Source organism: Notechis scutatus, chromosome 1 (genome assembly GCF_049901735.1).
Source record: "Notechis scutatus isolate UNSWTSFEM ecotype Mainland chromosome 1, rNotScu1.2, whole genome shotgun sequence".
NCBI classification, from domain to species: Eukaryota; Metazoa; Chordata; class Lepidosauria; order Squamata; family Elapidae; genus Notechis; species Notechis scutatus.
The window spans coordinates 168,282,127-168,424,206 of record NC_142009.1 but is presented as its reverse complement, the minus strand read 5'-3'; the positions used below and the strand labels follow the sequence as shown (position 1 = coordinate 168,424,206).

General features: G+C 38.9%; 1 protein-coding gene across 1 annotated transcript; it reads right to left on the bottom strand.

Moving 5' to 3' along the window:
- Positions 1-43,192: 43,192 nt before the first annotated feature.
- Positions 43,193-112,973, bottom strand: KLF7 (KLF transcription factor 7). Its single transcript, XM_026673189.2, has 4 exons — positions 112,211-112,973; positions 81,018-81,627; positions 58,852-58,975; positions 43,193-44,013 (listed from the first exon to the last, which is right to left on the bottom strand). Exons 1-4 carry the CDS (start codon positions 112,427-112,429, stop codon positions 43,962-43,964), a joined length of 1,005 nt encoding a protein of 334 aa, XP_026528974.1. The 5' UTR covers positions 112,430-112,973; the 3' UTR covers positions 43,193-43,961.
- Positions 112,974-142,080: the final 29,107 nt, after the last annotated feature.

Genomic DNA, 142,080 nt, shown 5'->3' with positions numbered 1-142,080 from the left:
TAAAGTGAACCAGCTGTTTTACATCCTCATGCATGCTCAATACAGGTGGTCCTCAACTTACAATCTTTTGTTTAGTGAACATTCAAAGTTACAACTGTGTTGAAAAAAGTTACTTATGACCATTTTTCACACTTACAACTGTTGCAGACTGTTACGTGACTGTTGTGGTCACGTGATCAAAATTTGGGTGCTTGGCAACTGATATGTTTTTCTGATATTTGTGGTGTCCTGGGGTCATGTGATCATCATTTGTGACTTCTGACAAACAATGTCAAAGGGGAAGCTAGATTCACTTAACAGCCATGTTATTAACTTAACAACTGCAGTGGTTCACATAACAACTGTTGTAAAAGGTCATAAAATGGGGCGAAACTCACTTAACAACTGCCTTACTTAGCAACAGAAATTTGGGGCTCAATTGTGTTCTAAGTCAAAGAATATCTGTACAGACCTCAGTGAGCCTATTTAATGCAGAGGCCTATTTAAAATGAGCCTCCTTTTCCCATGGCTGTTGCTAATGCCACTCACTCCTTGTATGAGTTTATTCCATGGCAGACCCAACATTGGAAGACAAATGTTCCTTCAGTTCTCAATGGTGGACCACATGAATCTCTTCATGTGCCATCCATAGAAGTCCCAGGTCCAACTTAGGTCTTCCTTCATTTCAAAATCCCAAAGGTGCTTTTTCAGGAGGCAACTGTGTTTTCTTTTCTTTTTTTTTCTTTTGAAGATGTTTCGTTCTCACCCAAGAAGCTTTTTGAGCTCTGAAATGGATTTCCAGAGGAAACATTGCAGACTAGAGGACCAGGAGCATTACTCAGGTTACCCTGAAGACACAGATAAACCTCCAAGTGCTTCAACAACCCTTTAAACCAATGTAGATTACCAGTTGTCTGCAAAGAATATAAATCCTTCCATTCTCCACTATTCTGTCAGAGCTGAAGAATATTCTTGGATGAGAAGCGAAATGTCGTCCAAAACAACAACAACAAGAAAGTCCAGTTGCCTCCTGAAAAAAACACCTTTGGGATCTCTATAGACTTCATTTCAAAGCACAATAGAACTTTTGATATTTTTTAGCATTTTAACTTAACAGTAAGCACAAAGCTTCTTCATGCAGCTGAGTCCTAGAGGTAGGCTGAAGAGGGATTTTGGGGCAATGGTTGGGTTGGAAGGAATTGGGAATTTTGTTTGCAAAGTGGCAATTATAAGGAGATTTCAGCTGAATTCCAGCTATTCCAGGCCCACCTCTGACACATATTAACAATGGACTTTTTGTCAGAGCAACTGGAAGGTCATTTCCTTATGACAATTAGCTTCTTCTAGAATGTCCTATGTATTATGACAAAGTAACAGCAATGAAGGCAAGTTTAATATCGCTTCAACAATGCTGGCTGATGTTATGAAGATGCTGTGAGTCACAAGTGAGGGGAAATGGCCTAAGATGCTTCCTCTCAACACAGTTCTCTACCTCCCACTGGGATAAACACAAGTTGCTCCTGGGCAAGTGTTAGAACAATGAAATGTGTTTGCTTCCAAATTTACATAAGCACAGCTACATACCAAATACTGAATTGATTGAATGAAGGAAACAAATAATTTGTACCTGGTCAATAACAGTTTTAGATCAGCAGTGGATTTAAAATTGAAGCCCAAAAAATGGACTTGGTTTTGTTATGCAAAGTCTGCAGAGCTTCCATGAGTTTTCCTAAAATGGTGCTCATTCCATCCCACAAGATTTTGAAGCATGATAACCTTTTGCTCATGCGCTCACTCTCATAGTAACTTCCCAGCATATTTTTGTGTAAATGTACATCTAGGCTCAACATGAATTCTAACCATTGTTGAGAGGGCCCATAGCAATATTTGTTCCTTCCCTTTTGAGTACTGAGGGGTTAGGGAATGTTTGTGTACCCTTGGATTCCTTTGAAGATGCATCCATCAGGACCCCAGAAGTGTACTTTCTCTCACACAGCCCCTGTTCCCATTATGAGGTTCCCCCTGAGATCCAGGTATCTCCCACTCTATTGATGTTTTGGATGACCTTGAAGATCTGGCTGTTTGCCCATGTTTTGGGCTAGGGTGGTTAAAGCCCCTCCTGCATTATTTGCTGTTGTCTTGGTTTTGCCATTTTCTTGTTTCTTTCTTTTCATTGTTCTATTGTGCGTTATTTTACAGTATTTTACTTTGTGACAACAAAGTTGTTGAGAATCAGACAATTATAAATAACATGAAATAAAGAAATTAAAACTCTGGGACTGGTAGTAGTTTAGGATGAATTTGCATTTTCCTATTATTAATTTGGAAAGTGTGCTGACTGGTTCCTTTGTGTTCTCAAGAATTTCAAGGCTGGTGGAAGGGAAGATGATAACAGGTTGACTTCAGACTATTTTGAAGAGGTTGAAGAGTAGAAAAGGGAATAAAAGAGAAATGACCTGAATTAAAAGAATAGGGAAGTTCACAGTCTTTTGACTGATAGATTGATTGACTCTATGCTGTTCTATGACTGCAATAAAGATTTGATTTGATTGATTTGTTTTTCTGATGAAGTAGACACATAGTTCCTAAAAATTTGGAATTAATTAATTCTTCATTTCCATGGAAATCTCTTATTTTTCTCACCCTGGCACTTGTAAAAATACCTGTTTGATATATATTGGGAAACAACCCATCTAAAGTATTTTCACCACATTCAGCAAACAGCTTTCAATTCTGAAGTCATGCAAAGCTTCCCTTCTTCCTTCTCTAAATCAATAAAAGTACAGTAAACATGCTTTCCCACATTTATATTTCTCAAAGACTTGCTAAAGGGCAAAACTCTGGACCACATACTATTATTTTTTTATTTATCATATTTAGAGAGCAACCCTCTCCCTCACCAACCAACTTTAGTTGGTGTACAATATCACAGACATGGCATAAGGCTGCACAGCACTTCTTAGTTTTTGCTCATTATCACCTCTCATACCTTTGGCAGAACCTACCAAGCACTTTCTTATTAAGCATGCTTAAAACATTAATCTCCAGTATTCACTTATGATAAGGAAGCAATAATGGTATTCTTCCAATTATCAGGCATAGATATAGTCTTCATACATACAAACATCAAAGAAGTCACACAGCTACTCTAAGCAAGCTAGATCTATATTTTAATATCTTTTTCATTTACTGCAGCCTTAACGTTTACCAGCATTCTAACATCATTTCATCATGTCAGCCTCAAATAACCAGGAATAGGAGCTTAGTTCATAGCAGTTCATTACATGCTATCTACACACAAGAATCGGATCTACTAACAATCAAGGCAAAATGGTGCTAGATAACAGTCAATGGAATTCAAGGGAGGCTGGACTTAGGTGTTTTGTGGGAGTAGAGTGATTATAAACTGATGATATGCTTGACTACTCCTTTGGGCTCAGCTTAATCATCTCCTATATATCAGGATTGTTTGTTGTTGTTGTAGCATGGGCTAACATTTATCACATTTCACTAACATTTATCACATTTCAATTCCACAATTATATCATCAGTGTTTCTGTACAAAGCTCTAAAATACTTTCACCAGAGTTTCAACCAAAATTTCAGAGTTTCAACACTTTTATAAACCATTTACTCTACCTGAGGATCTTTTCAGCTTTCTCCACCTGCTTCCAGAACAAAATTGTATTTTCATTAAAATACAAAATTTTATTTCCATTAAAATTGCTATCCATTTACTCTTTTTAAATCATAACAGTTCCTGCTTTCTTTGGCTACTGTCTATCTTTTTATCTTAATAAAATTACATCTCATGTTCCTTTTTGCTGTTATATATATTTTTCCTCCTCTGCTACATTTTTCTGTTCATTATTCCACCAAACTCCTTTTTCCATCCTTCCCATTAGCTTAACTTCATACACTTTTGTAGTATTGGAAGAAATATCCTTCTGGGAAGAAATATCCTTCTGGGTTCAGTTACAAGTGAGTTTCTACTTTTTTAGGGGAAATATTCTGCCTTTTTAGTATTTCCTAAAATATTTCATTTTTGTAGGAGAGGGGTGGGTGATAGCTTCCAACACTCCCTTATTTTTTTTTTCAAAACATGACAAAAGATTAAAAGGTGACCAGATCAGAGAGACTTGATGGGTGCTTTTAATTTTTCTGATGCAAAGGGGGAGGCATTGATAAGAGGCAACAGAAAAGGATTCCTTCAGTGGCACCCAAAAGCTTTCAACCATGAAGGTCTAGCAGCCTGGGAAAAGTTCTAGAAAAAAGTTTACAGTATCCAATTTTCCATGCCAATTAATTTTCAGATGTTTGATGCATTTTCTGTGAGCTTGCAGTCAGGTTATAAGCACAAGCCCCTACATTCTTCACAGCCATGGTTTGCCTTTAAATTACAGGCTGTCCATTTCCCAGGGATGGTTACTAAACCTACCCTAGCTCTTAGCTTCCAGGGTTTGTGAGGCCAAATTGAAGTTAGCCAATGTGCAATCCAGGCTATTTAGTATTTTTAAAATTAGACACAATGAGCCCTGGGACTTCTACTCATGAGACCACCCGTGCAACATATCCTACTTTACTGGGCAACTGGGCAGCATAATTTGTGAGTCACAGTCAGGGTTTGCATTTGGAGATCTCTTTTCTGCCATCTCTTCAAGTGAGGGGATTGCCTGAGGGGGATGCCCCCTGCCCCATGGGATTAGCAGGGAGATATGACTGCTTGGGCCTTAGTGCCACAAAGCAGCAAAAAAACCAACAACAATAAACACACAAAAAAAGAAGCTAGTTGTTATGGTAAGGGAATTGTATTAACCATAAACATGACACAAGATATTTGTACCCAGAGGATACACTGTTTAAAGAAAAGATGGAATATTTGTAAAAAATAATAATAATAATAAAAAACAAATAAATGAGGGGTGTCTAAAATAATTTGTGCCACTATATTTCTAGACCAGTCACAATTTCAAGATAATCTCCATGTAACTCCATGTAGAATGGAGAGGTAGACATTTTAGGTGAATATTATGTAAGAAAGATGTAGCGGAAACCGTTCTTAGTATTTGGATTTATTAGGTTAAAGAAAATGAATTTTTTTCTCTCTCATTAAATTCTGGTAAGAGTTAACCTAGGTTTAACCCTTTTTTCCAAATTGGCTTTGCTTTTCAGCCTCAATTCTCACTAGATCTTAAAACCAAGAATGCTGTGGAAGAAAGCAAGAGGCAGAATCATTTGTTGCCTTGGGATAGGAGAATATTGAAAGTGAAGTTATATGCAGAATGTCCCGAACAATGAAGTGAAAGCAACTTGCACTCTTGGAACTCAGATTTGTCAGTCTAGCTAATCTTTCATAACTCAGGGCCTTGAAAGTGTGTAACATTCTGCCACATGCTTCTACTTCTAGAGCCACCAGATCTGTCTGCCAAAATGTGGAAAATATTAAATGACAGCAAAAAGTCAGTGTTTTCTAATGGTGGTCTAGCTGTTTGCAGCCCAAATATGATATCTCTTACCACAATTAGTATTGAAGATAAATGTTAGAGAGGTTTCTGCAGGACCAGAGGTTTTTGTCAAAATGATGAAAACATGGTACTGCAACAGGAGCTCTGCCTATATAATATGTGTACACAATATCATAATCCATGTATAAAAGGCTTGGAACTTGTGTTGCAATAGCATGATGTGGTTTTGTCATTTTGCCCCTATGAATGGCTTTGGTGCCACTGTAAGTTTAACCCTCTCAGCAAGATAGATACCTCCACATCTAGATTTACAATGCAGAAAATCAGAATGGGGAGGGTTTCCTGAACAAAGAATCGACTCTTTCAGGGACTTGATTTTCCTTATAGATCAAACTGTCATTCTGAGTCATTCCTGGAATCAGCAAAGAGAAAGAAATCTTATTTAATGTGCTCTAAGTCATCCATCCCTCTTGGTAAGAAGAAGGAAGACTATCACCAATCATTCCTTCCTTCATTTATTTCCCCCCATTTCAAGCCTATCTTAGCACCTGAGCAAAAGAGAAATGTTTCCTAATGGCAAGAGGAGTGGTGAGGGGTTAACGGCAATTCAAGGTAGCCTGTATCAAATCTCTTTAAATCTAATTTGAGAACAGTTTTTTAAGGATTGTCGGAATGCAAAAGCCACTTTAATCATATGAATCCCATGCCTTATTGAGTAGTAAGAGAGTATTATTCATTTTTGTGACCCTGAGGTTCCAAGGACATGCTGGGCTGACAGCCAAAGTAATACAACCTCAATAATGATAATCTATTCTTAAAGTTAACAAGATGGCTATTTCACAAAGGCTTTGCAGATTGGAGGAAGGTTAGATCTTCCAGCCTCAGGAACTGCTTGAGTTAGCAGTTGTTTCACTGTATGAGAAATGTATTCAAGTAAAACACATTTTAAAGAGAAGACAACAGTATAAAAATACAGAAAAGGCACACATGTGGGATGCCTTTCATTTGAACTAGGTTGAAAAATCACCCATAGCATAACTTTTCCAAACAATCTGAAGTAGAGTACATCAATTAAAAAAAATTAAATGCATAAGAAAATAGTCTGTGGGTTGTCAAATATCAGTTCAGAGTGAACTATTAGGAGTGCCTCTTTACCAGGATAAGAGTTCCTCATTCCCAGCATACAGCAACCAAAAATGTTCTCAATACAGGCAGAAATCTAAAGACTCTGGGTTGAAAAATTTAAAATAGCAATCTCTAAACTCTGCCTAAAATGTCCCCCAAGTAACAAAAGTACAGCGAAGTATGACACACTAGCATGGAAAAAAATCTCAAAGGAAAATTTACTGGAGTACTGTACACAGGTGGTTTGACAATAGTGCTGCAATCCAACCCAATATGAATAAACAGTGTAAGGCTCTGAAAGAAATTGGTTCAATTTTAAATTGTTGGGTAAAAGTCTTCTAATCTGCTTTTAAAGTGCTGATATTTTAAAATTTTTTAAAATGCTGATAAAAGTGATACCCAACACATCTCCATTCAGAGAGACTCCTACCAAATCAACCCTAAGAACTATACTGTACTGCATTAAATAAAATTATTCCTTTTTTCCCAAATAAACCATATTGTATAGGATTGCACTACAAGTCTACTCTTCCAGACATCCTTTTCATTTCCCTGAGTTCAGCAGAATAATTTCTGAACATTTTGCAATGTAAATCTTTCCCTTCTCCTTTGCCATTGAAAGGAACAAAAGTAGCATTGGGTTACTGTAAGTGCCACCCTCTGAAGCATAAACCACTCTTCATTTGAAATATTTTTTTAATTCATGGCACAACTTCTCAACAAATGTTGAGGTTTCAATAAATGTGGAGTTTTCATTCCCATTCTCAACTTTTAGAAGTGGGATTAAAAGAGCATTTGATTAAAAAGCATAATTTCTTCATAAAGTATTTAGATGAGAGAATAGAAGGGGAACTCATCAAACTGGCAGATGACACCAAGCTGGCAAGAGACAGCCAACACCCCAGAAAATAGGCTCAAGTTCCAGATGGATCCAATAATTTGAACACTGGGATGGAACAAATGAAATTCAATGTAGAGAAAGGTAAGGTTTTACACTTAGGCAAGAAAAATCAAATGTAGAGGTCAAATTTACAGGTCAGGCCTGTCAAACTGGTGGCCCGCTAGCTGGATATGTCACACACTGGCCATACACACCCCGGCTCCACAAAGGCAAAAAACATCGCGATATGTCACAATTTGTCATGTGACGCAACCAAGTTTGATACACATGGACTGGCTGAAACTTGGCTTAATGTCAGTAACTGTGAGGGGGATTCACGTCCTAGTGGACAATCACTTACATATGAGCCAGCAGTGTGCTGAGGCCACCAAAAAAGCCAATGCAATTTTAGGCTGCATCAACAGAGGGAGAGAATCAAGATCACACGTAGTATTAATACCACTCTGTGTAATACCTTGGTAAAACCACACTTGGAACACTACATCCAGTTTTAGACCCCACAATATTAAAAAAATGTAGAGACTCTGGAAAGTGCGCAGAGAAGAGCAACAAATATTATTAGGGGGCTGGAGGCTAAAACATATGAAGAATGGTTGCAGGAATTACAGTAGGTATGTTTAGTCTAGTGAAAAGAAGGACTAGGGGAGATATGATAGCAGTGTTCCAATTTTTGAGGGGCTTCCACAAAGAAGAAGAGGGTCAATTTGTTTTCCAAAGCACCAGAAGGCAAGACAAAAAGCAGTGGTTGGAAACTAGCCAAGGAGAGAAGCAGCGTAGAACTAAGAAGAAATTTCCTGACAGTGAGAACAATTAATCAGTGGAATGGCTTGCCTTCAGAAGTAGTGGGCACTCCATCACTGGAAGTTTTTAAGAAGCGATTGGAAAGCCATTTGTTTGAAATGATATAAGGTCTCCTGTTTGAGCAGGTGCTAGATTAGAAGACCTCCAAGTCCCTTCCAACTCTGTTATTCTATTATTTTGTTAACTATGAAGACTTCCAGTTTATGGAAATGTATCAATATCTCATTTTGCAGGTATGATTGACTGACACATTTTATTGTCCAGTGCTGGCCTTCGATGTATAGTTTATATGGGATCTTTATTTTAAATGGAAATAGAACTGGATAAATTTTGATAAGATTATGATTTGCTATTTAAATTTGTCTACCCTGCCTTTCCTGAGCCTCACCTTTTTCAGGAAATGTGCCCACTCTGTCTCCTCATTCTTTCTGTCTTATGGTGTGCAGAGTCATTTTTCTCCTCAGACCCCTTGTTAAAAATGTATTTAGAGGACAGATGCCTCCCCATGTACATCTTTTGAAGATTTTATTTTGCATTTTAACAGTGTGGAGACCAGAGAACAAAATGGTTATTGAAACTGCTTAAGGTCTGCACAGCCACATTTTAAAAATAGCCAGGTTAAGAAACACACACACACACACACACAAACACACACAGAGAGAGTGAGAGTTAAAAACAATTTGTGTCACCATATCACCTCAGTACTCTCATCTACTACATGCAAATGGCTCACATCACTGCAGGGACTGGGGTAGCCATGGAGGATCATTAAAATGGCCTAGAAATGCAGAAATAAATAATGACTCCCCCAGATCATTGGAACTATGTTAAAGGTAGTGAAATAACTTGGCTCTTTTAACTGTAACCTAACCTGTTAAATTCAATCAGTTTTATCTGAGGCTGTGGACAGATTGAGTGATCAATCTCCATTACCTTGGGCTACCCCTCCCTTTCCTCTTCTCTCTTCATGGGTCCATTTTTCTTATTTGTAGACATTTCAGTTCATTTCCCTGAGCCATATTCAGCTTAACAACCGAACTGAAAGACTATTGCAATTGGGGAGGGTGGTTCAAAACACCCGGAAGAAAAAAAAACAGAACCAAAAAAAAAAAAAAAAAAGGATTGGTTTGGGGACAGAAGGGAGGAGGAATAGCAAAAAGTGTTTCCTGGCCACGGCACAGCCAGGGAAGACTGAAAAGTGGCACATTTTTAAAGCTATTATCATAGGCAGCTTTGGATGGCTTTTTAACACACTCTCCCCTGGATGAGTCAGAGATAGGTATTCCCCCCCCCATCAGAACTGGAATGAGGACATAGCAATTAGCTCAGCTGCAATCAAAGTGCTGATCACATCCTTAGCAACGGCTGGTCTCTATGGTACCTGGAACCTCACTCTGGCAGCTCAAAACCTCCTTTACGCATTGTTATGACAAAGGTCAGTGTGGAAATCATTCTGGCTTGCTGAAGGTCCATGTTTGACTGTTCCCCCACCGTCTCCCCCCTTCCATCCGTTCTGTGATACTGAGGATCTGGGGCCAAAGGGCCAAAGCAGGAGGGCTGAAAAGGAGGCCATCCAACTCAAGGAGACCACCAAATGGTTTATGTTGTAAGAATTTTGAATGATAAGCAAAGTGCTTCCTTATGTCCTGCTTTGCTCTAATTGTCTTAAATGTGAGGCTAATGAATATTAGCTTTCAACTCCATTGAATCTCATTATATGGTAAATATTCCTCATGCAAAATCTGTATGATGCCGCTAACAGAAACAGTAAGGATGCCATTCCCGAGAAGAAATACAGTTCAGATCATCTCCTTTTCCTGGTCTCCTGCAGCTTTCTCTCTTCCCAAGTAGCATATTCCCTGGTGACACATAGGCATAAATGATAGAAAACTGAACAGCATAATCTGGGTCACTGTAGTGTAGACTAGTGAAAGAATCAATATACTAAAACTTTGGTCTAAAACTAGACCAAATCCAACCCCACCCCCACAAAGAATGAAGAGCAATTTAGCCCAGCAACTCCGACGTTTGTTCCCACAATTTGAGGTTTATCTTCAGCTTAATATTTCCCACTTGAAAAAACTCAGAACTGGGAAGACAGAATTCAGCATTGTGAGATGTCATCGTTGCCAAGAAAGATAAGATCTATGAGTTGCGGCAGCAGATTTTTTTCCAACTTAACTGAAATATCTCAGAAATATTTTTTTTCCTTCATAAAATTATATGGACTGATTTCTTTTATTTTTTTAAAAAGAGAAGTTTTTGGCGCTTCAGCTCCATGTGCAGGATTCTCTGTCAAGCATGTCTAATCCACAAGATAACAAAAAATATTAAAAAAATTAAAAGAAGTTTGTTATTTATACTCATTAACTATATTATATATTTTATATACACCCCAAGAAAATTCCTCTTCACTCAATGTGGTCCAACAAGCCAAAGAGTTGGACACCCATGTCTAAATCATGATCTTGTGATATGTAAATGTGACGTCTAGTTTAATATAAAAACACAAGAATGGTGCACTTGTGTTTCTTATATTCTATGATCTAAAGATGGGAAAGGATAAGAGAAGACTACTCAAGTTATTACTGGATTTGATGCTTTTGTCTGAGAGAAACCTCTCCCACCCACCCCCATTTCACTTGGATACAGACATTTCAGCCTCCAATCTCCTCTACCTCCTATGGGTCTGGCATTCCTCATTCTTCATCAATACCACCCCCTGAAATTTCTTAATTCTATGGGGTTTTGTCTTTAGGATGAAAGAGATCATATTAAGTTTATTCATTAAAATTAATAAGTTACAAACCTGGAATAAATATTGAAAACGTGAGATTGAGAGGAGACATCTATATGCTTTGCTTTCAGTAGCCATTAAAGCACTTTCGCTGAGGCTTTTTGACAAGCCTTCATTCTTTTCCGGAGGATCCCACATTCCTCACTCTGTTACTGGCAAGTGGAATTCCTTGGGCTTCATTTTCCTATGACTTTGTTTTCCTGTTGCATCTCCCTAGAATTGATTTAAAGCTGCATCATGGGGCCCCACAATCAAAATTACAGGGAAAAGTGAAAGGCATACATAATGACCCACTTCTTTAGTGGGCTCCTGGGGCCTTGGGGTAGCATTTCCCAGAAGCTCTGCTTCTCCCAGACCTTTCCCAAAGGAAAAGATGGAAGGAGAATGAAGCCAACTCACTGCTGAGCTATCACTTCACACAGACCTTGCATCTGGATACAGTGATTCTTCACAGATCGTACACTGGATACAGTGATCCTTCAGTGATTCTTCACACATGACAGTAGCCCAATATGCTTGCTAAAAAACCAGTTGCCTTTGGGCCAAAAAAAATGCTAATCTACCAATAATATATAGCTTTAATAAGTAGGCTCCTACAGAAAAGTCATGACAGCAGCTGAGCTGTTTTGCTCAAGCAAAGGAAGGAAACTGAATATAATTGTCTCATCATCCAGCCAAAAGGGCCTCACTGTCCAACAAAGGACAGTGGTAGTAGGAAAATACAACCAATGAGTAGAAAAAAGAAAAAAAAAGCAGTCATGAGAAAGCATTTGGAAATTATTTAGCTAGGGTTAGATCATTTCTGTAAACTTGTTGGACAAAATTAAGTAGGTACATGAAATGACCCACCATTTATTGTTTTTAATCCAATCTAGGTAGCTAGATAAAAGGTATTCTCAGTTCCTGATATAAGCTTGTAAAGTTTGGTAGTGCTTGAAAATCTCTGGAGGACTTTGAGATTTTTTTTCCCCTATTTAATTCTGTCCCCACTACAACTCTCCTGTCCCTCCCAGCATCATCCCATTCTCCCTTCATCTTTATTACCATTCTATTTCACAATTACAAGAGTAGAGTTAACTGGCACAGATGAAAGCCATGGTATTTTTTAGTCCTGAAAGGAGTTTAAATTAAATCTAACACACTGGATGGATGGATTTATAAAGAATTTTAAGGTACCCATTAATAGGACTGAAAAATAATTATGCCTTTTATTATTTATCGTATGCCACATTCACATCATATTTCAGTAAAAAGGAAGATGGGTAAAATATGAAACTTAGTATATAAAATCTGAAATCTTATTAAGAAGTTTACACATTTATATCTACATTGCAAATATAATTTTTGTTTAATTTGTCGCAGACAGGAAATCAGCAAAATCTCCATTATAGTTTCTGTTTTGACACTCTGTCATTATGTTTTGGATATTTTGTTTTAGTTGATGAACATATCCCAAACAATTATCTGGAAATTGTGCCATTTTTAAGGATCCAAAGGAAGGAATCATATATTTGAAAATTGTCCTCTGAAAAAGAAATTCCATCTGCAAGGCTATAGAAAACAAGCACTTAAAATGAATAACTAGAAGTCTGCTTTCGGTGGGTCAGAGAGTCATTCTGAAAAGAGAAGTTCTCAGAAAGGTTGCCATCTGATTCTCCTATAGATACAAATCAATCAATTCCAATCTACATTTAAAATGTTTTTAGAAGGCTTGCCTAGGACAAAGCACTTCAGACTCCTAATGACTAAGTAATCTTCATATAAAAATAATTACTTCCACAAAGGAAATGAGAGGTTTGAGAGGAGAATTTTAACATCTGTGCTGATCAAAACATATTGTAACACGAGCTGAGTGGCAAACGGTATTCCCTTTCCCTGCTGGCTCAACTTAAAATTTTAATACCATGACCAGGCAGTCTTTTTCATACCTAGGAAAGAGAATCTTGTGAACATTTTACCCTCTTCCCTGTCCACAAAGGAAGAAAAAATACAAAACAGTCACTCCAATTGCCTGTCAACATTGGGCAATTTTAAAGCATTTTGCCAGCAACGGAGCAGCAGGGCCAAAGCATGAGGGAAGCAATGCTTGTCACTCTCCAAGAAGAGTTTTCAAATAAGATTTTTAAGATGTCTTTCCATTAGCTTAAATTCCTCTGAGCCAGGTATACAACTATCAGTAGGAAGCGGATTGTGTTCCAAAATTTCTCCCTTTACAGCTTCTTCCTAACTTTTTTCAATATGCGAAAAAGTTTGTAAGTCTTTTTCATCTTTTCAATGTTAGGCTTTTCCAACACAAGAAAGAACTAACCTTCAATAATGGCAGAAGATTAGAGGACAATTTTTGGTATTAGATTTATCCCTCTGTGGCTGCAGTTCTATTCTCTATCTGAGAAGGGGAATCTAAGACAACATATGGTTCTATTGACTGTTGAGTCCCAGTGCAATGGTGGAACATACCATGTTACCCCATCTGTGTTCTGGATCCCTTCCAAATAACTACAGATCTGATCATGCCAGGCTTATATTACCAAAGTCCTGCTGAGTGTATAGATGGTGGAGTGGAGACAGAGGGATTGTTAACAATCTATGTCCAAGCACAAGATATTAGAAGATTTATGAACAAAATTCCAAGCCCCTGCTGGGACTAAACAAGAGAGAAAAGACTGGTTGTGTTGCCCTTGTTTCAGACAGAAATGAAATGCTAAAGCAGGGCAGGCATACTTGAAGAACTGGTGGTGGGGAGAAATCCTTCAGAGGGAGTACAGTTTGTCCCTGTCAGCTGCCAAAATATGGCCAACATTCCTGGAATATTAACAAGTCCAGTAATGTTTTAGACCTGAAACGAAGAATGATTTTTTTTTGGTTTAAGGAAGAAGCAGATTCACATGGCACAGCTTCTGCATTATCAAAATTGCCTTTAAGCAGAATACTCTGCTTATAAAAGGACATCTGGAAAGTCTCTTAGTCGCAACTAACTTTCACTGGATTGTGCCATTACAATTTCAAGGAAATTGGCTGTCCCACCCTCTCCCCTTGCTGAATTAATTTTGCACTAAAGGCTGATTAAGGCAAAACACTCAATGCTATAATAGAGTTCCTGAGAGCTACAATTGCAAGGATGCAGTATATTTTTTTTCAAAAGCCAAATATTAATGTTTAAGCATCACATAAATAGGTTCCCAGAAGTACTCAGAAGGTGAATATGGTCAGTGATGCCAGAACTCACTATATTTTTCTTATTAGAGAACACCAATTCTCCATTTTCCTAATTGGTTCAAAAGACAATTTGAATGCTGTTTGCAGATTGCTAGGCAAATATTACTGAAATGTCAATGTTTACTTTTTTCCTACAGCTATCATTGCTTGAAAGGCTGTAATTCATGTGGGGCAATGCTATAGCTGTTCTATCTTTGTTGGACACAACAATAGCTGGCAGACCCTCTCTCTCTCTCTCTCTCTCTCTCTCACACACACACACACACACACACACACACACTCATATTGGATAGATACTATATACCAGGGGTCGCCAACCTTTTGGACCTCAGGGACCCCCAAAATCATAATTTTAGATCCCAGGGACCACTAACTGGTTCTGTGGGTGTGGCCTAATTTGTGGATGTGGCTTGGTGGTCATGTGACTGGCTGGGCATGGCTTGTAAATATTATAAATATTTATATAAATATTGAATTTTTTTATAAAAAAGAGCAACTTTTACCCAAAATCAGGCAAAGAAGGCAGATTGAGTTGCTCACAGAATCACAGATTCATTCAGAGATCTATTTATCTGCCATTGGCTAGCTCAGTCTGTCACATAAAAGTTGCTTGCAAGCAAACTCATAAAATTTGCTAGCAAGCAAACTCACAAAATTAGCTCACAACATACCATGTATGTAAATATTGATTTTTTTATTTAAAAAGAGCAACTTTTACCCAAAATCAGGCAAAGCAGGCAGATTGAGGTGCTCACAGAATCATTCAGTGATCTATTTATCTGCCATCAGCTAGCTCAGTCTCTCACATTTGCTTGCTGTGAGTCTGCACTGAATTTGCTTGCAAGCAAACCTTCAGTCCTAAGGGAGGTTCCGCTGTGCTGAGCCAAAGATCTAAAGACTAGCTAGAAAGCAAGAAATCCAACCATTTCCTGCTTCCTAGCTAATCTAAATCTCCCAGCACAGCAGAAGAAGAAAAATAGCAATTTAGCAGGCAAGTTTACCGGGTAAGGAGTGAGTGGGCAGGGAGGGTTCCCGGAGGCCATGTGGGCGGTGCAGCCTTGTGTTTCTGCATAGCCTGGATTAATTGCTTTGTGGGGGTGCTCTGGGGGTGACATTTCTCTGTGGCCCACCAAAAGTTTCTCACGGCCCACTCTGTGGGCCACCAGTTCGCCAACTATATACTGCTGCTATATACTGTAGATGCTAATATGTAAAACTAATAAGAAAGAATTAAGAATATTTGGCTACGGAACTCTATCCATTTAGCTCATTTTTCTGTAACTCATTCTGTATAACCTGAGCTGAATAAAGTAAAAGAAAAAAGAGAGAAAAAATCAAGAAGGAACAGACCCCTACGCAGTACTCTACTTGAAGATTTCTCTCCCCTTCTTTTTTTCTTTTCTTTTCATAGACATCAAATACAAAATTTTTCAAGTCCTGAAAACTTTTGGAGGCAGTGATAGGAAGATGTTTATCTCATCTTTCTACAGTAGTTTTTCACTATTACAGGTTGTGCTAAAGTAATAATGTTACAGAATATTCACAGTACTGCCTATTTTGCAATCTTACGCTATGATGCAATTCCGATTGATCCCTGGCGCTATTTCCAGCAATAGCGGAACAGTGGAATGGCAACTAATACAGTCTGAAGGAAGAGGGCAAGCATGCATCAGCTGAAATGACCAAATAGTGCTGCTTAGATCCTATCCATTTTAGGTCATGCTGTTGGCTTAAGGAAGTAACATTAAAGAAAACGTAAGATTGACTTGGTCCCAGGCAATTGAGATGAAGGCAGACAAAATATATTGTCAGGCAGAAGGCAGACAAATTATATTGTCAGGATTGTAGATGTTTTGACTGAAATTAGGTGCAGATGGGGAAAGATAATTGGATTGATCCAGCCAGGCTATTTTGATGTTTTTATGGTGCTTTGATTATCTAAAAATTGATATATGGAATGTGAAGTTTATGTTATAGGATATAGATGTGGATTAGGGTGGTGGGTTCAAATTGGTTCCCCAGACTAGAGACTGCCTTCAATAAGTGATGGAAACATAGACACTGATCTGGCTGTGCTTTCTGTTTCACTCCATTCCATTCTTGTCTTATCTGATTTGCCCCCTCCTCTCAATACCTGCTCACTTTGTAGAGGTACTGGATGTATTCAATTCTCAGACAATTTCTGAAGAAGCCAGTGTATATGTTGTTGTTTTTGCTACTACTATTTGTTTTAGCTGTATATTAAAGTTCATTTTGGGTACGCTGGTCATTCTAAAGAAGTGGGTTTTAAAAATTCAGAAGCTATGTTGATTTTTTCCCCTGTATATAGTTGCATTTATTTAGCTACCCATCTCTCAATTTTCTTTAAGTTCCAAGCAGTTCATAATAAATATAGAGTAGTAACAAGGTGAAACTTTAAATCATGATCTAACAATATGCATATATAGCATGAGACAAAATGTCAGCCTTCAAGATTTTTCCTTCAAGATTTTTCTCCCTTTGCTTTGCATCTTTTGGCTGTCATAAGTAACGGGGGGAGGAGAGGGGAATGATTATGGGAAGTGAGCTGGAGGTGTTACAAACCAGAACTGTATAAGCTGGGTGGGGTACATCTTGCTTAGGTTTTTATCCTATGCTATGCGCAGCTGCAACCCTTTATCATACTATGTCAAGGTCAACGGAGAGAAGCCTCATCACCACCTGGAGATGCCCACATGATGATATACACAACTTTTATTGGATGAGCCAATTGAACTCTTGGGGGTGGGAACGTTGCCATTACTTTGTATATGTGATTTACGCTCCCATTTTCTCAGATTCAGAATTCTTTTGTTGCTACCACTTGATTTCCAGTAAAAGATATCTTTTCTCTGATTAAAAGAGTCTAAGTATTTCTTTCTTGGATTTTGAATGGAGCACCAGCTGACACAAAGTTATGCAGATATTAGGAAGGATTTCCTCCTGATAAGAGTTTTATATGATATATTTTATGTAATATATAATATATGATATATTGTTATATGATAAGAGCTCTGTGGAAAAGTGTTTTTTCCTGCCAAGCCAAGATGGCACCAAAAGTGAAGAAGGTGCTACAAAGAAGAGGTGGTGAACCTCTTCTCCAAAAGCACTTGAAGACAGGATAAGAAGCAATGGATGGAAACTAATCAAGGAGAGAATCAGTCTAGAACTAAGGAAAAATTTCCTGACAGTGAGAACAATGAACCAGTGGAATAGTTTTCCTCCAGGATTGTGGGTACTTCATCACTGTAGGTTTTCAAGAAGAGATTAGACAGTCATTTGTTCAGCAATGGTATAGGGTCTTCTGCTAACGGGTTGTACTAGAAAGACTTCCAAGGTCCCTTCCAACACTGTTCTTCTTTTTCTTCTGAGTTGTTAATAGCAATAGCTATTATTATAGACTTATATACTGCTTTATAGTGCTTTACAGCCCTCTCTAAGCAGTTTAAAGAGTCAGCATATTGACCCCAACAATTTGGATCCTCATTTTACCCACCTCGGAAGGATGGAAGGCTGAGTCAACCTTGAGCCTGGTGGGATTCGATCTGCCAAATTGCAGACAACTGGCTGCAGCAGAAGTAGCCTACACTACTACACTCTAACCACTGCGCCACCGAGGCTCTAAGACATGAAAGGGCTTGCCTAGAGTACAAGTGGATTCTCCCTTGCTGGAGCCTTTTATGTGGAACTGGGTGGCTACCTATCGGGGACAATCCCATCTTCCACATCCCAGCAAACAATTCAGGAACTCCAGTAAAAAGGGCTCCCAATAGCAGTATGCAAACATCACCCAGTTGGAGCCCTGGAAAAAACCTTATGATCTTCACATGTCTTGAGAGTAATCTAATCAGAATCTCAGTGCCCAGATGCAGAAGACAAATAAATTGCCACTGAAGGAAAATACAAATGGTTATAACTATTTTGTTCTGTGGCAGATAAAACATGAAAATAGACAAACATCACTATGTTTATTGATAGATACCAAGCATTACCAATTACTAACACAAGGTATTTATGTTTGATTGATTATATTATATATACTTTCATTTACCAAACTTATATGTAATCAAAAGTGACTCTGGGTGGTATACAATACTGAAACATTTTGGTGAATGTTTGTCTCTGGCAATCTGTAAGTACCTGACTCCAGAGTTATAAACAGCGGAACCAGGAGGTATTAGAGGGAGATCAGGAAAGAATTCTTATTAAAAGAGAAGGAGAAACGAGCACTGAAATGTTCCTCACTTGGTTTAAAATAGAAAGAGTGAGCTCCTAATCTTGCATAGGATGAATCGTTCTTTTGTTTTTTAAATCTTTTATTTGCCAATGAATGCAGGATGCTTTTTATTATAGACCCGCTCTAGTCTGGTTGCAGGGTAGGTTTGAATACTCCCCCTTTCCCCATTACATGTGTATGTGTATTTCCCCATAAATGTATATTTGTGCGTATTAAAACAATTTAGAGTTCCCTGACTCCTAACAGCTCTACAGCTACAGCTAGAAAAGCAAGAACAATATCAGAAAAGAAAAAGGTTCACAAAATGACCCAAAGACAAATATTATATTGTGAGCTCTGTCATCCAGTTAATCCAAGGCCTGGGAGAATAGCCAGATCTTCAGTAACTTCCTAAACATTATCAGGGTGAGGGCCATCTGGATCTCTGATTTTTTTTTTTTTGTTAGCTGTTGTGGTTCTGCTCTTTGCTGTTCTTCTAGAGAAATAAAGAGGAGCTTCACTAAAACCTGGAGCAGAATTGCTTGGGAGGGTTATGATTCATTATCTATCTGGAATGGCCTCCCTCCATTTTAAAATCTGAGCTTCACCTAAATCCAGCTTATGGTCTACTCTCCAGTTTCAGACAGGCTCATCAGAGACCAGAAATAGCATATCTATATTTCTATATTCTTCTAAGAGCCAAGAATGATGTGCCTTGCTGAATTTCCTACATGAAGTCATTATACAACAAGGAACTACCAGCAAAAAGCTCCTGCTCTCTGTTAGCAGATGTACTGACTTCTTGTTCTGAAGAGAATCGAGAGCATCATCTGATTGCATAACAGCCTACTTAGAAACCCTCCATCTAAGCATTCAAATTTGTTATATAGGAAGAAAATTCCAAAAGGCTTAAATGTTTTATTCTGATATCAGAAATAAATGGAACAATCTGTGTTGAGGTCAGAACAAGTCATTTTTTGGCCATTTTGTATGCTTGGGCCTTTCAAAATTTTGCTGTTTGAAATGACCAAGATATAGTCAGAGGATTTTGTGCTGACTTTAAAACAACTTTCTTGGTATATACATAGCAAAAAACACTCAAAAGAGCTATAAAATTTTGTTACTCATGGGAAGGTGGTAGTAAGGAGCCATATGGCTTTAGATTTGCTTTCCTGTATACACTGGAGATGTCAACCTATTTTATTGTATAATTTAAATCTACATGAAGAACAAAGATTATCATTGAAATGTTGTGTACATATGAAAAGGTCCCCATTATATTCATTGTGTGCTGTCTAGCAAGTGCTCTGTTAGAACACAACATGCCTTTTCACAGTCTAATTGTTCTTTTGGGAGTTTGGCATATGCATATTTTTTTTTGAATAGATAATATTTGCTATCACACACAGTCCTTCCACTTAAAAATTCAATTTCAACTATAGTTCCTTTTCTTCCATTCGATGTAAGGTAAGATACTTTGCTTACTTAGGCAAGTGACATCTCACACAAAGAACAGAGTTTTACACCTTCTGAATATCAACTCTGTGGTTAGTTAAACAGTGCTACTGTAAGTATGCCATCCTGCTATGACTCATTATGCTATCAGATCAGCAAGCCATAAAAGTTGAAATTGAGAATAGTGTGCTGTATTTTGAAGAAAAAGACTAATTTTAAACTGTTTGCTTTACTGTAAGGTTTAGGCTTTAGAGCATGGGTGTCAAACTCATGGCATCCCATGACGTTTCATGATGTTTTTCCCATTTGCGGAGCTCGGGTGGGTGTGGCCTGTGCATGGCACATCCGGCCCACGGGGTGCCAGTTTGACACCCCTGCTTTAGAGTATAAATTAAAGCTGCCCTGTTTGTAGTACAAAATCATGTTTTGCAATCTATTTCTCGAAGGCAAGCATTCCTTGTAGACAAGCAACTCATAGGTTTTGATATTTTCACACTTTTCATTTCATTCAGCCTATCTCTTTCTTGTCAGAAAACTAACTGTATATGTTGTTCTGTGATCCATTTTTCCAGTGAGTGCAGAAGCACTTCAATTTTTTATAAAACTTATGAAAAGCCAAAAATATCTCCCTAAAAGAACAGGTATTCGGAACAATTTTTTACAGTTCATATCCTCCTGCTTCTTGCAACAATGGGCCTGTGGTTAACTTGTTTTTTATTCCAAAATAGTATGGCCAATTACAACATGTTTAATTAGTCCAAGGCTGGATTGGATAGCCAGAAACTTTATGTAGGATAATCTTTGTACATCTTTGGGAATTGTATAAGAAGAGAAGAGGAAAAAAAATAATGGTGAAAATGAACATATGTTTTCCAGAGCAGGAAAAAAAACATATTTTAAAAATATATTATTATAGACATACACATGTCCACATTACACACACATCACTAAAACATGGAAGAAAACTATGGAATCCTTTTTATTAAGGGTACCACTAGGTCTTGGGGGAAAATTATGGTCTAAAGCAGGGGTCTTCAAACTTTTTAAGCAGGGGGCCAATTCACAGTCCCTCAGACTATTGGGGGGCCAGACAGGCTGGGTGGGCGTGGCTAGGTGGTCATGTGACTGGCTGGGCATGGTCAGTTTAAGAGTCCATTAAACAATGCACACAAATTAAACTTTAATTTGTTTTGCTCCTGGGGGTATTTTATTTGCTTTTGTTTGCATGTTGCCCCTTTGGCTGACTTTTTTTTTTTACTAGATTGTTTTTTCAGTTGTTTAGGAGTCTAGTGGTCCACTTCAGGAAACTTAGTTTTGCAGCAATTCTTCTCAGCCCCAAGGAGCTTACAATCAACAAGTTTCTCTCTCTGTCTCTCTCTGTGTGTCTTCTCTCTCTCCCCCCCGTGCCCCGTTTTTCACCTCCCCCACCTCCAGAATGTCTCTGCAGGCCAAAAACAAGCCAAAACGACCTTTTCTTGCCCCCCAGGGCATCTGTGCAGCCCATTTTTCAATTTAGTGCATGAGTGTCAAATTCGCAGTGTCATGCTGCCATCATGTGATGTTTCATGTTTCTTCCCTTCACGGAGCTGGGGTGGGCGTAATGCATCTGGCCCACGGGCCGCCAGTTTTTCACCCCTAATTTAATGAGTTTTCAATTCCTGGGTTATTTAAATAAGAGTGTACACAATTCTTTTTTTGTTTTGTTTATATTTTTAGGAATAGGACAGTAAGCAAGAAGCTTTCATAACACAAATTGCTTCCAATTCCATTCTTAATGTGGCCTAGAACACAGAAAATATTCTAACATTTTGGTGCTGAAATTTGGGGATAAAATGGCTGAATTATGGAAGCAAAGTTTCTAGGTATTTTTCTGGACATGGAAGCAGTTTCCTTCCTTTTCTTCTCCTGTTTTCCTTCACACAATTAGGAGGACAAAAGAAAATACAAGATTGCTGAAAATTAGTACAGTACTCATTTTGGGGGGGTGCTGCAAGGCTGAATGTGACCTGTGGATCATCCAGGGCTAAAGTAATGGCTACAAAGCCCCCTATTGTCCTCCAAGAGCCCTTCCAACTGTACAGTGAGATGATTCTCTTGTTGGAAAAAAACAAAACAATGCATGGCAAATGTTTAGCAGCCAGAAAGGCTGAGGACCAGACCTTCCACAGCTTATAGGAATATGGCATTATATCTTGCACAGTGTAATTATCTAGCTTCATACATCATGCTAATTTAACCAGTCAGTACAGATTTATTTGGCTTTAATTATCTGAGACTAAACCATGACCAATAAACAAGGCAGAAGAATTTTTAAAATGCCAGTTTTTACACATGCTTATGCAAACTGCAGGTAGTACACAACTATAATTTCAGACAGCAAGTTTGCATGATGCATTTATGAACGTTCAAAAGGAAATCAAGACATTGCACTTCCTGCTTCAGAAATCTTATTTTTATTCTGATGCCAATTTGGCCGTTTAATTATTTGTTCAATTAAATATGGTTCACTGAAAATTAATTTGATTTCAGATTTATTGTGCATATTTTCTTAGTATATCTCACTACATTCTTATCATTTTCTGTCTAGAAAATATATGTATTTTGTTACCTTTTACAAGAGGTAAAATGCAAGTTTATGAAATACATAATTTATAGCTGTTGGTTTAATTTAGAACAAAGATTCAACATTCTGCCACTTCTTATTGAAATGGTAAACCTGTTTCTGGAAGAATGAGCTTTATTCCTTTTCATCAATTTTGGTTGAAACTTATCTTTGTTCCATTCTGGAATTTTCATCCATGAATTCACCATGGTGAAGACTCTCTCCTCCCACTTGGAAGGTTGAGATTTCCTAAGAAGTAGCAGATGTTCCTCTCCTAGGGCGCAAAGAAAAGAAATATGTTGCGAGCTCTGTACAATCAAAACCATATATGTGCATGTATGTATATACATAGACTTATACATGCACATATATGATTTTAGCTGTCCATTCAAAGATGCTGCAAGTGTGATTTCTTCATGATAGCCCTAAATGCAGTTCCAGGAATTTATAGATTTATTTGTGGTTATAAATGGCAGTTTCATTAGTGTGTGACACGTACATTGAAAGAAAAGATTTTGTTTCAATTCCTTTCAAGAACCCTTTGCAGACCAGTTTCCCAAAATTGTTTCAGTTCATCTAATGAAAATAAAAATTTTATATTCCAGAAAAATAATTTAGAAGTTAAATATACTGTAATTGATATATTTGTATATAATATTATTTTTTCCAATTTAATAAGTTAACTCTTGGTTGCTTATTTTGTTGGGAAGAAAACATATTTGTAACAAATACATTCAGATAAACTGAGAGCAAGACATTTTTGTTGTATCTGATGTAAGGAAACTTAAATATCTCTCATTCTATTTCCCTGATTACTGTTTGTCCTATCATGCCCTTCAAGGAAATCCACAGAAAAGGGATGAATCGGTTCTTTCATGTGCTAGTATGTCCTCTAAGTTTCTATAATGGAAAACAATTATGTTACAAGTCAGAGTCAGAGGAGTAGAAACAGACAATCTCTCTTTGTCAAGGATACCATAAGCAGCAGCTGGCCATTTCCCTTGAAGAGCACTTCCCCTGGACCAATCTTTCCAAACTTATGTGCTCAGATGTGCTGTGTGCAAGCTCACATAATTTCCAGCAAGTTAGCTGTGGGAGGAGATCAGCTGTGGGAAAATTGCCCTACATTAAGGACTTCCAGAGGCTGTAGCTCGTCACCTTCTGTTGTAATGTCTAAAGACCAAGCAAAAAGAAAGGGGAAGGAGAGGATGTCTACAGACATCTAGATGCTTAATGACCAAGTATATCTGCAAAGATTCTTAGATTTCTTATTTGAATTTATTCAGGGAATATGCCTGTTAGTCATTCTCTTTCTCCATTAGACAACTCAACTCCTGATTAAGTACTCCTTTTCTTCTTTACAGTAGTCATTCAGCTCACAGATCAGTGATGGGATTCATTTTTTTTTACTACCGGTTCTGTGGGTGTGGCTTGGTAGGCATGCAGGGGAAGGATACTGTAAAATCTCCATTCCCTCCCCACTCTTGGGGGAAGGTTACTGCAAAATCCCATTTCCTCCCTACCCCACCCCACTAACCTGATTTCCAGCTCCCTTCTCCTGTCCAGGGCAACCAAAGAAGACCCAGCCAATCAGCTGGGACTCGGGAGGCAGAGAATAGATGGGGGCGGGGCCAGTCAGAGGTGGTATTTGCCAGGTCTCTGAACTACTCAAAATTTCCACTACTGGTTCTCTAGAACTGGTCAAAACCTGCTGAATACCACCTCTGTCACAGATCCAACAGTGAACTCCAAAGGGAGAGAATGGGAATATTTTGGATGTGATTTTTATGATATGATTTATGAATTTCACAGATTTGCTCAGCTCTGACCATTGGAGCTATATGTGTTTTGAAAAAGTGCCTGAATCCTCAAGCAGGAAGTACCGACCTCCATTCCCTCAAATGAGTTGGTGAGCTGTGAAGTAACTGCCCATTATTTTGCAAAGCAATCTGAATGATATATTTTGGTTAAAGCTGTTATCAAAGTCAAATGCCTGTTGTGTCTTTGCACAGCCACTAGTGGTTTGTTATAATCCTGAACAAGAGATGAAAATAACCTGCAACATTTTGTTAAAAGCTGACATTTCATTTTGTATTATCAGTAGTGTTGGATCGGGTAGATCGGTTCCCACAGAGACGCGAGACCAAGTGTACATTCAGCTCTTTATTTCAGTGTTAATACCTGTACAAGATCTTGGAGCCGCGGCAGCCCTTCATATAGGGATTGCTCACTGCTCGGCGGCCGATGACAGCGCTTTGAATCTCCCGCGATCGGCTCGGCCAATCGCGGTTGATTCTTAGCGCGCCAATCACGGCCGTTCAGTCAACCAATCGGGTTGTGGTCCGTGTGGACCAATCAGAATTCATTGTTTGGAGAATGCTAATATAGAACACCCCTCCCCTCTTGGTTCAGTCCGATAGAGCGTGGTTACGTAGTCGCGTAGGTAGGGGGGCTTCGTACCTGCCTATTTGACCTGCGTGGCTCAGTTGCTGCTTGGTTCTCGACCGGTTCGGGCGGACTCTTTGTCGCTCCGGTTCTCCTGGATGGAACCGCCTGGAAGGGTGAGCCGGGCCTACTGTGGTAGCTCCCACCTGGTCTACCCAGGTCGGTTGAGCTGCCAATTCTGCTGTTCCCGCCTGGTCTTTCCGGGCTGGTCGAACAGGCTTGGCTGCTCCTTCCAGGTGAAGCTCCCAGTTGTTCGTCTGTTGCAGTTTCGTCATTTACTGGTGAGTATTGCTGGTTTATTTTGGCTTGGGGTTGCTCTGTTTGCGCTTTAGGATTTTCTTCTCCTTTATTGCTCGAGGTTTCCCCCCCTCTGGTTTCTTTATTAGCGGTTGTTTGCGGTGTTTGCATGCTGTCGTTGTCGTTGGTGGCTGTTCTTGACCTTAGCTGGTCGATATGTCGCTTCCAGCTTCGTCCGTCTTTGGTTTGTAGCCGGTAAGACCGGGGGCCCGTTACCTGGGTTATTTTAGCCGGTACCCAGAGTGGGTCCCCTGTAAAATTTTTGGCATAGACGGCATCTCCAATGTTGAATGCTCGGTGTTTGCTGGATGAGTTTGGGGGTTTCTCGGGGTTGTATGTGGGGTGTAGCCTGTCTAACGGGGATCTTAGTTTTCTGCCCATGAGTAATTCTGCTGGGCTTTTATTTGTCGTTGTGTTAGGTGTTATGTGTTGTATTAAAAGCATTTTATTTATTTTTTCTTGTATGTCCCCGGTTTCTATTTTCTGTATGGTGTTTTTTGTGTAACGAACCATGCGTTCTGCCCGCCCGTTCGTCGCCGTATGAGCGGGCGCTGTCAATGCATGCTGTATTCCCCGTTCTGCCAGGAATTTTTCAAAGGCTAGTGCGGTAAATTGTGGGCCGTTGTCCGACACTAGCATGTCTGGTAACCCATGGGTGGCGAATAGTTTGTTTAGCTTCTTGATGACGGCCTCGGTGGTTGTGGTTTTCATCGTGCTTACCTCCAGCCAGTTGGAGTAAGCATCGACTGTAATCAGGAATGTGTGTCCCTTGGTCGGCCCGGTGAAGTCTATATGGATTCTAGACCAGGGGCCCCGGGGAGTTTCCCATTCCAGGACTGGGGCGGTGGGCGGGCTTGGTCTGGTTTCCTGGCATTTCTTGCATGCGGCTACCCAAGTCTCGATCTGTTTATCCATTCCTGGCCAGGGCCTTCATTTTAACTATGCCCGGGTGCCCCTCATGCAGCATAGACAATACTCTTTTTTGTAGAGTTTCTGGAATTACAACCCTGTCCCCCCAAAGTATGCAACCTTTTTGCGTAAAAAGTTCAGTTTGCCGGTTGCAAAAGGGTTTGAGTAGTTCGCCACCGTCGCTTTCCGGCCACCCTTTTTCCATCCAGCTCAAGACTCATGCCAGCCGTTTGTCTTTATTAGTCTCTGTGGCAATGTCTGACGCGGTCAGGGGTGGGTTGGGCAATGTCTCTATGTGCAGGGTTGATGTTGTGGGTGCCGGGTCGTCCTCCAGGTTGGGCAGGGGGGAGCGGCTCAACGCGTCTGCATGCGAGATGTTCTTGCTGGGTTGATGTGTTAGCAGGTAACTGTAGGCGGCAAGGAACTCAGACCACCTTGTCATTCTAGGTGACAGTATGTTCGGGGTGGCCTTGTTCCCTGCCAATATCCCTAACAGCGGCTTGTGGTCAGTAATAATTGTAAAGGTCCTACCATAGAGGTACTCATGGAACCTCTTCACGCCGGCGACGACTGCAAGGGCCTCCTTGTCCAGCTGGCTGTAGTTCCTTTCTGGTTTGGATAGTGTTCTTGAAAAGAAGGTGATGGGTGCTTCTTTTCCGTCCAGAAGTGTGTGGCTGAGGATGGCTCCAACGCCGAAGGGTGACGCGTCGCATGTTACCGTCAGCGGTAGGGTCTCGCTGTATTGGATGAGGACTGCGTCTGATGTTAGCAGGTCTTTCGTTTGTTTGAAGGCGTTTTCCTCCCGCTTCCCCCAGGTCCAGGTGGCTGTTTTGTCCAACAGCCTATGCAAGGGTTCCGCCGCCGTCGCCTTTTGGGACAGGAAAACATTATAAAAATTAATAAGTCCAAGAAATGCCTGCAGTTCTGTCTTATTCCTTGGTCTAGGGGCTTCTTTGATGGCTCTGAGCTTTTTCTCTGTTGGGTGGATTCCGTGCTGGTCTAGGAGGTACCCCAGGAATTCGACCTTTTCGGTGCACAGCTGACATTTTTCTTTTTTGACTTTTAGCCCAGAGTCTTTGAGTTTTTGTAACACCTCCCTTAGGCGGCTTTCCAATTGGTTTTATTGGTAGCTGACACCAGCACGTCATCGAAATAGGGCACCACCCCCTTGATCCCTTGGAGTAACCTTTCCATCAGGCTCTGGAAGACCCCTGGCGCTATGCTGACTCCGAATTGGAGTCTCTTGCATCGGAATGCCCCTCGGTGGGTTACGATGGTTTGTGTCTCTGCAGTTTCAGCATCGACCGGCAGTTGCTGGTATGCTTGCGCCAGGTCGAGCTTCACGAAGACCCAGCCTCCCCTCAGTGAGTGCAGGAGGTGCTGTACCACTGGAACACGGTAGGCACTCTGCTGCAGCGCGTGGTTGAGGGTGGCCTTGTAGTCACCACAGATCCTGACCGACCCATCCGGCTTGATTGGGGTGACTATGGGGGTCTCCCACTGGGCATGGTCAATTGGCTCTAAGACCCCTTGTGTGATGAGCTTGTCCAATTGCTCATCGATTTTGGGTTTGAGCGCGAATGGCACCCGCCGCGGTTTAAGGCGGATTGGGGCAACGTTTGGGTTTATATTAAAAGAGATTGGGAACCCCCGGTACTTGCCTAGGTCGCTGTTGAAAACCTCTTGGAAGTCCCGCATGAGTGTTGCTTCCCAGTCCGCCTCGGCGACGTGGTTGATGCCCGTCACCTCGATGCCAGCGGTGCAAACCATTGCAGTCCCAGCAGGCTTGGGCGGTCCTTGTCCACGATTGTGAGTGGAAGCACCTTGGTACGCCCCTTGAAGGTTATTTAAAAGTGTCCAATTCCGACTACAGGGATGCAGTTTCCCTGATAGTCCTTTAGGGTCAGCTTCTGATTTTCTAACTCGCGCCGGTGGATAGTAAACACCAGGTGCTTGATTGTGCGCCAGGAAACCATGGAGAGGTAGGATCCAGAATCCACCTCCATCTCGTATGGTTGATCCTCGATGCTTACCTCCATGTGCACCTTCCGGGCGTCGATGGTTGAGGAATGGCCGATGATGACAGTCTGATGGGTCTCCTCTCTCCGCCGCGTCTCACTGAGTCGCTTGCTCCGGCCGTCCCGGCTCCACTGGCTCTCGGCATGATGGTCTCTGGTCCTGGGGGGGTGCCGTCTCATCATTGGGGGCTGCCATCTCGTTGCCGGGGGCTGTGGTTCCTCTTGTTCCGGCACACCTTGGCGATGTGCCCCCGCTTATCACAATGCTGACAGATGGCGTCGAGGAATCGGCATTCTGAGCGGGGGTGGTCGCCGCCGCAGCCGGCACACTGGAACCCCAACTAATGGCCTCTCCGTTCCCGCCGGTCGCATTCTGTCTGTAGCCGGTGGATCTCCTCCTCCTCGTCCTCGGTTTCGGAGAAGGAGTCGACGTCTCCATGGTGGGTGGTGGTGGTCGTCCTGGGGCTTGCTTCCGGGTGTTTCTCCGGTGCTGGGGTCGCTTCGATGGTTGCTGGCCGGTCCGCCGCGTTCATCTGCCGCATCCGAACCGCTGACTGTTTGGCTGCTTCAGATGCCGTCGCTTTGGCGATGGCCTCGGTAACGGAGATGTCTGCCCTCGCCATCAGCCGGCTCTACAGGATGGGGTCCCTGAGCCTGAGGACCACGTGGTCTCGTAGGGCCTCGTCCATGTCGGTGAAGCCGCAGATGCCTCCGAGGTCCCTCAGCATGGCCATGAAATCGCTAATGCTCTCGCCCTCTTTCTGGTCCCGCCAATAGAACTCGTGCCTTCTGATGAGATTGGGCACGGCGGGGGCATAGTGGCACCGCAGTAACGGTTCGAGGTCGGCCCAGTCCATCTCCTTCACGTCGGCGGGTTTGGCTAGGGCTTTAGCCATTTTGAACACTGCAGGCCTGCAGTGTGTCAGGAACACGGCCCTTTTTTTCTGCCCGTTGGCATCTTTTAGGTTGCTGCTCTCGAGGAACATTAGGAATCGGTCAATGTATGATTCCCAATCCTCGGCAGCCTGGTTGAAGGGTGCGGGTGGCGAGATGCTGCTGGCCGTCTTATCGGTCGTTCTTTGTCGCTTCGCCACGTGCTCGGTTTGTCTCTTGTCTCACGATCCCACCCTCGTCACCAGTGTTGGATCAGGTAGATCAGTTCCCACAGAGACGCGAGACCAAATGTACATTCAGCTCTTTATTTCAGTGTTAAGACCTGTACAAGATCTTGGAGCCGTGGCAGCCCTTCATATAGGGATTGCTCGTGTCTCGGCGGCCAATGACAGCACTTTGAATCTCCCGCGATCGGCTCGGCCAATCGCAGTTGATTCTTAGTGCGCCAATCACGGCCGTTCAGTCGACCAATCGGGTTGTGGTCCTTGTGGACCAATCAGAATTCAGTGTTTGGAGAATGCTAATATAGAACAAGTAGATTGCCTTGGAGGATTCTGTAGAGGCAAAACCTACTCGTGTTGGCCTTGAAGTTAAACGAAACAGCAATTGCAGCAATTTATTTTGGCTTTTGCATGAAATGACCCTAAATAACACCAAAAACAATAAGCAGATGTTCAACCTATAGCACTGAGATAAAATTGTAGTAATTGCCCAAACCAAGAAATAAACCAACAGCCACTTTGACAATTATGATTATAGGTTGGTTTGTGGAAATAGTGGTTCTGCAAATATTGTTAAATCACAACTCCTGGCATGTATTAACATTGATTACATTGTCTTTTTCTATTTAGTGCATAGTTTTGTACCTTTAGGATAGTTTTAATGAATAATATCTTGCTCATCATGAATCCTTCATGACGCTCATATTAACACACTGTGGGACACACAAGCCAAAGTTGCCAGAGTTCTAAACAGCATCACTGGCACCAGCCACTTAGTAGACATTTGACCTAATACTGGTGACTTCTGCCTCAATCTCAAGAGTTGCCTGGGTTGTCTAGACCTTTAGACTTGAGCTATGCTGCAACATAGAGACTTACTTCAACTCTTCCCTGCTTTAATTCTATGATTTATAAGACTTATCTCTCCTGAGGATGAGAGGGGGACTAATGATCATAGAGAACAATGCGTACTTCAAAACCTATGATCACCTGTGCAGTACAGAGAAAAAACATGCAAAGGAACTCTCATTGGCAAACAGTGCATGGGCAAAAAAAATCATCAGCAGCATCTTTTGTTTTCTAACTTCAAAGAGCCAATGAGGAAAACAGGATGTTCATTTGATTAATGAAGCATTGCTTTGGATAAGGCTGTTTAATTTGTATCCCCTTTGCTCCAAAGCCACTAGCAGCTGGGGAGCAGTTTAGATTGCGAACATAATTTCTACAAATCAAATAAGTAGACCTTTGAAGAAATGACATTGGGAGGGAATGTAGCAAGATTTAATTAGAGATCCCATCATGGTTTCCTTGTCTCAAAGAGAGCAGTAGTAAAAAGGTTAATAGCCATTCCAGCTGAAAATAACTTTTTGGAATGCAGCACTGTAAATAATTATTTGGTAACCAACCTCTGAGAAAAAGGAAATGGGAAGATGGCAAAGGAAAAGAAAAAAGGCACTAAAGCTCAGAGAGGTCACTGAAGCACATGAGAGAGGGAATCACCTCATTTTCATAGGCTGTGAAAGGACTGACCTGACACATGGAGCAAATTTCCACTAGAGTATCATTTTGGCTGCTAAAGCTCACTTGATCCCTTCAGGGATTGCCTGCTGCTTAAAGAAACTGTCCAAAAAGCTACCCTAGCAGCTTGACTGTAAATGAAAAACAACTAGCATAAGGAAGTCAATGCTGGGCAATTCTGCTTTTTTGCAAAATAAAGATATGGGCCATAGCTGCTACTATCATCAAAGAAATATGTTTTGGAAAAAGAAAGGCACTTTGTGTTCTGGGTATGAAGCAGAGGTGGTATTCAGCAGGTTCTGACCAGTTCTGGAGAACCGGTAGCAGAAATTTTGAGTAGTTTGGAGAACCAGCAAATACCACCTCTGACTGGAGATTTTACAGTATCCTTCCCCTGCAATACCCACCAAGCCATGCCCACAGAACCAGTAGTAAAAAAATTTGAATCCCACCACTGGAAGGCACAGTTAGGAAAAACTTCTTCCAAAAGGGCCATCTTGTAAGTGGAAGAAAATGACTGCCACCAAAGTGTTTTAGAAAAAGACAAATGGCAGTTATGTTGTAGACCAACATAAATTTCATCATTAGATTATAGACTTGCCTGCCTCATGAAGTGCCTTGAAGAGCTTCTCTACAACTAAAGCTAGCTCCCATCTGCAAAAACAAAGCAAAACAGAGTAGAACTGAGCTTTTGGTAAAAAAAAATATATATCATTAATTGTGTGGTATGTGAGGGGGAGCTGTTTAGGAATTCCAAACTTGAGAACATAATCTTTTCAATAGTACTAGATGGAAAGGAAGGAAATGAGTGTACTTTTAATCACTGCCTGACTTGGTGGTGAGCTTCCTGACATCTCTTCCTGCTGGTGCTCTCCAAGAATTGAAGGAAATTAAGCATCTACTGTGGAAAGAAGAAAAAGAAACCCCACTACTACTCTTAGTGACTAAATTGTAAACATCTCCACCCTGGAGAGGGAACACTTAGTGTTGCTGAGAAAATGACAAATGAGATTATTTTAGTAACAGTTCTCACAGCAGAAACATCTGATTCCCACAATGAAAATTCCAGTTGATCAGTCAAGAGAAATAAAGTAAAATAGATGTTTCAAGATGAGACAAGGTGAACATCATCGTGATGATGTATAGTAAGGGGGCAGAAAAACAAGGTTCTCTTTTTAAAAATCCTATGTGAGGGATTTTGCACTAAATTACATTTTTTTTAGTTCAGTTGTTCACTTCAACCATCTACAGATGAAACTAAAAAAATTAGAATATCGTGCAAAAGTTCATTTATTTCAGTAATGCAACTTAAAAGGTGAAAGTAATATATGAGATAGACTCATTACATGCAAAGCAAGATAGTTCAAGCCATGATTTGTCATAATTGAGATGATTATGGCTTACAGCTCATGAAAACCCCAAATCCACAATCTCAGAAAATTAGAATATTGTGAAAAGGTGCAATATTCTAGGCTCAAAGTGTCCCACTCTAATCAGCTAATTAAGCCATAACACCTGCAAAGGGTTCCTGAGCCTTTAAATGGTCTCTCAGTCTGGTTCAGTAGGAATCACAATCATGGGAAAGATTGCTGACCTGACAGTTGTGCAGAAAACCATCATTGACAACCTCCATAAGGAGGGAAAGCCTCAAAAGGAAGAAGTTGGATGTCCCAAAGTGCTGTATCAAAGCACATTAATAGAAAATTATGTGGAAGAGAAAAGTGTGGAAGAAAAAGGTGCACAAGCAGCAGGGATGACTGCAGCCTGGAGAGGATTGTCAGGAAAAGGCCATTCAAAAGTGTTGGGAACTTTCACAAGGAGTGGACTGAGGCTGGAGTCAGTGCATCAAGAGCCACCACACACAGACAGATCCTGGACATGGGCTTCAAATGTCATATTCCTCTTGTCAAGCTGCTCCTGAACAACAAACGTCACAAGCGTCTTACCTGGGCTAAAGAAAAACAGAACTAGTTTGTTGTTCAGTGGTCCAAAGTCCTCTTTTCTGATGAGAGCAACTTTTGCATCTCATTTGGAAACCAAGGACCCAGAGTCTGGAGGAAGAATGGAGAGGGACACACTGCAAGATGCTTGAAGTCCAGTGTGAAGTTTCCATAGTCTGTGTTGATTTGGGAAGCCATGTCATCTACTGGTCCACTGTGCTTCATTAAGTCTAGGGTCAATGCAGCCATCTACCAGGAGATTTTGGAGCACTTCATGCTTCCTTCTGCAGACGAGTTTTATGGGGATGATGACTTCATTTTCCAGCAGAACCTGGCACCTGCCCACACTGCCAAAAGCACCAAAATCTGGTCCAATGACCGTGGGATTACTGTGCTTGATTGGCCAGCAAACTCACCAGACCTGAACCCCATAGAGAATCTATGGAGCATTGCCAAGAGAAAGTTGAGAGACATGAGACCGAATAATGCAGAAGAGCTGAAGGCCGCTATTGAAGCATCCTGGTCTTCCATAACACCTCAGCAGTGCCACAGGCTGATAGCTTCCATGCCATGCTGCATTGAGGCAGTAATTGCTGCAAAAGGGGCCCAAACCAAGTACTGAGTACATATGCACACTTATACTTTTCAGAGGTCTGATATTGTTCTATGTACCATCCTTGTTTTATTGATTGCATGTAATATTCTAATTTTCTGAGATTGTGGATTTGGGGTTTTCATGAGCTGTAAGCCATAACCATCACAATTATGACAAATCACGGCTTGAACTATCTTGCTTTACATGTAATGAGTCTATCTCATATATTAGTTTCACCTTTTCAGTTGCATTACTGAAATAAATGAACTTTTGCACGCTATTCTAATTTTTCGAGTTTCACCTGTACTACATGAGACGTGAGCCTTACTCCATGCCACTTTTAGTTTTTTTCCTAGTTCAGGCTATCCCAATCCCTTTTCAATTTTTAAAAGTCAAAAAATGCCATAATCACAATTGAGTATTTATGGAACTTATCTAAACATCTAAAAGTGTAGAGGTATGGAGAAATCATCGAGGAAGGTATGTGACATCCATTAGGAAAATATGAACTTGGTTCAGAAACAGGAAGGAGTAAGGAAGAAACCCTAAGACAGGCGAGCCTGACACACTCTAGTGTAAGAAAAGGGGAAAGAGAAAGCCACCAAGTTTCTGTTTGTAGCCTCATATCAATAAAATGGAGCTATTATTTCTGGTTGTAGGTGTTTTTTTTACCTGGTCTATGTTGAAAGATTGGCCAAGGTTTGTGGTTCTGTAGCCCTTCAGCCATTATCTGTTTGCCTTGGGCATCAGTGAGGAGGAGGGGATCAAACAAGGTCAAGATGGCAGCTGCAACTATGCAAATCATAAGTTAAAAAGAGGGGTTAGGACATGGATTGCACAGTTATAGTTGCTGTTTTGACTCCCATTTCAGGTTTCTCTTTAGTTTTCCTACTCTGTCCTGTTCTTGAAAATATTCTGCACAGAAAGTTGGCACTTGTCTTTATGATTTTAAAATTACCAAGGACCACAGAAGAAGGGCAAGAATAATGTAAATGGCAACATCTAAATTATATAAAGTAAATATTCTGCCCGAACACTATAATCAAGTTTCAGCCAATGAAGAGGCTTAATTTAACATGGCAAGCAAAGACGCTTCTCACACAACAATAACCTGGAATAGAGCAAGTATGATGGTTAAGGATGAAGTGTCAGAGTTGTTTTTTCTGCATTAACTACTATTCTTCCACTAGAGTAAGCTATTTCTTTCTATGCACAGCTATACGGCTCCCTGAATCATGCCTCCTCCCCTCCTCCAACAGTTGGAATAAGATTCCACTAAGAAAAGTCTAGCAACTATAAGAGGGTGTATACTGGATTTAATAAAGACCTGTAGTTGTATCATATGTGTAACTTTTCAATGGCCAATGAGCCTAGCCCTAGACCTTCTCCTACAAACTGTAACTCAAATTAGATGCATTAAGATGTGTTCAACTCTTTGCAACCCCATGGATGACAACACACCAAGCCTCCCTGTCCTCTACTGCCTCCCAGAGCCTGCTGAAGCTCATATCCATTGTGTCAATGACACTATCCAACCACCTCATCTCTGCCATCCCCTTTTTGCCTTCTATCTTCCCCAACATCAGAGTCTTTTCCAATTACTCCTCTCTTCTCATTTGGTGTCCAAACTAGTTGAGCTTCAGCTTCAGTATCTGTCCTTCCAAAGAACAGCCAGGGTTGATTCCCTTCAGGGTCGACTGATTTGATCTCCTTCCAGTCCAAGGGACTCTCAAGTGTCTTCTCCAGCACACAATTTGAAAGCAAGATGCATTAAGTATATAGCTGGAAAAACACTTTCCTAAAGTTGGCTCTAAAAACAGTAAGTAATTAAGTAAGTAAGTAAGTAAGTGAGTAAGTCAGTCAGTCAGTCTTGTAAAGCATACAGTGGGGTGAATTTTCAGGGATGAATTCATCTCTCCCACAGATACAGGAACCCATTCTCCAGAACAGACCTATTATTGAAACCAAGAGTGGGATGAACCCTTGAATCACTGAATACATACCACAGACATTTTCCCCTTAAAACTGAACAGAAGAAACCCACAAGCAGCACAGGACAGATGTGTCAGAAGGGAAGGGCTGGCTAGATAGCAAAGGCAGATCAGGCACATTGATAAACTATTTCATTTCACCTTACAGAGGGCACTGTATTGTCCAAGGTGACTATATTTCTTGCTTTGGGGAACTCTCTTTGCCAAAGTTTTGTGAAGCTGTCTTGGTCTGCCAAGAAAACATTCCTGATTACAGAAAGAGCTAAGCAAAATCCTGAAACAATTCCTTTCATATACTATATGTGTATAATATGTGCCTTTCTATAGTTATAGGTTAAACTCCATGAATCTTCTATTCAAGAATGATATATATATGTATTTACAACACCTATTTATCAATCAAATTACAAAGAAGTGTGAGAAAAGGTGTTGTACATTCATGGAAGCTTTCAACTAAATAAGTATCTGAAGTAAATCTGGTATGTTCCTCAACGATGGAATCCAATAATTCTGAGAGAAGCTAAACATGGTTTACTGTAAACCATTACAACTTTTCAAAAGGTTTTGGTAAATCAATCCATTTCTTGCTTGGAATGTTATTTATTTATAGGTCTATTCTCTTTCCTTCTATATTATAAGTCCATCAGTACAAAGAAGAATAGGAACTTTGCTCGAACAGAAAACCAAATGCTATAGCATTCTATATTCCCCAATACAGATTATGGAAACTGAGGGTCCTCCTATGATAGGGGAGTGTCTGAGCAGAAGGAGGTTTCACCACAGTAGTTGCTTGAATGGAGGAGCATGTATTAATCTAAGGTTCCTTTGGTATAAATAGAGGGACTTTTTACTTCTGGAGGTAACTATTAGATGCAACACAGAAAATTTTCCTCCCCCATTGTTATGAGTTGGCACAGACACTCAGCCATTCTTGTCTTTATGTTAGACAGTTTTCCCTATGTTTCAACAAAAATAGCCAGGATGCCTTGAATCATTTTCAGGCCAAACCACATTCTACTTTTTATTACACATATTACATTCTTAAATAAAAATGCGTCACATAACTTTTTTTGCATAGATATCTTACAATATACCAATTTAAAAAAGAATTATGAAACAGACCAGTAACAAAAATAAATCTTCTTTTTCATTAATAATCTTGTAACATTAACATACCACGATCATATAATACAAATAATATTTTTAAATCTTAAGACTTTTGTACAGCCAAAAAAATGGACAAAGTAATATATTCATATATTTATTTATATATATATATATATATATTTATATATATATAAAAAAAGCTTAAAAAAAATAAAATGCCAACCAAAAAAGGGAGAATGGAGGGCTACCATTTTGGGTATTTCTGCGATATACTAGAGCCGTGTTTTTCAACTTTGGCAACTTTAAGACATGTGGACTTTAACTCCCAAAATTCCCCAGACAGAAAGAGGGAATTCTGGGAGTTGAAGTCCACCCATCTTAAAGTTAACAAAGTTGAGATACACAGTACTAGAAATACCTGAGAGAACGAGGCTCCAAATGCACTTGGCAGAAACGTCTGGTGAAAGAAAAACTGTAGTGCAAAAAGAAAAGTCCTTCAAGAGTTGTTGGTGGTTACACAGGTATTGTTTTAAAAGAATGACTTGATTATACAGATTAAAAGGGGGTTGTTTCAAGGGAATAATTTCTCCTACCATAGTCCTGGAACCTCTTGGCAAGGGTTCCAGCTCTGGAGCTAATGAATGCTGCTCATATATATCACCAGTCTTTAAGTCAAGACCAGAATCACTGTAGAACCAGCTGCTTGGAGAATCTAACTATATGATGAATGTGTGCCTCCACAGACTGAGCACATTACATGGGAAGGAAGAACCACTAATCCATGAAACCCAGCACCTCCTTATAGTATAAACTACAGCAGGAAAACTGACTGGAAATGGGGGCTTTGGATCTGATGCAACAGAAGCTAATCTTGATCATGAGGCAATCTTATCAACATTGTAGCTAATAAGAGGCAAAGCTTACCTACTTTATTATTCCTTTGGATTTCTTTCTGAACTTTCTGAGAATCCAAATTGTTTGTTTGTTTGTTTGTTTGGCAGAACTGAAAAATAGGAGGGACATGGCAATGCTGCTTGCTAATTCCATCCCTTCCCTGACAAAATTTAGGAAGGAGTTGGGACTGAGAACTACTTCTGGAATGGGTTACTGCAGACAACAGGACACACATGAGAGATGCCTAACCTCTTTATTTATTTGACTTGTATATACCTTCTCCCTTAGGTTAAACATGTTCTCAAATCTTGTATTTTGCTGAGATCACAAGTTCAATGCATTCCATGCTGCCTCCCAATTCAATGCCTCAAGTCTGCATGTTTCCTTCCTGTCAAAAATATATACTTCACAAGAATAACCTTGCTTTAGAAGTAGCAAATGACTTGATTGTGAAGATTAGCAATAAAGCTCAGCTTTGGCTAACCTCAAATTGGGGTGAGACTCCAATTTTTCCTTCCCAATTCAAACTTGAATGACTTCTGATTGTTGATTTGCAATTTTTCTCACATACCTCATGGCAGGGTAGAAAAAAGGGCAACTGCTTGACCAGCTGCTCAAGACATTTAAATATTTATTGTTCACTTTATCAAGTTTATGCACAATAATCAGAGGAGCTTATGCATCTGATAAGGGTCATGTGAGGAAAACAGACCCTGGCATGTCCATGATTCTGGATTTGGGGCAGTATTTCTCCTTACCAGGAATGAAATAATATATTAACCTGTCCATTCTATCCCCAGAAAAATTTACTTGTTATAACCATTTCATACAAGCATTTGTGCATCCAGGCCTTGTCCTATTACCCTCCAAGTGTGTGGCATCCATGGAATTGGTAGCCATGTAAACGGCATAATCCTAGCTCCAATGCAGAATTCCTCCAAGTGGAGATGACTCCTGAAGGAACCAGACATGAACAGAGCCCTATTATATCCCCACTGAAAGCACTACTCGAGAGAGAAAGTGCAGAGAAAGCAACACAAGGCAAGAAAGGAGGTGGGCTGAAAACAACTCTACTGCTAACTTGTATAATTTTTTTTCCTAGTCTCTCTGCTCAGTCAATATTTGTGGTATTCTATCATGTTTTAAAAAATCCCTAATATTCTCTTTAAGTGATGCTAATTTTGGGACAAAGTACTGTTCTCAATATGGTACCATATACCATCTCAATTTGCTGAAGAAATCTTACAGTGTTCATTTGCTGATGATACACACTAGCATAATTGAAGTGTTGTTTAGGTTTTTCTTAGAACAGAGCAACTTCACACAAATTTCACTATATCCATGAAATTAAAAATAATAATAAATAATACAATGTCTATCAGGTAGTGAAGGACCAATAACAAATGAGTGCTTAAAAGCAGTGTTACAATTTTGGTGATCAGGGATTAGCAGATACAATGTTCAAAAATGCATAAAATACAAATAACAACGAATAACAATATACTGGATATACTGGACCAGATACATATTCTGGTCTGACCATACGGCCTTCAAGAGAACCATTTATTAGCCACAGGAACAGTAATACAACAAATGAAAATACTAAGTGACAGGAGTGTAAAAATATTACTTTCAGGAATGGCTTCTCAAATGGACCTATCAACCATGCTGATTTATTTATCCAGGTAATAATCTGTCACACAGGAATTAAAAAAAAAGATGCCCAAGAAATTGTATGTTATATTGATAGGTGATTTTTGCACACTGCAGCCCTGATATAGATGATATAGATAGAGCTAGATAGATGATAGATAGATAGATAGATAGATAGATGATAGATAGATAGATAGATAGATAGATAGATAGATAGATAGATGATAGATAGATAGATAGATAGATAGATAGATAGATAGATAGATAGATAGATAGATAGATAGATTTAATGTCACTTCCCTCCTTGTGGTATAAAACTCAGGGTGCTTTTGTAAACGTTTTTCTTCCCCAGTTTTCATTCTGTTTTCTCATGGTATACAATAAAGTAAAATTGTTCCAAATAAGCCCATTCTTACCACTGTCAGTAGTAAGGACCCTCACCAAATGAGACAGAAGTAGGGACTGTTGATTACTACATCAGGCAGAGTTGGATTTCACTTAATCTACATGGGCTTATATTTTAGATATTTTAGCACAAGGACATAGAACCCAGGAGTGTACGCCTGCAATTTGGCCTTATGCCCAATCAACAAATTAAAATATAAACATAGTTCAATTTAAAAATATCAGTACACCAACTTTAACTTTCAAATCCAAGAATATTTTAGTGTGCTTTTGAAATTACAACAGGTTAATACATTCTTGATACTTTTCCCCTATTGTTCGAGAGCTTTTAAGAAAAATGAAGCATTTGCTGTATCCCCATTGAGAAAGAGAGAGATCCTTGTTTGCTGAAAGGGGATGGGGGGTGAACTCTTGCTATTTCTGTGAAGATAGCCTCTATCTTATTTTAGCAAGGAAAGGCAAAATCCTTAACACATATACATTTATACATACACTCACACATACACATACACACACACACACACACGGATGGCCCTCAATTATCATGGGGTCTACCAGAAATGTGTAGTACAAATTATCACATAGAGTATGCCATGCAATTAACCAATTCTAAATTTTCCAGAGCATATTGTAAACTGGCATACTGAAAACAGGATGCAGCCCACTGCTGTTGCTGAAGCAACAAGAATACTGCTCAAAGACAGGGCTGCCTGAATAAAATGCCTCATATTGCAGCTTGCTTTTGCCTGTATTTTCTATTCAAGTTTCCTTATATTAGATTAGGAAATTAGCTACTCTCTCTTGCCTTGCCATTTCCTTTCCTTGAGAGCATTAATAAAAACTGGGTGGTAGAACCCTGCCATCATTGCTATGTTATAAAATCCTTTTATAGGATGGTAAAAGCCAAGATAAGGTCTGATAAATTATGTAATTAGATCCTTGAAATATTTACAAACACACTCCCTCCATTTCTGTTGAATTTGTAATAGAAATACAGAGCCCACTACAATCATTTTTGGTATGGCACAACCATCAGACACAATTTTCTTTTGATAAGAAGAAAAGAAAACCTCAAGTACAAATTACCATTTGTGTTTGCATTTCCCAAGGCTCATTGTCCAGAATTGTGCCTCCTCCTTCCTTCCTGCCTCCCACGCTAGTATAATTGGGATTGCAGACAGATCCTATCACTGCCAGTGGATGAGGTGGTTCACTGGGAAGTAAGAGGCTCCCACTGACAAATACTAATAGCCTTACAAACATTGCAAACTAGGGGCAGAGGCAGATTGCTAAACTGGGATTGATTTGCTGTACCAAGTTATAGGCTTCTGATTATTTATTTATTTGGTGCTGCTGGCCAGCTAATAGACATATAATCTATAATGGAAACATAGCAACCTTATGCATCCACTATGGATCAGCCTCTCTTTCTGGTTCATCACCTCACAGGCTGAGAGTAGATCCCTTTCATATTTATTCAGGAAGAGCCGCTGTCTGATTTTAGTTGGCTTAGTCCCAAATCTACTTTGAAGAGGGAGGTTTTTGCTCCCCAGATTGTTTCAAGTCCTATTAACAGAAAATTTTCTGAGATTTCTAATATCAATAAGAGATAGATGAACATAGTTCCTTTTGGTTTCTCTGGCTTCCCATTCACATCTCTTCTGATTATTTAAGAAAGCAAACTTATTTTAAATTTGTCCCTAACTCTTATAGTCTCAAATTCCATTCTAGATACAACAGAACTAAATATTTTAGGCTATGGGTACTACTTAAGGACTATGTCATGACAGATACATATATATATATATGTGTGTGTGTATGTGTGTGTGAGCATATATACACACACACAAATATATATATACATACACACATCTATATACATACACACACACAGATACATGCATGCACATTATGTGACTCTACAAGAAAACAAAAAATCTTGTCAGTAGAGATTTTTCAGCTAATACGTTGTCTAGATGTTCAGTCTTCTCTCTTCTCTGATATTCTAAAGCTGTCACATAATATTCCAATACCAAGTTACACAGTTCTCATATTCCCAGTGAACACCTTCCCAGAACAGAAAAGATGCAAACACAGTTAAAAAGAACCACAAGATTGTCAGCAAACAATGTTCCAAGATTTCTTCACCACAAATCTTTGGAATAAAACTTAGATCTTACCCTTATTCTTACATCCTAATATTAATTGCCTTTGTAAAGATTATTCAGGTTTTGGTCCATATCTCATCCCATCATTAAGGGCTAGACTTTGTATTTGCAATATAAATGGTTGCTGATAGTCACAGTTTATGCAGGGATTCTGAGCCCAAGGTGGGGGGGGGACTGTTTGGAACTTCAGTAGCTGACTGAAATTACAGATGGAAAGAAAACCCCAAGGGCTAAGTATTATGAATCAGTGTCTGTACTTCCATTATATATTTGAAAATATAAAAAGTTATTTAAATGTTTCTACACCCTAAACATGAAGTAGGAAATTAGTGAACAGTCAACAAGTCAAAAACAGTCCAAAGTAGGGCAGTGAGCTAGTTTAGTGAGTGGAAGAGTAGCAACCAAGAGTGTTACAGGCCATTTTGTTTCTCAGCACATCTTGCAGGGATGGTCCCAAATTAACTATACACAACCATTCTGAATTACTATCTCTTTACCTGCATGAGAGATAGTTTGAAAAGGCAGTCTTTGGAATAGTGCCAGCTCCAACTAGCTAAAAATAAACATTATGCATATATAGAGGAAGGTGTGTGTGTGTGTGTGTGTGTGTGTGTGCGCGCATGTGCATAAGTACAGATTTTTTTTTAATTTGACCACATCCATCAAACTATCTACAAGATCCAAGCATGAGCCTGATGCCTTCATTGTTCATTAAATAGTACAACCATTGCTTGAAGTGGACCCATGCATCTACTTGTTTTTGTTTAAATTAGTTGTTGTCCATGCTTACCAAAAAGCCAATCCTTTCATTCAACTGCATTGTGTTGGACAAGTGGGAATTACATCACCTTAATAAAATGGGAAAGGAGAATCTAGGTAGGCATTTTCTTTTTTTAGAAAAAATCATGTAGGAGACTAATATTAAAAGCAAGAGGTTCTCACTTTTCCACTCATAACTTACATGACTGAAAGTATTCTATAGATCTGCTAAACATATTTGTTTTGTGGGTGCCAGACACACATATATGTTACCACATATTTCACCAGGTAAGAGGGCTAGCAACAACAAATAACCAGAATTGCTAACCATTTTTTTGTGAGTTGCCACAAGCATGCTCCCAATGGTGCAGAAGGAAAACCTGAAGTCATGCCTGAGTGAGAGAATCCAAGACAGATATCCAGGTGTGTAAATGAGTTCTCAGAAACTTGGAGAAAAGGTTCAAGGCTTCAAATAAGCTTTCTTTCAAGTTTTCATTAGGTAATTAAATAGGAAGTCTGAACTATGGCAATATGGTGATGCCTCCAAAGATATACTGTGATCTTGCTCAGAGATTTCACTTGTCAACCATTATGCAATCATATCAGCAGTTTTCACAGTTCCTCTGTGCACATGATGTGCAATAACCAAATACCAAAATTAAAGGAACAAAACAATATGTTTCTCTCTCTTTCTCTGTATGTATATATATATATGTATATATATATGTGTGTGTGTATGTGTATGTATATATACATATATACATATATACATACATACATACATTATATATATACATTATATATATATATATATATCCCCTTGACAAAGTCCATAATAGCTGAAGCAAGAAAAGTGGTAGGTGTATCCTAGGATCGCTGCAGAGTGTACTGCCAATTAAGGCCATTGGTATTGACTTAAACAGATCTTGACAGCTCATTTCTTTGAAAAAAGAAAACGGAACAGATCAAGAAGTTTTTGAGGAATCTTGATGAATCATTGTATGTAAGGGTACCTTAAAACAAAATCGGCAGAAAGGAACCAACACAGTAACGTTTTGGCTACCAAACTGGAATTTGGTTTTTCTAGGTCATTAGTTTTCCTTCCAAAATTATCTCAAAATAAAAGTTAGTGCTACAAATATGCAAGTCCAAAATTAGTTTCCCCCTCCCCAGTTAAGTTGCACCAAGAAGCGAGTTACATATATGCTGCTTCTATGCTGTTCACCTGCAAGGAATCCTCTTCCATCTGTTTTGATTTCCATTGGCAATAAACAGGAGCAAAGTTTTTCAAGTTCTCAAGTGCAATAAGCAACTGTGTCTTAAAGACTTCCCCTGCATCCCTTTTTCTAATCACATGTCTTCTGCCTTTCAGGTAGGCAAAGCATTGGAAACAGAAGAATGTACTGCTGAAAGCATGACAGCATTTAGTGCATATTGTATGTTTAGAAGTTTACATGTGATCATATTCTCTTCTTCTGGAAGGTGGCAAGAGACAGGCAATTGGGTTCCACCCTTCTCCCCATGACGCTACGGTCTAACTGCATCCGGGTCACATTGTATGTTCCCTATCATTTAGATGTGCCTCTTCATATGGAGGGCAAGGTGATCAGACCTTGAAAAACACCTGCAAAGTAAATACAAAAATAAAATCAGTATCAAAGACAATTTTATATTTTGGATTTCACTTCTCACTGTGTACAGTTTTTAATCAGCTAGAAAACTCTCTGCTTACTCCTGCATAATAAAACTGCAGAAATTGTAAAGCACCTGATAAACATGGTATGAGTAATAAATGAATACAAATTTAGCTGGCAATTTCAATTCTATTACATCCATTTCAGAATCTATCTTTTAGCTCTCATGGTCATGGAAGAATCCTTAAGAAGAAAAATGGGTGAGACCATTTTATAATTTTGAAATGTGTATAGATCACTGTCTCCAGTGTAATTGCTCCATGATAACTTTAGTCAGTGGCTTATAATTGAAAAAGATGGCTGGAAAGAAATGCCCATCTAATCATATTCTAGCCAGAAGAAAGCACGATAATCATTGAGGGGAAAAAAGACACAAACTTGGTCCCATATATGGAGAAGCCATTCTCAAACAATATGTAGTATTTTAAAGGTCCATTGTGTGATGATGATTTACAGACAGCTCCTACTCCAAAAAAATTGAGCCACTGAAATATTTTAAACAGTCTTCTATCAAGAGCAAAGCACTCAGAAATATGTATATGAATTCATAGTTCAAGCTGATATCACTCTTAAGAGCTTCATGTCACCAAGGATGAAATTATTTGGGCTGCAGAAATCCATATGGTCACTAAATAGAAAAGAGAGAGATGGAAAACTATAACTCTTTGTTGTCATTTAGCAGTCATCTGGATTTTGGCAGCCCAGCTATGGTAGTTCTATACAAAAGAACTATGATGATTTATGTGCTCAGCACAAACTTCGCCCCAATAACTGCTTTTTTCATTCCATGTCCTCCTGACGTTGTTTAAGTCTTAATCCATATCTGAGGCAACTTAAAGTCATCCTCAGTTGTTCCAGCTTTAAAAGAATGTTTTTACTCTTCTCTCAATAGAGAATGTACAATCTGGCACACTTCACTGACCATTTGACAGCCAACATGGTTGGTAGCTGGGATCAACCCTGCCCCTTTTAACACGGCCCTCCATTCTGGTTTCTTGGCACTGTGGTTTAACTTTGGGACAGATGGGGCATCTGACTTCCATCTTGTTAATACCTGGCTTGCGCTTTCCAATAGTGCTCATCAGATTTTAGGTGGACTCTTTATACAAACTTGTTTCATGCTTCTTCTGAAAAGAGCAACAAACTTATTTTTAAACACACATTTCATACTCTTCTGAAAGAACGCCAGTCCTTTATTGCACAGAAGATAGGAAAGAGTACTAGGTATTATCAGATGTGTATTAGTTCTGTCTCCATTGGGTGCATTACTGGTTTTCATTTATGCTCTCCAGAGAATTTTGTGTAATCATATTTTTTACCATTTTTTTAATTATCTCTGATGACTTATGCAAGAGTTCTACAACTATTATACTATTCAGGCAAAGCTCCCAGGATCAGTTTTATGAAGCCATACTTTCCACCTCTTTTTTGTCATGTCATGTTTGATTTAGTGGGAATGTGATTTTCTTTACTCAATTTTGGCTTTGGCAGCTCCTGGTGTCACAGTGATGGCTGTTGTTATTATCTGCATGGCAAATATAATTGAATAGATCTGCATGGCTGCTCTAAACACTTGTTCTCCTTGGCTCTTTAGGGCTACTTTCAGATATTACCAAGCCAGGTCAGAACTGACTCCTTGGTCCCTTGTAGCAATGATCAGGATTTGCTATCAATCATTCCCTTTCACTTCATCCTGAAACATATCCAACCCCATTTGCCTTTTTCCTATTTTATGAAAAAAAAAAAAATCTTATACCCATTCCTTTATGATAGCGCTCATAAAGATACTGACAGACAAGGAAGAGGCGAGAGAAGAATTGGAAGGAATATGGAGACAGCTTCCTTATTTTCCACACTGCTCGAATGCATGCCATTTGTTTGGTCGAGTAATTTCGCAGATTTACATTTACCTAAAATGTATCCCAGAGCTGCCTACATTCACCACAAACAAGAGGTGGTATCCAGCAGGTTCTGACCAGTTCTGGAGAACCGGTAGCGGAAAGTTTGAGTAGTTTGGAGAACCGGCAAATACCACCTCTGACTGGAGATTTTACAGCATCCTTCCCCTGCCACGCTCACCAAACCACTCCCACAGAACCAGTAGCAAGAAAATTTGAATCCCACCATTGCCACAAACCACTCCATTTTGAGGAGAATGAGAGGGGGTTGTTTTCCCATGAGCAAGTAATGTTTGGTGGAAGTGAAGCCAGGGGAATCTTCCAACCCATTTCCTTATTTCGGCTTGCTCTATGTAAATAATGGCAGTGCCGCTCATCAATCTTGTTATTGTGGCAGAATGAAGTTTGGCAATGTGGTCAGCACATTTTTATGCTGGCATACATTTTTGCCAGCTGAAAGATGAATGGCTAGTGCTTCAAACACAGTTATGAGGAAAAGCTTGTCCATTATTGGTTGGTTCTCATAAAGATAGTGTCTGATTGTAGAAAGGATAGGAGGCTATAACAGTCACACCAAATTGACTACACAAACCAAAAAATTTTACCTTCTCTACCAGTGAATCCAAAACAAAGGAATTAGCTAGGACTTGGTCATGATATTTAGTCATGACACAAATGATTTAGAATGCTTATGCAAAAAAAAAAAAAAAAAAAAAAAGTCAAAGCACAGTGAAATGAAGAGTTAGTATGAACAGCCAAGTATTCATTACAGTTAAATTTAATTTTTTTAAAAAGCATCTTTAATTTTCAATAATAATGTCTATTTACAATTTCTAAAAAACAAACCTGATTGTGAGCTGTATGCATATTTCTATTTGCTAAAATATTGTATTTCATTCAGGAGCAAGATAGGATATAAAGTGCTCTCCCCTCCTATTTCCCGCCCCACAACAACCTTATGAGGTAGGAGGGAGTGAGGGAATGAGTGGTTCAAAGTCATCCAAGTCAACCAGCCCTGCAGGTTGTTCTGAGGACCAGCTGGGGGAGTTCCATACTGGAAGTGGCTGCAGGACTGATGGCAGAGTCCACCTCACTTCCCCTTACTCTCTGCTCTCCATCCATCCATTTTTTGTTATCAGATTGATGTATTCTTGGGTTCTTTTTCACTATTTATTTTATTGTTCTATTATTTTACTTCTGTTTTGTTTACACTCTTTACATTTCTTCCTTTTTTATTGTTGTAAACTGCCTAGAGTAGTCCCAGTGAGATAGGCAGCAAATAAATTTAACCAACCAAGCAACTAATAAATTCAATAATCTTTTGTGACTGAAGGAGGATCAGAATCTGACTCATTCCATGCCTAATCCAAATTTAACAGCTATATTAAACTGACTTTCTATATGCTGGATATAACATACAGGTAGTCCTCAACTTACAACCACAATTGAACCAAAAATTTCGGTGGCTAAGTGAGACAGTTGTTAAGTGAATTTTGCTCCATTTTATGAACTTTCTTACCACAGTTGTTAAGTGAATTACTGCAGTTGTTCAATCAGTAACATAGTTGTTAAGTGAATCTGGCTTCCTCATTAAGTTTAATTGTCAGAAGGTCGCAAAAGGGGATTACGTGACCCCAGGACACTGCAACGGTCACAAATATGAACCAGCTGCCAAGCATTTGAATTTTGATCACGTGGCCATGGGGATGCTATAATGGTCATTAGTGTGAAAAATGGTCATAAGTCTTTTTAGTTCAGTGCCGTTGTAACCCTGAATGGGCACTAAATGAATTATGTAAATTGAGAACTACTTGTAATTTTTATTGAAAAGATGTAACTGCTACTGTAAGTACATAAATCTTGCTCCTCACACTTGAATTTTACTGGAAGAAGGAAAGAAACAGGGCAAGGCACTAAGTCCTAGTATCACAGAAGAAGATGCCTCACAGTTCTGAACAAGTGCATTGTAACTCCCATTAGAAGTTCTGAAGGTCCAGGCTGAGATACCGTAGCATCACTGCTGTTATACAGAAAAGTTAAATGTCAGAGACACACATGGTCTCTTGTTACTCCAATTTTAAGAATTGGGATTGATTAGTACAACTTATTTAAAGGCTAGGAGCTTAAAAAGTCTCTGGGAACAGCAAGAAATTGGAATCATTTCCATGGCAGATCAACTTTTTATATTGGTGTTTTGATTCCAAGCCGTGTTGGTCTGCTTGAAAACCTCCACTCTTCACTTGGACCTTACAATATTTTCTGCTCTGACTTACAGAATTTTGGCCGATTGTACAGAACTTGGAACATCCTGAACTTTGGGCATGTCTGGGGCTAAGACTCTTTGATTCCTTGTGAGTGCCCATACAATTCTGATCTTGAACTGTTAATGATTTTGCTATTAGCATGCCTTGACAATCAATCAATCAATCAGAATAGAACTGGAAGGGACCTCAGATGTCTTCTAGTCCAACCCCCTGCTCAAGCTATTTCAGATAGGCGGCTGTCCAGTCTTTTCTTAAAAACCTCCAGTGATGAAGCACCTATAACTTCTGAAGACAAGCTGTTCCACTGGTTAATTATCCTCACTGCTAGAAAGTTTCTCCTTAATTCCAGGTTGCTTCTCTCCTTGATTCGTTTCCATTCATTGTTTCTTATCTTGTGATGCTTTAGAAAATATGTTGATCCCCTCTTCTTTGTGGTAGTCCCTGATATACTGGAATACTGGTACCATGGCACCCCTAATCCTTCTTTTCTCTAGACTGGCCACACTCAATTCCTGCCACCATTCTTCACATATTTTTGTCTCCAGGCCCTTAATCACCTTAGTTGCTCTTCTTTGCACTTTTTCTAAAGTCTCAAAAAAATTTTTTTCTAATGTGGTTGCAGTATTTCAGGTGTGGTCTTACTAAGGATTTATTAAGTGGTGCTAATACTTCACATAATTTTGATTCTATGCCTCTGTTTATACAACCAAGGATTGTATTAGCTTTTATAGCTGCTGCCACAGACTGCTGGCTCATATTTAAGTGATTGTCCACTAGGACTCCAAGATCCCTCTCACAGTTACTTTTTTGAGCTAGGTTTTGCCTAATCTGTTGTTGTACCTTTGTCCTGCCTAGGTGTAAAACCTTGCTTTTCTCCACATTAAATTTCATATTGTTGGGTAGGGCCCATTGTTCAAGTCTCTCAAGTCTTCTGGGGTCTTGGCTATTCCTGCCAGCTTAGTGTTATCTGCAAATTTGATGATTTCCCCTTCTATTCCCTCATTTAAGTCATTTATGAAGATATTGAAGAGTATTGGACCTAAAACGGAACCCCACTCCTTACTTCCCCCCATGTAGATGTGGTGCCATTAAGGTACAATTTCAGTGATGGGATTCAAATTTTTTTACTACTGTGGGCGTGGCTTGGTGGGCATGGCAGGGGAAGGATACTGCAAAATCTCCATTCCCTCCCCACTTCTGGGGGAAGGTTACTGCAAAATCCCATTCCCCCCACCCCACCCCACTAATCTGCTTTCCAGCTCCATTCTCCTGTACAGGGAAACAAAAGAAGACCCAGCCAATCAGCTGGGACTCAGGAGGCAGAGAATAGATGGGGGTGGGGCCAGTCAGAGGTGGTATTTGCCGGTTCTCTGAACTACTCACAATTTCTGCTACCGGTTCTCCAGGACTGTCAGAACCTGCTGAATACTCCTCTGTACGGTTTGTCAACCAGTTACAAATATATCTGGTGGTTATGCTGTCTATCCCACATTTTTCTAGTTTACAAAAAAATATATGAGTATTCATGCACAAATTCCCCTCTCCCATAGATTAAGTTTTGTATCCAAGACCTCTACCATGAAAGAAAAAGAAGCAGTCTGCTTGACTATGCTGCACTGTATATATGCAGCCATGATCACAAATTGCCATCAAGCTTTTTCAGAATCCCCAGAATAAAGTGTACTAGAAGAAAACAAAAGATTAATGAAGACTTTTTATAAACTAACTAGAAATTAAATATATAAATAAATCCCTGCAAAACAGTAGAAAATTATCCAGAAAATCAACTAGCAGATCTAGATCAATCAACTGCCCATATCTGAATGTGTAGCCTTATTGGTAAGAGGAAAACCACCAAGCTTAAGAGCTAGTTTACCTTTATACTGAGTGCTAGCTCAGAAAATGGCTCAGATGTTGCAACAATATTTATAGAGCCTCCGGACTGTCCTTTGCTGATAAAATTGTACTATTGCAATTCTATTTTAATCTTATTATATTTTCTTGTAGACTTTCCTCTCTTGTTTTATCCACACAATTCTGAAAGATGGATTGGATTCAAGTAAATGCCCTAAGCTTGCATTTACCAGGTGCCTCCACTGGGGTTTGGATGGCATAAGAGATAGCAGACACGGTGAGCTGCAAAACAGTTGTGACAGTTAACAGCAGCACTAGCAATTGTAGTGGTAACATTTTAAATAGCTGATATAGCAATAGCATTTAGATTTATATACTACTTTATAGTGCTTTACAGCCCTCTCAAAGCGGTTTTACAGAGTCAGCATATTGCCCCCAACAATCTGGGTCCTCATTTTACCCACCTCGGAAGGATGGAAGGCTGAGTCAACCTTGAACCTGGTGGGCTTCGATCTGCCAAATTGCAGTAGGAGTAGCTTGCAGTACTGCACTCTAACCACTGTGCCACTGAGGCTCATATGCTGTTGACTTGACAAATATGTTGCATGTATCTAACAATAGTGTTGTGATCTAGTAAGTAATGCCGCAAATAAATAAGCATACCCCGATAAAGAGCAACTATTCTATCAGTAGCAATTACAAGTTAATATATGCAGTCTGCAACAGCTGTTACAATGCAGGGATGAAATATACCATACAGAGGTGGTATTTAGCAGGTTCTAACCAGTTCTGGAGAACCGGTAGCTGAAATTTTGAGTAGTTTGGAGAGCCGGTAAATGCCACCTCTGTTTGGACCCACCACTATCTATTCGCTGCCTCCCAAGTCCCAGCCGATCGGAGTCCCAGCTGATCGGCTGGGTCTTCTTTTGTTGCCCTGCACAGAAGAACAGAGCTGGAAAGGAAGTTAGTGGGGTGGGGAGGGAATGGGGATTTTGCAGCAATCTTCCCCCAGGGAGGGAATGGAGTTTTTACAATATCCTTCCCCTGCCATGCCCACCCAGCCACATCCACAGATCCGGTAGTAAAAAAAAAAAAAATGAATCCCACCACTGATACCATCACACCAAAGCAACACTGGTTTCGAAGGCAATGGGAAACCACTGAGCTATGAAAAATCACCATGGTTGAAAACAAGTATATGAACATGAAAGGACAAAGTAGCGTTGTGGTCACAAACCTCTATTCGGAGGCAGCATTCAAGAAGAAGAAAAGAATGTGTCAGGTTTGGAGCTAGGATTCCCCAGAAAACATGTGGAATTTAATTAACATCACTATACTCCACTAAAAAAGGAAGGAAGATTCTGATCTAGAAAATGAAATGAAAAAGAGAGCAAAAAATGGAATGAAGAAATCTTGAGAATAATTGCCTAGCTCGTTCTAAAGCAATTGAAAATATAAGAAGACAAAGTCACTCTCTTACCATATATTTTGGAAACTAGCCTAGTCCATTAAAATGGAATGTATGTCAGTGGGGGAGAAGGAAAGGACCAATCAGAATCAACTTTCTCTTATCCTCATATCAGTCTATGTGTCTCTGACACTACAATCTAAAAGGACCACTATCCTAAGAGGAAATGTAAGGTATTTTGAATGGCAAAATGTGACATATATCCATATCAAGTTTTCAAATATAAATGTATTATAAATATCCACATAACACAAAATATTCTTCTTTAATAATACAGTTGAAATCTTGGGGATGCAGAATTAGTGTGGTTTTCCCATACTAGTTACTGTAGAATACAGATATCAGTATTATCAACAAATCAATTAACACTGTGATAAAGTAACACTGCACGGATTGATTGTAGCAATGAAAAGGTTGGGGTGAACTGAATTCTTATAATGAGTCTAGATTCCTCTTAAGAATAAAGATTAACAAAAAAGTTCCAGTTCAAGAATACAATTTTCTGGATGTTTCAATTTAGTATTATTTCCACCAACATCAATGAAATGGCAATTGTCTGAGTATTCTTCCATTGCTCCTAAAGCAGAGAAAGAAAGTATTTCTTTAGTTAACCAAATTAAGCAAAGCTTAATTTTTGTTAAGTTTGTTATGGGAAAACTAAGTATAGTCAAGAATCCAGAGATAAAAAGTAAAGAAAAGCAGTGCAAGCAGATAACAGCAGGAGGAGGACAATTAATTGGTAATGCAAAAGACCTCAGAAGAGAGATGTGAAAAAAGATCAGATTTCTTTCCTGTTAAGAAGCAGGAGACTGGTTCTCTCAAATGCATGGGTTTTGGCAATCTCATGTGCTTAGGAGGGAAATAGAGGTTTGATTGTATTATAAACATTTTCTTATTATAGCAATGGACTTCAGGCTGTATGAAAATGGATGGATAATTTTCTAAAATCTGCCCAGAAAGCTACATTTATAAATAGGATTTTAAAGCATGTCAAAGCCAGATGTAGCTATATTATTTGATTAGTCCCTCAATAGGACCTTGGTTTTAGACTGGGCATAGTCAGTATTTCCAATTAGGTAGTCTACAGTTTTTCCCCGCAAAGACAGACCTATTATGTTTTTATTACCCAAAATTTATTAAAGGTTTTATTTTATCAGCAATATGCCAGGATAATTAAAGTAAACAATGAAGTAAGTTTTCAATTTTAGATTTCAAAAATATCAAGGACTTTAATAACTTCTTGCATAACCTCTTACTTACATATGTGAGTTCATAAAGCTAAATAATAAGTGTACAGTTGTATATTCATATAATATTAATGTGTGAGATTTATATCCTGCCTTTTATTCAGCTATTATATAGCTTTCTCACCTCTCCCTACAAATAACCAATGAAACATGTTGGGCTGTGAAGGAGTAACTGACCCAAAGTCACTCTGTGACCATCTGTGCTTCACTGCTCTAGATTAAGAAAAAGTGTGTGTGTGTGTGTGTGTGTGTGTCTGTGTGCATCACATGGAGAGAAATTCATAATTATCTTCATCCCACAGGTAATGAAACAGTTTTGGGTTTTGCTTTTGTATTTTATTATTTTATTTATTTCTCATTTTGCTTTATACTTCATACTGGAGTTAATTGTTAAATCAAGAACATTTTACACTTTTCTTTTTATTTATTACAGCATTTCCTATTACTGCTTTGATCAAAATCTGTGTCCTTGTTAACTTATTCATAATTTTATTTTTGTGGTTGTAACTGTATAATTAGCAGTTGTTATTTAGTCCTTTGAAGCTTTGCATATCCACACTTGCTACACTGAAACAAGATTTCAGTATAAGCAGAAAAGGTTCTCCTTGGATCTGTGTTTTTTGACTACAACGACAGATGGACTTTTGCACATATTCACAATTTTTTTTTAGTTTTACTATGCATGATTTGAAATATGCAACTGCAAGGCAGAAGTGGATAATAAGGCTGACCTATACTTTGAATTCTTAATATTTCAAGATGCAACCATTTTAAATATGGCTTTTTATTTCTTTTGGTGCTTTTGATTAAAAATACAAATCAAAACATCTGCCATTTTATGTATCTGATTTGGAGGCTGATAATTTACTTTAAGACTTTACTTTAAGCATTTGTTAATATGTTTTACCCCGGTTTTTCAGTTTTTCACCTTAGCGAAAAAGTAGACAATCTTTGGGACTAACGGACATATTTTGAAAGCATGTTATAGATGAACCTTATTAGACAAATATAAAATGGCTGACATTAGGCAGCCTTCACAGAGACACACAGGGATAAAAACATCCATTTTTCTGTGATAGTATTGTGGAAGGTTGTTTTAAACACCACCACCTCTTGTCACAGGTCACTCTCAGGAAGCCAGCATTTTGTTTTGCTATTCATGTTTTTCTTTTCAGATAATTAAGGAATTTTGAAAAGGCGACAGTGGGGAGGGGGTAGAATATGATGCAACATCCCTGGATACTGCACTGCCTGTTCTTGCTTAAATTCATTCCATCCAGTTTGCACATCCATCTATTTGCAACATTTCCAATGTTTCTATAAATACTGTAAGGATTTCTCTGAATTTTTTCCCCAATATCTGCATTTTTTCTATAATTGTATTTTTCCTAATACATATAATTCAAATAGCTGTTCTTCATTTAATAGATCTATTCCATAAAAATACATTTATACACATTCCCTATTTTATTAAATTTGCTGTATATTTGTATATATAAGGGAAATGGGAGGTTTAAAAGTAGGATAAACAAACAAACAAGCAAACAAAATTGCTTGTGCAAAAAATTTGGCATTACATAATTTTGAGGCAAATGCCAAACTGTACTTAGTTCACATTCTGATGCCGGAAATGTACATTCTATATATTTTAAATTCTTCCTATTTTTAATTTTTTCCTATCCTCCTTTCTATCTCATCTTACAAGTTATAATAAACATAGCCAAACTATGTTTGTTGCTCAAAAATCTGATATATATCTATATCTATATCTATATCTATATCTATATCTATATCTATATCTATATCTATATCTATATCTATATCTATCTATCTATCTATCTATCTATCTATCTATCTATCTATCTATCTATCTATCTATCTATCCATCCATCCATCCATCCATCCATCCATCCATCCATCCATCCATCCATCCATCCTTGAACTAATTTTTATAACAGTTATATGGATAAATGGAGTAGCATATTCTCCACATTTGGCTCTTCCCTACACACTCTGCTGCTTCAGAAAAGCACTGCAATACTTTGACAGGCTGCTTTTCATAGTGGAAGCCAACCATATGGCAAGTGTTTAATTTTTCTCACCATATGCATTAATGCCTTCCCTATATTTCTTCCCAGAGGAATGAAGGAGGTACTCATGTTTTGTTTTAATCCTGTTACTAATTGTATAGTGTAGAGGTTCTCAACCTGTGGTCCGCAGCCTCCTGGGGGCCCATAGTCATAGGGGTCCCTGAAGGCTTGAAGTCATGTTATGATTTAAATCTTGAGTTATGTCTTGGGGGTCCATGGCCATGGTCAGTGGCCACAAAAGGTATTTAAAAGGAGTCTGTGGCGAGGACGTCCGGTTTGGGCTTCTTCGGCGATGGACCGAAATCCGCGATCGTGCGCAGTTTCAATCCATGCTCGCCTTTGGATTCAAGGCTGAAGCCACCCCGTAGAGGTGGCGAAGAGGGGGGAGACCACTAGCTGAGTAGAGGGGAGCCGCATCCTTCCTCCTCAGCTGGCCATTACTCCCTTTCCGAAAGGCGGTTGCAGCGGTGGTCAGAAATGGCCACCTCAAAGAAGAACCCAACTGGACAAGATTGAGCAGGAGGAAGGCAAAAGTAAGAGCTTGACAGACCGGGCTAAGCAGAGGCAACATCTAAGCAAGATACCCTGGATTTAAAAGTATTAAGAGTCTTATTCCTAAAAGAAGATTTTTAAAGTGGTGAAGAAGAGAGAAAAGGAGTGAAAAAATCCTTTTTTTTATTTCTCATATTGACAGTTACAATCGTCTTTGAATGTTAAAAGGAAGAAATCTAAGTAAGAAATTTGTAATAATTTACTTTGATACTAACAGGCAATTTTAAGCTGAAATCAAAATGTCAGAAGGAAAATAAAGACTTTCTGGATACTCTAAAGCCCTTAAAAGGAGAAGAGTGGAGGAAAAAGGGTGGAACTTGAAAAGAACAGAGAGTCCACCTGGAAATAAAAGGGATTAACAGTGAAACTTTAAAAAGACTTCCAAAGGTTACATTGTAACTGAAACTTCATTAAAAGATAACAGAACCCCCTGCAAGGAAAAGTTGAAGAAAGAAGCAAGAAGAAACAGCTTTGGATTACTTGATGATTTTTAGAATTTTGGGTGTTGGATTTTTAATTAAAGTCAATCGGGTGGTTGTTTAAAAGTGTTTAAAATGGCAGTACTCCTTGAGGAATTAAAAATGGAACTTTAAAAAATGAAAGAAGAGGCACAAGAGGAAGGAGGATCTTTTAGCTTCGTATTTCAATTCTTAGAAATGGAGATTTTGAACTATGAAAAACAACAAGAAATGCTTGGAGAGCAAGAAGAAGGGCTGGACAAAGAAGAAGCCATCTTTAATGATCAAATAATGCAATGGAAAATGGAAAAAAGGGGGGAAAGGAGTTAAAAACTTAAGATTTGAGGGAACAACTAAAAAAAAGAATAGTTTGAAAAATAAACACAACAGTAAGGAGAAGCAGAAAAGAGAATTACAGAAGGGAGAATTAGAGAGAGGGGGGACAAAAGGGGGATGAGAAAAAGGGAGGAAAGATAAAAAGGAAAAGAAGTTATAAGGGACAAAAACAGGAAATAAAGAAATGGGAAACGTACAAGGATCAAAGGTATTAGCTTATTTAGAAGACATAGTGATAATGGTTAAATCAAATTAAAAGTTAGAATTCTGCAAGGGTACAAAAGATAGTGTTGTTATAGTAGAAATAGTAATGAGCTAGAAATGAAACAGGTGATTAAATTACAAGATAAAACTGGTATTGTTTTGTAATGGTATGCTTACTAATAATTAAATGTAATAATGAGAGAAAGGGAATAAAGGTAAAAGAAACTGAAATAAGAAGGAATGGAAATATTTTAATTGTTCTTAAAGACTTATAAAATACAATTGAAAAGAAATGTCAAAGATTTATAATGAAATCAATACCAGTTGTTAGAATGAATTTGAATAGAATAACTATTTTGTTTACTATTTTTATATATATATAATTTCTATTTTTTAGAATCTTGTATTTCTAAGGGAAAGTACCAAGCAGAATTCGGTTGATGAGAGTTATATGATATAAAATAGACATTAGAAACTGAATGTTATAATTGTATAATGTATAAATTAAATGTTTAATGAGATTTGAAATGACAATAATTATAAGATTCAAAGGTGACACTCTGTTTGGCAATTACAGGGGGAATCTTGCTTTTTAATGCCTGGAAGGGGAGGGAAGTATCTTTTTCCCTCTCTCTTTCAGGATGATGATAGAAGAGAATATATGAAATTGTAAACAGGACAGACAAAAGTACAAGTATAATGAATAGAAAGATATAGAAATTTAGGAAAAGAAATGTAATTGAATTAGAAAGAAATGAGATAATTATAAAATAACATTAAGGAAAGTAAGGGAAGAGAAAAATTATTGAGAAATTGAAAAAATTGTGATAAGATATGAAACTGAATATATAAGATGAATATGTAATTGAGATTTTGTCTGTATGGAGATGTGATAACCTGGAATCATGCTGTTCTCAAAAAAATATGTTTTATTTGTTATTATGTTTTGTAAAAACCCAATGAAACTTTTACAAAAAAAAGGAGTCTGTGGTGAAGAAAAGGTTGAGAACCATTGCTATATTGCCTATAAAAAAAGAGAGATTGCACCAAGAAAACTAACTATTTATTATAGCTGTCCAACTCTAAGGGATTCTGGGTGGTATACAACACCCCCACCCATCCATAAAAACAGATAAAACATAAAACCACACAAACAGCCTATAGTAAAATTATCCAAAAACAATACAAATCAAAAACAAAACAGATCTTCTGCGTAGCTCAACAAACAACAATAATGCACCCATCCCAAGCCTGGGACCAAAGCTAGGTTATAAGTGCTTTCCAGAACCCCAGGAGAGATGGCATAGTCCTTATCTCTGAGGGTAAAGCTGTTCCAGAGCGTGGGGGCAATGACAGAGAGGGCATGCTTCCTTAGTTCCATAAGATGACAACACTTTATAGTGGGGACCTAGGCTCACCCACTCTGCCCAAATGTAACTAGACAGACAGAAAGGATAGGAGATAATCTGGCCTTCAGGTATCCAGGCCCTTTGCCATACAATGCTTTGCAGGAAATAAACAGCACCCTGAATTACATCTGGAAGCTGAATGACAACCAATACAGCTTGTACAGCATTGGTGATCCATTGGCATGTTGACAGATGCCTATTACTGTTTACGCTACTGCATTTTAAAACAACTATAGCTACCAGCTGGTCTTCAAAAGCAGCTCCATGTATGGTATATTGCAATAACCAGTTGTGAGGTGATCAGAGTATGAGTTACAGACTGAAGGGTGCAACTGGTGCCCCAGATGAATCTGGGCATAGCTGTCACCTGCTCTTTGAGCAATAGCTGTGAATCCAGGAGTTGCAGCATATATTATCTTTTCTTTAGAATCTGTGCAGAGAAGTGCATAAAAGGACAAACTAACTGTACATTTGAAATAAAAAGTCAATATGTTTTCACAAAAATAAGGCAGGTGCTGTATTTAAATAATAATAATGATATCAAAAGACAGAGACAGCACAATAAAAGAGAAATAACTGGAGAAAATAACAAAATACAAAGACCTGTAATTTAGAAGTATAATAACTGTGGCAAAAGAAACCAAAGATATGAAAATAGTACTAATGGTAAAAGATACCTTGGGTGCAATCCCAAAACATCTGGAGCACTACTTGAATACTATCAGGATTGACAAATTCACGGTGAATTGCAAAAGACAGCTTTACTTGGATCAGCTTATATCTTGCCTCAATATCTTTTTAACACTGTCAAACAACATCTGCATATAGGTCTTTGGAAAGAACTCGATAATTGGGTAAAAATGCCAAATCCAACCTAATCGTCTGGCTGACTGTGGGACCAATCATCATCATAATATCTTAATTGCTTTGATAGCACTTCTTGAATTAAGAAGTGGGATAAAATGTGAGAGAAAATAGTAACTATTACCTGTCACAATGGCTGCACTTAAAGGGCTTTGCTCCCGTGTGCTTCCTGTAATGCCGTGTGAGTTCATCACTTCGTGCAAAACGCCACTCACATCCTTCCCAGGAACACTTGTAAGGCTTCTCACCTGCAGAGGAGATTACAGAAGGTTAATGTTGAAAGCAAAATTTGCAAAAGGCACATTTCCCATTCATACTAAAATTCCATAAGCCATTGAAAGCACTGGCAGGATGTAATGGCTACTGTTTGAACAGCTGACATTATTCAAGAACAGCTGACATTATTCTGTCATGAACCTGCAAATGATTATAATCACTTTCTGTGCAAAGGTAAACTGAACTTGCAATGCTATATTCTAAACCAGGTATTCAGAGCACTTAATTCTCATTGTCATGGCCATCCTATATTTGTGTTTACATATGTACTGTAGAAGTCCTTGCACACAACATTTTGTAAATTATAATTTTTGGGACTGGAGAATTGGTAACACCTCATGCAGCAGTGAAGTTCTAAGAAAGGATTTTGAAAGTCAAATGTGTTTTGGCATTCTTCCTTGTCCATTCCTAAGGCCTCTATAAGTAATATATTATTGTTGTTATTGTCATCGTGATTATCATTATTATTTTCATTGTTTAAATTTATTGACTATCCAACTCCAATGGACTCATAATGCAAAGTCAGTAAACATATGTATGTACACATATTTTCCATGGCATTTAGCTTATTAGACTTCTCATTTGGACAGATCAGCAACAGTACTCAGAAATCTTCTAAGCTTTTTTTTCCTTTGCTGTTTCTGCACAGTTCTGAACAAATGATTTACCATAGAAGAAATAATATTAATCCATGAGAATTGGTAAATATTCAAATAATGGTTGAAATATAAGTTTGTGCAATGCCCCAAAGGCACTCTTTACTTTACTGGAAACTGTGATCCTTTTACTGGCCTTTTAAGCATAAGCAAACAGTCAGCACAAGGTAGGGACTTTTAATGAAACTGATCCAATCAGTGACTTTGTACATAGATTCCCACTCTTTTATAAGTTCTGAACAAATTTTTAATAGATTAAAATAGATTATTTTTTCAGATATTTTTTTAATCTATTAAAATGGTTCCCATATTCCCATGTTATAGAACACTCACAGGGAACAAAGGGGTGAGATCATTTGGAGATGTGGAGTAATGTGTCATCTGCATGCAGGTGTTCTTACTCTTTTCTCAGGAATTCCAGGTAAGGAGGTGGAAGTGCTGAACCAGTACCTGACTGCACTGAGCATTTGGATAAAAGCCAAGAAACTGAAGCTCAGTTTAGGCAAGACAGAAGTGCTACTATTGTATTCTCATTTTGGGAAGATCAAGTTTGTAGCTTCTAATTCTATTTTTATTATTAGATATACACATCCTATGTAGAATAATACACATTTGCTCTGTGTGAATAATCCCATTGCAGTAATCCATGTCCTGATAAACTTTTCTTTAGATTAATGCTACATGCTATATATACAGCTGCCCTATATAAACCGCCTAAAATGTTTGGTCCAAAAATGATGCAGCCAGAGTGCTGAATACAGTTGGATAATGTCTGAAAATATCTTTCTGCTCATTTACATGTTTCTTCATTCAGTGAGTGGAGTACTGCATAATCAACAAGGCCACACAATGCATTTTAACTACATGACTTCAAGAAGTTAAAAAGTTACAGGAGGGCACAAAGGAATTTGTTTATTGATAAAGTATTTCTAAGCTACTGTAGATCAACAGATCTCAAAGTGGAACACGCTCAATAAAATGGATTAACAGTAAAAAATAATCTCTAAGCTAATAATCAAATGAGTATGAAACACTGCCACTGGTGCAAAAGTTGCTAAGAGTTCTGAAAGGCTTTCCCCCATGGTGAGCTGGATATCTTTTATCTAGGGACATCCTTGAAGTACATCATTCTTTGCAAACTTTATTTTGCTTTGTCTCTTTATATTTCTATTTCTTCTTTTAGAAAGTATCTGAGTGTGCCATATTGGTGGGGCTGCTGAGTCCTGTTTGTGATCCATGTATTTTGGACCAATGCTTATATTTTAATGGTACTTTCCAGTGGATAAAAATGGCATGGATCAGTCATAAAACAATCTGCTCATTCCCAAATGCTCTTACCTACTTATTGTTTATCTGTACCTTATTTACACTGTTTTGTTCCTCCATTCATTATCCCACTATATCCGCCTTCATTAGATGACATAATTCACAGAATCCTATAATTCTGTGTTTAGGAAACCAAAAGTAATTGTAGAGAGAATTTTATTTAATCCCACTCCTTCATATTTTTCCCAATTCACTGTGTGTTTGATCAGCCAATGGTCTAATTTAATGCAACTATGCAATATACTCATTTTAATGCTACCACAATCAACATCAACATTCTTGGCAGTTCAGATACAGTACAAAAATGCAATATAAAGCACCCTCTACAAAAATAAAACAAAACAGCATTACAACAAGACAGAATAAAAAGAAGGCAATCACAATTCAAATCAAGGGGGCTTTCCAGTCTCAAAGAGCTTGCAAAAAACACACAGAGAGGGGAGCCTGCCTAATCCATAGGGACGTTCTTCCACAATGTTGCACCACAATAAAAAGGCAGCACCTTCTTGCTTTAGTTCCCCAAACGTGAGATTTGTAGTAATTTCTTCCTGCATAATTTTTTTACATGCCATTGTGAATTCCACATAGGGCTTCTGCACTTACACAGCTGCCTATTTGAAATGTTCCACAGCAAAGATTCTGGAAAGGAGTCTCACCTGCCATGCAGCATTCCAACCTAGCAACTGAAATGACTGCAATTTCTGTCCTGGTACTGAAGTATGTCCAGTCCAAACAGGGAAGATTCCTGAATTGGGTAGTCAGAAATGACTACTCAAAAAACCAGTTGGGGGGGAGGGGTGCCTTTTTTGCACTGTGGTGTTTCTTATTCAGGCTTATGAGAAATTAACAGGCAATGTTGCTTAATGGTGGAAAGTACTAGGAGAGAACCAAGGACTCCTTTGCAAGTGAATATCAATGAATATCGATCATAATGAGAGAGCATGTCACCAGCAAAGTCAGGTCTGGAAAATCTACAGGTAACAAAAACTCTTGCTGCAGAAGAAACTCTGTGCAATATGTGCAATCTTGGAGCAGAATGAAATACTCATTTATAAAACCACCCTATCCTTGTGAAACATCAAATATCTGAATGAAAACATCCAAATGAAAGTTGCATATTCCATGGACTGATGTGCTGACATTGGCAACAGGAAATGTTTTTCAAGTCAGTAGAGAGGAGAAAGAACTATAGGACTCAAGGGCTTAGGTATTAATAACTAGTGACAAACTCCATGTTGAAGTAGCTAATTACTTGGGAAGAAAGAAATTTCCTTTCAAAACCTACTTAAAAATAGGGTTGGAGAAATACAATGGACTAACATCTCATATTAGTCCATTGTATTTCTCCAGCACTATGTTTTACTTATTATCAGCAATATTAATAGGTGTTTGTGTGTGTGTAGAGGGGTGGGGAACAGGAGAAAGATCCAATCTGGTGGACAAGTGGAAAAAGAAAACAAGACAAATATGGCAATTGCAAAATGAGAAAATAAATGTAGTGAAGCACCCAGTCTCATTCTGCCAAAAAATGTGGCTTAAAAAACACCTGACAAAATATTGTTCCAACTTTTCAGGTGGGTTGATATGAGGAACACTTGCAAGATATACAACAATTCCAAAAGTCAATATGGCATAGAACTATATACAAATCTCTGTTCCAGGATAGTACCTGGGATTAGAGTTAAATAACCCTTTTTTTTAAATGGCAGATATCGTTCACACTTTTGCATAATGTTTATTGACTGACAGATTCTGCCATGAATTTAGAAGCATAATGTTTATTGACTGACAGATTCTGCCATGAATTTAGAAGCACTGACACCCGCATGCTTGACTGTATTAATTTGCTGCTTAGCAATATGAATGGCCTCATTACAAAACACATTGATGACCTCTTACTTGTCATCTGTCAGATTGCTGAAATGGGGCAAAGCTTTCACCCATAAGAAATTGCTGATATTAGTCAGACAGGGCTGGTAATTGGCTACCCTAGTCCAAGTCTCCAGGAGAATTAAGCTTATGCCGCATTGTGTTGCATTTACAAACTGGGAGGCAGGGATGGATGTCGAAACAAGAAGGAACAACATTTGTCTTGGACTCTATATAAATTATCAAAATGCTATAATGTTGTATAAAAATGGTTTCATTCAAGAGTCCCCAACCCTCTGGAAATAGAGCTGGAAGTGCAGATTCCTGAACAGGTACAGGCATAAAACAGGATAAGACAGTAAAAGACAGGTTGGTTTACTTCTAATATGAGGGAACATGCTGTAGGTAAGACTGCCTTGTTATAGGTTTAATTTTTTTCTGAAAGAGAAAACCTCTCATCTAAAAAGTGATCCAAATGCTGCATGGGAACCATGCCCAGATCTGAAGTTTGTACTGGGCTATAAATAGTTGCCGCTGCAGTGGAAATATATCAGGATACACCTGGACAGAACATCAGATTTGATCTCTAAAATGTGGAGCACATAAGATTCTGTAAAAGCAGACAGTTGTTTTAAAGTATGGAAGACTGGTGCTATGATCACAATCTCCACATGCTCATCAAAGAATGGAAGAGCAAAGGTACAAGTAGGATTAGTTTGGGATTGAGCTTGGTCCCATCATCTTTGCTTTTGAGACAGAGACCACTGAGTACCCCTCTGGGAACAGACCTCAAAAGTTACGGTTAAGAAGTTAGCAAGAGAAGCAGAAGCAACAATATCAGGATTGGTAGAACAAATGAATCTTTGATATAAAGGAAACACTCAAGGGAGGTTGAGTAGACGTCAATATTGTATTGGTTTCTCCCCACTCCCCCTAGAATCTGACCATTGGGTATTGCAGGGCTTGCAATGGAAGCAGAAATCTTTCAGACACACAAGATGGAAGATGCAATATCAGGTGATCTGCCAGGTTCAACCGAATGAAAGACTGAGAGGAAAGCACTGACAAATTTGGCTGTTTCTTGAATGCTGAAAATAATGCAGCATTAGCTTTAGAGTTATGAGAAATTTCAGCAGGACCCAGTGTTATCACTGAACAGTCCTGGTGAAAGACATATTATAGAAAGTTTTTTAAAGAAAAACTTGACAATGAAGATATGATTTCACTACATGTCCTTCCCATGACAAAAGAATATAAAGAATGTCCATTTGAAGAATGCAGCTGGTTGTTACAGTTTTGACTGATAGACAAAGGGCTTTTAATGCCATAAGCACTCTCAAAGAAAACATAAGCAAAACATGCTTCAACTCATTCTGATTCTCCTCCCCCTCCTTTCTTCCTTGGATAGTTATGTAAAAACGTATATGACAGGGTAGCTCTAGTGTATAAAGTTATTTATAATGTACATGGTTGTTTTTTATAGGAAACAAATGTAGAAACCAGTTGTTATATAAAATTCAGCTGAATTTTAGGAGGAGAAGAGACCGCCCTTAGAAGGATGGATGCTAGGACAGGACTGAGCTTGCCGTCTAGATAAATGATTAAATATGTAAATGTGCTCATATTGATAGACACAAAAAGCAATATTCAAAAAGCAGATGATTTAGTGCTCAGTGCTAACCTAAACACAGCATGTAGTTATTATCTAAGCAGATACATTATTGGATAAGGGTTTGTTGAAAAGAGGTCAGCATTCCTCCTGCACTATTTTGTCCCTTTGAATTACATCTTCATACGTACCCCACATTTGATTTGAATATAACTAGGCCAAACCTGTTTCCTGAGACACAAGTAAGTTCACTGTAAACTGAATTTTTTATGATAATGTTCTTACTAATTCTAGTCCAAAAGTGAAAAAACCAACCCCCTCTAGCTGTTGCTCAATTACAGTTTCCAGCAACCATTGATTATGGTGAGAAATGCTCTCCCCACCTCACAGCCCTGCAGCTGTAGATCTTCTGTGAGAGAAAATTCTTTGTTCCCTACAGAGTTTTTAACACTGTAGGTAAGAGATAGGGAAATTTTGCATTCTGGTTGTCATGATAGTAATACATTCCCTTGATGCCCAATTCAAGTTAAAATCTAGCCAATAAACTCAATAACTTGAATGTACTAATTAGAAAATGTTCAATTTTGCTAACAAAAATAAATAAATACTGTTTCCCTGTAAATAAGACCATCTTATTTTTATTTTATTTATTTTGCCACCAAAAAAGGCACCAGGACTTATTTTCGGGGGATGTCATCCACTGACTAACCTCACTTGTGTGTGTTGCCCCTGGCCTCCTTTTCACCGTCAGAGGCCTTCTGCAACCGGCAAGGCTTTCCTGAAGGCCTCTGCAACTGATAACAGATCAATCTGGAGCTCTGTTATCAGCTATACAGAGGTCTTTAGGAAAGCCTTGCTGGCTGCAGAAGAAATGGGCCGGCAAGGCAGGTGTAAGGGTGTGTGAGGCCTGGCAACAACTGTCCAAAGGTAAGTAGTAGGACTGCTTCACCCCCCATCCCCACCCTAGCTTAATTTTTACCCATGCACTCTAAAGTGGGTGGGGTCTTAATTAGGGCTTATTTTGGGGGTAGGGCTTATAGCAATAGCACTTAGACTTATATACCGCTTTATAGTGCTTTACAGCTCTCTCTGGGCAGTTTACAGAGTCAGCATTTTGCTCCCAACAATTTGGCTCCTCATTTTACCCACCTCAGAAGGATGAAAGGCTGAGTCAATCTTGAGCCTGGTGAGATTCGATCTGTCAAATTGCAGGCAGCTGGATGTCAGCAGAAGTAGTTTGCAGTACTGCACTCTAACCACTGCGCCACTGAGGCTTATATTGGATTCATGAGTAAAAATCAAGCTAGGACTTACTTTCAGGGTAGGTCGTATTTTCAGGGAAATAGGGTTTCACCCTTGATTTGATATGCTACATGGTAACCAACCATAAACACATTTTCTTTTCTCAGTTTCTGGTATAGCTTTAACATCGATGATATCTGAGCTCCAGGGGCAAAATGACTTTGCCAAGCATAGACACTAGGTTCCTGTTCAGTCCTTTTTTGTTGTTGTTGTTAACATGAGCTGCTAGTTGCCAAATGTCAGAAAACGTGTGTGTTCCAGACTCTGCAGGCTTGCTTACAGGATATTGTAAAGAGACAAAAATGTAAAAACAGAGGAAAACCTGTCCTTTAAAAGGCATTTAAAAAATCCTTGACCCACAGATTTCAGCAAAGGCTAATTTACCCCTATCAGAGCTGTCATGATACCAAAACAAAATGAAGAGATAGAATATTTCAAAAGAAAGGGGAAGGTGAGTATTTAGAGCATTATTGAGAGTAATTTGGTGTAGTAGTTAAAGTGCTACTGGTGGTGAGTTCCAGTCCCACCTTAGGCATGAAAGCCAGCTAAGTGACTTTGGGCCAACTCATCTCATAGGATTGTTGTTGTGAGGAAATGGGAGGAGGAGGGAATATTATGTTCATTGCCTTGAGTTATTTATGAAATAAAGGCAGGATAAAAGAAATCTAATAAATAATGCATTATCTTTCTTTGGTATATTAAAATGATTCCATTCCTACTAACTCTTTAGCTTCATGGCCATGCCAACTGGATGTTATGAAATTGTAATTCAGTTACAGAGGGCATCAGTTTGGAAGAACTACTATAATGGGTGCAAGTCATTCCAAGGAAGAGGAAAGAGGAGAAAAGAATCCAGATATAAGCCTAAATATGGGGAATATTAAGAAGGATTGATATTCTACACAGTGTATTATTCCTATTAGTAATATCTCCATCCTTATAGAATGCCATCTGATTTAAAATAAATACATTTCCCCCCTTCATCAGCATAAATACCTGTTTAATATCTACTACATGAAGCCACTGGGTGACATCATTCATCCCCATGGGATGAGATATCAACAGTATGCTGATGATATCCAGTTGTATCTCTCCTCCTGATGAGTTTACTGATGCTGTGGATGTTTTTTTTCCCCCAGTGCTTAAAGGCTGTGGGGGTCTGGATGAGATGGATGGCATAAAAATTTAATAAATAAGTAAAATTGATTAAAAATATCAAGCTTCAACTAAACATGGAAAGACTGCGAGTCTTTGGGCTTTAGGGCCTTCTGAATCTGGGGCTTTAGCATCTGGGGCTGGATTGGGTCATCCTGCCCCAAACAGACCCAATGCACAATCTGGGGTGGGGTGGGAGTTCTTGTGGAATCATGATCCCTGCTTGAAGAGCAAGTGGCAGTTGTAGCCATAAGGACCTTTTGCATGTTGTGTATTAGTTGTGCCCATTCTATTCTGTTGCTCATGTCTAGTCACTTCCTGGATGGATTTCTTCATGTGCTGTGTACATTGGACTGCCCATGAAGAGTATACAGAAGCTTCAGCTAATCCAAAATGCAGCAGCATGTATGCTCCAAAAGCTGCACACATTGCAAACTGCATTGGTTACCAGTATGCTTCCAGGTCCACTTCAAGATTATGATGTTTAAAGTCCTACATGGTACAGGGCCAGGTTATTTGAGGGACCACCACTCCCCAGCTACATCTAATCCCATCAAATTCAGAAGGAGAGGCATGCTCTAGATCCCAACAGCTAGAGTTTCATCAGATGGAAAGGAAGCCTTTTCTGCTCTAGCCCCACTCTGCAGAACATCACTCCTCCTGAGGTAAGAGGGCCCAAGTCTGTTGGCCTTTCAGAAGGCCCCCAAAACACGGTTTTACTAGTGAACTTGGGGATCCTGGGACAAAGCAGAGCCCATTAGATTAGATGGCGAACTGATACTCTCTCTATATGCTTTGCCACCATTTTGTTGTTTTTGTTTTTCTTTTAATTTAATTTGTGGTGTGTATTCTGTTTATTATATATACTGGCCAGAATCGTAGCGGCTGGATGGCTATACAGAAGTGATAGGTAATAGATGATACTAGGCAGGTAGGTAGGTAGGTAGATGATGATAATAGACAGACACAGACAGACACACACACAGAGAGAAAGAGAGACACAGACAGACAGACATTTCACATTGTTAGGCCATGTTTGACAGGGAAGAAGCAAGAAGGAGCAAATCAGAAATAGTTCCTAAAATTGCTTTAATAAATTACTTTTATATAGTCATGGGATTTATTTATATTTTTAAAAGTTAGGTAAACCATATAGATTTCTTTACTCTGGGAAGCTAACAGTAGTGATAAAACACAAACAAGGAAAAGGAAAGGAAAGGTTGCTACCATTGAAAGCAGTGCATTCGGAAAGTGGTGGTTGCTTTCAGGCAAAACTAAGTTTGATGGTTGCAGGATCTCTTGTGGAAATGGAATGGAACATTTTCTATTTATCTTGTTTCTTTGCACATCTATTTTTCTAAGACTGTAGCAGGTTGTTGCAAAGTTTACTAGCTCATACTACAAAATTAGTAAGCTACCTGCAAAATCAAGTTGCATAAACAATATTGTTTATAATTTATGAATGCTTTCAATTGGAGGAGTGCTTGTGACATTGACACCTCAAGAAGTTTTGCAAGGGACATCCACCATTAATTCCATCCTACATAATACAGGTGAGCCCAACATTTCCATTGACAATTGTTCAGTGAGTTTTGCCCCATTTTATGACCTTTCTTGCCACAGTTGTTAAATGAATCACTGCAGTTGTTAAACTATTAACACGATTGTTCAGTGACTCTGGCTTCCCCATTGACTTTGTCAGAAGGTCACAAAAGTTGATCACATGACCACGGGGATGCTGCAAGAGTTGTAAGTGTGAAAAGTGGTCATAAGTCACTTTTTTCATTGTAACTTCTAATGGACACTAAACAAAAGATTGTAAGTCGAGGACTATCTCTATGTAAGTCCAACTTATACTCTGCACACCTATTGATTCCTGCAAAGGGACAGTAACTTGGATGTAGCGAGAGAGAGGAAAGGCACAACAGATGAATACATCCTATACTTAAAAAATCAAAAACAGAACCTCAGAATGGGAAAATATGATTATTGAACCAATTATACAGAAATTAATTTTAAAAATCTATTTCAGTTTTCTTTTAAGATCCTTTCATTTCTAGATATGCCTTCAATTCATTTCAATTTTTAAAAAATCCTGGGATCTCTTAATAAAATAACAGATGCAAAGTAATGATTTATTGCACAACTCTTATTTTCTACTGCAAGAGAATATTGCTTGAAACAGTTTACTATTTTAAAAAAAGAATTGTTCTTTATTGATACAAAAACAGAATTCATTTACTTTTTTTTTCTATTGTCTTTTATATTTTTGTTCTAAGCCAAAAAAAATAAAAATACAATCATTGTCATGGACACCTGAATAAGAAAATAATTCAGCATCTGACACTCAAATGTAAAATAAATTTAAAGCAGTTTCTTTTGTCCTTCGAAAGCTTTTGAGGAGCACGCAAGCAGGATCTACAAAAGGAGATGACTGACTTCAATACATATGTCAATCTTCACCCAGCCTCAAGCTCTAATTTGCATGTTGTAAACAAGCAATTAAAAGTCAGACAGATTTTTTTCTATTATGCTACTTCAAATGTAGTGTCACTGGAGTTTGAGTGCACATTTAGTTGTTCAAGTCAAAAGATATATCTCTTTCCATTTTTCTATTTGGGATGACCGACAAATTAGTTTTTAAAAACAAATCTGATGACTTACAATAACAATATCCTCCACTGCTACCTAATCAGAATAGCACTTCAACAGTACTGGCAGAATGTCTGATTGCAATGGGAAATTCTCATGGCTTGAACTGCCATTAATGTAATGGTCACATCTCACAACTATTATGATACTCTTCACTATTTTGAATATTGACAATACGAAGAACAATGTAGGAATATACATCCTGAGAAAAAGCATTGTCAAGATGACCTTGGTTTGCTTTTCATCTGCGCTTGCACCTTGTGTTTTTCTTTCTGAGCCTTCTTAATAGTCCAATTAGTTGTACTTTCAGTAGTTTTTCACGGAGCTGTATTTTAAAACATTTTTCTCTCTCCCATTCCTGCCAAGCAGGCATGCAGAAAGCAATGAATAACAACATGAAGACAAATGAAAAAAAGTGTCCTGAGAAAAGGGATATTATCCTTCAATTGTCCCTGCAAGTCCTCATTTAAAGGAACAAAGGTTTCTCAATTTCAATATATTTTTTAAAAAAATATCCTTATGGGCTTAGCAAAAACTGAAGCTGGAGGTACCTGATGTATGCTCAGAACAGAAGGATTTTTGAGGGTGGGGAGAGATTAGGGGACACAGGTGCCAGCCTTCTGTAGAATGTGCACTTCTGCTCCATTAATTGCTGATACCAACCCCCACTTCCATCTCCGACCCCTAGGGAGAACAGCAGAGCGGCAGGCCCAGACTGGTACCCAGCAGCAACACCAGCAGCAAAAGTAGACAATTAGGTGCCAGAAGCAAAGGGAGGGAGGGAAAGAGGGGGTAGAGGATGTAGTTGCTTAGCAACTAGGCGGCAGAAACAGCTGTGTAGCAGGCCTGGGCTGGTACCCAGGCACTGACAAGCTAGCCAATTAGCACACTGTATATAATGCTGATGTATCCTAGCAACAGGATACACAAGTCTGCCTGCCACACTCACTCTCTTCACATTCCTCCCCCACCAGCATTCAAACCATTACTCGTCCCCCTTTTGACTCAATGACTCCTATTTTTTTCCCCAGGAGAGATCAGGAAACTTTTAAAAATCTGTGCAGTATTTAGTTTCCAGTTCACTTAGCATTAAAAACGTCATATATATCACATGATAACAACCGCAAAATCCACTGAGGAGTATGAGAATACCACAATTTGAGTTCAATAAGATTTTCTTAGATTACAGGAAAATTGTTGCATTTCATTTGTGTATGTAGAAAGCGTTATTTTTCTAATTCTAACTGCTAGGCATAAAATAAAACATCAACATTTTGTGCATTTGCATCTAAAAAAGATGCTATAATCCATTCTTGCACATCAAAACTAAAGCCATATTAATATTTCTCTGGATAACAAAACAACAACAACCCCCCCAACTAACTAAATTGGAAGTATCAGCAGCATGGAAAACCTGGCTCTACAGTATGTTCTTACAATAGAAGGTGATATTCATACGTATCTTATCCATGCATTAGATTGGGCATGTCCGTGCAGTAGCATAAGATCATCATCTTTTAACATTATTGCGTGATTTATATATGTTGTTTTATATATTTTATAGGTGGACCAAGACAATTCCTCTTCACTCAATGCAGCCCAGGCAAACCGAAATGTTGGACATGCATGGCATGCATTAGATGGTTCATCCTTGAGCCTCTTGATGGAAATGGTAATATTCTTAACACAGACTGCCACTTGCCACGGATTGATTTCAGTTGCATGAATGCTTTAAATCAAAATTCTTGTTTATTTGCCTGATATAATTATTCTTGATGAGATTATGTTCCACCTTGTCTAACACTGTTTACTTCAACAGTGGTACAGTAGCATTCATATGACTGAAACCAATGCATAACATTCCCACATGGTAAGGGGACAGATAATATGGTCTTGGCATTGAAACATTGAAACATATTTTATGTACTAGCACTGTTGCGTCCATTGGACTAACCCGCAGTCTTCACTCCGGTCCGCGCTTCTAGCGGGAATGCAGACCGCTCCTATTGGTTGATGCCGTTTGACAGCCGGCTATAAAAGGAGCTGTCAAACGGCATCAGCTGTTGCCGCCAGCTGACTGCCCTGTTAGCACGGCAGCCACGGCAACCCTTTATTCTTGTAATAAAGTTACAGTTGATGTTCGCTCCGAGTCTGCCTCAGTGATTACCGCTGCTCCACAACACTGGCGACGAGGGCGGGGGAACAAATAAGAGGCAGCCGGACAAAGAATCGCTGAGCTCAGTCACTACAAAAAGAGCCGAAGTCACTAAGAGCTGACTGTCATAGCTGTTGACACTATTCGCGAGCGCGAAATTCAATTTCCCTGCGGGAAAGACGGCACCGCCGAAGCAAGATGACTTCGAACCCTGCGTTCCCGCCTTTCAGACTGACGGCTGAGACAGGGAGTCCTACAGAAGCCGATTTGACTGCTTTCTAGATGCTATAGACCTTGCTGACACTACAGCCCATAGGAAAAAGTCCTACTTTTTAAGTTTTTGCGGAGCCGCAGTACTTGACACTGCCACGGCATTGGTAGCTCCATGTTCTGTCAGGGCTGTTCCTTGGGAAGAATTGCAGGAAATTCTTTCCAATCACTATTCCCCTAAGCCATCCCAAATTGCCAGAAGACATGCTTTCAGGAGACGAATTCAAGCTGAGGGAGAAACCATTAGTGAATACATGGCTGCCCTATGGACAGCCGCTTTGCATTGTGGGTTTAGAGACTATCTTGAGGACATGCTATTAGACCAAATAGTCTGTGGAGTCAGGGATTTAAGGCTACAAAGGCGTCTATTGGCTAAACGAGACTTAACCCTGGCAGTAGCTATTGAAGAGTCCCAAGCTGCTGAACTATCTGCACTTTCAGCAGCAGAAATTCAGGGGAATCCAATTAGCAAGAGTAGCTCAGCCATCCATTATGATGAAGCATCTTTAGAAGAAGGCTCTGATGGGGCTAACAATGTAAATCGCCTCAGGCAGCAGAAACCCATTCAAGAGGAAATCAGGCCAAACCCCATTCTACCTCCCCGGCATCAGCCCATTTGCCTAAGCTGTGGGGGAAACCACCTCAGTACTAATACAATTCAATCAACCTTTAGTTCTAGCTGCAGACGCTTCTCCTTTTGGCATAGGGGCTGTTTTAAGTCATAGATTGCCAAATGGTTCTGAGGCACCAATTGCCTTTTTCTCCAGGACCTTTTCCTCAGCCGAGCGCAATTAAAGCCAAATTGACAAGGAGGCTTTGGCTGCAGTTGCTTCTGTCAAAAAATTCCATGAGTTCCTATATGGACACCATTTCGAATTGATCATGGATCACAAGCCTCTGTTAGGCCTTTTGTCTGGTGAAAAACAAATCCCTCAGATTTTGTCTCCAAGGATGACCAGGTGGACTTTATTTCTGGCTACCTATTCCTATACGCTGGTTCATCGTCCTGGCAAAACCCTATGCCACGCTGACGCTCTCAGTCGCTGCCCTCTGCATGTTCCTGTGGAAGATCCTGTACCAATTAATGCTATTTTCGAGATCAACGATCTCAATCTTCCCATCACTGCCCTTGACATCGCTGCCCACTCCTCACGGGACAAAGTAATCACCCAAGTTCTGGACTGGGTGGGAAGGGGGTGGCCAGCAATTCCATATGCCCCCGAATTCCTGCCCTTCAAGATTCGCCAGCAAGAACTATTGTCTTTGCAAGGCTGTTTACTGTGGGGAATGAGGGTAGTTATCCCTTCCAAGCTGCAGGGCTCAATTTTAAAAGTCCTGCACGAAGGCCATCCTGGCATTGTCAGGATGAAGGCTCTGGCTCGCAGTTATGTATGGTGGCCAGGCATGGATGCTCAGATCACTAGTTGGGTGAACGCTTGTCAGCCATGCCAGGCTACCAGGCCTGCTCCACCCACATCTACTCCAGGCAGGTGGGAAGACTCTGGGACCCCTTGGTCCCGGTTGCATATTGATCTAGCTGGCCCTGTTCATGGGCGAACATTCCTGGTAATGGTAGATTCCTTCTCAAAATGGATAGACATGGCCTTACTGACCACCACAACTTCACAGGCTGTTACAAAGGCTCTAACTAGGGTATTCATTACCCATGGCCTCCCTGACACCATTGTGTCTGATAACGGCCCCCAGTTTACTTCCTGTAAGTTTGAGGTTTTCTTAGCCAACCTTGGGATCAGGCATGCCCTCACAGCTCCTTTTCATCCTGCTAGTAATGGCATGGCTGAAAGGGCAGTCAGGTCAGTTAAGGAGGCCCTGGAAAGGTTTGGCCCGATAGACTGGCACTCTAAGCTTTCTAGGTACCTTTTAACCCAACACACAACCCCCTGTGCCACTACTAACAAGTCTCCAGTGGAGCTCCTCATGGGCAGACACCTGAGAACCACCCTAGACAGGCTCCATCCTCATTATGTCCCAGTCACCCCCCTGGCATCAGATAGCCAGGCAAGAGAGTTGCTCAACATGACCAGGTCTATGCCCGTAACTATGCAGGTCATCCCTTATGGGTGCCAGGGCAAATTGTGGCAGTAACAGGTCCTAAGTCTTACAGGGTCTTGCTGCAAGACGGTCGCACCTGGCGCAGGCACATCGACCAACTAAGAAGGTGCTGGAGCGTGGCTACTGATGACCCTCGTTGCATGCCAAGCGAAACGGACCAGCCGACACACGCAGAGACTTCCCCGAGACATTACAAGCGAGTAAGCCTACCTGGACTACCGCCGGTTCCTCGCCCAGGGTCGCCCAAAGCCGAGACTCCAGTCCCTTCGGATCCTGAAACAGCACAGCAAGCGGAGGACTTCTTTCCCGCAGCGGCTCCACCAGAACTGAGACGATCCGGCCGTCTGCCCAGGCGCCCGGCCTACCTTAGAGACTACGCATGCTCCGTGCTAAGGGAAAGGAGTGTTGCGTCCATTGGACTAACCTGTAGTCTTCACTCCGGTCCGCGCTTCTAGCAGGAACGCAGAATGCTCCTATTGGTTGATGCCGTTTGACAGCCGGCTATAAAAAGCTGTCAAACAGCATTAGCTGTTGCCGCCAGCTGACTGCCCTGTTAGCACGGCAGCCGCGGCAATCCTTTATTCTTGTAATAAAGTTAGTTGATGTTTGCTCCGAGTCTGCCTCAGTGATTACCGCCGCTCCACAATGAGCACAAAACTATTTTTTAACATACAATCAAAACAATCGTACTTCATTATCACTTAGATACACTTTAAAGTGCAAAGATCTTGTATCAATGCTTAGTTTGTTTAGCATTCAAAACAGCAACAACAGTTTACAGCTTTAATGGAAAATATGGGTTTCAGGGAATAATTCTGCACTAGATCGGATACACTGGAACTCTTACTTTGATACTATTGTAGTCAATTAGATTTTTTTCACCTCATTAATGCTGTTAGTAAGTAGAGTTGAGAAGAAATAAAATATACCTTCTTCTTTCATGAGGCAAAATGGCATTTTATTCTGTGTCAATAAAACTGAAAGAGAACTACTCTTAACATTAGAAAATGTGCTTCAGAAACATGCTTTTTATTTAGATAGTAAAAAGTCAAGTTAAAACTGTGGAATAGCTCTACATGTTATCACTTAATGCAATTTCCTTCCATTCACATCTTCAGTTGAAGAGCTTTAGAACATTAACTTCTTAGAGATCCTAAGCCTATTATTTTGTGAATTTCCACATATTTACTGGTATCACCCAAATTCTGTAGGATTTCCCACAGTTGCATGAGAGTCCTCACTGCTTTCTTCGCTATCCTCCATCTTTCCTCTGAAATGACCAGTACTCCTTCCAGATGTTCTATTTCTATTAATAGAATAACAGAATAACCCCTGCCCCTTAAGCAGGAAACCCTGTATCATTTCAGACAAATGGTTGTCCAATCTCTTCTTAAAAACCTCTAGTGTTGGAGCACCCACATCATCTGCAGGCAACCCGTTCCACTGATTAATTTTCTGTCAAAAAATTTATCTTAGTTATTATATCAGTCTCTTGAATTTCCTGCTACAACTTGCTGATTCTGAATAAGAGAAGCCTACGCCCTAATCTGGATTTCTTTTCTATCAAATTCTGCAAGATGAAATTTTGCACCTTACAAGTTTTTGCTTAATGATTACATTAAGATTGGAGCCAAATTAATGCTTCCACAGAAAAGTCAGATTTAATTTCTAATATATTTTTTTTCCTTAAAGCATCTGCTTCCAATCTTGGATAATGATGAATATATACACTTCCTCCTCCCATTGTTCAATCTAAATTAATTCTCCTTCTGTCACTTAACTCATTGGCATTTGCTGAGATAGGTCTGGGAAAAAAAATCCCGTTTCCCTTTCCAGAAGTGAAAGTGTCATCCCTTCAGAAATATTTGCCATACAAATGTGTTAAGGCTGAGTTTATTTTCTCACATCATTAAGTATATATTTTACAATAGATTCTTCACATAACTTATGAAATAGGTAATCTTTCTCCCAACTGCACATCTCACCTTTTCCTAGTGCTCTCTTTCACACATATCTTTCCACAAACCAAGTGACTTCTCCATTTTACTTTAGGCCAAAATCTGACTCTATCTTTTTACACATTTGTTTTTAGCAGTAGGACTTTGGTGTAACATCAATTAGCACCAGTTCTTTAAAAATATTTCAGCTTATGGGGAAGAAAACAAGCTTCTTGTTATTTCTGATTTAAAATCCTTTCTGTACCAAGGGGTTCATTCTACCAGATAACTTTCAGTTTTTTATATGACAAAAATCACATTAATCATAGAAAGCTATTGGAATACATCTACAAAGAAGTGCACTAAATGAGTTTCAGAGAGGAGTCTTCCTCAACTATAAATGGAGATGTGTTCTGGGTTAAGGCTGCCACTTTCTACATGCAAAACATGTACTCTTCAGCATGCATGTCTCTTTCTCCCAAATAGTCTATGCATCCTTTTACTTCATTCCACAGGTTCCCAAATCATTGTGTCTTCTTTTAATTTTGCCTATGAAGTTCTGTGGCTTTTCCCCTGAGATTTTCCCACAGACTTTTTTCTAGCACTTTCCCCACAGATTGCTGTGTAGGGAAATATAAGTGTTGGCAAAACAGGACTAGTTCTGGTATTACTAGTGCTCAACCGATGCTTTTGTCAAATCTAATTGAGTTTTGCTACCTTGTTATCTCACATTTGAATTACTGCATCTAGCTCTTCATTTGCTACAAGCTACAAGCAGCTAATAGGAAAAACTAAATATCAAAAACTTTTTAGACCTCCAGCTCAGCAGTCAAGAGAGCCAAATGGCTGGTAGCCATTGGCACTGTGAAGCTTGTTCACAATTGATGGTGTCTTACAGGGACAGTTCCAAGAAACTAAGCCTGTGTTCAAAGACAAAGGATCCAACAAAATGACTGCTTCATGCCTATAATCTTGGCCCTGGGATTCTTACAATACACACCAAAATTTCCAAATCCCACCCCTTTAATATTTTTCCTTTTGGGGTTTTGGAACCAGTTCAAATGTCTGCTTGCATAAATAAAGCGACATTGTTGTTTAGAGAGATAAGGCAGCATGAACTGAAAGAAGCAAGCTATGTAAACATAAGTGCAGCTGTTTGGGGTAATAATCTGAATCCACCCAGCTCAGTATCTAGTCTCCAACAGTGATCAGGTTTAACTGCAAAAGGAAATAACAGCTCATTTGGAGACACCAAGTATATCCTAATGGTAGCATAATTTTATGTGAAAAGACTCAATGAGTTTCCTTTTAGAACTATTTCTGGTTCCAAATGTTGGTCACAAGATCCTAGCAAAAAGCAAAGTAGATATTTATGCCCAGTATTCTATTGTCAGTTGATCATTGATAGTCTAGATTTGCTCTGAACTAGATTTCAATTAGAGAGTCAATACTGACACCACATTGAAACATTTTAAGATTCCTCATACTTCAATCAATTTTTAGAGCAATTCAGTCCAAACATACCCCAATTATAGAACTGCATCACATGAAAGTATTGGTTAGGGATGAATCCTCCCTTGAAATCCATTACGAATAAATGTAAGAAATAAATGTATTTAATTTATTAATATCCACCTGATACAAGTAACCATTTTTAAAAAGACAAACAAAATATTCACAGGATAATTATTGAATAAGAAATCTTAAAAAGTTGTGAAATTTGGGCAATTTAAACATTTTTTTACAATTCTAAGGTTTGTTAGGCTTAATTGGTGACTCCTATGTTATACTATATATATTCAGTAATCCTTCCAATTATCTTTGAAATAAATCACTTTCCAACTGTTTAGCCAAACAAAAATAAGAAACCATGACTTCAACTTTTGCAAACTACAGTATAATTTGATGTCTAAACTGACATGTCATATTTTTGTTTTTGATATTGTTCTGATTTAGTTGTTTGTTGTTACTATTTGGTTTCGTTTCTATTTGATATTGTATGCCGCCAAGTGTCTTTGGAGATTGGGTTTAAGTATTGCAAAACACATTCATTCATCCACTTACCTGCAAGAAAAATAATTTTGAATTTAAGATAATACCCTTCTTCTCAGAGGAAGAGTAGATGGGGGAATCACAAAAACTGCCCCACCACCTCAAAAATGTGTCCATGTGATGTATGTGCATGCGTGTATGCCTTTGTGCAAAAAAGATTGGACACAAATAAGTATATTCACTGAATAATCAGAAATGGAAAAAGAGTAGAAAAGGAAAGATGAGAAAACAAAACTGAGTAGAAAAGAGGCAACTTGAGAGGTAAGGAAAATAGAGAAAGAGAAGGCCAATCAAAAGTTCATAACCCTAAATTTTACCAATCCCGGCCCCAAACAATCTTCTCTTAAATAGGCTATAACCCCATAACCATTTTTAGTTCCATCTATTTTTAAAATGAATTCTTCTGTGACAGTTTCCTAAGCACACCCTGCCAATTCATAATTTTTGAGTAAAGAAATATGATGGCAAAATTGAGAAACTGACTCAGCAGTTTTAATGGAAACAAAAAATAGCATAGCATTCAGGAAGCCATATCATCCTAGCAAGAAGCTGAAAAAAAAGAAGAGACTACATAGCCCATGCTCCATTAGGCCATTGTTTCAGAGATATTTTGTTCCTAGAATACTGAAAATGAAGATCACATAACTGTAATAGCAGCCCAGCAGTACCCAGTAGCACTGAAGAAGCCATAACTTCCCCAAATTTCATTCCCTCAGGAGTCATGCTCCTGGATTTTGAATATATTTTGTAAGTTAGCCCATTTGAGATACCTCTATTCTAAAACTGTTGCTCTGTGATGTAATGTTTCATCCAGTTATAAGTCATAAGAGTTTTGGTATAGGTATTAGCTAATTACAAGACGATAATTTTTCAGAGAAGTATTTCACTGCCTAGTTCTATATATCCAATCAAAGTAAGAGCACCCAATTCAGATTGTAAATGAGGGAATGGTTAATTGACTTTGGTTCACTGATGTTAACCAGAATTAATTAAACTTTGTTCTTTCAAAATACAGAACTATCACCATGTTAAACATATAGAAAGATTCCAAATTTCTAGATATATCTATATAGGAAGGTATCTCAAACAAGCAGCCCCTTTTGTGCTTACCAAGGATTTCTTGAGGATTTTACATGTTTGATGTGGACATTATAAATTGGTTCAAATGTGATACACATATAATATAAAGGGAATACAGTGGAAAGAACTCTCAGTTTTGACTAGAATACCTAGTTTCAAAAATCTGTTCAGCTGAGGTAACTTTAATCAAAACATTCTTTCTCTGTGATATATGAAAATAGCAAGGACAGTGATTTATCCTACAAAGCTGTCTCTAAATAAAACTGATTGAAGTTGAATATGTTTCACACATATTCATTACATTTATTTATTTATTTAGATTTGTTATGGCCACCCACTCAAGTAGACTGTCAGTGGAATAAAATGAAACTGACAGCCTAGAATAAAAACAGCCCTAACAATAACAATAAAATGGGACAGGGCTCCCACAAACATATTAACTCTAGGGCTGGGAACACAGCCAGGATTTAAAATGGCCTTCCAGAACCCTAGGAGTATAAGCATTTGGGAACTGTTCAAGAGGGCAGGAGCTGCAATGGACAATGGACCATCATCCTTCATTGATAAGATCTCTAGCAGCATTAATTCTTGGTCCCACAAGATGATATTCAATTGAGGGGATTGGGTGGCAGAAAAAAATGGAAATAGGCCAATGGTGGGTTTCAAAAATTTTTCCTACCAGTTTGGTGTGAGTGTGTGCTTTGCACACATGCACACCGTTTGCAACTCACCTTCTGCTGCAAGCTCTGTGTGTAAAACAGCTGACGTGCGGCAATCAGCTGTGCCGCGTAAAGCAGCTGAGGTTGAAAAGCAGGAAATAAAGGTCAGTATAGAGCCGGGGTGGGTGGGAGGGCCTAGCAGCTGATTGTCAGAGTAAACCGGTTCGCTCACAGATGATCCTCGGAGCTACCGGTTTGGCTGAACTGGGCCGAACTGGTAGAATACCACCACTGAAATAGGCTGACCCTAAGATAATCAGGTGCTAAGTCATGATCAGTAATAATCCGTAATAGTAAAATCAGTAATAGTTATGTAAAATTAACAGCAATAGTTTACCTTTTAGGATAAGTATAAATATAGGTGAGGGAATTTTTTTTGCACAAATAGGGAGAACTGAAATGCTTATGTACTAAAATTATGACCCATTTCAAGGCCCTAAGCAGACTCTCATGAATATGGCTTGATCTACAGTGAACCATAATTCTTTGAACAGGTTGGCTGGATAGCAATCAACAAAACTAATAAAAATCTGGTCTTCATTTCTAAATATAATTGTATTCCACAAAATAACCTATAGAATTATAAAGCAGTTGTGACATAAAGACCATCATCCTTCATTGATAAGATCTCTAGCAGCATTAATCTTAATCTGTATAAAAGGAGATAATTATACTAGAGGTGTCTTCTATGCCCAAGGAATGTAATTTAACTTCCTCAAATAGCCAAACACAATCCCCCTAATGAAAATTTTCCATGTCAAGTATTATTACTATTATTATTAAATTTATTTGCTTCCTATCTTATTATGGGGCTATTCTAAGCAGCTCATAACCATAAAAAATGCAGAAATAAAAAGGAAGTTTAAACAAAGTAAAATAATAGGACAATAAAAACGAAGTATGCTGTATGATTATTTGTATTCTCAGTAATCTGGGAAATTCTAAGAAAATGTTATTAATAAAGGAATTATAGAGCCATATGATTAGCATTTTCATTCTGCAAATTCTCAAACTCCTTGACATAATGTGGAACACAATGTTTCAACCCAACTTTTTATATCAAGCCTCTTACCCTCTAAAGCTTCATTTCTGCACAAGACAAATAATAAATAAAAGGCATAAGTTTGGTTAAAGACAACCAAGCATCTAACACAAGTACCTGTGTGAGTCCTCTGGTGCGCTTTTAAGTGTGAGCTCTTTGTATATACTTTACGGCACCCATTAAACTGACAACGATGAACCCTCTTCTTGTTTTCCGAAGATGTATCAGCCCCTGGCCCTCCTTGTTCACTGTCACTGAGCGCGCACTTTGTTGTGTTAGCTGGTGCTATAACACCAACCTTTACTGAACTGAGGGTGGATTTCTTTGTCACTAATTTCAGTGTAACTGTGCCATCAACTGCAGATATGGTTTGTGAAGTTTTTCCAAGATGACGACTGAGTTCAGGAGAGGAAGGAGGTGTTAGTGAGGTCACTGCGTTGAGTTGGGCCTGGTTAACAGCAGGATAGCCCTCTGTAGAGGAGCTGGTAGGTTGCAGGCTGAGACAAGTCTCAGACAATAATTTGTCCCTTGAGAGAATAATGTCCATATTGGAATTTTTGTCACAGGTATTCATATCTACAGGTAATAAGAGTGGGTCCAATGGCTGAATGCTGTCTTCTGTGCCTTGAGCAGAAGAAGCATGAAGAAAACAGTCCAGGTCCTCCACAAAGCTTTCTGAGTTCTTCCTGGGTTCTGTCTGAAGGTAGCGTTCCAGCTCAAGGCATGTCTGTAGAAACAAAAGGAGAAAGAAGCCATCATTGGACAGTCAAATCCAGTTGCAACCACTGCAAAGAAGAAAAGAGTATTTGAATAAAGCAAGTTGCCACAATCAGAGACAATAGAAAAGCAAATCAAAGCAACCATAAGACAAAAGAGGAAGAAAGTATCTGCAGCAAACGTTACAGAAATGAATTCTTCCATAGAATAAGAATACAATGGCTATTCAGCTCTGGTGCCTTGCATCTGGAAATCCAGGTAAAAATCTATTGTGCAAAAATATTCGAATTGCAAAAAGGAAGGCAGTTGAAAGCACAGGTTACTAGTTGCCTAGTAACTATAAGAACAATCATTTGCAAATCAAGGGATTCACAAATATTACACAAGCACTACTTGACCAGTTCTGAAGAAATTCTCAACTCTATTTTGTTAACTACTTTGGGTATTCATACTAGACAGCAATCTTATAAATGTTTCAAATGAATCAATAAATATAAACTGAGAAACAAATATATAACTTTCTTTACAGATTAATTCAGACTACAACTCAAAACTGAAACATGATCATGGCACTGATAAAATCTGTAAGTTCCTAGACCTCTATGGAATTAATTTATGATTGAATTTATACATACAAAACATGATATGTAATTCAATGACCTTGTATCAGCCAGTTAAATCCAAGGCAGCGAAAAATTTACAATAGGATGTAATTCATTCATTTCATTTTCTCTTCACAAAGTTGTCCTCCCTGAGCTTATCTTCTATACACAAGGAAAATGATACAGCAATGACTTAACATGTACATGAGATGAACTGTATTTAAACAAATGACTCAAATACTTGTGCATGCATATGACATTGCTAACAAAAAGTCCCACTTGCTAAATCATCAACAATCAAGCTAGCTTATATATATTAGTCTTCTACTTTGGTATGAAACTTTATATATGATACACACACACACACACAAAGTATATATAAAGTTTCATACTAAAGTAGAAGATTAAAAAAATCTTTTACATAACTAGTCATGTGTGTTGCAGGCAAAAATAAAATGCAAAAACTTCCAAATGTACCAAAGAACAGTATTGTGGATTTTCTCACACATACCATATATATCTATATAATCTATAAAACTGTATCACTGAGAAATACAGGCTGCTTGCAATTCTTTCAAATGGATACAATCAGGAGACAATAAAATGCAGTGCTGTCTGAGCTGCTAGCTACAGGTCTGCAAATGTTAAGATTAGCAAAGGCAAGTAGGAGATTTAAAACCTTACAAATGTCCATTTATATAGATTAGTCTTTCACACATGTTTAGTTAAACCAAATTATATATAATAGAAAATTCAGTCAAACATAGGATTTGTCATCTCCTAAACAGCTAGTGAATAAATAATAAGCATAATGTTATTGTTTTCTCCATGCTTAACTTTCATGGAATTTCTTCTTGTCACAATAGAAATAACAATCACTCTGTAGCTTGATTTACTCTCCTTAGAAGAGAAATCGTGAGGCTCACACTCTAAATACAAAGCCCATGAGTCTTTGGTTAGCAAGAGTTAGATGGGAAAAAGATTTTCAAAGAACACTAAAACCAGCACAGGCCTTGTGAAGTCTCCAGATGATACAAGGCTGTGTTGGGTCAGCTAATATCCTGTGGAGAAGACAGGAGGGAGCCGTCCCTGTAAGGCATTACTCCTTCTCTGATGACCACAGTGATCCTGACAAGCTTTAAGCCTTGTCATTAATTTTCCATAAAGAACCATTTCCGCAAACCCCCCTTTGGGCAAGGCCTGATGCTTTGAGAAACATGCAATTATTCTTGGATCCCACCCCCTGCAGTCTTTGCACCTGTGTCAGTTCAAGATACCAGCTGGACAAGGCCTGCCTTCTGCCTCAGAAATAGAGAGGCACCTCATCAAACTAACCTCCCCTTAGAAGGGAAAGGGAGGGGGAAGGCAGCCCCAATCATGAAAAAGTGTAAGTCAGCAAGCAAGCTTCCATCAGAGAAAAACTTCCTTCCCTGCCTCCATCCCCTGCTGGCCCAATCCCAAGCTACCAAGATTTCAGTCTGAACAACAGGGGTGATGATGTCTAGCTTGAACAAACCACAAACCGCTCCCACTAGCCCCTTGGCCACTGGCAGGATACAAAGAATGCTAGGGTTGTTGCTGTTTTTAAAGACATAATAAATTAAAAGTTATATATATTCAAATATGAGACACCAGAATGCTGATTAAGAGGAAAGAAAATATCAATGTCTTTTTAGTCTTATGATTTCAAAGTCCAAATTACAATATTTTTCAAGTTACTAACAAAAAATTATTACTGGGTAATAAACACTCTTGGACATCCTTAGCATACAGGAATATATTGTAAGTGGGAAGCTGAATAAATCTATCAAGTTCTTAAAAGTCATGTTAGTAATACAAAAATATGCAATGTGCAATACACAGTGCCTCAATATGCTATGCAATATAAATGTGATCATGGTTTTTTTTTCTGCACAGCACTCTGAATTTTATATTTCTCTATCCTGACAGGGAGGAATCCAGGCAAAATATCTGTAATGCAGAAAAATTATCAGAGTCATGCACTGAGATAGCTTAAATTGGCCATCTTTAGGATGATGAAGCAGGATTCTTTTCAAACTGATCATAATCAAAGTCTTTGAACAATTACTTTCAGAGTCCATATAAAACAACGGAACCTTCTGTGGATTACCCAATTTCTCAATAATTCTGGGCAAAATATAAAATGAAAATTAGAGAAACAAAACAACCAGAAAAGATGACTACCCCAGTGAACAGGCATGAGAAAGCCTCATAAAGAGAGTCCACACCCAAAGACTAAGGGAAGAAACAGGTCTTCAAGATTTATTTAAAAGAGAACAAATTCAAATTTTAAGGAAATGGTTTTAAGAGAACAGGTACCACAACTGAAAAACTCTGCTTTCTGGGTCCCATCAGATGAAACTGTTTAATTGATGAGACTCTGGGCACGACCACTTTCTCAGAATTTAGGGAAGAAACTCCTGAAGTTGGGCAGTTATTCAGATAACAAGGCCCTATGTCAAGGCCCCTAACCAGCACTTTGAATTGTACCTGGAAACCTACTGGTAATTAGGCAGTTTAGAAAGCAGAAATATTTTGCAGACATACCCCAGCATGCCCATAACTTCTTGTGCTCTGAATTCTGGATCAGCTGACATTTCTGAATGGTCTTCAAGGGCAGCCCCAAATAGAGCACACAATAGTCCACATGCAGAGTAATAATATACAATGGATCTTCTTCTTTGTGGAAAAATTTCGGATATGGGATTGACTTAGATAAATGGCAAAAATTGTGTTCCTTCAGATGTTAATAGCCTACATTTTCTAACATACTTCACTAAGCTAACTGAGGCTATTTAACAATATCTGAGGTGCAATGCCTAAATTATTCCTGTATTAAATTATGGTTGCAGTGTGATAGAAAGTTGTCTCTGCATCCATACAGAGATTAAAATGTTAATTATTACACTAATTCATTCAAAGTGAACTGGTGGTTATGTTACTTTTTCCATATAATCTCTACTGTCTTCAGTCTTACCTTTACTTAGTTTATAGCAGCATCAACATCATTCATATGCTTCTGATTTTGAGAATTGGTTTTATGCAGTCAGATACTCAGTTTAATAGTTCAGTGCTTTAGACCCAACCTTATTAAATTAAATTTGATTCTTAAAGAGTGGGGGGGGAGAGTTCATACTAAATGCTATTGTATTCTCACAACAAAGGCACACAACACAGCAGGAAAAAGACACACACGCACAAACCTAAGGAGAAGGAAAAGAAGAGCTGTTATTAATACGAAAGCTAGTACTGAACAAAAGATTCCTTAAGATAAATAATGCAGCACAGCTGCTACAATATAAAGAGAAATTGATAAATGTTATTCATTGCCAGTCGCTATTTGAAGAGACGGAGAAGAAGGTCCAATAAACAGTAATGATAATTGGGCTTCTTAATTTCCTAGCAAAAAAAGGTTCTTAGCTATTCTGAAGTATATCACAAATCTATCCAATTCATGTTTTCCATCAGGAATGCAGTGTTGGAAGGGTGATCTATTCTCATTCTCTGCTGATGTAGGAAACCCACTCTTATTGTATTCAGTAGGTAAGTTACATCTACTTAAAAATAGCTAATGAGGAAAAATCCACCACCTTCCAGAACATTGTATTCCTCTATTAAAAGTGTGTGTACCATCAGAAAATTCTTGGTTCCAGTTCTTTTTACTGTACCTTGAATTTTTCTTCCTTTTAGATAAAAAAATATTCTCTATGCAGAAGCCTTTCAAGTATTTTAAAGTAGAGCTTATTTCATCTCTTAATAATCTCTCCTCCAAGCATTTTCAAGAAAGCTCTTCTAAACTTTCTTGATTATACTACAGCATCAGACTTTCACATCTTTATAACTCTCCCTTAGTTGAATATGTTGTATTATGCTAGAACTAGACACAATACTCCAGCTGAGCAAATACCTACAGCTGAGTGGTGTAACAACTTCTCAACACCATGCTACTTGATGTAGCCTAGGATACTTCAGTCTTTTTAGCTGCTGGATTGGCCATTAATTCATATTTAGTTCTTAAAACCTCTGGGTCAGATTTGTATACAGAGCTGTCAAGTCATCTTGTATAAATATGCACACTGGTTTTTCCTAAATCAATGTAGATCTGAATTATCTGTGAAATTTATTTTGCAAATTTTATCCAATTCTCAGTATCAAGATAATCTTGAATCTCACCTTTTTTTCTAAAGGTAACCTTTTCAGTTTGGTTCACAGGATATTTAATGACAGTCCTCTCTATCCCTACAATACTAAACCCAGGGCAGAGCTCCTGTTCTACTCAGAATGCTAAGAGTTGACCTTTTAGCATTCTTTCAGTAACCACTAACCACTTTAACACAGTATACCAGTATGCCAGCGAGAACATTTTAGTGAAAGTCATGTTGAACTTAAGAACCATAGAGAATAGAACAGAGTAAAACAGAACAGAACAGTAGAGAATAGAATAGAATAGAATAGAATAGAATAGAATAGAATAGAATAGAATAGAATAGAATAGAATAGAATAGAATAGTTCTTTATTGGCCAAGTGTGATGCATTTAGAGTAGTGATGGAAAAAATAATTGTGTGACCAATTCTTGCATTTATGACCTTTGCTGGTCTGTAAAGCAAAGAATAGCTAAAGTCACATTGTAGGTACAGTCATGTTTCACTTATCAAGTTGTGAGTTCTAATCATAGTCACTAAATGAGGTCTACCTGTATCTGTAAAGGGAAAAATGACAATATGCCAAATTGAGGGAAGAATCTTTCTGAGAAGATTCTGAAGGTAAAGCTCAAGCTTCAGGATGGAGAAAAAGCAGATGACAAAACTACTAATGTTGAACAGAATATAATCAGATTTTACAACATTTACAAAAACTAATATTTATTAAGATTACCCATTGCATTTATAGTAAATATTTAAAAAAATGTAAAACAATGCAACAGAAATCAGTACTAAAAAAAGAAAGAGTACAAATTCATTTCTCATCTCCTCCATGAATCATGGGGAGTGACTAGATCCACAAGTGGGAAGAAGTAAATGACATTGGTCATCTTTCTCTAAAGTAGCCATATGTTCTTCCTCAACACATGTTCAACTTTTGCCAGCATGACTGAGAAAAGGTGCAGAAAATTGAAAAAAAGCTAAGGCTCTTTTGCTCTCATATCCAGCATGAGGGTGCACATCTTAAGCACCTTGGACAGCTACAAATTTATATTCTTAATATTTATATTTATATTTATTTATATTTATATTTATATTCTTACTTTTGTACTGTGTCCCTACCTTTGGGGTAACTAACAGGTGTCATAGTTTCAAATGCTTACAGATGTTAAGATGGAGAAAATAAATAGATACCTAACTACTGCAGACAGATTTAAAAACTGCTGATGACCTGGAATAAGGAGAAACTTTCTGACAGTGAGAACAATCAACCAATGGAACAGCTTGCCCTCGGAAGTTGTGGGAGCGCCATCCCTTGAGACTTTCAAGAAGAGATTGGACTGCCATTTGTCAGAAATGGTGTAGGGTCTTCCGCTTGGGCAGGGGGCTGGACTAGATGACCTACAAGGTCCCTTCCAACTCTGATTATCTGTTATCTGTTAATTCTCAGCTTGTCGAGCATATTATGTATCTCAAGACTGTTTCCACAACCTCATCTCTGTACCCCTGAAAATTCTATCTAAAAAGTAATGGAAATTACATCATTTCTAAAGGATTCATAGAATATGGTAATAATGAATGGGGGATTAACCATTTTCATTTTTAATAAACAAAAGTGCACATGGGACAAAAATATTTCAGAAAATAAACAAAATCCTTGGATTTTCTAAATTTTTAAAAATTCATTTCAAATGTAACATGTTGGAATGAACTCTTTTGCTAAAGCTGATTCAAATATATTTCTCTTTCTAAAACCAAAATGAAAATCAAAATTCCTTCAATAAATGTAAGACTTTCTGATACGTTGTTAGTGATGTCTGCATCATCCCAAAAAATAATATCTAGTTTTCTAGTGGAGGGGGGGGAATTAAACCAACCAGCCAACCAATTCCCCCATAAAAGCAGTTTTCTGTAATTATGCGGCTTTGCTTTAACGTAACCACCCAAATGGGTTTTGAGGCAATAAAATATTCAGCAACCTTCCTTCTCTTTAAACACCATTGCCATAATGTAAAAACCCAAATACGTCTTCATGGAGACAAGCAAAAGAGAAAATACATCAACAAGCATTCTCAACAGCTCTCTTATCCATTTACCCCACTATTCTCATTTTTCTGCTTTACATTTCAGAGCCTAATAGTCCATTTAAGGCAATAGCTTTTGTCAATTAATAATGGCACAAACATTTGTTATTATGAGAAATGCTACAGAACACATTAATTATGCAGGTAGATATATGGCATCTCTATCTGCAAATTCTCAGATAATCTGCACAGTAATACAACCAAAACCTGCTTTAATTTCTAATGAATTGTATACAGCTGTTGTTGCATGTAACACATATCCCCAGACTTGTTTATCCAACCCATGTTAACAATTATCTACAGCTTACCACAGCAATCTTGGGGCTGATAGCCATACTTACCTTTTTGGGTGAAGCCAAGGCATTCAAATGGGTACGATAGAGATTTCCTGAGTTTTTTCTCCTTTGATTTTAGGAGAAACTGAGGATTGTTTTGTTTTTTAATTCCAAGCAATCTCACTTTGGAGCTTACACTAAAGTAAATGTTGGTTACTGCACTGTTGAAATATGAGTAACAAACAGTTCTGGAGGCATTAAAAGGAGTAGTGGGGGGGTTTCATTAAAATCTGAAGTCCCAATGCATCCCAGCCTTAAATCTGTTGTAGGAAGCAGGCCTTAATTATAACTAAACTAGCTTCAAAATTGGTTTAAATATAACAAACCTACAACAGGAACAGTATGACATTACAAGATTTGTCCATAATCTTTTTTCCTTCAATATTGCAGATAAAATGATCTGCAAAACAAGGTTATGCTTTCAAATAAAAGTATCTTGAACATTCTTACCCAGTTTTGCTACTGTTTTTCTTGTCTTTATAAAAAGCCAGTATGTCCTCTGCAAGGCTATATTGATTCATATTCTGGGATCAGAAAGCACCCACCAATTGCCTCCTTGAGAAGCTTCATAAGAATGCTAATCATCTTCTAAATTTTAGAAGATAAACACCAATGAAATAGACAGTTTATTAGGAGTCTTTGTTCTACAATCCTTCCTTCCAGATCTTCATGTTCCTCTCTACTGACATAAGCAAACTAGTCAGTCTGTTAGTATTATAAAAATACAGATAACGTATAATATGATACTTAAGCAAAAAAAATCTAGCAACAGTTGTATAAATGGAAAACATTGAAGTTATTACAATGCAGGAAACAATAAAAAGCAAAGACAAGAAACAGCAAGATATTTAAACATTCAACGAAAAGCTAACTAAAATTAAGCCTTAAAAGTCTGGGCATCATGAAAAAAATGCCTGCCAGGCACCAACAGGACAACTGATTGGGTTCCAGAAAGACTACCTCAGGAAACTTTCTCCAACTGGGATATATCCATATTAAACATCCCCTCCTTTTCTCCTGACTTGTTTCCCTCAGAATTTATCTGCCGAAGGCTATCTACTGAAGATATTAAGCTATTGAATATGCTGAGAAACAGGTGATTCCCCCATTCCTTACATTATAAATGGCGCTTAAGGTCACAAACAGTACTTCAATTGAACTTGGAGCCAGTCCATTGGAAGCCAACTGAATGTGATTGGAATATTTAGTTCCAGTTAACAATCTAGCCACTACACTCTAAATTACATCCCAAGCTATCGATTAGATACTATTTTATTCTCTAGAAAAAAGGATTCAGCTGTAATTCATAACTTCACTTTCCACTAACTTCTATCTATGGTTTATATTTTAAATCAGGAATCTCCAAACTTTGCAACTCCAAGCATAGCTGGCTGAGGAATTCTGGAAGTTGAAATTCAAAGTCTTAAAGTTGCCAGTTTAGAGAGCTCTGTTCTAAATTAATTAAATATTGAAGCAAATATATATGCCACTGTAGCCTTTTGTGTATATAAATTGTATATTGATATACAATTTGTATATATACAAAGGCATAGTTCTCTCACATTAATTGATCAATATGCTGCAGTTGCTAAATATTTTTCCTTAATGCTTTTATATAGATGTTTCTGAAATATTTAGTCCAAAGCCAAAAAAAAAACCAGTAACCAAGGGATTTTATGAAGAAGGGTCAAGAATATCAAAAAAAATTAGTGAGGCATACTTTAAGATTATTATGTTTATATGTATATAGCTTTTGTTTTGTCATTTTGAATGGTGTTATAACTTGTTGTTTGTAGCCTACAGTCATTATGGCGATATGGGAGGACATATAAATCTAAATAAATAAACAGGATTGCACAATGAAAGCTACACCTACTTTTTTCCAAAAGAAGGGGCCATTGAGTATACTACTCCAATTGCCAGTAGTATCTGTTGGATATAATTGTAAATATATAACGTAAGGAGTTTCAGTGGCAATATATTCAGCTGGGTCAATCCTAGAAAGAAATGTTGGTCCACATATCATTGTATCTATCATACCAAGCATATTTTGATGAGAGAAAATTCTTGCATATGTCTCAGAAATCCATCTGAGACATTATACAATGAATTAAGGAAAATAAAGATTAGATCTGTTATGAGAGATACTAGATAAAATACAGCATGCTAAAGCAGCATGCTAAAGTAAAGGAAACACAATGCTTAATATTTTTCCCTAAAGTCTTACATGTTGCAAAAGATAAACCTTTTCCTTCCCCTTCCAAAAAAAAGGTAATTTGTAGGGTTTATTAGAGAATTTTATAGTATCTTAAAAGCTTATTCCCTACTGCTGATACAGCTGATTTTGTGGAAAGCACTAGAGAAAGTGTATGCATTTTTTGGTGCAATGCCAGAGTGTGCTTGGTATTTAGAAGCATCTTGTAGATTTTATTTGAGTAGCCTTTATTAATAGACTATGACTTTATATTTTAAGAACAATTCTAATAGAATTTTCCAATATGGATTCTTTGACAAACTGCAAAGAGGCCTTCATCATTCAAACCACATTGATTATGAAATGAATGCTGTGTCATAAGTGGAAGAAAGCGTATAATTATATAAGCCCAGATAATTAGATGCTTGTGGACTTGATAGTAAATTAAAGAAATAAGGAAAAATCATAAATCAGAATAAAATCCAGTCTGTATTTCTATATTATGTCGTTCCACATAGTGAAATGATAATTAGGTCTTTTTACTATTTATGCCACAATTTAATGCTGTATTTCAGTATGAATACCTTTGACTTGAGTCTCTGAATTTTATATAATTATGTAAGCCTTAGAAAACTTCAATTAAAATTACATTAAAATATCTAAATCTATTTTTAGTAATTTTAAATGTGTACATTTTCCCATAAACTAATAATTATTATATGAACTAGGTAAATTTATTTTCCTGTATCTTTCAACAAATAAAATATTTCTATTAGGATAAGCTATGATCATGTTTACTATTTGGCTGGTTGAAACAATCTCAACTTCCAGCAGAAATAGTATAGGTAAACTTCTATAATTTTTCAGTTATTTGAATTATTTATAATACATTTCCTCATGATGATGACATAGAAAAGACCACCTAGGTATTTTGTCTGATATACCTTAGACAAACTTTGATATCACCAGCTATTCTAGAGATTGACATTGCCCATCTTAGGCTGACAACTCTATGATTCCAAATTAAAATGAAGTGTATCTTTGAGCACCCACCATTTTCCAGGGTTCATTATGCTAATTCTACTAATTATATTTCTATAATAATTAGTATTTTGTCATAAAACAGTCTACATCCCACTTAGTTCAAAATTCAATCTTCAAATTTGAAGCATTATGTTTCTTCTACTTGAAATAGATTTCAAAACTGCTCAAGGTTTTCTTCCTCTTGCTGGCTAGGCATCTCAGCAGCTGGAAATTTAACAGAAAAGGATGCAATTAAACTTATAAAATAATTATTCACAATTGTATTTCACATTATGCTTGGAGATCCTTTTCTGATCATTAACTGCTAGCCAATTTTTCAGTTATTCACAATCCCTTTTGGCTCTCAACTGCTCCAGCTAAATATTAAATGGGAATCATTGTGTAACAGGGAATGGATATCATTATCATGAGCAGAGTCCTATGCTCTTCTTGTACATTCTGCACTTGCTTAGTTTTATCTATTCTGTAGTGCTGTTTGTCTGGCAGTTAAATTTTCATGAGTGGGCTAGACACACCATTGTCATCACTAATTGGTAGTTCATATGGATAGGCAATTTAAAACACCAAACAATGTTTACAAATAATTTATATGAGCTACATTTAAGGAGACCAGATCCCAATAATGTTTTGGCCTAAACAGATAGTTCTTACTTTTACACTCCAGAATGGAAAACTAAGATCACCCATGTTTTCATTGCCTTTAATAGCTAACAAGTAAAGTCTCTATTTGTGGCTCAGTGATGCAATTCCTACTCTGCTTACACAGAAATTGAGAATAGCATTTAATATGGAATGCACTCTTTGTGAATACTCTTTATGCAAAACAGAAATTTGGAGATCACCATGTCTAAAACCAATCAATAATTAAAATTAAAATCAATAATTAAAACAAAGGAAATCTATGATAAATGCCAGTGTCAATAATTATCTCCCTGCACTTTTGAGAGCTGTACTGCACCATTTAAATACTCACTGAACCATTAGATAAGAGAGTTCTAGACTGCTCATCCCATATCTTTTATTTTCCTCTGCATACTCTGTGAAATGGAACGTCTCTCTATTCATCTCTCCTCAGGATACATAAATAAATATAAACAAAAATGGGTAGGGTTTGCTCCTCCTCTAGGATTTAGGTGCAATCCTGAACTTTTTACCCATCTAGGAGCATGACCCACTAAATTCAGCCAGCCATCCTTCTGAGTTATATATACAACTTTAGATACTGGACTTCTGTGGGAAGTATGGTGAACTAAAGGCAGTTCAGAGAAAGCAGAATGGAAAGCCATGGCAATAAGACCAAGGAACTGGTGAGTAGATTAGTTCCTTGGAACCTCTCTGGATAAGGGGAGGAGAGGCTACAAGATCAATCACAAGTGTTTCAGTTGCTACTCTTCATGAATAGACCAAAGACCAAGAATTGGAAAGAAATCAAATACTGTACTGTGACAATATTTAAATGAACAAAAGCTTAAGACCATTAGAAGAAAAAGAAAGGAATATAATGTTGGTTTATGTGATTAAGGTTAAATAAGATATGGTATGTTGTTACAAATCTTTATGGACCTTTTGCTGATGTCTGGACTGAAAGGTTGGTGCTTTATGTAGTTGTCTATAGATAAGGGAAGGGACAAAGATATTTTTGTTTGTAACCTTACAGGGGGTGGATATCTCCTAAATGTGTTTACAGTAGTTGTGATGAAGGTTCTTCTTTATATATCTTTTATTATAGTTTGTGTTAATTTTTACCATTAAAATAAAAAAAAATCTATGAATGAATGAAAATATAGTAAAAATATTCTAAAAGAGAAAGAAAGGCATGAATTCTATTATCATTAGCTGGCAAGCCCAGTCTGTAAAATAATATACTCTATACAGTCTTAGCTAACATAATCTAGTTATAGTCATAAAATAACACTGTGAAAATGGTTTTGCTTTTTACTTGTCCTTCTCTGTAATACTATAATCAGAATTGTGCACTTCATTGCAGAGTAAAGATCTTGACAGGCTGGCAATCATCCAGGAAAGATCAATAGAAATTGCTGAGGTTAGGAAAACAGCTATTTCTAGAGAAACTGTAAAGCATTTTATAGTTACCTTGTGACAATGCCTAGAGATCTCATTGCACTTCATTTCCTGACCACATTAAAATATTGGTCCAAATTCTGACAGCCCAACAAAACTCATGTATTCATGTAAGTCATATTCCTCAGGTTAGGTTCTATGACAGAAATCCATACATTTAACCAAGACCCACCTAAGTGAATAAGAGTCTGTGTCTCAAAATGGTTACTGGATTAAATCCAGAGAGTCACATCCCCATAGAATCAATCTTAAATTTTAGAGATCACATGGGCATGACTATGTTGTTTTCTTGACAGAAATCTGGAAGTTATTTTCCCTTTCCTTCTGGAATATTTTTCTACTTTGTAGTCTAGGTCAATTCTCAAGTTTTGTGGGGTTTGTTTTCCTTAGCACCCCACCATGACCATCATTACCACATCAAGCAAAGCCTTTAACAGTTACTGGTGTGTGAACACCAGAAGACTTCAATTCAAATTTCAGCCATTAAATTCAAAGGGGGATTCTAAGCCTATCACTGTTTTTTTACCACAACTTACTCCCTTGCTTTGTTATTAAAACAGGTAAAGAACATTTATAAACATCAACAGAGAACATAAACAAAATATTGGACCTCGTTCCCATAAGTCTTTTGAGTATGAATGCTACAGCCTTTTTTTTTTGCATCAGTGGCAATCTACCTTACACAGTCCATTCCATTGATTTGAAACCTGGTTTCTTTATAGATTAAATAGCAATACTTTGGAAATGAATCTGGATGACATTAAACAGACATTTGCCTGTCATTTTTTAATTTAGTAGATACGGAAAGAGGGAAGAAAGATGTGAACCAATTTTTATAACAGAGTTCTCCCAGATTGTCGTCACAGCAATTTGTTTCCCAAAGATCATTTTCTAACATATTACTAATTATAACACATCTGATCATTAGTATGCATGTTAACATAAGCAGAAACCCCTATACAGTGAAATTCAGAACAAAGGAAAGTAAATGAAGAAGCAACAAAGGAAGAGTAAGTGTGAAAACTGCATGTCCTTAACTTTAAGCCAACAGCTCTACAAATCTTAACTAATGCAGACAATACAGATTTATTAGCTTGAAATCCTTTCTCATCATTCACCTTCAGAATACAACATATCATTTAAAGAGTTGTGTACATCACAAGGGGGGGGGGGGGAACACCCCTTAAAATCAAGAAGCCAGATTTAAATCTCATGCCAAATGTTTGATGAAAACCTACAGAGTGACAAAACCAGTAAAAATGTTAATGTGTGGTAGTCAATAACATTTTTCTATTCTTCTTAAAATCATAATTCAGCAATGTAACAGACTCTAGTCTATAATACCTAGCAATATAGTACAGTAACGACCATGAAATTTCAAAACATATTATTTTAATAAGTACTTTTGCCAGGTGTCCTTTCCTTGTAAGAGGAAGATTGTTGTTATGTATCAATTGTACGTTAATTAATCTTTGAATATCTGGCCCAATTTACACATTCTACAAAAGCAAAATTTAATTATGGCAGGTTATGCCAACTTTAGTGCTGTCCTGTTGTGAATAATCATATTCAAAATGATTTAGCTTCTGGGAAGAAGTGTTTTCAACGTGACTGTGCTTCGCAATAAAAGTGCTTATATCAGCCATCTAAAGCTCACCTCATTAAGCTTTTCTGGGCAAACACGGACCTACGTAGCACAGGAGTCATTCAGCATATCTTTAATAAAAGCAGAACACCAATATTTAGAAAGACTAAAAACCTAATGGATAGGAAATAATGGCTTCATAATTATATTAGCCTCTGATACCCCAATGACCTGAAGATGATGATACTTTAAAAACTCTGGAAAAGTCAGTTTGTTTTTACAGGCAGATTTACAATCCAAATGCATTCAAAAGATAAGGCAGTTCAACCAGCAACATTCTCAGTAAATGATCTTGCAGATCAAGGATGTTAATGAAATAAAAAATTCTACAATGTCATTTTGAAGGTTAAAATGTGATTTCTGTATCTGAAATAGCTAGAAACTTTCCAAGATCATATTGTTCACAAAGTTTGCAATTAGGAGCCAAACATTCTTAACTTTTCAGTTTTTAAGTTACCAATGTACAGTAAGGTGCCTTAAAGACACATCTTTAGGGCTGTCAGCTTTCTCACAGGAATGTCCTAATGCAAAGAAAATAAATATCAAGAGCATCCTCAAATGTATTAAAGGCAGAATCAATCTAGATAATTTACTAATGGCTTTCGAAGCACTTGGTATTAAATGTCTGTAAATGCACCTTCTTTAGAAGGGTTCATTGCATCAATTGCAAAGGACTCACAAAAGTATTTTCCCTTTATCTAAGCAGCACAATAGCTATTAAAAGGTCACATGCAATACAGCAACCACAGAATCACTGCTCACAGGTGTTCAAAATGCCAGTTTGTACTATTTATGCCTGCATGCACAGATTTATACAGCCATCTAATTCAAACTATGTGGGCAACATACAAAAGAGGAAAAATAAATAAATAATTAGTATAAAATAACATAGCACATTAAAGCATTCAAAGCAATAGAATGGGAAACAGAACTGAAAACTCACCAATTGGGGACTCCACTCACCCTGACCCAAAGTCCCAATATGAATTGCTCTGTGCTGTCTGAGTCTTGTATGCAGGCCCTTATATGCCTGAGATGCAGAGTCCCAAACATGCCAAAGTATGACCTGAGCTGCAGACAAAGAACGCATAAGAAGCCAGGCTTTCTTCAGAACGCGTGTCATTCTCAAGCTAGAAAACAAGCACATTGTAGCTACTGACCTAAAAATCAGTTATACTATGTCACTAGGATTCCCAATATTTCTTTCACTCCCAAATTATCTATAAGAATTCACGTTTTGCTTGTGAACAACAATTTTGCCTGGTATAGTATGGCCTCAAAAAAAAATAATCCTGATATCATGATTGTATTTAGTATTTAGTATTTATTTGATTTGTCAAATGCTTACAAGATACAGGTATAAGAATCAATATAGTTTTGAATACATGAGGTAGATACTTATAAGAAAAATAAAAAACAATAGTACAGGGACGGTAGGCACGATTGGTGCCCTTATGCACGCCCCCCTACAGGCCTCTTAGGAAGGGGGTGAGGTCAATAATAGACAGTCTAAGGTTAAAGTTTTGGGGGTTTGGGGAAGAAACCAGAGAGTCAGGTAGAGTATTCCAAACAATGACCACTCTGTTGCTGAAGTCGTATTTTCTGCAGTCAAGTTTGGTGCGGTTAACCTTGAGTTTGTATCTATTGTGTGCTCTTGTGTTGTTATGGTTGAAGCTGAAGTATTCATTTGCAGGTAGGACATTGCAATGTATGATTTTATATACTATATTTAGATCGGACTGGAGGCGGCGTAGTTCTAGGTTTTCTAGGTCTGTAAATTTGGCAGAGAAGTCTTGAGATGTAACAACCAGCATTGCAGATAATCAAATGCAGAAGTCACAATGCTGCCTCCAGTAAGTGGGGCATTTGTACTCCCTATATTCAGAGATATATGCTTATTGTGAATTAGTAACCATTTTGATCTCAGATTGAAAGTATTACCAGGGCATCTTGGAGGCTAATAACCTATTCCTAAACATACTTAGAAATTTAAGGATTGATGACTAAGTTTGATTCTTTTCCTTTTCCATGCCGATCCTTTTTTTATGATTTTTTCACATCTTTTTAAAATGTAAAATTAGAAAATATGTTTTATATAGATCTTCTCTGAGAGCCTTTCCACTTGAAGAGCACAATATAAAAGCTTCAGATAGTAGCTAATATCCTTACAAGTCCCATTTTACTCGTGGACTTAGGTTTGAGTTAACATGATCTGGAACAGATCCATAGATCTTTAAATAGTCACTAACACCTATGTAGGGTGAAAATTGCAAGCCATCAGGCAGGTAGCGTGCAGTATTTCATCAAGGCACATTGTTCCTCTCATACTCTACTCTTTCTTTTTAGGATATGATAGCTAGCTATATCTGAAAGTAAGCAAAAATGTTTTGAAGCTCGACTATCAGCTCTCATAAAATATCAGTCTCATAGCAGCTCCATCTTAGAAAATTTCACATTTTCATGTTTTTCAGCACCAGTTACAGGTATATTTTAGAAAGATTATCAAATAGCTCCAGCCACCTTTTCCCATCCCTAGAAAAAAACATTTCTTTTGAATAGTTTTGACCAGATTTGATAATTGTCAGGAAGCAAATTATAATTTAAGGGTACTGTATGCATCCAGCATTTGCAGTTATTTAATTTTTAAATGCAGCTTTTTTTTCAAAAGGAATTTACAAAAGATTTTCACTACCATATCAATCTGCTCCGTAATATGCAAAATTTGTCCTAGGTGGCACTCCTCCAGGTTTCCATTAGACAGCACCAGTTTTCTACCAGCTATACGTCAAAGATAAAGCATTATTTGAAGGATGTTTTTTAATGCTAATGTTTCTTTGCTATCTTTCTTCCCTTCTCACCCTTAGCCTGGCAGCTTTTTCTTTTCCAGAGTAATTATAACATTGCATGACAACAAACACACAGGTTTCAAAATATTATTTCGAAGTAATTTTTCGATTAAAATATTTCAAGATAAGTTCTGCTTGAATACCACAAAGGAATATCCACCATACAATCACAGCTAAAGCACAAACAATGTTGACATAAGAACTCTTGATGAACAAGCGCACATGGGAAACATGCACAATGCTGAGCCAACTATGGAAAAATAGATTTCAAATACTATCAGAAAGCCAATAAGGCAAGGCAGGAGAAATGGCCTTGCCATTAAAGCTGCCAGGTATTTCAGGGGTCCCCATTTCCATATTACTGAAACTGGTGACTAATCTGCCATTGATTCTAAAGCTTACGGATTGCACCACATATATACGGTATAGAGAGTGAATTGTCCCTAACCATTGTGCTGCTCAATAGCAAGCATCATACTTTCATTGTGATTATAAAGCCAGGGAAACCCTGCTGAGACAACAATTCACAATAAAGTGGCCCTACATGACTATATTTACCATTGTATTCACTATACTAAATCTTTCTTGACGATTACACGAGTGAGATTTAGAATCATAAACAAAACTGTACTCATAAAGTACATGCATTAGAACTAACCAACTGTGAATGACTGATACTTAAAATGCAATCTTTTAGGCCTTGCAGTCTTTTTGTAAAAAATATAGAAAATAAAATTTTTATTTATATTTATATAAAGGCATTCAACATTCAACATATCTTTACTTTATATATTATAGAAAGACTACAAACCCTGGTGAACATAGTCCTATATGGAGGACACCGTTCTCTAGGTGTGTGTGTGTGTATGTGTGTGTGTTTTAAAATCCACTTAAAGTCTGTGTTATATAAAACAAAGAAAACAGCTAAATACACCAGGAAGGTGGCAATACTGAATTGCTTTATATATATATATATATTCCTACTTTGCAAAGCTTTTGTTTCCATTCCTATTTTGTAAGTAAGACTGAATCCGAGCAGAGCTTTCAGGATAACTGAAGAATCTTACAAAAATCTCATGTGTTCCAACCAAATAAAGGGGCTGTTTAAATAAGACATTTTAATCCAAAAAGCGTATCGCATCCTTAATACATATCAATAGAAATATAGCAAGTAATCGGGAAGTAATGCAATCTGGGTGAGGGGGAACAAAATTACTCAAATTGGGTCAAAGGGCTGCGCCAGGGAGGTTTTGCTCTCTAAAGCATATCCACAGAAAAGACACCCAGTAGAGAGTGGAGGGGTGAGGGAGGGGGTACATTTCATTTGTGTTAATGACCAGGCTAAATCAGCCATTCTCTGATTCTTCAAGCTTATGAAGAAGAGGTGTTATGCCACTTTCTCTGTATCACACATAATTCAACAATTCTCACTAGCATCTTCTCATAAACCTATGAATAGCAATTAAAAGATGGCTCTTCATGCACCTGAACACTGAAAGAAAAGATATTAGAATGCAGTGTTCTCATTTTCTAGCATCTGAAAAGACAGTCTTCCATTATCCATTTCCAGCATGGTCTCAGCTTAAGGCGTTATCTATTTCACAACTGATCTCTCTTTCATGGAGCTTCATCCAAGCAAAGGTTAAACCTTGAACCCAGTTTTAAAGGCAGATAAACAGCCCTTGGATGAGACTGCCTTCCTCCAGTTGTTCATAAAAACTTATTTCATCACCATGGTTCTGGAATGAAAAGTGGAAACACCTCGGAGAAAGCAAAGCATCTGAGCTCTCATTCTTCTCATATGAGAAGTAACATTTTTAACACACACCTTCACTAAATAAATGGGGCTACTCAATAGATCAAGATCAGCCCTCCCCAACCTAGAACCCATTACATGTGTAAGACCATTGCTTCTACTACCTTCAGTCAAGAGATTTAATGTCTATGCTCAGTGGGATAATAAGTACTGAAGCATCATACAGTCAAGGAATATTCTATTGGGATTTGATAGGCAGTTCAAAAACAAACAAACAAACAAAAAGAAATCACAGCTGCAGGATTTCCTTTATTTGATGATAAAGAGGAGACAAGAAAGCAGAAAATTTTATCTCTCACAATGATTTCCAGTAGCAGAAATACAAAGGAAGCCAGCTCAGGAAAGGGGCTGTTTCTATGACACAGGCCTGTCACAACAGCCTGCGCTGCAATCAGCGCTGAAGGGGATAAGGGGTTAGACACAAGGTCCTGCTTGCTACCGTGACACCACTGCTCCTGTCCAACATTCTCTGCTCTACCAGCTTTTTGATCGGAGCTGCCTGTGTATGGCATCACAATTTATCTTACATTTTATTGCTGGCCAAGTGGCATCAACAACTTTATAGCCTCCCCTTTATGCTACATTTGGCTTCTAAGTTGGATTCATTTCTGTACGCACTTGCATTCACACAAAGCAAGTGATGCAGTAATGGTCTTCAGTAAAAGATTTGCCAGCTGGATTCACGGTTGGAAAACAAACACCAGCACTGAACAAACCAAGGTTTTGTATTTATGAATATCCTTTCAATCCTCCATGGTTTTTGAGAGAACAAAGTCTGCACCATAGGGCTGTTAATGCACTCCTGCATTTTTCAGGCAATCATTAGCTTTCTGCCATATGGCTCCTGGGTTCACCTCTATAAAGATCTCTGAAGCAGTTTAATCAAAAATATTAACAAGTCTCCTTATGCCCCAAAATGTACTCAACTGTTAGCTACATTTGGAATCAGGCCTAGCTTCTATAGAGGCTTTATATGGGGTTGACCATCCTAAAGCCTATACTTAACCGATTTTCACAGAGGAATCTTTGGCTGCTGTAAATCTCCCAAATGGTTTTTATGCAGCTTGAAAAAAAGGCATTGAACATAAGACAACATGGTCTCTTGCTTCAATATCTGATTTCACTAGAGCTTGGGGGAGCCCATCAGAATTTGAAACATCTTGCTTTTGATGATCCATCTTCATAGTGACCATGGTACTATTATCCCCCTCTGCCTGGATGGAAGCCTTTTATTCCAACAAATTACCTAACACACATTCTGAGGGTATCACACCAAACAGCTTTGGCAAAATTTAACTCCCTGACTCTTGTGCTACCAGGAGGGAGCTGGAATCTTCAATCCAAGTTTGACTATTTTCTTGCCAACAAGGGAATATGGGGTCTGTTGCCCATATTTTATTGCACTGTTGTTCTTTTATACAGCTTGGCACACAGACTTAATTGCCCCCCAGTGTCAAATTGTTCTGGCTGGTTCAATGAGAAGTAAACTCAATTCTGGCTGATGGTTTTCTGAAACATCCAACTATCCAAGGTAGCCAAGTACAATTGCCGTTAGGAGGCTAACAGTTTAGAATTTTCAATGATTATACAGCGAACATCTGAAATGCTTATTTTCCCCATGCCATGGATAACCTTAGTCAGAAGCTACTTTCCTAGTTTATCTAGTTTTTCATTTAATTTGTTTTGTATTTATTTCGTTTTACCTAATGAAATACTTTTAGTTAATGGATTTTTTTTTTGTTGAAATATATAATTACATTGTTATTTGGTCTTAATCCATAAGGAAATTGTTGTTATTAACCATGCAATCATTAGGGTGAGACACAAAGGGAGTGAGTCAGGAAGATGGCATGTCTACATCTGAAATTTCCTCCTGTTTCAGGTAAAAGCTTTTAGCAGTGATTACAAATGCTGGGCAGGAGCTGTCCCTCAATTTCAGGAATGCAAGCAGAGAAAGGTTGGAAAGGAATATAACCTTGTTTTACAATAATAGGAACAAAGAGATGTTCTATATTTAAGTGATGATCTGGAGAGCAAATGCGAATGCCATAATCCTTAAACTTGTCAAATTTTCAACAGTTCTTTTGGAGCCCCAGGTAAAGAATCACATTTTCATAATGTCAGAATAACTGAGGACTGAATGCTAGAGGGGAAAGCCATAGGTTTTGTTTTTTTGAAACTGGAAATCAAGTATAATTCCTTCTATGGAAGAATAGCAAATTAGGCTTTAGGAGTATGCATCAGTCTCAAAAATATCCTCATGTTTGAAAAACAAGTTTGATAAATAATTTAATTCAACTTGGGAACTATTTATGGGTTATAATACTGCATACATTCTTGTACCACATACAAATGTTTGGTTTTTCTTAATTTGCTTTCATAACGAAGCTTTTGTTTGATTTATCAGATAAGGTCTTAAATTAGACCATTTTAATGTATTCTTCATTCTCACTTATGATTTATATTGTATTTGCTATTCTTGTTAATTATTAACTTGATTTTAATAATTTTCTGAAGGTTTAAATTAATACAGGGTACTTTCCACCACTAATGTGATGTTACATTAATTTTTACCTTATCCTGCTTCAAAATCTGTCCTTTTTTCTTTTTCTTTTCTGCTTTTCTTAACAATATTTAAACATATATACAACCATTGTATGGTTATCAGTTTAATTCCAGGCCTGGGTAATATTTCTTTTAATTCCCAATAGGACTTGCCTATATACAGATAATCCTTGACTCACAATCACAATTGAGACTAAAATTTCTGTAGTTAAGCGAGGCAGCTGTTAAGTAAGTCATATCCATTTTTACAATCTTTTTTGACATGTTTATTAAGCAAATCACTGCAGTTGTTAAGCGAATCATGCAGTTATGAAATGAATCCAGCTTCCCCCATTGACTTTACTTATTGGAAGCAGATTTGGCCAGGTTGCAAATGGGGATCACGTGATCTCAGGAGGCTGCAACCAGTTGCAAACGTTCCTGTTGCCAAGCACTTGAGTTTTGATCGTATGACGTTGGGGATGCTGCAATGTTTGTAAGATTTGTTGTAAGTCACTTTTTTCAGTGTCATTGTAAGTTTGAATGGTCACTCAATGAATGATTGTAAGTTGAGAAGACTGAGATTGAAGCCAACAAAAGGCAGAGCCTTATTGGTAGCAGCCCCAAAATAGAGGATCTTCTTTCCACTTAACTTGCCCTTTGCCTTCCTTCTATTTAGACATTCACCTGAGGTCAAATACCTCCCTCTCCAACATTTTCTAACTAAAATGGTAACTGGTTTACATGTTTCCAGGCAAATGGAAACATACTGATATATTTTTAATAGGTTTCTCAATATTGTTGTTATATATTTTATATCTGGTCTTTGTTTGTATGCTGCTTTGTAAAGCCATTGCACTAAAATGCATGATGAAGGATATTGTTATATTTAATAGGCTACATAAAATATATATATTTTTTAATCAGCAAAGGTAAAAATGAAATATAGAAATAATGTATAACTAATTTCTCAAATATGCGTATTTGAGAAAATAATACATATTTTGCTGGTTAATAACTCTGGTATAACCTCCACTTCTGAAGAGGTTTGCTCTGAGCATCAGCAGATTTCATTTTTCAAGTAAAAAACAGCTGTCTTTTGGGGAAGTGAAGGAATAGTTCATGGTTCAAGGCAAAGATAAAACTTTTAACTGAATCCACCAAACCCTCACTCTGCTCATTAAAACAGTTTCTATAAATTCCAATTGCCTCCAGACTCTGGCTCAAAAATGCATATAAATAGTACAGGGGAAAGGGAAAAAAGTGTGTGCGTGCATAAATCATTTAATATCATATGAAAGATATTTCTGGCCGAACACACACAAAACAGAGAGATCCTTACTTCCCCCTTAGTTTGAGGAAGCTCGTGTGGAGAGACACCCCTTTGGATTTCCCAGCACTAGCCAAAATTTCAGCAAATCAATTCTACTTGTACTGTACATAGCATAGAAATTTGCAGTGCAGAAAAATATACAACATTAAAGTATCTGCAATTTAAAGATGCAGTGGGTTATTTCTATTCTGTATCATTTGTGCTATTGTGAAAAAAAGGTTTTTTTTACTTACTTGGTGATTCTTTCTCACTGTATTACACAAATGGCAGTTCCTGGAAGTTGATTCTTCCTGGAAGCTATGTGCTACCAAGGCATGATGTACAATGAGTGCTTAGAAATGTGTTTGCTGTGACTGGAACTAAGATGAAATAGCAACATTCTAAGAGATGAGTTTCATTTATGAAGGAGCCAAGTATCCCATTATTCTAGAAAGAGAAAGTGATGTCCTACAGTGTGATTTATTCCTTTCCAGTTGCAGTAGAACATCTCTGACAAGACCAGGAAAACAGCCCCTTACTTTGCCAAAGTAAGTTTGGGCAAAGGTTAACACTGTTCTGCTGGATTAGTTGTATCACAGTAATACTTCTGCAGCACCAAGATTTCAGAATACTGCATGGGCACCATCATCCTTTTAGTAACATCTCTGAGGCAGAAAGAATGTCTCCAAAGTCCACACTCCATATCAGAAAGCCTGGCAGAACACATTTATCCTAATGTGACAAACTGAGCAGATATCTGCATCTCCAACCCTGCAAAGCCTTTACTATATTTTTCAGAGGAAATTATAGCAAGGTAATTTGAACTGACCTTAAAAAAACCTAAACGGGAGGCCTTGGTTATTATTTGAATAGATTTCCAGAGAATCTCAAGACTTTAGTTTAGACTGAGAATTCCAAATGTGTCCAAGTAGTCATCAGTAGAACTCCCCTTCAAGGAAATGTGACTTCTTTAGATACACCACCACCACCCACGGGATTTTAAGCCCAAGTTAAATAAAGAAGAATCCAGGCTCAAGAGTTGCCCTTCTAGAAGCAGACAGACCTTTGTTTTCAGAGCTTTCATTTTATCTACTGAAAAAATACACAAGGCCAGATATCTGCCTCAGGGGAGAGGATCATTGCATATACTTGGCAAAAAATTAAGTCCAAAATCTGATCAGAATACATATTATAAACCCAGTAGAGAGAAGACCCCAGTAGAGAGAAGACAGGAAAAGGTCAGTTGCAGTTTAAAGTAAAACATATCATAGTCTTTACTAAGGAAAACAGGCCAGACTAGGTAAACCAGAATTAAACAAGACCTTAATCCTTGTTCTTATTGGGCAATTCCATGAGCGACTCCATAACAAAACTTGCTTCTACTTTCTACCAGCCTCTTGAAGGCAAGTAAGTGGAGTATATTCCAGGGAAGGAAACTCTGACCAAACAGTATCTTGGATGATCTGATCAGGTGGCCAGGTTTATTCTTGCCATCATATTTTGCATCATGTTGAGTCAGAGAAAAATCACCTAGGATTTCCTAAAGACATCTGGGCATTTTCTTCAGTGGAAGAGAGGAACATCAATCCGCTGCACAATATGTATGCATGTTGTCTATACCAGTGTTCGCTAATAATTGCTCCAAAGTCAGTTAGCACTAGATAGCAGACATTTGTCCATATATAGGCTGGGGTTGGGCCCAAATCAACAGCACCTAACTAAATATAGATTTTTAGACAACTGGAACAAGGCTCTAGGTAGATCTTCTTCTCCATTCTGAGCTACATGTGAGAACAAGACCAAATTTTGTGAAAACGAAGTTCACATATGAGATTTACTGAGCAGGCTGTACTATCACAGAAATGTGAGGAACATGGTTGAAAGTAGGTACTGCTTTTCCCAGGGCCAGCCTGCACAGGGAGATTCCATGCATGCACTTATCACAAAGAATGTGATCACAAAAGATTGGCAACTGAAGTATACAACAGATGTCCCTCTTTTCTCTACATCATCATTCTAACAGAAAGACTTTGTGCATAGAACTTTTCATTGGTTAGATCTTTCTTTTCCATATACAGACTCCCCATGTGGTCTTATTTTCATCGCCACCACCGATAGTCAATCCAATCCTAATTCAAGGTAATACAACAGCCAAGCTGTTGGATTTAACTTGAATTCACAAATACTGGTCAAGCCGAAAGAGTTTCCACGCCCATTTATTTATTTGCTTGTTTGTTTATTTGTTTATATAGCCACCTACTCACTCCCAGTGACTTTAACTGGCTTACAAACAATAAAAACTCAATGTAAAAAAAGATAAAAATAAAAAAAAAAATATTTGGGGATCACAGAGAGACATCACAGTAGAAGGACACATATTACTGCTGTCAAGATGGTTTCAGTAAATGGAAGCATTAAGAATGTCTACCAATGGGGGGGCGGAATCTAAATATGAGTGAAAACACATTCTTTTTTTCAGAAATGAACATGGAACTCCCATAATTCTTTTTAAAAGGCAACTGTAGTTATACTCATACTTCAATGCTAACCAGAATCTTCATTTCAACATGGTCGCCATAAACTGAAGTTAAAAAAAAAAATCAGTGTGTGCTGGATGATTTGCCAGATCCAAATCCAACAAGTTTTTCACACATACATCAGGAATTTTTAGATATAGCTGCTTCTCAAGATAAGGTAGAAAGTATATTCAATTTTTTGGGGTTTAGCCATGTGTACATATTAGAGAGATGCATAACTAGCTTTGCATCTTCTTTATCATATCCATGCAGGGCAAACTAGATAAACATACAATATAAACAATTAGGTGGCTACAAGAAACACTATAGACAACTGTAATACCCAATGAGATCTCAAACCATGAAAAGCTGCATCTCACTCATTAACCGAGGACAATTTATTCAAAAATGTTAAAGCCCTTAATTATATTTTAAGGGTTACCTAAATCCTGTGCTAAATTCAGCAACTATTAAGGAACTATCTGCAGTAAGCAAATGTATAGTTAACAAATTTGAAAGTATTGTCTTGCTTCATTTAATTTATTTTGTTTTTACACAGCCAGGTAAGAGGGAGAAGTCAACTATGAATGTTGTTTGCTATCAGAACACATGCTTTGCAAGCAAAAGGCCTGAAGGTCAGAACCAATGCCTGGGATCACCAGTTTAAAAAGATCAGAGGTGACAAGGAACTGCCTCTACCTGGGATGACTAGGTTGAATTTTTGCTGCATCCTGTGAAGCTTTCTTATAACAGCACTTAACAAACTTTTACCAAAGGACACCATGGTAGTCAAGTCATCTCCAAGAATACCCAGTGTCCATGAGAAGGGGGCAACATTTTGACTGGTAAATATGTGCGAAAGCTATGCTTGTTTATTACAGAAATAGCAGACAGACAGCATAACTATATATACTGAACTCTAAACATACATACTGTAAGTTCAATAAATAGCATTCTAAGCCAAATTACCTCATAGGATTCATAAGATCTCTCCTGAGTCCAGATGGTAAAGATATGTAAATACACAAGATATGAATTATTTCTTCCACCTCTTAAGCCATTGCAAGCAATAACTTCAGATTCCAGTCATCATTTCTAGTCATTTCCAGCTTTTCCTTAAGTATATTCTAAGCCTGAATTTTAGTATACCTTTGCTTAGATATAATCTAAGCCTGAATCCTGTTTTTTCCATACAGCTTCATTTTAAATCCTAATAGTCTCTCCATCCAAATAACATCTGGGTTGAATATTCCAGCCAGTGATAACCCCCCTCCCTGCCTCACTTATGTCCCTGTTGTAAAACCACACTGAAATTCTGCACAATACTATAAAACTGGGAAAAGCTGTATGAAGGGCTCCTGTATGAAGAGCTGAGAGGTGATATGTGGAGGCAGAATTATTTTCCTTGGGCTATCAAATTTGTTTTTGTCTATGGAAAGATTTGTCTATATGGTAGTCCGCAACATGTGACCACAATTGATCCCAAACTGTCCACTGCTAAGCAAGACAGTTGTTGAGTTTTGCCCCTTTTTATGACATTTCTTGTCACAGTTGTTAAGTGAATCACTGCAGTTGTTAAGTTAGTAACAGAGTTGTTAAGTGAATCTGGCTTTCTCATTGACTTAGCTTGTGAGAGGGTCACAAAAGCTGATCCCATGACCCTGGGGACACTACAACCATCATAAATACATGCCAGTCTTCTGAATGGAGATGCTGCAATGGTCACAAGTGTGAAAAATGCCCTAAGTCAGTTTTTCAGTGCCGTTGTAATTTCAAACAGTCACTAAATGAATGGTTGTAAGGTGAGGACTACCTGTATTTTATTGGTGTAGGTACATGAGTTTTCAAGCATGGGAAGTGAGGAACATCAGACACTTTGGCTATCACCAAAGCAGCTAAAATGGCACATATATCAAGACTTACTTTGCTCACTTTAATGCTAAGGATACTTCACTACTAAGGATTTCTAGCGGTGTAGCTCCATTTCTAGGAGCCTTTAATGTTTCTAATAAGCATTTCTAGCCATATACCTATTAACACCAAAAACAAAGGATTCAGACATGTTACAATGGTACTTGCCATATTTCTTTGACATAAGAGCAACATGGTCCCCAAAAACTCTGAGCTGTGTAGGAACTTCTTTATAACTTTCCATGCAGCTAATTCTCAGAAGGACTTAACAACTTCCTCTTCCTACAGCACCAGGGAAGGAGGAGGACAACGAGGAGGATGAATGGCAGCAAGTGTTTATTTAGCAACTGACATGAGTTACTGCTGCAGTCAGTACAGTAGGTTTTCTATTTATGATACTTGCCAACTACATGCAACTTTTCCTGTTCTGAATTCATCAGTCACAAACCGTAGACTAAGATAAAGGCAGGAAGGAAGGCTATGAAAGCAACACCATATTACTATATTAGTTTTCTGCAGCTGTCACTCACATCAAAATACATACAGGGACATCAAAAAGTCTTCCATTGAAAGCAATGAGACCTATTTCCATATAATATTACCAGTGGAAATGAAGGACCGTGAAATCCCACTGAATTCAGTGGGAGATGTTTAAGCAACTTTATCCCATAACTAAAATGCCCAACTTGATTGAAGAGTGTGCCATTAGTGCTTTCATAATGCTATTTCTTGGAAGTCTCAGAGCATCTCGACATGTGAGTAATATCAGTTACTGTATAACATCTGTATAAATATGGATTTCCTGGTAGATCGTCCTTGTGATAAAAAATACTATACTATTCTATCTTCAGCATTTCTGAGACTGAGAAGCTCCAAATTGCTGAAGTCATCAATGTAAGTGGTCTGTTCAACAGAGCTGTATCTTTACCTTGTTTAGGAATTCAGAGGAGAAGCAGACAGAATGGGGGATGTGGAAATGGGAAAGTATTGTGCTTTGAACAAAATGTATCTGGAATCCATTGCCAGTGCTTCTCACTCAGCCTCTGGAGATTTCTCAAATGTTGCTGTGATCGGATGAAGGGGAAGGGGAAGCAAGTTGAGCCTTCTTGCTTTTCTTTCATTTGCAATGTCTCCAAATGTTTTGCTAGATGGCATTTTAAAAAAAACATTTTTTAAAAAAAAATGAGTGGGGTCTAAGATTCCTGGGGCTATTCTGCTGTTTCCCAAACTTAGCAAACCCATTTTTAGAAGCAAATATTAATTCTACAATAGTGCTTCCTCAATGAAATTATAATATCTGAAACTTAATTGTCTTTATAATTATAAGGGTATTTCCAGAAATAAATGGAGTAGAGTGAAAAAGCAAAATATATCCTCTGAAAAATCAATTTAGTGTAAGTGAATTCAAGTTCATTGTTTCAGGACACTTTCAATTCACCCTCTTCCTTGTCCCATTTAAGCAGAGTTTGACTGAGGTTTCTACCCTTATACTTGGAACAGGATTCTATGGGATGAGATGCAATTGGAATTTCTTCTGAGGAGACATGTATACATTTGGCATATTGGGGATAATTTTTATTCATTTGCTTTTAAGATTTTTAAGCCACCCTAAATCAATAGCCTTAACAACCCAAGGTGGCCTACAAAGATACAAGAAAAATATTCATTAAAACGATTTAAGTTTCAGCCACCTCACCATGAGGCTTTAACGGCATGATCAGCTCCTCCCCCAACACACACAATAGGAAGATAAAACTGGCTATCTTACAGGGATTTTTTTTAAATATAGGGACATGTGAACAGAGCATTCTACACATTGACTATATAAATGTCAAGTTTCTTGAATATGACTTGTTCACATGGCAACCAAGATTTAACCCCCCCCCCCAAAAAAAAGCCTTCAAAAGCTAAATTGATATTTTTAAAAATTCCTTCCCACTTTCCAAGCAGAATGCTTTTATACTGGAAAAAAAACAGACAGTTTCCTTTTTCTATAGTAGAATAATCTCCCAAAATATAGCAGACAAGATCAGTTAGGCTTGCTGGATGTGCCAACAGATTATCTTGCCTAGAAGGGTCTAGATTATTATTAATGTGCAACTGATGCAACAGCAAAACCACTGTTGGAAGAATTGTTAAGGCAAGAATTATTTGACACTCCAACTGGATCAGCTGCCTAAAGGAGAACCACAAAGAAAACCAGATGTGACTCTTTAACCAATGTGTGTAATAAGCAAGCCAAACACAGGCTTCTGCTTTTCACAACCAAGAGGACTTGAAGTGCTTCCACCACGTATTTTTCTTAAAACACACACACACATTCAAAGAGAAACCTGGGCTAAATATTATACATTAAATTTTAGTGAGTGTTTAGCCATCCCAGAACAGTAGGATCCAAGGCACCTCAATGCCCCCTTCCAGAAATGAACTAATAATGTTTGGGCCACAAGAGAATGAAATATATAGGGTGAACAAGATAATGACTTGCTGTATCAGTCATGAGCATGGAAGTTACATGACTACCACATGGTGTAAGTCTCTTGTCTTGTTAACTTCACAGGCCAGGGTTCATCTGCCCCTCACTCACTCTCTCTGAAGAGAGGAGTTTTCCGAATACCAAGAAATCATTAATCAAGCCCAGCCATAAAACTCACACTACTACTGTCATTTGTGTCATTTGCCCCTGACAAGGAATCTCTTGGAAGGGCTGTCCTCTCCAGCTACATTTCATTTTGCCAGCTGATAGACTGTTAAACATTCCTTTTCTTCATCTCAATAGTTGGACTAATCAAAGATTTGATAAAAGTCTCAGATTCCTCTCTAGATTCCCATCTCTCCTTACAGCATTGTCTACCAGCAGAGTTTTAACCTTATTACCCAATTTCCGTTTTTGGTAATATTTCTCAATTCTTCTAATGTCTAAGCTCTCTCTGTTGGATGTGCAGAAATAAGCTTGAGTGGCATTGTTCTAAACCAGTATCACTCTTGCAAGTTTTAAAAATAAATAAATAAAAATAAGTAGAAACTCAGATTATTGTTAATACAGCATGTTCCTGGAGACTACTTTAAGTAAAAACTGACTTATACTTATGCACCAATTATTTTGTAAAAGAGGGAAAATACATTATTCTATTTCTATCAGTTGTCAACACCAGTTAAAAGTGATTGCTTCTTATTCACAAAGAAAAAGGGGGGAGGGAAATAGTTTATTCCTTTTTAAAATGAACTCAAAACATAGTGCTAAAAGACCTTCAAATAACTTCTGCCACACCTCAGGATGTTCCCTGATTTATTATTATTATTATTTTGATCTCGGATTTAATGCAAGCAGCTTTCAACTACATCACTTTGTTAATGAAACTGTAACAGTGTAGCTTTATTTTAAAAGAAGGGGGAAACCAAGATGAGAGAAAATGAGAAATAAAAGCAAAAAGAGAGGATTTGATTCATCAATGCCAGCATTTAAGAGATTTACAGGAGTAAGGTAAATGGTTCACCTGCTGCCAGTTCTCCTCCAAGGATGGCAAAGCTGAGAAGTACCCGGTGTCGTGGACAAGCTGCAGTTCCTGGAATATACTATAACTAGCCAACACATCCATGTTGCTGCTGCTGCTGCTGCTGCTGCTGTTGCTGTTGCTGAGCAAAAAAATAAACCACAACCTTTTCCTTTTAGATTTGTGTTTGAAATTTCGTGACGGGGTTTTAGTTCTGTTCATTAAAAAGGAGGGGAGAAAGACTCTTAGGCGTAATCAATCCAGACGTCCTTTTTCTCTCGTTTTGCTTTTGTTTGAGAGAGAGAGACAAGAGAATGTTTGTAGTCACACTTTCAAAGATAAGGTGAAAAATCAAGGCAGGAACAAGAGTGGAGAAAGGAAGGAAAAAGAAAACAGAAAAAGCCCCATCAACAACCCAATAAGAAAGGAGAAATGCACCCAAACATGTACAAGGCGAGCCGTCAGCCAGGCAACCAAGAGGGGGGAACTTCTCCACTTGTAGTAAAAAAGCAATTGCCTTCAAGGGCTCTGTTGCTGACTCCAGCGCTTGGACCACAGAAGGGGGGGGGGGGCGGGAATGCAAACTCACTGACACGAGACTGCCATCTATTTCTGCATTGCTGCTCGCTGCTGAATGCAATATTTGCTCTTTATTGGGGGGGTTTGCATTTTTTCCCTTGTGCGCGCTCCCCGGGCGCGCTCCCACTCTACCCCCCCTCCCCGTCCCTTCTCCGCGCAGTCGTAGGCTCTTCGGAGGAAACCGTCCATTAAGGCAGCGCGTGACCATGTAAGGTAAACAGGGGGAGGGAAGAAAGGGCCGCTCATGAAGTCACTGAGGCCCAATCGCGGCCTTCCTGGAGGAAGAGGGGACGGGCCAGAGCCCGGAAGAGCCGGAGGGATTGGAGGAGGGTTTCATCCGACTGCCGCCTTATAAGGTAGTGTAAGGGGAGCTATTTTTAGAGAACTATATAAGCGGGCAGGGCTCGGTGCTGTGCGCCGAGGCTTGGGAGAGGGTTGGATGGTGCGGTAGCCGAGGTCTGGTACATGCAAATTTCCAGGGGATGTCTGCAGTCCAGCCAGCCTGTCTTTTGCATGACAAGGAGAATAAACGGCCACAAACTGCAGAATGGGGATAAACCAGGATACCTGGCCCGCAAAGAGGGCTGCGGACAAGGGATGATGAGCAGCTGGGGCGCCTTTCTTCCCCAGTTGGTCGTGGCTCTCTTATTTCACTGTCAAATGCAGGGTCCCCCCTTGAATCTGTAGATCTGTATAGCTGAAAAGGCAGCGGGAGCTCCACGCAGCAAACGGGGGAGATCGGGGGGAGGGGGGAGAAACACCAGCGAGTCGGTGAAAGAATTTAAGCATCCCCGTGGCTTGGCGTTCTTGCTGGCTTCAAACTAGCAACCTGGCGGGAAATGAGCGATAGTCCCCGTTACGTGGGATTAAGATTCACCGAACTCATCCGGACTTCCTTCTGAGTGATCTGCCCAGGATGGAGCCGCATCCCTCTGCTGGCTACGGTGGTTGACCTTGTACTTGTTGACCGCGTTACTTGTTGGCTCGGAGTTCGGACGCGCTTCCTTGTAGCAGAGAAACGTAGGCGGATTCCGCTCCGCTCTGTAGCAGAGCCAGCTTGGCTCCCATTAAAAATAACGGGAAATGCTAAACTATAGCGAAGCTTTCAAGTAAGAATAAGTGCAGGAATTTTACGCTTGGAATACTGGACAACCCACCGATGGGTGGGAGAAGAGCGAAAAGGAGAGCAAAACCTTGGGAACATAAATGAAATCCCGATTAAAGTGTTTGAAAACGTTACAATATAGCGCCTGAATCCATTTGCTATGGGGAAAAAAAAAACTACTGGCCTCTTTGTGTATTGCATTTTACATAAACATCTTAATAGTTTTTCCATAAAAGGTTAGCCTGGATGACATTGACTTTCCCAAACTTTTTCTGGAAGGAAGGTGGGGGAGGGAAGTGAGCCCAAGAAATACAGAGAAATTTAAGTACGATGTAATCACTTCTTCATACTTTATAATACCATGTGTTTTGTACACATGATCTTTCCAATTTTAAAAACGTAACATTGAGTAAAAAGTTTTGTTTACCAACCCAAGTGCCTGGTAAACTGAATGCTGCAGCTGGGTTTACATACATTCAGCTGAAAGGAGCTGTCTAGTTTTGTGGTTCAGTGAATTGTGCAAGCTCAGCCAATGTGGTTAGTTTATGGTTCAGTGTGTTATGCAAACTCAGGCAATTTGATTAATTCAGTAAGCCATCATGGTTCATTTAACCATAAGTTAGAGTGAGGTGTGAACACACTTTCAAAAGATCTTATTCCTGCCATTATCTGTTTCAAAAAGCAGTTCTCCATAAAATTTGGGGTATATTTGTCAAAATGGTGATCAACTGATCAACCTGATAACCACTGGAGGGGAGCAAAGGATTTATTTCTCCTGGCTACAACATAGAAGAGATGCTGGCAATAAAAACTGCTGTAGATGTGTTGTTAGGTATTTCACTGGATTTATATGCTACTCCAATTGAAGTTGATCTGGACATTTGAAACGTAACAAATGCAGCTAAAAACATAATGCACATTAAAATAAAATAAATAACTATGTATACAGCGCAATGAATCATTCAACAGCCATCACCAAGCAAAAGAAAACTTCCACTACTAGGGAAACATTTCAATTCCAAAGTCCTTATAAAATAAAGGTAAAGATAAAAGTTACCACACACATGCCTGCTAGTTGTTTCTGGCTCTAGGGGGCAGTGTTCATCTGTTTCTAAGCCGAAGAACAAGCGCTGTACAAAGACCTCTCCATGGTCAAGTGCCAGCATGACTAAATGCTAAAGGTCAGGGAGTGCTGTTACTTTCCCACCAAAGTGGTCCCTATTTTTCTACTTGCATTTTTTACATGCTTTCAAACTGCTAGGTTGGCAGAATCTGGGACAACTAATGGGACCTCACTCCATTACGCGGTGCTGGGGATTCGAACCACTGAACTGCTGACCTTCTAATCAATAAGCTCAGCGTCTTAGCCACTGAGCCACCATGTCCCCTTCCTTATAAAATAGCCAGTGGTAAAAACCAGGAGGGAGGGGTTAATATGGATGTTCAGAGAGAGAGAATGAGGAGGCTTGCCTCCAGGATCTCTGAAAATGGGGAAACCCTGAGCAAAAGTACATACAATGAGTCCACCCTAACCGGATCGTTTTAAAGAGGAAAATGATTATCAAGAGAACTGGTCTTGCAGGTAAGTGTACTTCTGAACCATAGGAGGCTTTAAAGATTATCACCTACACCTTGAATTGCTGCAGGTTAGATGCAGGCAACTCGCAACCAGCGCAGCTCTCAATATGGTGGTGTTACCCAGACGAATTAACTTCTCAAGCCACTGAATTTGGGAATAAATATAGTTGCCAAATATTCTTCACTGGACATTGCAATAGTCCAATAAAGATGACTAAGTCATAACTAACTATTTGAAGAGGCTCCAATTCCAGAAGCAATTTGTAACTACCAACTAGGTAAAATAACTACCAACTAGGTAAAGTAACTAAAGGTCATTGGCCGAGCAAGTACAAAGATAGCCAGGGAAGTTATTGAAGCCTGGGAAACGTGCCCCTTGACTGTCAATAGGAGTACTGATTTACCACCAGTGTGTCAGGTACTTAGGAGCTAAGGACTTGGCAGCACAAGGAAACAATAGCCAATGACTTAATAGTCAGCCATCAACATCCCAATCAACCAATAATAAGCCACAAACAACCAGGCACCACATAAATTATGATGCCTAGAATAGCCCAAAGCACACATTCTGGTAGAAGTTCCTGAGGATGGGGTTCAGCATGAGTCCAAAAGCTCAGAAGACTAATCCTGCGATCCTAGTGACCAACTCAGACTGGATTCTGCAACATTCTCCTGGGACCTCTGTATTTGCTTTCATTCATGAAAGTAACTACCAACCAGGTAAAGCAGGGTTTTTGTGTGGGGGTGAGATGCGTTAAGGCAGGGATCCCCAACCTTTTCGACGCCGCGGCCCGGTTCCGGCGTCAGCTGGGCGCCGCCATCTTTTTGACGAAAAATCACTTCCGGTGGCGTCACGGAGTGATTTTCGTCAAAATAAGCGGCGCCAGCGCTCTGGTGAGCTTTTTCGGGTAGAAATGGCTTTCTACCCGGAAAAGCTCACCAGCGCTGGCGCCGCATCATCTTTTTGACGAAAAATTGCTTTTTTACCAAAAAGATGGCGGCGCCCAGCAACCAGCGGCCCGGTAAGGCTTGTTCCGCGGACCGGTACCGGTCCGCGGACCGGCGGTTGGGGACCCCTGTGTTAAGGCATATGTGATGTACATCCCAAAAACTTTTCCAAGATTATCTGCCCAATTTTTACTTGCAAAGAGTTACTGCTTTTTATATATCTTGGTTGTCACCCAGAATTGTATAATTATGATGTAACAGCATTAGTGCTGTTAAGGAGCTGGAGTAATTACTCTTCTGTCAAAACTTGTATTGATATTTCTGTATCATTTTTAATTTTTAAATGCAAACATCAACATGGTTTATAATAAGATAACAAAATAGAATAAAAGCAATCAGTTAAAAAAACAGAATGATAAAACCTGGGCAGCAATACTGGCAATCAAAGTGTTTGCAGAAAACTCCCCACTGTGAGTCTATTCTCAATAGGGACACAGTGAATACAACTACAAAGAATGGCTTTCTTTCCACTATTGCTAAGTGAATGTTAGCAAACGGGTGTGATATGCAAAATATGTTCCACTGAATGTAAATATTGAAAAGTCTTTACTAAAGACAACTGTTCCTCACATTGCCTATCCCTTTTTAGTGTTGTAAACAAACATGACTGTAATTTGATAGCTAATGGGTAGCTAATGTGGACCAGTCTGGTCTAGTGATTAAGGCATTGGACTCAGAGCAGGAAACCTGAATTCTAGTCCCACTTTAGGCACAAAAGCCAACAGGATGACTTTGAGACAGTCACACACTCTCAGCTCTAGGAAGAAGCCAATGATGAAACACCTCTGAAAATACTGTGCAGAGAACTGACCATGTAGTTGCCATGACATTTGAAAGCACCACCTCCCAAAAAGGGAGGGCAGCAAATATATCCCTTTGAGCATGTGTGTTATGTGCAGTAAGAGTATCAAATAAAATAAATAAATAAATAAATAAGTAAATATTGCCATACTTGGTGGTAGCTTACAAAGAAAGGTTTCTCATCCATACAATGCATTACTGTAGTTCAGTCTGATTATGTATCCATGTCATAGTCTGGCGACCTCTATCCGGGACAGATCAGAGTTGTAGCAAAAGCTGTTAATTATTGCTTACAACTAGGGCCTTTATTAGCAACAATAACTACCAAGAACTGCCCAGATTAAGAATGTGTTCCTGCTGATGAAGTGAAGTAATTGATAAATTGCCTAACTCCTAGACTTGGAAACCACTTAACCACTGGAAGATTTTTTTAGTTACTGTATCTGTATATGTCTCTTGAATACACTGTAAATTGTATGTTTCTGAACGCTAAATAAAGGGGGTAAACAGAAAACATTCTCCAATGCTGTTAATGTTTTTTGTTAAACACATGTTTTGGATAAAGTCATATTTAACAAAGCAAATACAGTACAGTAATTAAGTAAACAGTGGCATATAATTCAAGGAGAAAGCAAAACTACTTCGACTTACCTCCTTGTCAAACTTCCCTCCCTTCCCTAAATGACATTCTTATTGAAGTGAAGTATTTTATTTCTATTAACACAAACATTTTTGTGAAATACAGAACACTTTTGCATCAGGTACTTTAAAATACACTCCTAAAGCTCTTTGTAATATCTGCAAATGCACTACAAAGCTTAACAGGCAGAGAGAGGGGGAAAACAGTAATAAGCTCTGCTATCTCATTACCTAGGTTGTAAAAACAGGAGGGGAAAAGGCCTCATTTTCTAGGGCAAGAAAATCCTTGCCAGATCCTACTTTTAATTTCCTGGTTTTTAATTGAAAGCTTATCTCTAGGGTATTTTTCTTTTCATGCATGTTTGCACCACTATAAACATTTCCCTTCTTACACCAATCTACCAGGTGAGAAGTTCATCATTCTGAAAGGGGCTAATAAGTAAGGGAGGGTCTGCTAACTAAAAAGTTTCAGTTCGCTTCTTTCTTCTGCTTGAGAATACTCCAAAAGTCTTAGATGATGAATGACTGGAACTGACATAGCACAAAAGAGCTACTTTCTTTTTATTATTTCGGCTTGGCCCAGTTATTATGACTTCCAATCTTCGCAGAAATTGTGCCCCATTAATATTTTGATTCCTTGGTATTTTGTTATCTCTTTTCCCCATCTCTCTATGAGCACAGTCCAGGAACAATCATTGAAGAGGAATGCAATGACATCTGGACATGTTGCTGAGATTTGGATTCTCCCAAGGTCAGTTCCCATGTTGCTCTGGGATCTCCGCATGTGTACATGATAAAATTATGAAAATCTCTCTCTCTTTCTCTACCACCCCCCACCCCCCCTGAGTTAGACTTGACTCCTGGCAACTGCCTCAATGAACCCCTGGAAGTTTGTTGGTAACTGCAAAGCTTACCATTGACTTCTTTCTAGAGCCGAGAGAGTGACTGCCTTCTCAACTGCCTAGTACTGAACAAGGGACAAATATCCCTTTGAGCAGCTCTCTGTAGCCATGTGTTCTGGAAAAGAAAAGAGGTAGAGGCTGTAGAAAGTTAGCACCCATTCCCTCCTTGAAGAATGACGTATTCTAGAAAATATTTAAAAAGGCAGAATATTATACCTCCCTGAATGAGAGAAGAAGAAGCATGCTCTTGGAAAGCAGCTCCCACCTTTGTTAATAGCCTCAGAAAGACTGGGCCATCCTATCTTCAAATCTTCAGCTCCAGGGTGATAGGATTAGCCCTCAAGAGCCAAACCAAGACAAAGCCATTAAGCCATAATAGGAATTGCCCAACACCCTTTCAGAACACAAGCAGTGGTGGGTTGCTGCCAGTTCGGACCAGCTCGCCCGTACCGCTAGTTCCAACCCGCCCACCCTCCCTGATGCTATCCCTTCCTATATATCTGGCTCGCTCGCCCTGCCGATGCAGCCCAGCTGATTTTCATGCCTTTCCCGCTCTACTCACTGCAGCTGCTGCATGCAGGAAATCCCTGTGTTTTTTGCAGCCGTGTGCAGTGTGCACATTTTCGGTTCTGCACTAGGTGAACCACTTGTTACAGTGTGTGCAGCCTACCTCTGAATACAAGCCTCTTCATCACATCATTACTCAGCAAGACACAGACAGCCTACAAGGTTAGCTGGACCCACGCGTAGCCCCTGGGAGTCTGACAACCAATAGGATACATTTCTTGCAAGGCCCAAGAGAGATCTCAGTTGCACTAGGACCATGTGCTTAATGGTTCTGCTCCATTAAACCATCCTTCCAAGCAGTCTCCATGTTTCCAGTGTCTTTCTCCCCACTTGGAATTGAACCCAGATGGACATTTCTTCCAACAAAGCTCTCCCACCAAGCTTCCAATCCTCCACATTGCTAAAATACACTTGTCTTTGACAGCAGCTAACTAGCCCTGCTGTAGCTATCTTGCTGCCATATGTCTTTACTTATCCTCCCTTTAAGTCCCCCTTTGTTTTATTTCTACAGCTTTGGTTGCAGTCCTTATCTATAATAGTTTATGAATCCCTTGCCAGTTGACTGATACTTTAAGGCAGTGACACTGGCCATCTTAGGAAGTTGCTGACAGAATTTGCTTATTCTTCCTTTTGTACTACAACTGCCACAGCTAGAATGATAGGGCCCCCAGTTCAACTGCTCAGGAGATGGTGAACTGATATTGACAAGGGCTCCAGAAGGAGGGCAAGGAAATGTAACATTCACCAAGTGGCCTTGCCAATGGTTTCATCTCGGTGACCATCTTGAAAGTCCTTTTCTGATTCAGAATTTCTGCCATTAATTCTCTGGATTCCTTTCTGGGCAGAAAGACGTGTATTAAACATTTTCTCACTTCTAGCCAATACAGCCAGTATGAAAGACAGATGCAGTTGGATACCTAGGCTTGTTAGTGGTTCTAGCACAAAGGTTGTTTGCTGGCTCACCTTGGCAAGAATGTCCTGATTTAAAAAAAACACCATCTAGAATGATCCCATCCTGCTCAGCTAGGATAATAGAGCAGTTAAGAGAAAGGCAGGACATCTGTGGAGCTTACTCAAAGACAGCATCTCTTTCTAACCTGAAAAGCTTGTGGTGCTTGAAGATGTTTAATTCTTAAGTCTCAAGTGTGTGTATGATGCACAAGGGACCTGGTGGTAGGGATGACCAAGCCATTGCTCCAAGTGCACAGAACAAGGAATTGGATTTCTTGTCTCCAACTGCGCCCTCCCCATGTTTTAGGAACTCTTTTTGACCCTATGCTACTATATTGAATGAAAGTAAAAGGACCATTTCACCCAGCCTTGGTGTCTGTTTCTTTATTGTCATTACAATTGCCTTTATTGCTGGAGTCTGTAAGAGACTGCTACCAATTTGTCTCCATATCCTTCAGCATTCCCCTCACCCTCTTCTCTTCATGATAAGATGTTAAAGCGCTGACTCTGAAATTAAAGCAAAGAAAATGCTCTGAGAACAATGGAGGCAGGAAGTTTCCCATCCTAGATCTTTTTTTCCCCAAAGAGGCAGCCAGTAATGACAAGAAAATGCTCAGTCTGGCTCTCTGCTGCGTAGAAATCAGCCTAGTTTTTGATGCTGAATATTTCAAGGACCGCCTTTTGCAGGCTTCTCATTTCAGAAGCCATGCCACGTTTTTTTTTTATTATGTGGGAAACTGCCTTGTCATCTGCCATTTAATAAATTCTCCTTTCCTTAGTCTTCTTCAACACAGCAGATTGCTGGGGTCCCTGCCTCTCAACTTCTCACTGGGAAAGCCGTGTGCAGCACAGAAGACGTGCAAATAAAGAAGGTTGGTTTTAAAAATGGCAACTTAAAATTTTGACTCTTAGGCCAAATGTCTCCCTTACCCTTCATATCTTTTTATTCCTTCTGGAGTTTTTAATATGTAAACTCTGTATCCTGCAATATCAAATAATCAAACTCAGTGCACCAGCAATAATCCAAATTCTGCATGGGCTCTACAATCTGCATACATTATGCATGTATAAATTAAATTGTGTGCTACTTTGCATTATTTATTCTGCTTCCGTTAGCCATAGCAAAAGGCAACAAAGAGCATTATTGAAGCCTTATGGGGTTGCCTGGTTTTTGGGTCCTCGGGAGGGACATAAACACAAAACAAGTCTTTTCAGTGGGCAATCTGAGATTCTGGGATTTCCTGCCATCTCTCTAGTTCTTTCATTAGCGGGCAAATTATTTCTACTCAGGCAGGCCTTTGACTTTAAAAATGACTTGTTGCTGAAGCATGTATTTTTCTGGTGCATGCAGTTATTTATTTCCTAATTATGTGTTTTTATTTGATGGGCTTTGATGTTTTAAATGTAATGGAAACTCAAAAGCAATGGGTTTTTTTAAACTTATCAATGGGGTTTTTTAAACTTATTGTCAATGTGGATTTGGAGTTATAATAGTGATTTTATCTGTATTTAATTTTAGACATTATGAACACTATTTTTATGGAAATGAGACATAAATTAAAGAAATACATCTTCACTCCACATTATTTTAAATAGAAGTAGCTACATTTAACAAATTGCTTTAACTGTTCTACAGAAGAAAATGTGTTCTTATTTAGATTTCTGCAGATTTATCTGCTAATAACTATAGCAAAATATTGCTCAGCCATGATGGCTATTGAGAAACCTGGGGTGTAAATAAAATTTGATAGATTAATTTTAATGTTATGGTAATTAGCCATATATTTCATCTTTTAATATTTACTTTTAATTTGTTTGTTGTACTCTCTGAAATTTTTTATCTGTGATTCTGGATCAAATGTACTCTGGAAACAAAATTCAGTATCCATTGCCAATAACCACACTAGCACGACACATCATGAGATGCTCTAATTCTGTCTCATCATTTTGCTAGATAACCAATACTATTTTTATAGACTTCTCTTTTTCATCATCTGTTGCACTACACACTTTCCTTAGGAGAAATGCAAATAATTAGAGGAATGAAGACCACGTTTTATATATTCCTTCGCTTCTTCATTTACTGGTTCCACAGACATTCCACAGTAGAATTCTGTGGGATGAAATCTAAATTTTTTTACATTACATTTCTACACTCACAGCTCATGTCAGGGAATTTTCCAAAAGAAACAAAAACTCATAAAGGTGGCAATCTGAAACCAATATTAATGTCAGTCACATTTATGTAGCACTGAAAATATTGTGGAAAGGATAATCTTTAAATCAAATAATTTAAAGATTATTTAAATTGTTACAGTCTTTAATTGTAATCTTTAAATCAAATCAAATCAAACCTTTATTGTCAATGCACAACATGTGTACAATGAAATTGAAATGAGCCTCTCTTGGTGCAGCCCCCACCCCCAAAACACAAAATACATCTCAATAACTCTATTAATGAAAGAAATAGAATCCCTAAAACCCAAATAAGTAATAACTAACACACATTCCCATATACCTATTTACATGTAACATTATATTATATTACACCGGTATGAACATGTTGCACATTGTGCTGGCCCTTCAAGTCTATCATATTAAACCTAATTGAGGTGTTATGTTGAATTCAGAAGTCTGACAGCCCATGGATAAAAGCTATTTTTCAGCCTATTCATTTGATGACTATGCTTCTATATCTCCTGCCCAATGGTAGAAGAATAAAGAAGTGCTAACCAGGGTGTGAATCATCCCTGAGGATTTTCCTCACTCTGCTGAGGCAGCGGGTCCTGGCGATTTCATCCATTGGTGTCAGGGGACAGCCCATAATTTTTTGTGCTGTGCTCATCACCCTCTGTAATGCTTTTCTGTCCGTGGCTGTCAAGCCAGCATACTATACCGTTACATAATATGTAAGGTCGCTTTCTATTGTAGACCGGTAAAAAGAAGTCATCACTCATTGTTTCACCTGATTTTTCTGCAAGACCATAAGGAAATGGAGCCTTCCTGACCACCTGGATCATGTTATTTTCCCAGGTGAGATCTTTGCTGAAATGGAGTCCCAGAAATTTGAAAGAGGAGACCCTCTCCATACATCCCCCCTTGATGTAGAGTGGGGCAGGTTCCTCTCTCTGCTTCCGGAAGTCTAACATTATCTCCTTTGTCTTGCTGGTGTTTAGATGCAAGTTGTTTTCTGAGCACCATGTGGATAACTTCTGGACTTCTTCCCTGTATGCTAATTCATCTCCTGTAATAAGACCCAGTATGGTGGTATCATCTGCAAACTTTATTATCATATTAGATGGATCAGATGTATGTGTACAATGAGTACAAGTAGGGACTGAGCACACAGCCCTGATGAGAGCCAGTGCTGAGCTTTAGGGAGGGGAATGTGAAAGACCCAGCTCTCACTGTTTGTGGCTGGTCCAACAGAAAGTCTTTAATCCAATCACAGGTGAGAAAAGGGAAATTCAAGTCAGTCAACTTTTTGATGAGGATGTCTGGCAAAATGGTATTTAAAGCTGAGCTGTAATCTATGAAAAGCATTCTGACATAGTTCCCAGGTTTCTCTAGATGACTCCCTACTGTGATGACCCGTAGTCTCTCAAAATAACCCAAAACATACATTAAAGTCCGGTAAGTTCAACTTAACTTAAGTTCAACTTAACTTCACTGTTTTATTAGGCACAGTTTAAAGTCACAAAAGTAAATAATGAGGCAAAAAGAAAACCAAAACAAACCACATTGATGAGAGTTCCGAAGCAAGCCAAGATAACTCATCATACATTCCAGGAAAATAACTGAGGAGAGTCCATGGGAAGAACGCCAGCAAATATAAGCCTCTTTCAAAGAAAACACTAAACTTTGACTCCAGCAATTCTGACTGCGCAGTTACAAACTTATATACATAGCTCCCAGCTGCAAGCCACGAGGAGGACTACGGCAATCTCCTGAGTAGACCTCGCTTTTCCCTGATCCTCTCCTCCCTGCGTGACCAAGGATGGATAGGGGATGGGCCTGGATCCTCCTCTGATTGCTCAGCCAGCCTCTGCCCTTCCCCAGCCTCCTCCACCACCTCTGGAGCCACACTCCCACTCCCTGTTGGCTGTTACTCCTCTTCCTCAGAGTCAGTCTCCAACAGGGGCATGACACTATCCCCCCCACAGGGCCCCCTCCCTCGGGACCAGGTGGACGAGGACGTTGAGGAAACCGGGCATGAAAGTCTTGGACCAAATGAGGAGCATGAACATCAGTGGCATCGACCCAGGTGAAGTCCTCTGGTCTATAACCTTTCCATGCCACCAAATACTGAAATTGGCCTCACAATTGGCGTGAATCTCAGATGCCATCCACTTCGTACTCGTCCTCTCGCTACTGAGGCCGGCTGTGATGGATCTGGTCTATGCGGACTGTCGGCCGAGGCAGGGACTAACAGTTAACAATGAAAAACAGGATGGATACACATGGTCCGTGGCAGGGAGAGACGACAAGCCACAGGATTGATCACCGCCTCGACCAGAAAAGGTTCCAAGTAATGGTGATCGTACTTTTTCGATGGTCGCGTCGTTGGTAAGTATCGAGTAGAGAGCCAATCCTGATTGTCCACCGCTAAAGGCAGAACATTGGGACGATGTCGGTCTGCAAACCATTTATAGACCTCCTTGGCTCTCTCTCTAGTTGATCACAGACCATGTGGTGCACGGCTTTTAACTCCTGCAAGAACGTATCCACTGCCAGAACTGGGGAATCAGACAGGGCTAAAGGAAAAAGTCGTGGAAGAAACCCATAGTTAGCAAAGAAAGGGGACACATGGGTGGATGCATGTTGAGCATTGTTATAAGCGAATTCTGCCACCGGCAGCACTTCCACCCAATTGTCTTGTTGAGTATTGCTGAAACAGAGGAGGTACTGCTCCAAAAATAGTATTCACTCTCTCTGTCCCCCCATCAGTTTTGGGGTGATGAGCAGACAACAGACATGCCTGAACCTGCAGTTTCGCGAGTAGGGTCTGCCAGAAGCGTGCTGTAAATTATACCCCCCGATCTGATACCATGCAGTCTGGTAACCCATGCAACCAGAAAACATGGTAGATAAACAATTGAGCCATTATCTTGGCCGATGGAAGACCAGCACATGGAATAATGTGGACCATTTTAGTCAACATATCCACCACCACCAAAATGGTTGTGGCACCATTCAATGGTGGTAACTCAACAATGAAATCCAATGAAACTGCCCCCCATGGTCGTTCTGGTGTGGGCAAGGCTTGCAAGAGACCACGGGGCACACCAGGAGCATACTTGGCTTGATGACACATCCCACAGGACGCCACATATCCCGACACATCATGTTTAAGTCTCGGACACCAAGATGTCCTAGAGATGAGGCGTGGTGTTTTGAACAAGTGTCCCGCTGCCGGACTATCATGACATTGACATAGGATAAGGCCATGAAGAGGACCTCCAGGCACGTAAATGTGATCATGGAACCGCAATAGGTCCCCAATATATGCCCAAGGAGTCTCTTGTCTCCCATTCTCATCCAATTCTCAACGTTGAGCTGCCACAAATGGGTCCTGCCACTGCGCCTCCTGAATCCTCACTTCGAGGTCCACAGATTCCTCGGTGGCTGCAAACCGCTCCAACAGAATCACTGTCTGGGGCAAGATTTTATGCTCCCTTTGGGTATACTCGGGCTTCCGAGATAGAGCGTCGGCATGTTGATTCCCTCCACTTGGAACATAGGTCACCCAGAAATCAAATCAAGCAAAGAATAAGGACCATCTCACCTGACACATGTTTCAATGTCTGAGCTGTATGTAGGTGTTCCAAATTGCAATGTTCCATCCGAACCTCGATTTGGTGACGAGCCCCCTCCAGGTGGTGCCACCATGTCTCAAAAGCGACCTTAACTGCCAATAGCTCCTTGTCCCAAATTGTATACCGTGTTTCTCATATAATAAGGCCGGGTCTTATTTTTTTGAGCCCGAAAAATGGCTAGGCCATCTTTCGGGGTGACTTAATTCCCCCCCTTGCATCTTCGGGCAGGCGGGTGACGACGGCGTGGATGTTGACCTCGGCGTTGGTGGGGCACTTTGTATCAGGGTCAACGCAGGCAGCACTATATCCGGGTGTGCAACAAAAGTACTTCCTAACAGCAAGCCCCCGCCATTTCCCCCATTTCGCATGTTTTAATATAGGCCTTAATTTGGGGGAGGGGCTTAATTTCATTTCATGCCTATAAAACATGCTGGGACTTCCTATTGGGGGAGGCCGTATTGTTGGAGAAACAGGGTAGTTGCGCTCTGGAGCCAACAACTTCCAGGAATAATAAGTGCACGGGAACAAGGTGCCTGCGGGAGCATAGGTCTGGAGGAACACTGCACCAACAGCCACATCAGAAGCATCTGTTTCCACCACAAATGGCTGGCCTGGATCAGGGTGTTTGAGGATAGGCTTGGAAGCAAAGGCAACTTTCAACACCTCGAAAGCTGCCTGCTCCTAAGTACCCCAATGGAACTTCTCCCCCTTCTTGAGCAGATTAGAAAGGGAAGCAGTCAAGGCAGCAAAGCGGGGAATAAATGTGCGGTAGTAGTTCGCAAAGCCTAACAGTCGTTGCACATCCTTAACCCACTGTTGAGGTTCCCACGCCTGCAACAATTGTATCTTTTTCGGGTCCATTTCCACCCTGGCAGGTGAAATACGATTTCCCAAGAAGTCAATCATGGTTTGTGCAAACTGACACTTCTCATGTTTAGCAAACAGGTGGTTATCATGCAAACGTTGCAACACCAACCGCACATGTTGCCAGTGTTCCTGCAGGGAGTCTGAGTAAATTAAAATGTCATCTAAATAAATTACCATGAATTGATCCAACAAATCACGGAAAACATCGTGCATGAAATGCATGAACACAGATGGGGCATTGATTAATCCAAAAGGCATCATGGTATACTCAAAATGCCTGTACCTCGTCCGGAAAGCCATTTTCCACTCATCCCCTGCACGAATGCGAATCAGATTGTAGGCCCCACGCAAGTCCAACTTCATAAAGATCTTAGCTTGACGAAGCTGCTCATTCAGTTCAGGGATGAGGGGAAGCGGGTACTGATTCCTCACTGTGATTGCATTCAACTTGCAGTAATCACAACACAAACGTAGCTCCCCCGATTTCTTTTTTACAAAAAGCACCGGTGCAGCCAATAGGGAGGTAGAAGGCCGGATAAACCCTTTCCGGAGGTTCTTGTCAACAAAATCCTGCAACGTGGCCAACTCCAGTTCCGACAGGGAATATATCCGACCCACTGGCAATTTTGCATCAGGCAACATCAGACTGTCGATTTTTCATCAGACTGTCGATTGGATAGTCATACCCCCGATGCGGAGGCAACTGATCCGCCTCCTTCTCCCCAAACACATCAGCAAAGTCCACCAACTCCGCAGGTAGATTCAGGTCCACGGGCATAGCCACACTCCCTGCACAGAAGCGCAAGCAATGGTTGGCATACTTCCTATCAAGGAACTGCACAGCTCCAGACGACCAGACAATCTGTGGATCATGGGCCTGCAACCACTCCAAACCCAGCACCACCGGAAAATGAGGCACTGCGGTAACGTAGAACATGGTTTCCTCCACATGCTGCCCAATACACATGCAAAGGGGTTTGGTTGCAGCAACCACAGGTCCCGAATGAAGGGGCCGACCATCAATCGTCTCTACCATTACTGCCGGGGACACCTGTTGCTGAGGAATGAACCACTGCTTTACAAAATGAGCATCCATGAAATTGGCTGTGGCCCCTGAGTCGACCAAGGCTTGGATCTCCACCGCTCCCACACCAGGCATGAACACACTTCCTGTCAGCACAAGATGCTTCACCAATAACAGTTGTGGTGGAGATGTCAAAGGTGGCAAGGATGGCAAGGTTGGTGAAGATGGCGGGCCTAAGGACTTTACACCCTGACCTACAGACCCCCATAGGCTGAGCGATGCTTGTTTCCCACCACCACAGGTGTCGCTGCTGTGGATGTCTTAACAGGACACTTGACCGCAAAATGGCCTCGATTGCCACAATAGAGGCATAAACCATCACAACGACATCTATCCTTTTCTACTTGAGTCAGATGAGGGCGACCAGTCCCCAACTGCATGGGTTCCTCCAAAGGCACTTCCACCAAGGGCGCCATCTTGCTGGAAACAGATACAGTCTCTGTCCATTGTCACACCCATTGTTGCTGAAGTCTAGCATCGATACAAAGACACAGATGCATGAGCTTCTGAAGGGTGCGAGGGCATTCAGTGTGCGTCAACTCATCCAGGAGCTCCGACGACAAACCCTCCTGGAACTGGTCTAATAGTGCTGCCTCATTCCATTGTACATCCTAAGCAACCACCCGAAAACTAGCAATATAATCCATGATTGAACCACGCCCCTGCTTCAACACTCTCAAACGTCTGTTTGCTGTTTGGCTTCGAACAGGGTCCTCAAACATGGCCTGAAACTGACAGCAAAACTCAACTTAATTGTCCAAAACCTGGTTGGGCTGGGTCAACAGAGGCATCACCCAACGTGCTGCAGAGCCTGACAATAAACTAATCAAAAACCCCACCTTATCCCAGTCAGTGGGAAAGTCCTCAGGCTGAAGGCTCATGTAAAGCTGGCACTGCCCCAAAAATGCTGAAAATTGGGCCAGCGAACCATCAAATTTATCTGGCACTGCCATTGGGCATTTTTGGCGTGACTGGGCAGCTTGCATTTGTGCCACCTGTGCAGTCAAAAGAGCCACTTGCTGGCTTAACTGGGCAATCTCTGCTCTGAGCTGATCCATGGTCACCCCACAAAAAGCAAAAATAAGTTGAAGGGATGGCTGGAGTCAAAATGTGATGACCCGTAGTCTCTCAAAATAACCCCAAACCCAAAACATACATTAAAGTCTGGTAAGGCTTTCAACTTAACTTCACTGTTTTATTAGGCACAGTTTAAAGTCACAAAAGTAAATAATGAGGCAAAAAGAAAACCAAAACAAACCACATTGATGAGAGTTCCGAAGCAAGCCAAGATAACTCATCATACATTCCAGGAAAATAACTGAGGAGAGTCCATGGGAAGAACGCCAGCAAATATAAGCCTCTTTCAAAGTAAACATTAAACTTTGACTCCAGCAATTCTGACTGCGCAGTTACAAACTTATATACATAGCTCCCAGCTGCAAGCCATGAGGAGGACCATGGCAATCTCCTCCTGAGTAGACCTCACTTTTCCCTGATCCTCTCCTCCCTGCATGCCCTAGGATGGATGGGCCTGGATCCTCCTCTGATTGCTCAGCCAGCCTCTGCCCTTCCCCAGCCTCCTCCACCACCTCTGGAGCCACACTCCCACTCCCTGTTGGCTGTTCCTCCTCTTCCTCAGAGTCAGTCTCCACCAGGGGCATGACAACTACAGACTATAGCGTAGTAGCAATGACATCACCTGTCCATCTATTTCCTCTGTAGGTGAACTGATATTGGTCAAACTTTGATGGAAGGCATGACCTGAGGTGTTGAAGAACCAATCTCTCGAAGCACTTCATCACTACAGATTAAGTTAGTGCAATGGGTCTGTAGTTATTCAGGCTGTTCCTTGCTGTTTTCTTTGGGATTGGAATGACAGTAGCTGCTTTCAGACATGATAGAACACTGTCCGTTTGCAGGGAGATGTTAATAATCCTTGCTGGGACCTCTGATAGTTGGTCAGCACGTGTTTTTCCACTATCCCCAGCACCCCATCTGGACCTGCAGCTTTATTGGAATTCATGGCCTTCAATACAGCTCCCACTTGGTGTTCATGCAAGGTGAATGGCTGGGAGTTGGAGGGTCAGTGTGCTGGGGCTACAGAGTCAAGTCTCTTGACCTCGTAGTGAGCAAAGAAGATGTTTCAACTCATCTGCCAACGAGGCATCGGAGTTGACTGTCTTCATCGTTTTGCCCTTATAGTTGGTTCGGTGCTGCAATCCCTGCCATACCTGCCTCGGGTTGTCTGCTAGATGGTTCTCCACCTTTTGTTTATATTTTTGTTTAGCTACCTTGATGCTTCTCTGTAGATTTGCCCTGGCATCATTGTATTTATCTATGTCACCTACCTTAAAGGCAGAATTCTAGGCTTTCAGAAGTGTCCATTCCTCTGCTGACATCCAGGGTTTGCAATTCCCATAGACTCTGATGCACTTGTCCACTGTTACATTATCTGTGCACATTTTGATATATGAGAGTACGATGCCAGTGAATTCTTGCAGTTCCAAATGTTCAGATATACCCCATTCAGTAGTCTCAGAGCAGTCTTACAACTGGCAGAGTGCTCCCTCCAGCCAGATTTTAACAGTTTTCCTGACTGGCCTAAGGGAATATACTTTGGGCACAATAGCAGAGAGATGTGGTCAGACATACCCAGATGGGAGAGGGGGATTGCTCTATATGCTTGTCTTAAGTTTTGAATACATATAGTTTAAAGTGTTCTTACCTCTGGTGATACACTGCACATACTCACATACTGCGCAAACCTAGGATGAACAGACTGTAGACAAGCTTGATTAAAATCCCCAGCCATGACAAAAGCGCCCTCAGGATAAGTTTGCTGCTGCCTCTCGATGGCGTCATGTAACTTAGAGAGCGCTGTACTAACATTTGCATCAGGTGGAATATAGCCAGCAGTGATAATTATAACAGAAATCTCTCTAGGTAAATAAAATGGTCAACAAATGACAGTTAAGAATTCCACATCTGGAGAACAGTGTGTATAAGTAACTCTGCTGTTAGTACTCCAGTCATTATGTGTGTAAACATAAACTCCTCCACCTTTGCTTTTGCCGGAGTTGCTGTTTCTGTCAAAGCAGTGTGTGGTATGATTAGTTAGCTCCACTGACGCGTCCTGTACAAGTGGATTAAGCCATGTCTCCATGATAATCATCACAGCAGCTGTGAATGAGCTTATTTGCCGCCATCCATAGCTCAAGTTCATCAGTTTTGTTGACAAAGGATCTAGCGTTGGTTAGAAAAATGTTTGGTAATGCTGGTCTGTGAGGCTGTTTCTGTAACCAAGCTAGCAAAACAGCTCTACATCCCTGTTAATCTCTCTTCGCTGTCGACACCACTTCTCAGGCCCAACAACAATCCATGAAGAGCCTGATAGTCTTACTATCAGTCTTACTTCACTTGGTATATTATGAGACCACTGGAAGTTGCTGGTAATATCTAGTTGACTCCAATCTTTAGTAACTCCCTGCAGGTATAGACTAGTTTTTGCCCACTCACTCCATTATAATACCAGGAGCTCAAAGCTGCAGCGTCTATGCGTGCTGCCATCTTGGATGGGAAAAAAGAACAATTTAAGAAACAATTGTAGATATGAAGACATGCTGAACTATTCATCCTGTACACAAACCTCTTATTTCCAATCAGTGGATATTTTCAGAGAGAAGACCAGTTACTTCCCGGTAATTATAATTTCAAATCTGCAGCTCTTTTTTTGTTAAAACAATAAGATTCTAAAGCTTCCAGAATCTGAGAGATGAGGCAATTAGAAAACCCTGGTTCTCCTGTTGGGGAGTGCAGAATGCCCTGTTTCAAGCTCAAAACTGTCCAACCATGTCTGGAATGAACCATTTGGGCTTAAAATAATTGAGGTAGTATCAACTTGAAATGTTTCAAGTTTGAAAAGCTTTTTGTGTACTCCTAATTCCTGCTTTGTCATATTCATTGCTAACTTACAATGTACAGAATAATAGAATATTGCATGCACAGATAGAAAGATTCACCACTAGGTACAATGAAGATTTATATATATACATACACACGTGTGTGTGTGTGTGTGTGTGTGTGTGTGTGTGTGTTATTCAGCTTTGTTCGGGTATTTTCCCATGTCATTATAGTTGTGCTTTTAAAGTTGTAGCAATCTCATCTGCCATCATCAGGCTTCTGTATTGTGTTCGTCTGTGAGTCAGACTTTCACAGCCATTTCAGTTTTAAATTTGGGGCTAGCCTACTGCTGTGCCAGAATGGTTTTTTCTTCATCTTGATTGGTTGGGAGCCTTGGTCTGTGTTTATTGGTCTTGGAGTTTGCTGTGTTCTGCTTGATTGGTGTTTCTAATATCTTCTGTCTGTTTTGTGGCTTTTTTGTGTGTGTGTCTTGATTGGCTGGCAACATTGTGTTCCTGTATTGGAGGCTTTTAGAGCAGTTTGGCTCTGAGTGAATGGACGGCTATCATTTGTTAGGAAGCTAGGTTTCATCTGGGTGCCTGGTTGGGGTGTGTTTGAGCTGGAGATATCAGGGGGGATCTGGTTGTGCCCAGGTGTTTGCCTGGCTAGTGGTGTGGAGATTTTTTTGTTTGTGAGTGCAGGCTTCCAAATAATTGACAGTCTGGTGGAATCATCTCTTCTATTCATGCTTTCAAGTCTTTTTTCAATCTCTATGGCTTCTCTGATAATTCTGTGGCTGGGGTTTTCTATAGTGGCTAGGGTTTTGGTGCCATTGAAGTTGATGCTATGACCTGTGGCTTTCATGTGTTGGACTAGTGAGGAAGTGTGTTCCAGCTTTTTTACTGCATTTTTGTGTTCATCCAGGTGGGTACTTATTCTTTTATTGGTCTGTCGAATGTATGTGGCCGGGCATGATGCACAGGGGACTTCATATATGCCTTGGTTTTCCAAGGTCAATTTTATCTTTGGGGTTTCTAAGGATGGCTGCTATTTTTCTGTCTGTTTTGAAGGCAGTCTTGATGTGATGCCTGTGTAGTATCTTACTGATTTTGTCTGTAGTACTTCTTATGTAGGGCAGGACAGCTGTTCCATAGGTCTGTTCATCTTCTATGTCTCCATTATGTCTCAGTGTGTTTTTGTGGATCAAGTCGGTGATTTTGCTTTTGTGGAAGCTATTGGCTGTCAGTACTTTAGTCAGGGTGCATAGTTCAGTCTTTAAGTGCAGCTTTAGTGCATTTACTCGGAGCCAAGCTGCACTAAAAGCCTCCAATACAGGAACACAATGTTGCCAGCCAATCAAGACAAAAAAAGCCACAAAACAGACAGAAGATATTAGAAACACCAATCAAGAAGAACACAGCAAATTCCAAGACCAATAAACACAGACCAAGACTCCCAACCAATCAGGATGAAGAAAAAACCATTCTGGCACAGCAGTAGGCTAGCCCCAAATTTAAAACTGAAATTGCTGTGAAAGTCTGACTCACAGACAAACACAATACAGAAGCCTGATGATGGCAGATGAGATTCTGCCGAAACGTTGCTACAACTTTAAAAAGCACAACTATAATGACGTGGGAAAATACCCGAACAAAGCTGAATACCATACATGTAAGTACCCGTGAAAACTTAAGAATATATATATATATATATATATATATATATATATATATATATATATATATTATATATATATATTATATATATATATATATATATATATATATATATATATATATATATATATATATATATATATATATATATATATATATATATATATATATAATTTCAGAATAGAAAATAATGTTTATTTTATATATCTAAAGTAGGCTACAATATATAATCCCTTTGCTATGCATGAATATAATTAGTGAAGTGAAAAAATTATTGATTTCATAATGAAGACCAAAATTTTCCACTTGATGCTGAATTTTTCCTGTAACCATCCTGATGATTCATTGTACGCTATCACATTGTGTTGTGCAGGCAGCTCTTATATGTTACAGATTGCAGATGCCTTTTATTGGCTTAATGTGAATATTATTGCCACAGTTTATTACCAAGACCTATCTTATAGTAATTGAAATACAATATGGTACCATTAATCACTCTGAATGCAAAATGTTAACTTTAGAGCATTCACAGAATGCATTATTAAATGCTGCTTGAAACATAAGATGATTTGATTGCAATGGAACAGTTTAGAAAACTGCATGATTTGCAATGCAATCCTTATAGGCAAATGCAATGGATATGACACTTTGCATTTCAATTGCCATAAAATTTTGTGCAAATTGCCTAAATTTTACATTTTTCACTGTAGCTGAATGCTAATATCTTTCAGGAAAAAAATGAATCAGTAAACAGTAAAAATATTAAAGTGTATATGAATGTGGAACACCTGGTATGATTGGTTCGTAGCCTTAAAAACAGTAGTCCTCCTTCAGCAACCAACTGCAACTCAGTCATTAAGCAAGTGAAACTGCAGCTGTCCTTATTATCTTTTGTTTTAAAGATTTGCAAAGGTTATAAATGTGGTCATAAAATTACTTTTTCATCATTGTAATTGCAAAGGGTTGCTAAATGAAGCAGTTACTAAAGGAAAACTACTTTTAAACCCTGCAATAATCAAGCAATAATCACTACATATTGCAGTAGGCTTCTTTTCAGTATGATGAGATCTACTCCTTTAGAGCCAATCAGTATTCTTTATGCTGCTAGCAAATAGGAATGCATTTAAAATATTATTCAAACAAGACCTTACCCAAGGCAGTTTCATCTCTCTACATAAAAAGAACAAAAATGACTGGTGGTTATTTCCATATTTTCACTAAATTAATGGTCCATTCAATACAATAATGGTCAACTGTTAGTAAAGCAAATAAACAATGAGCATTTCACTAGAAGGAAGCTACTGCTGATTGAACCATGGTTTGTCTGGAATTAAAAAAAAATCCCATTCACAGTTGTGAAGGTGTCACATAATTTGTAGCTCAGGGTTGGACTACCCTTGGTGTTCTCTAAGCTTGGTTGTTTTCTTGCAGATGCTTCATTACCCAGTTTGGTAACATCATCAATAGTAGAAAGAACAGGGTTTGCTCTTTTGGAAGAAATATCCTTCTGGGTTCAGTTCCAAGTGGGGAAAATGACACTGGAAACATGGAGGCTGTTTGGAGAGATGGTTTAATGGACAGGATCACATGCCTTGGAGCTCCTGAGCAAAAAGGGAAGAGGTGCTGAGAGTCTTTTGTATGCCCTCTGTTGGGATTTGAATTTGAGCTTGTATGCTGATTGGTTGTCAGACTCCCATGTGGTCATGCAGGGAGAACTCTGTAGGCTGTCCTGAGTCCCAGGCTTGATTGATGATGTAATGAAAGGGCTTTGGGATTCCTATTATGAGTCTGACTGAAGGAGGTAGACCAAAGGTCTTCAAACTTGGCAAGTTTAAGACTTGTGCACTTCACCTTCCAGAATTTCTGAGCTAACATGACTGGAGGAGGAATTCTGGGCGTTGAAGTCCACAAGTCTTAAAGGTGTCAAGTTTGAAGACCCCTTAAGTAGACCTTTGTTATGTAGAGTAGACTGGCCCAGGCCTTAATGGCCCATTAGCAAAAGTAGCGGGGCTGACTTTCTGCCTCTCTGAGTTTCTGCTTCTCTTTTAGGGGAAATATTCTGCCTTTTTAGTATATCCTAAAATATTTCATTTTCCTAGGAGGGGAGTGGGTTTTAACTTCCAACAGCTCTGTTTATGTGCAAGTGGCTTGCCCTGTCAGTGTTGGTGGGAATGTTCTTGGTAGTTCCTTGATAAGGTAATAGGAACTACAAACTCAGACAAACAATCAAACAGCCTGTAATGTCTGCAAAAAAACAACCAACTTCAGAGAGTACTAAGGACCTCACATGTCATATAATGCCAGCAATTTTGTCACCAGGTGCTTTCCCCAGTATCTTTAATATCCCCACAGTTGGCTCTAGCAATGTCTGAAGTGCAGAAGAGAGAGAAGCAGGGAAGAGGGACAGTGCTCAGAGTCTTTCCAATTGGGGCAATATATAAATATCATTAAACATACAAATTCTAAATGAACTTTTTTTAAGAATGTGGAACCTAAAATATTGTACACTGGAAGGAGATGTCTGCAGGATCTTTACTGCTTTTGCCAAATGAAAAAAAATGCAGTGTCACACTGCAAGCTGGACCCTTTTCACACATGAATACAATGCCATAAGATATGTACAAAAGGATGGGGTCACAATAATGCTGCTTTTGCCATTCTTCCCTTTTTCACAAATACTACTAGGGATTTCTGTATTATCACCATTTCCACCCAGTTAGAATAACCAGTGTTCCTTAACCACTCCCTCCCTCCCTCCACTCAGAAGGGAAAGAAAAGAACCTTTAAAGCTACCCGGGCTGGTATATTGCATGGTACCTGTCAGCTTCCCCATTGCTAAATTAAGCCAGTGTTCTTCCTGAAGTGCCTGGATAGTATGTCTGAAGCTAAAAAAACTGGAATCACAAGAGGCAGGGCTGCTTCCAGCGGAGAACTGAATCCCCCCCCCCTCCGCACAAGCCCTGCAGAGCTTCAGTACTGCAGATAGCAAGACCACTTTTGTTCAGCAATTTGGGCATTACTCTGGTGAGGAATAAATTGTCTCAGCTGACATGTGGGATCACAAAGGTCCATAGTTGTTTTTGAACAGCAGAGTTATCGAATGGAATCATGCAAAGAGGCTGTGAAAGCCAATCCTGTTCTTTTACATCATTGAAACAGTATTATTTAATTCAGATAATAGGTTAAGAATATGCTTAAACCATTCATAACAGATTATAGGGATTTTCAAACAGTTTAATTTTAGTTTGTTGATCAAGGTGGTAATACAAACATATAACAGTAAGGCCCACTATACAGACCAAGTTGGGGAAAATCTTATTTTTGGATTCTCTCTGGGGAAAAAAGTAAGCTACACAAATTTTTACAGGGAAATATGAGTGTATGTAATATATTATGAAATGAGACTCCATGGGAAGTATTCACCTGTTGCTCTTAATGTCAGGCATGAAAGAAGGAACAGCCATACAAACCCAATTATTCTTTCTTTGTGTCCAACTTAACAACAGCATGTTTTGAGTGGTTTTGATGAGCCTCAGTGATGTTTACTTTTCTGAACTCTATTGTGTGGTTTCATACAACTCAATAGCTTAGTAAGTACATGTGCTAGGAAATCTAATAGAAAACAGATTTGTCCTAAGGAACATCTTCAACTCAGTTTCAATCACACTCATCCATCTATAATATTAAGACATTTATTTTTATCAAGTGCTTTCATGAAACTTCAACTATGCAATTCTAAGTGGTATATTGCAACATCATAACACAATAAATGTACTACTAGAAAACCAGTAAAATTACATCCAAAGAATGCAAACTCAACACCATAATCCATATCCCTCTCATTTATTTCAAGCACAATCTCATTTCACCACCTGGAGTGTTCTTTGAGCAGACCCATTTTTAACCAACTTCCTAAATGATCTTACAACTGGTGGCAGAATTCTCTACAAGAATGGAGCTTCTGAAGAAAATACTCATTTCTAAATCCTTTTTCAACATATCTCATGAAGGATAAGGAAGTATTCCTAGGAAGTAAGTATTCTTTGCAGGTATGTCTTGGGTGGGCCAATCCTATTTGGAGTAAGTGGTCTTGCAGTAATCGGGCTCCAAAGTGTATAAGACTTAAAAGTGATAATCAGCACCTTGAACAGTGCCTGTAAACAAAATGGTAGCCAAAGCAGCTCAAGAGCATTTTGTAATAGCTGCAGTTTCAAGATGTACTACAAAGTCAGTGCTACACACAGCACATTGTAGCACTTCAAATGTGAAATTATGAGGCCATGAATTACTGTAACCAGAGCTTTCTGTTCCAGGAAGAGCTATAATCACACCAGCCATAATTGGGCAATGACCCTCCAATTATGGCTTTCACCTGCTATTTCAGCAGTACCTGGGAATCTAGGATAACTCTCAAATTGCATACTGGCTCTTTCCTAGGAAACACAACATACAGTTGTCCAAAATGTAATTGGCTCCTGTACCAGCAGTGCCTCCGTCTTATAGGGTTAAGCTTTAGCTGGTTCCTCTCCAACCAGGCACTTAATGAAATCATGGGATAAGAATTGTACCTCATTTTCCAAGAGATGATCTGGAGTAGTGATGCATAGATGAATATTGTCTTCATACTAATGATACCATGCTCCAAATCCCTGAATGTTCTCTCTCAGCAGTTTGATGTAAATGTTAAAAGGGATGAGAAGTTCATACCCTGAGGCAGGGTGCACTGGAATACCCTAAGATTGTACTTTTCCTCCTCCACATTTCACATGCTGGAACCTGCTGCTCAGGAAACAGCACAGCACCACAGAAGAGCCATACCCCAAGAAGTTTTAGAATTTAGAGGGATCTTTATTAGAGGTGCTTTTGTGAATCAAAGTCATCGATTCAATTATTTTTATAATGTGATTATTGTTTGGTATTATTAGCATGGAATACATATTTATTACTATTCAATATCAAACACCAAAATTGGTGGGGATATATATATATATATATACCACTTCTTTGATTTACTAGAATAGCAAAAAAATTGACTGAAGGGCTAGTCTTTTGGGAAACATCAGTAAAGCCAATTGTGAACTTTTGGAAGTTGTTACAGCATATACACAAGAAGTCAGTAGTTAGTTTGACTTGGGATATTGATGAGGCTGAGTTCCCAAACAAAAACATTAAGGATTGACAATTTTAGTACAGAAGGAGGAAAAAGGAAAGGAAACAGTATGATTGACATATTGCTTTCACTTATGGAACAGTTTCCATAGCCTTCAATTGGTATTCATTCATTTCTTTGGGTTTTGACTTGCCAGGAGAGATTGCACTTGGTTGCAATGGTTGTCCTTGGAAAGAAAATCCTCTGTCTGAAGGCAGGATGCTGTATTATTGATGGGAGGGGGGAACAAAAAAGTATAAATCAAATAAAATAAAATGATTAATTTGCTTCATTATTGCATGTTGCTATTTTACCCTTGTCCCACTCCCTTAGGGGTCTACTGAATCCTGCCTTTATCCTCCACCAAGCATAAAGAGTCAGTATGCCTGGGACACATATATTTCACACTACACATTTTTAATAAATTACACAATAAAGGCCAGGAGTCATCTCAGAAAACACCCCACTTTTTCTAAATGCACTTTTTTCTGTGCAGCTGCCATATTGTTTGCACATTTGTTTTCTATAGCCAAAAGCAAGGAGATGAATATATATGGGAAATGCCAGGAGGAAAGGAATTGTAAATGTGAAAGGCAGCTTGCTTGTTTTTTGATATAGCTTGGTGGACAAAGATCATTGGTCTACAGTGGCATTGTTGGTTGAAGCTGGCTGATGTGGGATGTGAATGGTCTTCAAAGAGAATGTGTTTACAAAGTGAAACACCTGCACCAGTCTAGAATGGTGGTTCAATGATTTTGACATTAAGATTAAAGATTGCCTTGCAGTTGCAGACATTCATTGCTTCAAGAATAACCACTGCACTATTATTGTTAACAATGCAGTCCTACATGTCTAGTCAGAAGTAAGCTCCATTAAGATTAGTAGGGTTTATTCCCAGGTAGATCAATATGATTGCCACCTAAAATATTTATTCCCTTAAAAGACATCCTATGTAGATACTTTAATATTCATTCATATCTGTGTGCATTGCAAGGGGAGGCGTTTTGAAACAACATGAGATTCCTAATGGGAAAACCTTTGGGCAAAATTCTACTGTCAGCGTTTTAAAATAGGATTTCTCTAAATTATTGATCGTACCAATAAATAAAGTCTTGGAGGAAGCAGAAGAGAATTCATAGGACTCTTGGTGAAAGGAATCTACTGATGTATTATTACTATGGGATAAATTAAACGTTTGATGGTGATGGCTGGCACATTAAATATACAGTTTCCAATATATACTTTCTCATCTGTTTTTGTCTTTATTTTTTCAATAAAAACTCACAGCTCAGGCACTTTTTTTCCCAGTGGAGCTTCAGGAATTATTTGCCTTCCCTTTCTCCCCCTCCTGCTCAGAAACAGCTGTCCATCGCTTATCATTTCAGGAGGACTACTGACATGACTCTCAGCTACCATACATCACAAATAATTCATGTTGCATCATATTCAGTTCCATGATGGGATCCAAGATGTATGAATGGAATCAGGAGCAGATATTCATCTTCTGCTTCACCAGTTGTCTTATTGTAGATGTGTCTACTTCGCAGGGCTGTTGTGAAGGTTAGATCAGATAATCGATATATTTGTTGCTCTGAACTCCTCGAGAAAGGCAGAATCCACCTGACATATTCATGAGAGGCACTTTCAAAATAATCTGGAGTTTATCTTTTGAAAATAGGAAGCAAGACCAGGGCACTGTGTGTCCCTGGCTGCCCCTCATAATATCCACATTAAAATGTTCCACTATGTTAGAATTAAAACGTTCCGCTTATTATAGATTGTGCTCTTTTTCATGCCAAGGAGGGAGGTGGTGTTCTTCATGCAATGCCAGAACCCAGTAACATCTACTTGTGATTCTGAAAGGTAGCAGGCAAAGTCCACATGAATAATTGGGGCAGGGGAGAGAGAAAAGGTAAGTTCTCCAGAGATTCACCATCTCAAGGGTGGATGTGACGTTAAAGGCTTAAAGGCCGTTGTTGCCATGTGTCTTTCTGTAACCCATAGCAACAGCAATCCCCATAGCAGCTGTTAGGTATTGATTTGAAGGAATAATCTAGGTGCTGCCCTTTAAAAATAGCCCCCACTTATATTTGAACACTTGCATGCCAGGGATCTCTTTCTATCCTGAATCTGAGATCTCCGAAGCATGGCTGTGGAAATTGCAAATATTTTCCCTAAATAAACACAGGAAAGCAATTTTGGAATGGTGATAGTATAATTGAATGCTCCCAAGGGACAAAAACTGCTTTTTTCCTGCATACTGCTAATTAAGAATGCATAATTGGAGACAGTAATACTTTGTAAAAGGAAATAGAATGCTTGTAAATAACTGTAGGAAAAGCCCTTTTAAAAAGTGTTTGAGTGCTCACCAGGAAAACTCAAAATAAACAATGACTGGATTCAGACATCATGGAAAGCCATACTCATTTTCATCATATTTGTTGAAAAAGCCCCAAAGCTGAGTTAATAGCACAGACTCAAATAAAAGCAATCACACAATGTTTGAATAGGAAATCTGAACTCAAAATCTGAGGATACTGAATCCTTTCAACCTGCCCTTCCCTTCCTAAACAGGACACTTTATTTGATATAAATAAGGAAAGAAGAGTAAGAAAGTTATTCCTAACCTTCAGGATCACTTCAAAAACTGAACTATTCAGAAGAGCATCCATTTCTAATTGCTGTTTTGGCAACTATTTCCTGGTAATAATTTATAAAAAGTTTGGGCAGTTTTAAGAATTATATTTTTTTGTATTATTCTGTTTTCTACTGTTGGAAGTTAAAACCCACCCCTCTCATAGGAAAATGAAATATTTTAGGATATACTAAAAAGGCAGAATATTTCCCCTAAAAGAGAAGTAGAAATTCAGAGAGGCAGACACTCAGCCCCCCCACCTTTGCTAATAGACCATTAAGGCCTGGGCCAGTCTATTCTACATAACAAAGATCTACCTCCTTCAGGCAGAGCCATAATAGAAATTGCTCAAAGCCCTTTCATTACATCACCACCCAGCAAGAGTCAAAAGCCTGGGACTCAAAAGACAAACCTACAAAGTTACCCCTGCATGGCCCCATGGGAGTCTGACAACCAATCAGAACACAAACTCAAATTTAAAGCCCAACAAAGGGCGTAAAACCCAGGCACTCTCAGCATCTCTTCCCTTTTCACCCAGGATCTCCAAGCCATGTGGTCCTGTCCACCATTAAACCATCTTTCCAAGCAGTCCCCATGTTTCCAATGTCTTTCTTCC

Bases quoted from the DNA above. Each gene is read 5' to 3' on its own strand.
- KLF7 (XM_026673189.2), bottom strand. From the start codon at position 112,429: ATGAACAGAACTAAAACCCCGTCACGAAATTTCAAACACAAATCTAAA. The intron at 81,628-112,210 runs GTGAACCATTTA...TTGTTTCTACAG, and splicing joins TGGAGGAGAACTGGCAGCAG to ACATGCCTTGAGCTGGAACG. The intron at 44,014-58,851 runs GTAATAGTTACT...TTTACTTTGCAG, and splicing joins AAGTGCAGCCATTGTGACAG to GTGTTTTTCAAGGTCTGATC.